Source organism: Vitis riparia, chromosome 5 (genome assembly GCF_004353265.1).
Source record: "Vitis riparia cultivar Riparia Gloire de Montpellier isolate 1030 chromosome 5, EGFV_Vit.rip_1.0, whole genome shotgun sequence".
NCBI lineage: Eukaryota > Viridiplantae > Streptophyta > Magnoliopsida > Vitales > Vitaceae > Vitis > Vitis riparia.
The window spans coordinates 10,907,959-11,052,137 of record NC_048435.1 but is presented as its reverse complement, the minus strand read 5'-3'; the positions used below and the strand labels follow the sequence as shown (position 1 = coordinate 11,052,137).

General features: G+C 33.8%; 8 protein-coding genes and 1 long non-coding RNA gene across 12 annotated transcripts; 4 read left to right on the top strand and 5 right to left on the bottom strand.

Annotated features, from left to right (window-relative positions):
• The first annotated feature begins 3,594 nt into the window (after positions 1 to 3,594).
• Positions 3,595 to 4,035, top strand: LOC117915091. The gene is made up of 2 exons (XR_004651365.1): positions 3,595 to 3,722; positions 3,818 to 4,035. It is a non-coding gene; the product is annotated as an uncharacterized LOC117915091 (long non-coding RNA).
• A 34,173-nt stretch (positions 4,036 to 38,208) lies between these two features.
• Positions 38,209 to 40,827, top strand: LOC117914027 (hydroxyethylthiazole kinase). The gene is made up of 2 exons (XM_034829185.1): positions 38,209 to 38,701; positions 40,047 to 40,827. Exons 1-2 carry the CDS (start codon positions 38,234 to 38,236, stop codon positions 40,437 to 40,439), a joined length of 861 nt encoding a protein of 286 aa, XP_034685076.1. The 5' UTR covers positions 38,209 to 38,233; the 3' UTR covers positions 40,440 to 40,827.
• Positions 40,828 to 43,082: 2,255 nt separating this feature from the next.
• On the bottom strand, positions 43,083 to 44,019 carry LOC117914893 (dirigent protein 16). Its single transcript, XM_034830410.1, has one exon. The coding sequence runs from the start codon at positions 43,968 to 43,970 to the stop codon at positions 43,209 to 43,211; it is 762 nt and encodes a 253-aa protein (XP_034686301.1). The 5' UTR covers positions 43,971 to 44,019; the 3' UTR covers positions 43,083 to 43,208.
• Positions 44,020 to 45,696: 1,677 nt separating this feature from the next.
• LOC117914927 (dirigent protein 16-like) lies at positions 45,697 to 46,673 on the bottom strand. The gene has a single exon (XM_034830447.1). The coding sequence runs from the start codon at positions 46,635 to 46,637 to the stop codon at positions 45,888 to 45,890; it is 750 nt and encodes a 249-aa protein (XP_034686338.1). The 5' UTR covers positions 46,638 to 46,673; the 3' UTR covers positions 45,697 to 45,887.
• Positions 46,674 to 47,800: 1,127 nt separating this feature from the next.
• On the bottom strand, positions 47,801 to 52,708 carry LOC117914988 (probable serine incorporator). The gene is made up of 13 exons (XM_034830526.1): positions 52,582 to 52,708; positions 51,491 to 51,723; positions 50,754 to 50,830; positions 50,456 to 50,615; positions 50,193 to 50,217; positions 49,846 to 49,935; positions 49,494 to 49,665; positions 49,176 to 49,249; positions 49,007 to 49,076; positions 48,532 to 48,603; positions 48,330 to 48,463; positions 48,160 to 48,233; positions 47,801 to 48,066 (listed from the first exon to the last, which is right to left on the bottom strand). Exons 2-13 carry the CDS (start codon positions 51,720 to 51,722, stop codon positions 47,975 to 47,977), a joined length of 1,272 nt encoding a protein of 423 aa, XP_034686417.1. The 5' UTR covers position 51,723; positions 52,582 to 52,708; the 3' UTR covers positions 47,801 to 47,974.
• An 11,868-nt stretch (positions 52,709 to 64,576) lies between these two features.
• LOC117914011 (pentatricopeptide repeat-containing protein At2g13600-like) lies at positions 64,577 to 85,630 on the top strand. 2 transcript variants are annotated; one of them, XM_034829159.1, is made up of 3 exons: positions 64,577 to 67,509; positions 67,604 to 67,737; positions 85,303 to 85,630. In XM_034829159.1, the coding sequence occupies exon 1, from the start codon at positions 64,845 to 64,847 to the stop codon at positions 67,245 to 67,247; it is 2,403 nt and encodes an 800-aa protein (XP_034685050.1). In that variant the 5' UTR covers positions 64,577 to 64,844; the 3' UTR covers positions 67,248 to 67,509; positions 67,604 to 67,737; positions 85,303 to 85,630. The 2 variants fall into 2 exon arrangements, with proteins under 2 accessions (XP_034685050.1, XP_034685051.1); XM_034829160.1 differs by lacking the exon at positions 67,604 to 67,737.
• Positions 85,631 to 87,392: 1,762 nt separating this feature from the next.
• Positions 87,393 to 94,950, top strand: LOC117914842 (PHD finger protein ING1). 2 transcript variants are annotated; one of them, XM_034830339.1, is made up of 7 exons: positions 87,393 to 87,571; positions 88,507 to 88,694; positions 90,117 to 90,180; positions 90,335 to 90,434; positions 92,655 to 92,753; positions 94,256 to 94,433; positions 94,552 to 94,950. In XM_034830339.1, the coding sequence occupies exons 1-7, from the start codon at positions 87,484 to 87,486 to the stop codon at positions 94,660 to 94,662; spliced, it is 828 nt and encodes a 275-aa protein (XP_034686230.1). In that variant the 5' UTR covers positions 87,393 to 87,483; the 3' UTR covers positions 94,663 to 94,950. The 2 variants fall into 2 exon arrangements, with proteins under 2 accessions (XP_034686230.1, XP_034686231.1); XM_034830340.1 differs by lacking the exon at positions 92,655 to 92,753 and having other exon boundaries at positions 87,394 to 87,571.
• A 1,365-nt stretch (positions 94,951 to 96,315) lies between these two features.
• On the bottom strand, positions 96,316 to 102,196 carry LOC117914853 (chaperonin CPN60-2, mitochondrial). Its single transcript, XM_034830359.1, has 18 exons — positions 102,005 to 102,196; positions 101,876 to 101,900; positions 101,657 to 101,788; positions 100,695 to 100,854; positions 100,274 to 100,449; positions 100,048 to 100,143; positions 99,261 to 99,365; positions 99,012 to 99,098; positions 98,837 to 98,926; positions 98,640 to 98,720; positions 98,484 to 98,552; positions 98,197 to 98,274; positions 97,918 to 98,013; positions 97,691 to 97,790; positions 97,507 to 97,610; positions 97,036 to 97,141; positions 96,834 to 96,912; positions 96,316 to 96,739 (listed from the first exon to the last, which is right to left on the bottom strand). The coding sequence occupies exons 1-18, from the start codon at positions 102,040 to 102,042 to the stop codon at positions 96,634 to 96,636; spliced, it is 1,728 nt and encodes a 575-aa protein (XP_034686250.1). The 5' UTR covers positions 102,043 to 102,196; the 3' UTR covers positions 96,316 to 96,633.
• Positions 102,197 to 117,603: 15,407 nt separating this feature from the next.
• On the bottom strand, positions 117,604 to 129,984 carry LOC117914899. 2 transcript variants are annotated; one of them, XM_034830416.1, is made up of 4 exons: positions 129,569 to 129,983; positions 118,854 to 118,958; positions 118,692 to 118,748; positions 117,604 to 118,223 (listed from the first exon to the last, which is right to left on the bottom strand). In XM_034830416.1, exons 1-4 carry the CDS (start codon positions 129,890 to 129,892, stop codon positions 117,882 to 117,884), a joined length of 828 nt encoding a protein of 275 aa, XP_034686307.1. In that variant the 5' UTR covers positions 129,893 to 129,983; the 3' UTR covers positions 117,604 to 117,881. The 2 variants fall into 2 exon arrangements, with proteins under 2 accessions (XP_034686307.1, XP_034686308.1); XM_034830417.1 differs by lacking the exons at positions 118,692 to 118,748; positions 118,854 to 118,958 and having other exon boundaries at positions 129,569 to 129,984.
• Between the last annotated feature and the right edge of the window lie 14,195 nt (positions 129,985 to 144,179).

Genomic DNA, 144,179 nt, shown 5'->3' with positions numbered 1-144,179 from the left:
AGAGCATCAATCAAGGATGGGATGAGTTCATGAAGTTCATTTCCTTCTCTTTGGGTGATTGGCGAATAGTTAGGTTTTGTTATGATATATGGTGTGGGGAGTTGCTGCTGCATGTCCCCCAACTGATTTCTTCGACGGGCGAGGGTTGTGAGCAAGTCAGAAATTAGAAAAGCCTTGCATCTATTTTATCATCATCATCATTTCAAAATCCAAATGACGGTGGGTGTAAATTATTTTCTCTCACATTTTGATTTGATCATATCCATCTTGGGTCATAGGAATGAAGCATGAGGTAAGTAAATTGAAGAAACTTACAGTGAATATTTTCGAAAAGATCTCCTATTAAATGGCATTTCACCTGTTTGAAAATTCTTCACTTTATAATCTGGTTGTTGGCTGTATAGTGTAGGCAATAAATGGGTATGGTGGAGACGGTGAGCTGTGGGGATTAGTTAGCGCACTTATGATGAATAGGAAAGTAAATTGGGTTTCATTTTCCCCCTTTTCAGTCAGCCATGACATTGGGATGTGGTTAACCCGGCCATATGCACTCTTTAAGTTGTAGGTAGGTCGAATTCTTGCAACTGTACAAGACATTTACACCAACTGTACAAGGCATGTACACCAACTGTACAAGGGTGTACAAGGATGTGTATCTTAAGGGATTTCGAGTGATTTTTAAGAACTTGCTCATTTACTTTTTCCAATCGTGGGGGACATTCCTCACACTTATTGGTTGATAACATACTCATTGCATGCATTTTATTTGATATCTACCATGTTAATTCATTGTTTTATCTCCCCTACATTACTTATGCGTATGAACGGAAATGAGGGTTCATTTTTTCCTCATTTTCCCTCATCCATAAGAATGGAAACATTGTTGCCCCACCCATATGCACTTGTTCGGTCGTCCCTTCGGTGGATTGCATAACTGTACAAGCCATTTACACTAACTGTACAATCCAAATGTGCTAACTGTACAAGTGTGTACAACCCTACCTATATTGACGGATTTCAACTTTTTTTGAAAACAATCGTTGCTCATTTCCTTCTTTTTTTTACTAGGGGGACATCCCTCACAGTCATTCCTCATTTCCCTTCGTACACATTCAAATGCCTTGCGGTAGCACACTTATGTTGCATAGGAACCTAAATTGGGTTTCATTTTCCCATTTTTCACTCAGCCATTTCTTTGGAATGTGGTTAACCCGCCCATATGCACTCCTTCAGTTGTATTTAAGTGGAATTGCTCCAACTGTACAAGGCCTTTACACCAAGTGTACAATGGCAATGTACTAAATGTACAAGGGTGTACAAGGGTGTGTATCTTAAGGTATTTCAAGTGATTTTGAAGAACTTAGTCATCAACATTTTTCACTCGTCGTGAACATTCCTCACACATATCGGTTGACAACACACTCCTTCCACGTATATTATTTTATTTGTACAATGTTAGTTCATTGTTTTAGCTCCCCCACATTACTTAGGCGTAGGAACTGAAATGAGGATTAAGTTTTTCCTCTTTTTCCCTTATTCACGATAATGGAAACATTGTTGCCCCACCCATATGCACTTGTTCGATCGTCCCTTTGGTGGATTGCATAACTGTACAAGCCATTTACACTAACTGTACAATCCAAAAGTGCTAACTGTACAAGTGTGTACAACCCTACTTATATTGAAGGATTTCAATTTTTTTTGAAAAAAATTCGCTGCTCATTTCCTTATTTTTTTGCTAGGGGGGCATCCCTCACAGTCATTCCTCATTTCCCTTCGTACACATTCAAATGCCTTGTGGTAGCAAACTTATGTTGCATAGGAACCTAAATTGGGTTTCATTTTCCCCTTTTTCACTTAGCCATTTCTTTGGAATGTGGTTAACCCGCCCATATGCACTCTTTCAGTTGTATTTAAGTGGAATTGTTCCAACTGTACAAGGCCTTTACACCAAGTGTACAATGACAATATACTAAATGTACAAGGGTGTACAAGGGTGTGTATCTTAAGGTATTTCAAGTGATTTTGAAAAACTTAGTCATCAACATTTTCCACTCATCGTGAACATTCCTCACACATATCGGTTGACAACACACTCCTTGGTAATGGAAACATTGGTTACTCACCCATATTCACTTGAAAATATATACCTATTAAGGATTTGGTGATTGGACAAGGCATTTACACTAAGTGTACAAAGCAAATGTGCTAAATGTACAAGTGTGTACAAGGGTGCCTATCTTGAAGGATTTGAAATGCTTTTGAAAAAATTGCTTGCTCATTTATTTTTTCTAAGGGAGACATTCCTCATTTCCCTTCGTACACATTCATTGGATGAGATAGCGCGCTTATGATGAATAGAAACCTCGATTTGGTGTCATTTTTCCCCAACTCGGTGAGCCATGACATTGGAACGTGGTTAACCCAGCCATATGCACTAGTTATGTTGTATCTAGGTTGAATTTCTGCAACTGTACAAGGCATTTACACTAAGTGTACAAGGCCAATGTATTAAAAGTACAAGGGTGTACAAGGGTGTTTATCTTACTTTTTCCAAACGTGAGGAACAAGTCCATTGATAATTTAAACACAAATATTGACTATAAGTCTCTGAAAAACCTTATTATTATAATCAATCAAGCTAATATCCACCCAACTAACCCAATGGCAAAGTGGGTTCTTATTACCAAGCCTTGAGCAATTTTGCCCACAAAAAAAACCTAGGACAAAAAAGGGAAAAAGCGACACGAAAAAATGTTATATATATATATATATATATATATATATATATGAAAAAAAAAATCTCAAACCACATGGCATCCACATGATTGAGAAACACCAATTTAGAATTTATTTTGATAGGGAATTTACTTTAGAGAATATTTTTTGAAAACAAGTTATTTTTGTTCAAAACCCCCATGAACATGCAGTCTGATGATGTATAAGGCATAAGAGTAGAGAAACGATGGTCTTATTGGTGACTCGATATTTTCTTTGCAAGGAAGATGAAGAGTCTATAGATCACATCTTTCTACATTGTATGGGAAGGTAGGGTGTTATGGAATTTGGTGTTTTCCTTGTTTCGGGTTGTGTGGGTGATGGCAAGTTCAGTAAGAGAAACTCTTTTAAGGTGTCTTGGTTCATTTTGGACAAAAAATGAAAGGTCTAGAGGTTTGTCCCATTGTGTACATTTTGGACATTATGTAAGGGCAGGAACTGGAGATCATTTGAAAGCAAAAAAAATGCCTAATCAAGCGCTAATCACATGTCTTTATAGCCTTTTGTTGTGGGATAGATTGTAGATTGTACATAGATGATCCCTAACCATGTTAAGAGTTTATAGATTGGTTAGGGTTTTCATGAAGGGATTTTTGTTTTTCTTGCTCTTTTGTGTTTTTGTTTTTTGGCGTCACTAGTTATGACTTGTGTACCTTGGAGCACTTTTGGTAGGTGTTTTTTGTTAATACATTTATTTTATTTGCCTGTCAAAAAAATAAAATAAAATTGAAGAGTAGTTAATCAGAAAGCATTGGAGTTGTTTGGAAGAGACTTAGGGTTCTAAGAATCACCTTGTCAAGCTTGCTTCAATTGTCAGTATTAGCAGTACTATTGGTTTGCATCAGTTTTATTGTAAGTAATCATTTGTGGAATCATTTTCTGCTTCACAGGTCCCTCTAAACAATATGTTTGGGTACTCAACATCACTTCGTTCAATGACTCAGGTAAAACCAAGTATCATTTTATAAGGGCTATGCCATAGCTAGAGTTGCTCTGTAGAATATGTTAAAATATATGTTATTTGATCCTCTATGTGCAGGGGAAAGGTGAATTCACAATGGAATACAAAGAGCATTCACCGGTTTCTCAAGATGTGCAGCTGCAATTAGTGAACACCTACAAGGCCAATAAGGCAGCTGAAAATAGTTAGGATTCTGCTGTGACTTTTTGAGGAACACGTCCCTACATTCATAGTGTAAGCCATCTCTTATTTTTTTATATTTATCCGGGCCAAAAGTGTTCTGGTCTCTAAATTTTGACAAGCCAAATAATTGTTACCTACATTCTTTAATACAAATAATGTATGAATTCACTGTACTTTAAACAGGTATTCATCACAGTCAAATTGTCTTAAAAAGGATAAAAGGACTATGCAATTTTCATCTCCTTCTCTCTCAAATTGTCTCATATTGTCTTTAAACAGGTATTTATGACAAAGGAAGAAAATGATGGATCTTCAACTTGAATGATAATTCAAATTTTCCATTGAAAATTTACAATAGGTAGTTAAATTAAAATAGGAAAGCCAATCTTTGTTTCAAATAGCCTATACTGCAGAGAAGGGTAATATAATGTTTTCAACTGTGCCCTAGAATGACCCATTAAAATGAAATCATGTTCTATTAAGATGTTTTATTACAAGAGATCCATTACATTAACCCAAAAAATTCCAAAGCAGAGAACCCAAAACTTGAAAGACTGCACTTCATAGAAGCTTATTGATGCTTGTGTTTGCTTGGTTTTTCTCCAAAGACAATTTCTGTAAACCTGTGTAATGCAACCATAACCAATTTTCCCAAAGGGCGGGCTATCATGTCATATTGCATCCACATTTCCCTGCTTCTCAAGTCACTCAAATCAGATAACAAAATTTTTCTTTTTGGCCATCTGGGTAAATGCTTCTTCCTTTCTTGTTGGCATCTCTAGTTCTGGCTCTAGCTTCCACCATGTCATTGGATACTTGTTCCAAGCTAGGGGGAACCACTGCATGTATAAAAATGACAAGAATCTTACAATCTAAACTGCTTGATGGCTAATTGCACATGATAAGCAGCGTAGCAATATCACCAACACGGTTTTGATAACCTAGTGGGAGCGGATTATGATAATTCAGTGATTGTGAGAACCCCAACTTATGCATTTTCTCATTAACAACCATTTTTAGGCATTGAAAAGTGGAACTTTTTATTGGATTGTCACAACCCCTATGGAAATATCATCATCTTCCAACGTACTAGAAAATAATGTACACTACTGATACCTTTAGCTGCATAGTCCTTTTCCACCATTCATGCTCGGACCCCCTACTAAAAAAAGGACAGAAATAGAGTGAAAAGACCAAGAAAGTTTCTAAAAAAAATTATAATGTATCTTCAATAGTTCCCAAAATTTTAAAAATATTAAGTAATAAACCTAATCCCACTCAAACACCATTGCATAAAATCCTTAAAAATTCTAAAAATCCCTAAATTTTCATAAATTCTTTAAAACCTATCACTAATCAAACATCACTACATTGAAATGTTATGTATCTAATTTATTTCAAATACATGATTGATAATAGAGAAAACTAAAAAAAAAAAATAATAATAATTATAAATATACATTTTATTATTTTGAAAACACTTCAATAATTTCCAAAATTTTAAAAAACATCAAGTAATAAATCTAATTCTAATCAAACGCCATTGTATAATATCTCTAAAAAGTCCAAAAATGTATAAAATGAAGATTGATTCACTGTCCTCTTCATTCTTTTCCATTGGCAATTGAGATTGTTGCATTCTAACCATCATTTTAAACCTTTTTCGCTTATCATTATTCAATGAACTCATTTTTTGTTTTGTACTTGGAGATAGGGCATGAGATAACTTCACACACAAAAAAAAAAAAAAAGGAAACATAAATTTAAATAGTGGACAGTTTCCTAGAAAGAGAATGAGATATGAGAAGTTTTTAGGGTTTCAGAATAAGAGGTGAGAAGTTTTCTTAGTTTCCATTCTTGTTCAAGAGAGAATGAAGCAAAAGAAAAATTATGTCTAGAGAAAAATAAAGTGGTATTTTTGTCCTACAAAGGTCATGGTTTAATTTTGCGAACATGGATATTATTTTAACCTTTGTAACCAAACAACCCTTATTTTTATAACTAGTGTTTTTGAGATTTAATTGGTTAAAAGGAATAAAATAATCCTCAAATTTGTGTATTTAGCCCTTTTTATACTTTTACTTAAAAAATGACGCATTTGTAACATAAATACTTTTTACCATTTTAAGTATTTATATATAGTTTTTTTTAAAAATTATTTTTACAAAGAAAAGTAGTGAAGGTATTTTGTTGAAAGAATGCCAAAAAGCGAAGGATTAAATTCCTAAAATTGGGTTTTCAATAACCCCTCTAATTAAATAACTCTTTTTTTTTTATAAGTATTTATTAGAAAAATAATTAATTGACTAAAAGGGATGTAAATATCCCATATTTTTAATTCTAACCCCCTAATTTTAATCTTGAAAAGCAATCTTTTTAGTTTTAGGGTTAAATTTACAAAATGTGCATGATTCCACCCCTTTTAATCCAATAAACCTAAAAAAAAAAAGGGACAATTGTGTTTTGGGCGCCCAAAAATTAAAGTTTGGTCTATATAACTTACATAATTGATGGAAATGATATAAGATACCAAAAAACCAAAATACCCAATGACCTTTCACATAAGTTTTTTTTTTTTGTCTTTATTGCACCACTATTCATGCAACCATAATAATTCTATTTTAACCATTTGGATTTTTCATTGTTTTTTAAAACTTTTTTATATATAAATAATTGAAAATCAACATTATTTTCTATTTTAAATTATAAATAAAAACAATTACGTTCAAAAACTATTTTAAAAAATACTTTATACAAAAAGGGTAATATGATTTATATTTTTTATATTTTCTTTTTGAAAAAACAATTAAAAAATGAAAACCATTTTTAAAAATAAAAATCAAAAACCTTATTTAGTACTATTTTTTTACATGAAAATATTAAAAAGAATTAAATTTCATTTATTGATTATCCATTAAATTTTATATGAAAAAAATTTATCCTTACTTATAACAAGAGTAAAAAGATTCAATATCTTTAAAAAAAAGTTATAAATGAGTAATACTTGATTGAGAATAGAACATGAAAAAAAATAAAAATAAAATTGAAATTTACACTCACTATGTGTCTATGTAGAGGTTAAGGGTATTTTAGGGATTAATAAAGGATAATGTCTTTCAACTTAATTTTTACATTTTATTTGGATCTTAGGCTTAAATGTGAATGATATATGGATATTCCGTCATTTTTAAAAGGGAAAAATATGTTATGGGTCTTTGATATGCAAATAACTAGGATTTCAGAACCCAAGTTTACTATTTTCAAGTTAAATACAATGGTCCCAAAAATAATTTGGATTTTGAGCACTCCGGGTTGAGGTGTGATTTCATACCCCAATTGCCCTCCCCATTCAACCATGTCAACGTCCACATCTGATAAACCAAAAATAAAAAAATAAAAAATAAAAAAACAATACATCCATCCTCACACATTTCTCTCTTTGTCTTAACTTTCTCTCCACTAGCACTGAACTCAAATACTCCATTTGTTCATCTCCCTCTCAAAACCCACTATTTTTGAAACCCTAATCTCTGCCTGGTCTTCCTCTCAATCTGAAAAACCTAAATCCCGTGAAGCCTAACCTGCTATTTTCCTATATATCCCCGAAATCTCTAGAATCCTGGGAAACCAACCCTAACCTCTTCTTCGTGAGTCAACAACATAGATTGAAGAATGTGGGGAAACTGTAGCTGCTCTCTTCCTTGATTCATGCCTAATTGGTGCCTCAGCTGATTCGTGTCTAGCTGGAGCTCCTTGATGGCGGGAGTAATCAACAAAATTTATAATCTATAACACCATGAACTAGGGTAGCAAAGAAAAAGCTACTATAGCATAGTGGCTCTAGGATCGTTCACTGGGAAAGGTTTCCAAGCTGAAAATGATACCAATTCAAAGTGAATTGGTGTTGTTTCATTTTAAGAGTAGCTTAAGAAATAAAACACAAACTTTGGTTGAAAAAGGTTTGGACTTGGATTAACAACACAACAAGTGATGAAAATTACTTAAGAAGAAAAGCATTCCTTGGAGATTCAGGTATACAGGCGTGGTTCCTCATGCAATAGCATAGCTCCGGTCAGTTGGTTCAATTCCTCACATTAGAGAATTAACATAAAGTCAATTCTCTAACAGGTGCTGCATAAATGCATCCCTCAATTGGATTTCAGCTTTATTTCTCTCACTGATGCAACTTGCAATGGTTTGAGCCTCTCACTTAGCCTTTACCATTCAAGGTGATCTTTAACCTTGGATTTCCCTTCACAAGCTCGCAAGAGATAACTAATGGATGTCTCCTTAGAGTCCAAAAGCTTACCAAGTGTTGGAAATTCTAGAAAATCCTACCTTCAAGTCACCTACCAGAGGCTCGCAAGGGGTAAACTAGTGCATCTCCATGGTTAGAGATCACTTGCCTTACCAAGTGTTGGCCCAGGTGACTCCAAGGCGTTTTAAGTTAACTAAAAACGTAGAAATCATTCATGGGACACACTTTCTATTCATTCATAGCTGAAACCACAAAGCTTCTGATTCTTGCACTTGGAACCTTTCCCGGCAACCTTAACTCCAAGGAACTAAAAGGTTTAGTTACTCATTCTCTGGGGAAAGCTCCTCAGAGAGTGCATAACTTAGTAAATAAAAAATACAATCAAAGTGAGAAGGTAAGGTAGAATAGAGCTCAAGCTCTGTATTTTACTTCATTTGAAACTTTTACAAAAGGTTCATCACCCTCAGAACAAGCTCCTCGGGCTATATTTATACCAAAATTACTTTAACAGCTATTACATGGATATTTTGCCATTTTCCTAACTTAAAAGCTAAGGAATCCTATAATTGGTGGCTTACAAGGAGAATTTGGGGATTTAGGCAACAAAAATCTAATAAAAAATATCTCCAAGTGTCGGTTACAAATATCAGGAAGCACTAAGGACCATTTCACAGGTGAAAAATGAGGTCTGCGAAATTTCGCAGATGAACCACAAGGGCTGTGAAATTTCTTCATAGCAACCAGCTGATTTCGCACTGCTGCAAAGTTGGCTTTCATCTTGTGGTGTTTGGCTTCCATCACGTCGTGAAACTTCAGGGGAAATCCTTAGCACTGTGCAAAAAGGTTGCGAAATCATTCCGCAACAAAAGGGTGATTTCGCAGCACTTTTCTGAATCCTTCCTTCAGCTTGGAGCAGTTGTCATCCAAAGGTTGTAACTTCCTCATTTCAGCTCCAAATCGAACACGGTTTGAAGCATTGGATTTATGACTTCCTAAGCTTTCAAATGACATATAGTATGCATAATTTGGACTCCATGAAGTGCTCTAAAAGTGGCTGAAATGACTGTTATCAAGAATGCTTCATGGCTGGATTCTCTTTGCTTCCCCTCCTTGCATTTCCACTTTGCTTATGGCAAAGGACTTCAAAGCTTTGGTTCTTCATACCTATGAGCTTCCCATTGCTTTGACAAGGATTCCAAATAACTCTCCTCAATCTCATATTGCTTTGGTGATCAAAAAGCTATCAAAACACCAAAACTTAAGGCAATTTGATTAGAATTGATTGCAAGAGGCCTTAACATGTTAATTGGGTTAAAAGGCAATAACTACTACTCAAAAGTGTTTAAAAGGATTAATTACAAGCTATCAAATAGCACTTTTTGAGTAGTAATCATTCCTCTTTGTCTACAAATCTAGCTTTGAATCTTTATCTTCATCACCATCATCAGGTGATTATCTTATTGACTAGTCATTTGAATCATGTTTCTCTCCCTTGTTTTTTGTTGATGTATTTTTTGTGTTGATTTATTTATGGTTTATTTGTGTTGGTTTATTTTCACATTAATGGAGGGGAGATTATGTAGGGTTACAACATTTTTGGAATCCAGGTATTATGATTCGATTTAGGTTTTGAGTGGTGCACATTTGGAAACAAATAGGCTATAAATTTCTTTGGGGAAGTTGTGTTTTAAGAGGCCCATATGAACAAATCCATAAAACACAATTTTTTTTTGTTTTCCTTGGGAGTTTTGCAAGGATTTTCTCGGAAATCAAACGAGGATGAATTTTCTCGGAAATCAAACGAGGATGAATTTTCTCGGAAATCAAATGGGGGATGGATTTTCTTGGGAATCAAACAAGGGTTTAAAAAAAAATTAATAACGTGATTAGATTAGTACCTGCGAGGATTGAGAGTGGCAGAGGAAAATAGGGCATTTTTAGGGATTCTCTCGTTTGGAGGGAAACTTCAGAAAATGGCTCCTTGATGGCCGAGTGAGAGAAGTGGGTCACCCTTTTGAATTTTGGATTTAGTATGAAAAAAAAAAAAGGAAACAAATCATGAGAACAATTTGCTCCATATAAATAATTATTAATTATCCATTTTAATTTTTATTAAATCAGTTGATAATCTATTGTGTCTTACACTTCACTTATGATTTGGTTGAAATGAGTTCCAATTCATGGCTATGGATACCGCAAATACACATGTTGTTTGTTGTTACCCAGAAAATTATGCCTTCAAATTTTTTAAGATTTATGTCCATGGCATTTTGATATCTTGTGAAAATTATGCTTGCTCTTCAGTTTGAAGATTGAATTACTATTTCCAAAAAAAAGGTTTCAATATGGAAATCTATGAAAATTGGAAAATTGAGAAAATGGTAAGGTTAAAAATATGATTGGTTTTGCAGCCCTAATCAAGTTTTAACTGACTCAAACTTGAGAAAGTTTGCAAGTTGAATTGAAATGGAGTGTTTGCACCTCTCTAAAATGAAAATGAAGAGCTTGAATCTCCAGAGTTTCTAATGTTGTGGAAAAATGAGTTTGGTTTGGGCAAAAGAAAGATCCTGAGATTTTTTAGTGCCATGAGAAAAAATATCTTTGTACTTTTTTGGAGATACTTCATATTTTATTTACTGAAAATTGAAATATGCCATGCAACAATGTTTACCAAATAAGAGCCATTATATCATCATGACTACATAGCATTATAATGAGTCAGTGTCATTGATTGTTAATATTGTCTTTGCTCCTCAAGATTCTTAAGTTCCTTTGTGATCTCATTTATAGCTTTACATTATGATGCTATGGCTTGCTCTATTACTTCTTTCCTAATTACATAGGATTTTGAAATGCAGGTTTCAAATGGGGATGATATTGATAGACGGATATCATCCTCTTTCTGGCTGTTCTTTTTTTTTTTTTTTTTGTGGTATAGATTCTGTTGGTTTTTTATTTCTCCTTATTTGGTTCATTCTATATTTTTCTATTCAACTAAAGCCCTGGTTTCCACACAGAGGGGTGCATCAAACAGCAAGTTTCTCAACTATTTAAACAAACACATAATACCTATTTTTGATAAGGTAATACTTTGTCCTTGTGTTCTCTGATAATATAAACATGTTGACTTGGATTTTCTAATCTTGCATGTGATACCTATTTTCTACTTTTTGTATTAGTTTTGAAATTTGATGATTCTCTTTGCATATTTCTTTTGGGTTGCCAACTTTTGAATGCAACTATCATGTAAGGTATATTGAATTTTTCAGTGTCTCTGGAATAGCTACTGTCTGAAGTGTTTGCGTCTTATATTTGATAGAAACTGAAATTGATGCATGAGCCATTTCTATTAACGTTATGCTAATAGCTATAGATACAATATATGTTTTTCTAACTACTTACAAGTGTTCAAAGGTACTTAGAAATGCATATACAATTCATGTTCATGCTGCTGTAAATGGTGTATTCAATTCTTTTTCTATTATATACATATATTTTCCCTGGGAAAGGATAGTACAATGTATTCCATAAAGAAAATGAAATAATTCAGCTTACAAGTGGTTTGCACTGTCATTAACCTGGAGTAAAAGGAACACTAGACGTATAAACTACAAACAAGAAGAAATTCCTTGAAATCCCAACTCTTTAGAAGCCCCTGTGGTGCATGGACAGTTGTTCCTATTTTGAGGGGAAAAAAACACAAGACATGCCAAAAGCACCCTAAATTACATAGGGAGTGTACAAAGGGCGCCTAAAGCACCACCAATAAAAACAAAGGGAGTTTATGAGTCATAGGAACAAGGTTCCCACATGGTAAACCTTGTTGTTTATGAGTCGTGGATTTTCAGAATTCCATGTCATACCCGATATAAGTGTTCCTTCATTGATAGATGTTTAATTATTAGTGGGACCTTAAGGTCACAATCATAGTCATCACCCACTGATTCCTTCCAATAATAGCATTAGCTGAGGATTCTTGCAATGTGTATGTGTGAATAAGACACACCCATCAATTTATGATCATGGATTTCAAGCTTAGTGGGTGAAAGCTAAGATTGAAATTATTTTCAGTCTAGAACCCAATTATCTATTAGACCATTTTCTACATTGGTGAAAATGCAAATAAATGATAGTATGATAAATAAATGGTGGAAAGGAATGTAGATTTGTTGACAAAGATTTTAGGGTTATAAGATGAGTTAGTGGATTTTTTGCGCATGCAGGGAGTTGGAAGAGGTTTATTTGGATACTGCATCTTGCACTCCTACACAACTGCATATTTGTCAACAATTTCTTTAGTCACTTCAAATAAGTGGAATGTAGTAAGTGCAGCCAAGGTTTTTTCTCTTATTCTTTCTTCTTCTCCTCCTCCTTCCTTTTGTTCTTTTGTTTTGATAGTGAACTACCATTCTCTGCATTATTGCTTAGAAGCAGTCCCTAATTCATTCACTTCATTCATTGTGTTTGAAATCAAAGTAAATTCATCGAAGACTTAATTATGTTATGTTTGGTTGTCGAAAAAATAAACATGCAAAAAAATTATATTTTTTGTGTTTGGTTTTTGAAATATGAAAAATTAAATATAATTAAAATTAGTAAAGAGATTTATATATTTTAAAATTATTTACTTTTCATATAAATGAGGAAAAATGATAGTTACTGTTTGGATATATATTTTTTTTTTTATATATGAGAATTATCTATTAAAATTTCATTATATTGTGAATTTTTTTTTTTTGGAAATTTATAATTTGAGATAGTAAAAATATTGGATATCTCAATTTATTTAAATAATTTTAAAAATCATTTCATTTTTAAGAACTTTTGTATCTCATATAAAAAAAATATTAATATTTTTTATTTTTAAAATTTATGACAAGAAGTATAATTAGATAGATATTAAAGTTAGGGGTGCAACTTGGGTAGAATACGGACCCAACCTGTAGACTTAGACAATCATTTTCAGTACTCGGGTTGGGCAAAAATTAGGTTTTTTTTTTTCCTGAACTTAATTAGGGTTAGGTTTAGTTCAAGGTTCAAACAACCTAAGCCTAACTTGAACTAAATTTAATGTTTTTATAATATTTATAATGTTGTGAAACAATTGCCAATAAGAGGGCACTTCCCTAGTACTTGTGATGTTCATAAGGATTTTAAAATGAAAAAACAGGGGGGAAATTAAACTCCTTCATCCTTAAAGTAGCAGTTGAAATATTAAATGAAATCTACAAAAGAGAGGTCTCTATTTCTTATTGATGTAGCAGACCATTCAACAAAAAATTCAGGGAAACATTTTTCAGGTACAATTCTGATTGATCAACATCATCAAAGATTGTTTTATTCATTCACTTTCAAATACATCAAGATACGCATGGTAGGCTTGTAAGCCATACTTCTTTCTTTCCTCTTATAATCTCCTAGTCAACTATTCAATATGTCCTTAATTTAGAGATTTGCTTTATGCAAACTTTCAATCTTGTCCTCTCATAAATCTGTGTTCCATTTGTCTCTCTACCAAACATGATCTTAGATTCTGATGATTGGGAATATACATACAAGATTGGAGTTGTATGATGACTAGGAATTGTTACCACTAGGTCTAATAAATGGGTCCTGAGAAATTGCAATCAATTTATCCAGATTGCTAGTTATTTTTATTGAAGGTATAATGCTTCTATTTTATTTTTCTGGCTATATTAGATCAGAAAACCGTTCTTTGGCTCTATTTTGATCTTTATGGTTCTCTTGTTTTCCTTTTCTATATTTCTTTTCAGAAATAAAATTTTCTGCTACTATTTATTTATTTATTTATCTTTTCTCTCTTTGGATAGTTCTTAAGCCTTTTATCTATAGTTATTGATTTGGTCATTGGAAGCTTGCTAAAACAGTAAGACATCATGGTTGTTAGCAATTCTGTTGTGGTACAATTTAGGAATTATTATTGGATTGGTTAGAAGCTAGGCACTCAGGCATTTTATGGATATTGGTCATTTTTTTTTCTCTCCTCTATAAACAAATAACTATGAAGTTAATCCTTTGTAACTGATACTTTCTCTTCTAGTTGTTGCTGGATAGAGATTGTTATTGAGACTTGAGAGCTTTAATCTTAATTGATGGAGATTTTAATAAAAATTCCATTTGCGCTTTAGAGTATCTTTTGACGTTGTTGGGCTGTGGAAGCTTGCTAACTTGTGAAACAATAAACAGAGAACATTCAACTTAGCTCACCAAAGCTTTAATTCTGACTACTTAGGGTTGGATACATGGCTTCTTTTTCACATTTCATCTTTATCTATGAAGAATTTGTTCAGAAGTTTGGGATTTTGTATTTAAACTGTAGGAATATCATTGGTTTGGTTAAAGATATTTTTCTAGGAAAATATTTGTGTGTTTTTATATAATTAACTTTTCTTTCTTGTCTTTCTAGAAGAGAAGAAAGTATATGGGGATGAGGTAGGGTTATGATTGGAAATTTTTTTGTTTTCACTCTCTTTATCTATCTTCTTGTTGTTGTACTATGAAAGTCTGAAGTTTAGTTATATAATTTTACTACAACCAATGAATGGAAGGATTTTATGTTATCATTTTTTCTCTGATGGCAAAGTTTTAAAAGATCTTGTGGAAATATATTTAATCTCTTGGATGGATATTGATTCTTTATTTTATCTTGTACTTGAAATAATATATGCTGATTATTTTCTCATAATAAATTTGTACTTTAATTTTTTTTTTTTTTTTTTTTGGATGAGTGGTGTTGGGAGGAAGTAGATGTTGGGGATTGTGTATAAAAATCTAATTCTCCTTGTTTTGTTTATTATCTCAATGTATCTTTTTTCAAAGCAGTATTCATGACTACCTTACTTACTCTGTAGACAGTGAGGGCTGTGAATACATTCTGAGGCATATTCTCCGTAGAGCTATTCACTATGGAAGTGAAGTGCTAAAAGCACAAGAAGGATTCTTCAATAGGTAGAAATGACAATGGCATTTGACTCCCAATATTTTTTACAACTGATTTTGCTACTCAAAGAGTAATATTTTAATGTTGTTCCAAGATGTAGAAGATGGACACAAACTTCTGTCTTTGATGATTATTAAAGTTATGGAATATTTTTATTAACTGAAGTTGTCCTAGGATCAGAAAAAAAAAATTACAATGAGATATAAAAGGTTAATTCTGCTTTCATAGGTAAGAAAATTATATTTAACGCACTAATAAAGAGTGAATCCAATACATGGGAGAATGAAAGAAGTAAAATGTAAGTTAACTCAATAATATATATGTTTATATATATATGACAAACTCCAAGGGTCCATTTTGTAACCGTTCTCGAAAATAAAACTGTTTTCTAAATTAAAAAACACTTTTGGCAAACTTTTGACTGAAAACGGTGTTTCCATTAATTATTCTACAAACATATTGATTTTTATAATAATTGAGGTGTTTTCAATTGTTTTTTGTAGCATTTTCTACTGTTCACCAATCCTATATAGAATATCACATGCCTGCACTATCTATTAGTAAATACATCTTCAAGTTCATGTTGGATACTTACCACAATATGTTGTAGAGACTATATTATATCTGCATATACTTAACAAATTAATTCAACTAGTCTTTGATCCAGCTACTTCACTGGTACTGCTATATGAATTCGTTGCCGGCCAACTTCATGTTTGGTTCAACCCTTCACTGTCATGTTGTTTCTGGCCACCTCTACTCGCATACTTAATGGTCAATAGTTGAACATAATATTTTGAGTGATAGAATTTGCATAGTCAATGTATATGCTGTAATTTGATTGAGATTTGTTTATATTAGCTTCCAGATTCTTTCTTGCTGGTTCTTGCTTCTTAAAAGTTGTCTTCAGTGCTTATTTTGGTCTCCATTTTCATAGCCCTTGAAACCTGGTTGGCGTAGCATAGTGTTGGGGGTGGGATCCTTGTAGGTTTCCACTTTAATTTTCAGGAGAGGGCAAAAATGTTACCTATATAAAATGTTTGTTTTGTTGTCATATTTATTTCCAAACATAAGTGACTTTAACTTCTTCTTGTTCAAACATACCAAAAGAGCCCTATGTTATTTACAATAAACATTAATCCTTCTTAGCTTATTCATTGTGTACTATATCTAAGCTTTTACATTCCTCTCATGTCCCTTTTTCTCTTCCCATTCTCAGTTTCTCCTTGTTGGACTACAGATATATACGGACTTTTTGAAGAAACCAACTTTCTAGCATTCATAGATTACTTGGGAACTGTTTTTGAGGTATTCTCTTTTTCAAATGCTCCTTCTTCTTTCTTCTTTGTGTGTCTGTCTTTGTCTCAGTCTCTCTCTCATTTTCTTGCGAGAACATCATGCAAATGTAGGGAAAACCCATAATTATTGTGATGTTTCTGCAATCAACTTTTCTTCTTAACTATGCAACTATTATCATCTGTTATGTTCACTAAGACAGTAACTTATTTGTTTATAGTCAGCCCCATTAATCACTCACTGTTTACCACATATTTTTGCTTTGTCTTTGTCCACCAAAATTGCTTTCAATTTCTTACCTTGAAAGGATGAGGTGATTGAATATTAAATCTATGAACAAATTTGATGCATTATACAAATTGATTTCGAAAAAAACTATAATATGGGATTTATTGAAATCTTTGTGAAGATACGATGGACTTTTCACTTTCGAATCAAGGTCCATGTATAAACACATTAGGCCTAGGTATACACTTACAAAGTTAAGATAGAAAGTTATGTACATGAGAGTGAGAGTGAGAGTCATAAACTAATTGCATCAAAAGAATGTCCCTCTTTGATATGTGCGATCATTTAACTATTAATGTCTTGTCCCTGGTAAAAGGTTCTTTTCGATAACTGTTATAAGATCTAATTATGTTTTTAGGATGATGAGGAATGGAAATGGAAAGAAACATAGAAAATCGGTTGGAGATGAGGACATGGGAAAGGTGGGTAGGGAGGAAGCCACCATTCATATTCCTTAAGCAACTTCATGGCATTAGATTATGGATACATGTATATATTAAGGATTTGAATATAGAAAGGGGCCCTTCAATCCATGCTCCCTCGTTTCCTCTATGTCTTATGTGTCACTAAGAAAAAAATCTTAGACGTTCGATTACCATTACATGGCCCGAGGATGACCCCTTTTTGGCTTTTCTCTCCACCCTCTCTTCTCCTCTTTCCTTCATCATTATATTCATACATAATCCCTATTTACTTTTGTTGTCATTTTTTTTATAACAAGTTTCTATTTAATTAAGGTGATGGAAGAGGACATGTTCTGCTACATTCATGAAGGCGGTCAGCTAGTTAAATGTGTTGGAGGGTCTGTTCAATATCAGGGTGGTCGTAACGAATCGATGGTTGTTAGCCGGCATATGTCACATAGTAATTTCGTTTCAAAACTGTGTGATGCACTGCACTTTGACCAAAATTCTATCAAATTGGAATTCACGGTCAAGTTTGAGTCATCATGTCTACTACCGTTGCATGATGATGTAGCCCTACTTAAGATGTTTCGATTCAACGAAATGTTTTGTCACGTCTATGTCTCATCATCAAGTGAAGTTGTTGAAGGCTGTATAGCACCGAATAGGTACCGATAGCCTTCCCAACATCACATCCACTATGTCTATTAACTTTTCTTCAAATATATGTAGATGGATGATTTTTTTTTTTCCTTTGTAGTACCCCTTCTCTTATTGTTGGTTCGAATTCTGCACACCTACTTCCATCCGGTGGTGATCTGCCAATTAATATCTGTAATGACTCTCTTACAATTGAGTCATATAGGTTTTCCCATAGATGTGCGGAAGCAAATATACTCGAACGTGACTCAAGGTGGTTTGAAAATTCCATTATAGGTAGTGGACATACCTTCCCCAATGCTGCCGAGTTCCGTGATGCCGTTTATTTGATGTCAATTGCTGGTAGATTACGTTATCGCTTCAAGAGGAATAGTACGAAACACATGACAATTGTTTACACAGTTACTAAATGTCCTTGGAAAGTCACAGCTCGTGCAATTGGGGATTCGAACATCGTCCAGGTTCACACTTTTCATAACCACCATAATCATATAGTTTGGAAGATGTTGCCGTATGCCAACCTTTAGTGAGATCTAATCGGGCTTCAATGCTTATTGATGATGTCTTTCGGTCCACTCCCGATTACCAACCCCGCCAAATTTGTAAGGACTTTCAAAGGCAACATGGGATGCAATTGACGTATCTTCAAGCATGGAATATCAAGGAGAAGGCAAATGAGCGCATTTACAAATTGTTGCCTTGGATGTGTGAGAAAATGGTTGCAACAAATCCGGGAATCATTGTTGAGTTGGGGCATTCAAGTGATAGACATTTTGAGCAACTCTTTGTTGCTCATTCGGTATCTATCCAAGGGTTTGCAATGGGATGTCGGCCAATCATAGCTATTGACTCCGCCCATATGAGTGGGCCATATAGGGGTGCATTATTTTTGACGACCGCATACGATGCTAATGACACCATGTTCCCCTTAGCCTTTGGCGTGATGAGCTCAGAAAATTATGACGATTGGTCTTGGTTTTTGCAAAATTTGAATAAGGTTGTTGGAGATAAGGAAGTCGTTATTATCTCGGATAGACATCCCGCTCTCCTTTGTAGTGTTCCTAAAGTGTTTGGGCTTGAAAACCACACCTACTATTACCGTTACTTGAAGTAAAATTTCAGTTCTTTCTTGAGCAAACATAACACAATAGGGAACAAAGGTAAAGAAAATGCACTCCAATTCCTTGATAGTATTGCCTATGCAAGGTTAGAGCACGATTACAATGTTTCCATGTTTGAACTACGGAAATACAATGACGCTTTGGCCAAATGGGTTGAAGAAAATGAACCTGAACATTGGGCTATGTCCAAATTCCCAAAACAAAGATGGGATAAAATGACCACAAACCTTGCCGAGTCATTTAATGCTTGGCTAAGGAATGAAAGACATCACTCCATTTGTACATTTCTAATGGAGCATATGGCTAAGTTAGGTTCTATGCTTGTCAAACATAAAGAGAAATCAAACAATTGGAAGGGATGCATAGGGCCAAAAGTTGAAGAAAAAGTGCAGCAAAAAATTGCCAAGGGTGAGGTGTATCCGGTCACTCCTTTCATGAACGGAATATTTGGGGTTTCTATCGGAACCACCTTCTTGAATGTGGACATTATGAAGCGTACTTGCACATGTAGGGGTTGGGAAATGTTGGGCATCCCTTGTGAACATGCGACAGCCGTTATTCTTTCCATCGGTCAGAATGTTGTTGATTTTGTTCAAGATTGATACAAATTCCTAATGCAAGAGCTGATTTACTCGGGCTCCTTCTCCGATATAGAGACCCATGACATGCCAATGGTCGCTAATGATAGTTTGGTTCGATCTATCACCGATGAAGTTTTCCTCTCTTTTAACCCTCCTCATACCAAGCGGCCTCCCGGCAGACCAAGAAAGAAGCGCATTGAGTCCCAATTTCAAGATAAACGGACTGTCTCTTGCTCAAGATGTCATACTTTCGGGCACAACAGGAAAAAGTGCAAGAACCCTTTGTGTTAAGTGCAATGCTGTCACATTCTTCCATTACTGAAACTATGTGTTTTTTGTATATCCATTACATGTTTTGAACACTCTTCTAAAGGTTGTTACCAACCAAGAACACATATGTAACACTTATCATTGGTGTGTTGTAATGGGTAATATTACATCAAGATTGTTATCATAATTCCTATTTGCTTCATTTCTTAGTAGGCTAATCTTGTTCAAAACCATATAGTGGTGTACTTTTTTATTCCAATTTAAGGTATATTGTAAATATCATGCTCCCATTTATTAAGAACTATGTTGTACAATACTTGAACAAATGTTATTGTTGTACTAAACAAGCTTATACAGGTTGTAAATCAAAATCCATCATTCATAAACATAGGGACAACTGTTTTATGTAAACTTTATGAATTTTCTTTGACCTCTGAACTCATTTTTATTATATTTGAGATCAATTTTGATCAATTGATACAACTACAACACTATACATGTGGCTTTTTAAGATTGTTATGTTGTTAATGAGGAATACATATATAAAACTGCTCATTTCATTGTGCAGATGCAGAATCTACCCCTTATATTGCAATTGTCACGGTGATGTTCCATTCACAATCTCTTGGTGCATAATTTTCCCCAACTACTAGTCTACGTCGTTGCTGAAAATACTTAAGGAAAAGAAGCACTTCATTTATTAAACACATGGATATCAGACAAAGGAAGTGGAGAAGCCATGTTCCATCAAGATCTGAAACGGTAAAATATTCGACAACCCTTTAACCTACTTTTAAAACTATTGCTCTTGAGGCTTAACTCTAGAATTGCGACATATTTGTAATATATTTTCCTTCTTTCATGTTGTAGGTTAAGTTACCAAAATCCAGCTGCTCAGGAAAGAAATTCCTATCAATCATGGATAGTCTCCCAATGGATAAGAAAAATGCCATCAACGATATGGGATTCGGGGGCTTGCTGCAGCTTGATTGTAAAGAATTGCATTATGAGCTAATAACATGGATAGTCACCAATTACGACATTGGCTACCACCGCTTATGCATGGAAACAAAAGTTGTTGTCCCAGTCACGCCCAAAGATGTTAGAGAGGTGTTGGGCATCCTAGACAATGGTGTTGACATTCTCATCTACAATAGGCGTGGCACACCCAATCGCACATATGACATTAAAATATTGGAAGCTAATTTGCATGATCTACCAATTGGCGAAGAATTCATGAAATCCTTCCTCATTTTCACCTGTGCCACTATCCTTGTCCCCAACTCAAAACAAGAAGGTATACATGACTTGTGGGACACGGTTTGGGATAGTGAAATGGGGGTGCACAAAAATTGGGCCAAGTTTGTTCTCCAGTATGCCAAGGATGGGATAAGGGACTATCGTACAAGTCACCCAACATACATTAGAGGTTGTGTCTTGTTTTTTCAAGTATTCATTTCTCAACCTCTCCACATTAATGTCATATGCGTCTACCAAAATAATTTCTTCTTTTGTTGATATTGTAATAACTTCTCTAACCAACTTATATTTGATTCCCACTTCACAGCTTTTCTATATCACCAAGTTCTATATGACGACTTTCCAAGTTGAAGTCCACAATCCACTTTCGACTGCATGGACAGATGAGCAAGTCAAGAGGTGCTTGGCTGCCGAAATACACACCTATGGCAATTATGGCCATGTCTAGGTATGCTAAAATTCAGCAACTCCATAAACGTAGTTTGGTGTTATCATTAATTTATGTTTCAAACATAATCATCAATGTTTGTTTGATGTATGGGCAGGTTATACAGGGAAGCAAACCTTCTGCACATAATGATGGACATCCATATGAGGCGGGTTGCTCACACTCTGATGACCCAACTGAGGTACACCATGGCATTACGACTTTATTACTTCACAAACAAACTTGAGCTAGTTGACCGTGCTAATTGATATTCCTTCTCCCTAACACTAGACCATTGAAGCACAACTGAGTCAGAATTCCGAACATCTTATGAGCCTCGCTTCATCTGTGGCACAAAACATTGCCACACTACGTGCAAGGTCCAGTGGAGGACAAAGTGGTTGTGCACTCACCCCACCAGAAGAAGCTGTGAATGTAGAAAGAAAAAAAGACGAGGGAAGCATTGATATGCATCCTTGTAGTGATGAAATGATGAGAAAAAAAACCGGTGCCGCAAGCACTCATTCTGGCCAACAACGAGTCACCGGTGCAGTAGTAGATGATGGCCCATGTATTGACCACGACACATGCCCACCTTCACAAAAGAGTGCTGAATTGCAATCACTTAAAAGGGGTGCAAATGGGTATTCAAGAAGGCTGTGGCAGCAAACAGCCTTCTCCTACCCCTAGGCGGAGATTTAAACACACAACGAAAAGGCTTGTCAAGCCAGCCACCATTTGCAAATCCCCTCTCATTTCTCAATGTGTTCAACTATTTCCTAAAATCAGCCAACAAGAAAGGTTGGTTGCAGATTATGCGTTGTCAAAAGACGGTAAGCCAAGGTACTTCACATGAATTCACCATTTATTGTTAAAGTAGACATTATTGTTAATGTTTATGGCTATTGACTTAACACATTTTTGACATTGCAGCGAGATCTTGTGCGATATGCATGGCACATATATAACACGGGATGAGCTTTCTTCGCTCAATGGAGGCCGTTGGGTAAATAGTGCGATTTGTCTCAAAGATTTCTATTATGCCTTGGTCGTTATATAAGATGCACATTATTATGTTTTATGGTCATTTACATGTGTACATTTTCAGATTATCGGAGTGGTCTGCCAAATGATGAATGCAGAACAAGCTATACCACCACGACGCACTATTTCGACCCATCATTCTCCGTGAGGCCTTAATCATAATTCTTTAATGCGTTTCTCTATTATTTTAAATTGGAGACTATGTGGTGAGCTGTAAGAACAAATGGACAGATGGTGCTAGCCAACCTTACAGTAAAGGTCAAAAAGCATGAAATCAGAGAGCGGTGTCAGATGTTCCTTCATACTGAATTTGTGGGCCATGATTTCTCAAGTTGTGATATGGTACGTCAAACCTAGTACAATGGCATCATTTAATTATCATATTATAGTGCCCTACTAACCTATTAATGGCAATGTCATCAATATGTGTGTAGTTATTTTTTCCCGTATGCGACAACAACCATTGGCACGTGCACGTGGTCAATATTCCAGCTTCAAGGGTCGAAATCTTATCTTCGTTGCCTTTAAGAAGGGGTAATGGGATAAGTGTTGTATCGAGACGCTTGTCTGATGCAATTGATAAAGCATTCCATGCTCAGGCGATTGGAGGTGTCAAAATTCGAGCATGTGCAACCTCAAATTGTGCAACAACTACATGGGTAGATTACTTTAACCATTATTATTTTATGTATCGTTAAATATGTGGTACTGATGTATTTGTCTTTTATGCTTGATGTATGCATATGATTGGTGTAATGCAATTGGTGGTGTAGATATGATTGTGGCATGTTCGCAATCAAGTACATGGAACATTGGAACGGGGCGACACTAGCACATTCAATCACGGAGGTAAGTGCAACCAAGACTTTAGAAATTGGTTTATTTGAATTTTTACCAAGCCAGCCTATGATTTTGGTGTGTGTTGTGCATGACAAGATGCATCTATATCGATTGAGGTTGGTCGTTACTTTGGTTACTAATGTGGCAAACAATGCTAGAGATAAGGTCTTGAAGGCATGTCGAATTTGATTAATAGAGGCCACCTTGGACAGGCAAGGTCAATGATGGAACCATACTTGCATGAGAGTGGGGCTGGTGGTGCCGGCAGTGCATAATCAGAAGGTGGCGCCCTCTATTGTTTTCTATGTTGTTTGTTTCTCTGAAAAATTTATATTTGAGGGAATTACCTTTCCAATAAAAAATACTCAGGCATAAAAGTAGACTTTTTCCTGGAATCACAATTAAATGCATATGAACTAAGCCAATAAATTAGTGTCCTTGCGAGTTTTGATAAGAGAAAACACACACTAGAATGAATACCCTGTGAAGTATTTTATTTATTAATTTTTTTTTTCTATGATAAGTACCTTGTCAAGTGATTTTGATAGTTTATTACTGAAAACTTTATACCAGAATTATATCTGCTGAAACATATAGAGGCTTATTGTTTAAATATTTGAGCATGGAGGCTTTATCAATGGAAATTTAATGGTGCAGAATCTGGAGATGGTTCGTAAGCTGGGAGAGCACTGAGAAAATAAGAACAAGAAAATACCAAGGTTCTCCTTATTAATGCGATCTCACTTGCACATGCCAGTTGTAAGTTCTCATTTCTTGGATGGTTTGGATCTTTGTGTTAAAGTTGTTAGTATCATGTGAAAGAGGTACCATCATACTATTGACTTCCTTTTTTTGTTATGTTGTGAATTTCATTAGGTGCTACTTTCAACGATATAGATAAAAATTACGTTATTATTATTATTATTATTTCTTAATTGCAGGCGACAATTGGAAAACAAGATGGTTGACAACCATAAAGACATGAGCAATGTTACAATTCAGAATCGTGGCTGCTGGAGAAAATGATGTGATCATAAGACATTCTCATCATGACTCAGACTTTATAATATAACTATTCCTATTTTGATTTTTGTTTGTAAATTTAGGCATGCCCAATACCGGAGCCCTCTAAAAACTATATAGATACATCATAATTGGTTTTTTGGTTTACCATTTTTACTTTGGGCATCCATTGCATACTTCCAATATATTTGGGTTGTGACCCCCCTTCTGTTAGGTGCTTTTAGATTAATTTACCACTGACTATAAAAAATACATTGGTATATGAAATTTTGGTTAAGCTAAAGAGGTTACTCCATGACCTCTTTGCAAGTGCGTAGTTCTAAGAGAGCCATACAATATGAGAAACTATTGGCTAGGTTGAAGAAATTGCTTTTTATTCTGCCTACTATTTGGCCAAGCTAATTCTGCTATATGAGAGGTGAAGCTGGAATTTTTAAGTAAGATATGGTGAATTCCATTTTGTGTCATCATCATGAATAACACCTATTTAATATCTGCATACTGTTGATATTGAATCTGTAATGGACAGTATCTCTTGGATTCTTTGAAGACATCTACAAACTGGTCCATCTTATGTCAAATCCATCCCACTGTGAGCCTAACCCATAAAAAAAATCTCACCTACATTTAAATTTTTAATGGAATTAAAATTAGATTGTTCAGTATTTCACCATTTGCTTTCTTTTTTTCTTTTGTTTTTTTTCACTCATTTCACGACTACTCCTTACATCTGTATGTATAGTGGTCTACTTATTTCCTTTTATGGAATTCCAGGAGTCAAGTCATATGGATACCAGATAATCAAGAACAAAAATTTCCTATAGATGGGATAGACAAGGTTTATGTTGCATAATTTTTTTTACAATTCTATAATTTGCTAAAACTTCCAGTTATGGTTTGCCTTAACTTTTGGTGTTCTGCTGTAGATAAGGTTCCAAGTTCAGAGTGTAAGTTATTCTCCAGTTCCAGTTGAGCAACGAAAAGAGTCAAAGCCATTTGCCCCTATGGTGATTTCGGTAAGTTCATCCTTTAAACTTCATCCTTTCAAGGTTTTTCATCTCTAGAAATAGGGCACCTCAAGCTCTTTTTCCTTTGGAAGCTGTGGTATAATTTTAAGGGCTAACTGCAGAGAGATATTGCTACTCCCTAAGATTTGTTTTCACTGGTAAGAGTTTCTAAGCGCTGGCTGATGGATTATGCTCAAAACTAGTTATGTTACATTGTTTTATGGCTCTTCTTTTAGTTAGGTACCACTCTGGCAGTCGTTTGAATACAGTGAAACAATATTACTATTATAAGGACTAGAAAAATGAAGTAAACAGACTTTTAGCAAATTATTCAGAATAAGCTCCCAAAAATTTATATTTTCTAGACAAATAACCTCTTATTTCTTGAATTTTTCTAGTAATTTACTTGACTTCTCTATTAGTAATTAATATTCTCTATTTCACTAGGAGATTATTTATTTATCCATTTATTACAATTCTCATATATATATATCCATGTGTGTATATTAGATATGCCTACTATACTAAGTCTTTAGTTTATGGGTTGATACCACTTGTGGTAAGCCAAAAGCTTATTCATTGGTGAAGATGAAATTGTTTTTGGCATTGGTGATATTGAAATCTTTCTTTCTAGACATCATTTTGTATGATATGGCACTCTTAATCTAGGACGATGTTGATTATTCTAGGCTTTCTCAATTCACTAAGTTGTAGTTTTTCATTTTCTCTTCTCTTGTTGAGAAACTTGTTGTCTTTTCATTTCTTTGGTTTTTGTATGTTGTGCATGTTTATTGATTTTATCATCTTCCTATTTTCTTTGTGCAATAAATTGGTTATTCCATAAAGTAAAAAAAATAAAAACCAAAGGCCCATTTTTATAAGACGCTTTGTCATATTCTTGTTATGTTCATACATTCCATTAATTTATACATACCAAAAGGCCATTTTTTCTGTTACTAATATATACATACGTCATAGCTAACAAGAACATAATTTTTCTAATGTGTTTGTAAATGATATTTTTGAACAATGAACCCATGAATGGAAAATGGGGAAAGACAACTTTATTGTACAGGAAATGTTTTGGTTGCTTTTATAGAACCTAGTGAGCTACTCTGAATTTCTATGAAAGTAGCAAATACCACTTATATGAAGGAAGAAACAAATATAGCTTGAGCAATAACAGTCCCAGAGGTGATTAAGAAAAAAGAAGGTTAAGTTTGTAAGAGAATTTTGACAGATCCACCCAATTTGACCTTAGTCACCCATTAGATTACCAAAAACAGAGATCCAAATTCATTTAAATATTTGGATATCTAATTGATTCAGTGAGTTCTCCAAGTATATCGTATATGCTCATAGCGATGGATGTTTTTCGGATGCACCCAACTTGTTCCTATTTGCACTAGTTTTAAATAAAAAGGCATTTCTTGTACGCAAATATATGTGGATGTGTGGACCCCGCATTTCGGCTCAATGCGTTTCCCACTCGATGGCGAGCTCAATTTTTAATTTGAAAAATTGATTTTATTTATAAAATCAAAAATGACTTGGAGTCGCCACTTATTTTTGTTTTTTTTTTAAAGGGTAAACAAAATAAGAAAGAAAAACCCTAAGTGTGACTCCTTGTTTTGGAAAAGGTGGTCTGTGAAAAACCGGATCGGGTTCGGGGGTCAGGTTACTCATCGGGAAGGTACGGTAAAGACCGTAGCACCCCTCTAAGCCCCTAAAGTCGGGTCTCTACTAATAAAATGAAGCAATCATGGCAATGAACGAGTAAATCAATGAGTACCCAAAATAAATCATGCACATGTGAGAATCAAAATATGCTTAGACAATGACCAGAGTAAAAGTAGGTGCGTACCTGGGCAACGAGCCACAATGCGCTATCAAGAAGTGAGGTTAGTGCACAATTAAAGAACAATTTCAAGCATGTCATAGGCCAAAATAGAAACAATCATGCATGGCAACTAAATCAATCAATCAATCAAGTATAAAGTCACTTATGTGGGGCCCCCCACCAAAGCCCGTTTATTTTTGCATGAATTAATTCCATAAACTCTATTATTCGGAATTACGGGATTGAATCTATGCTTATTTCAAAACATTTTAAAAGACAGAAGAGTTGTGAAAATTGCTTGCCAGAAAGAAAGATGACAGCAAAATTTTATTGGAAATAAGACTCTTGGGTGATCTTAAAAACTCTAAGGATGAAAGATAGGATGCTTTGAAATGGTTTAAAAAAAAAAAAAAAAGTTATAAAACGAGGATCCGGACATGTCTGACGGGGGAAGTTGAATCGCCCCCCTCTCCCATCCGGCGTCAGGCGCCGGATGTGAGACATCCGAAGAAGGTAGGATGTTGGCGGACAAAATTCCGGATGCGAGGCATCCAGAGAAGGTGGGACTTCGGTCGGATAGGATTCCGGATGCGAGACATCCGGAGAAGGTTGGATTTCGGCCGGACAAGATTCCGGATGTGAGACATCCGGAGAAGGTGGAACGTCAGCGGACAGAATTCCGAATGTGTGGCATCCGAAGAAGGTGGGACTTTGGCCGGACAGGATTCCGGATGTGATACATCCGGAGAAAGTGGGCATTGGCCGGATAGGGTTCCAGATGTGAGACATCCGGAAAAGGTGGGCGTTGGCCGGATAAGATTCAGGATGCGAGACATCCGGAGAATGGGGGGACGTCGGCCGGATAGGATTCCGGATGTGAGACATCCGGAGGAGGTGGAATGTCGGTCGGACAGGATTCCGGATGCGAGACATCCGGAGAAGGGGGATGTCGGCCGGATAGGATTTCGGATGTGAGACATCCAAAGGAGGTGGAATGTCGGTCGGATAGGATTCCGAATGCGAGACATCCAGAGAAGGGGGGGATGTCATCTGGACAGAATTCTTCCCTTGGTGGTAAGGTTAAATGGGTATGTGAAGGAGTGAAGGATAGCATGCAACCTCGGGTGTTTAATAATTGTGGAAGCTTGGAGAAAACTAAAAAGGTCTATTCTAATCATCATTGAAAACCCAGATTCTAGCCACAAGGTTAAGAACCTTGAAGCTTCACGGAAAGCAGCTGAGACTTTGGAGCCTTGAGTATGCACTCAGGGAGGAAAAGAAAACAATGAGATAACAGGATAGCAACAAGAAGAAGAACATGAAGACTTTAACCCGCATATTGGACCCATTTCATCATTTTATCCATGGGTCCAACATACAGTGAGTTAAGATGGAAAAATACTCGTCAGAATAGGGCATAAAACACAGCAAACTCTTCCAATATTCAATCAATAATCACCAAAAACAGAACAACCCAACAAGCAGAAATGAAAAAAAACACTGAGAATCAGACCTGGACAGTCTAAAAAAAATGGAAAATATACAAAAAAAAACAAATGGTCATACCTGGAAATCTCCCTTCTCAGCTCTATGTCCTGGACTCCCCAGCAACTCCATGCTCTTCTATTCTTAGCTTCCTCTTCAAGTTCCCTCCATACTCCTTTTTCTCAGAACTCCCAGAAAAAAAAAAAAAAAAAAAAAAAAAAAAAAAAAAAACTCTCTTCACTCCCCTACACTACTATCTCCTTTTGGTGTCCTCTCAAAAGCAAAAAACCCTCTGCTCCTCTACCATGATGTCACCTCCCACGATCTCTGCAGTAGCCACTTTCCTGTACCACTACAATGCTGTCACCTCCAACGATCTCTGCAGTAGCCACTTTTCCTACACCACCCCTTCTACAGCCACCTTTCCTTCTCTCTCATCCACGCCTCCTGACGGCCTGCGGGACCCCCTTCCAGAAAGCTCCTCCACGTGTGAAAGTCCTACTGCAGCTTCAAAAAGCGAGGTTGATTCCTTATGGCCACTAAGGATGTGACACGTGGCCCGCTGGGATAGTGACACCTGGCTAAAAATGAGCTGCTGAAAAACGAGCCCCAAATGGGGGTCTACAGGATGTCTTGTGAGATATTCATCAAATGTGTTTCCTATTAATTGAGAGTGTCAGGTATATATAGATGTGCCCCACTGGAAGAGAATGCCAGCTTTAGATTATTTTGGCTTGGTTTCTTCTTCCAGTCCAATTTCAATGCTCTAAGTTCTTCAATAAGTAAATTAGTAGTTCTTTGGCAATCCTTAAATCTATTTACGTGTCTTTGTAAAATGTAACAATTGATGTGAGGCACCTTTGTCTTTCTGAAATCAACTTTATGGTGTCTCTTGAATATGTTCTCCTGGGATTTCATAATATTTTATCAGAAAGGATTGTTGCTTTTGTAAATGATAGTTCCTTTCTGACAAGGAGTTGCTCATAGCTCTGTTTTGCAGGGATCGCTTGATTATGATGGTTTAAGTCTTGTTTCATGGTGGTGATCTATGAAAAGAAAAGGGAGAAGCAACAGGTTCAATAAAGGAAATCATACCCCTAGCTTGATTTAATTTTCTTATCATAGGAGATCAAAATTAAATTTTAGAAACAATTTCTCATTTTGATTGGAAAGGGAAACTACTATTGATATGGCTCTGACTTTTTTCAAGAAGAAATATCATCAGCCTTGGAATTTTTGCTCAAATTTAAAAGCACATTTGGCAAAAAAAAAAAAAAATTAAATCTGTTCTAAAAATGGGTTGTCTTATTATGATAACGTATTTATATTGCTTTTGGTTGTTTTATGGGGGGTTATTATAAAAAATAATTGTATGAATACGAAGAATAACTGAAAATAAAATACCATAAATAAGTTAATTTTAAGAAATATTTGGAAACACAAAAAATGATAGGAGAATATTCCAAATTTTCAAATAAACTTCTATTCCATGAATATAGTTTTTAAAAATGTTCCAAAACAAGTCAAAAAGGTTCAATATAAGATTGAATTAGGCTTGGTGAATAGATTTTATTTATTTGTGTATTATTATTGCTATTATTTATATTATGAAGTAAAAACTATGTGAGCTAGAAATCTTGTGAGAATTTGTTCGAGAAATTGAATCTTGATAATTCAAAAAGGAAAAAAAACTATTAGTATCTCATCAAACTTTTGCGGTGGCCAATATACTCATTTTCCTCATTCATAAAGTTCTTATACCCGTTTTTTTTATATTTTATAAAGTTCTCTTATTTCTTTTTTCCTATTTCACAGTATTTCGTATTGTTATTCTACTTCATTATTAGTTGATTTGTTTATCCATACTGTTTTTGTAGATCGTCTATATCATTTGGCCTTGTAGAATTGAAAAAAAAAATTAGAAAAATCTTTCAAAGAGTTTTAAAAATATCAATCCCAAGTTTTATTAATTTTAACAATAAAAATTAAAAATATAAGTCTTATTACTTTTACTAATTTAAATAATATGATAAGTAAACAAAAACTTATCGAAAAAATAATAATAATAATATGATAAGAAAAAAATTAGGCCCATGCACATCCTACTTGAAATGTTGTCCCTTCTTTATTTTTTAGCTATCCATAAAGAGATTTAATAATGAAGCTTTCCTTTGTGGTCCATTTTTATTTTATATTTTTATCCTAAACCTCCATTTGGATCTTAGAAACTCTTATACGAAGGAGAAAATATTAGATGGAATATTAGTTTCTTTTGTTTGATTGTAATTTTGTATTCCTGTATCCTTATTGTTATTACTTTTGGTAATAAATATTAGTTGTTCTTTTGTGTTTGATTTTATTGATTGGTTGGGTTGTAAATATTAGAGTTGTTTTTGTCTCGTCTCTGCTTTTTTATGCCCTTTTGTATATCCCATGTACTTCTGGTGCCCCTCTTGCTTGGTGCTCTTTAATTAATTCATTCCGAGCGTATCAAAATATATAGTTTTTTGGTAGCCAATATTATTTTGTAATTTGGAACACTTCCAATTACTGTGTTCTTAAAAGTAAAGACTTATCTTATCAAAGCCTTAAGTCCTCCTTTCTTGGCAACCTCATGTTACATTTAAGTTTCTTTAATTGGAATGCTTGTTGCGGATGTCTTGATATGCATCATAGCTAACTTGTGTTGAAATTACTCGATTTTTTTACTTTTTAAATATTGTGTAATATATAATGATTAATGGGACTCAGCATTTGAGATGGACTCTCTTTTCTCATTGGCTAGGCTTCTGAAGCTGGGGCAACAAAAGATGATCTAGAGAAGTAAGTCCTTGATATTAGTGAAAAGGGTGCTGTAGGTTTTGTCATGTGAGACTAGTACTGGATGTGCTAAAAAGCCAAAGAAAGGTGTTCCTGGCACACCACGGGTTTGAAGGCAATTTGATTAACCCTCTTAAATATAGTCTGAGGGGAATGTGAATATTATTTTCTTCATAGACTGTTCCCGGCCCCGCACCAGTTATTGGTTGGTGTTCAGAGTTCTGGGGATGAGCTAAATGAAAAAACAAGTTCAACTGCTTGTTTGACATCATCGGCTGTAAGCTCTACACCAATATAATTAGTTTCCTTTTTTGAATTTGTGAACAGTGATTTATCGGTTTGGTGTTTCTCATGCGATGCATATTTGGATGCTCAAGCGATTTTGCAACTCCACCTTGTTTATGAGACTGCATATATACTGAAATTTGGTCATGCCTCTCCATTTCCAACCACAGATAATTAAGCAGAAGCTTCAACTTCAGGCAATTTAGTTTCAACATAGCACATTAGATTTGTAGGTTCTACTATTGAGTCATTTTTTTTGTTCTTCTCATTTTGGAAATTGGGGTCTGGTTGGTTGTTAAGAAAAAACCAGTTGTTCACAACCATTGTTGAAATTATCCTTGAAATAGTTAAGGAAAACTGATTCTGTTTTATACAATAGCAAAGAGAGTTATACAAGACATTCAGATGATTTCCTATATTAATTAATTTCAAATGACTGTTATTATTTGCAATAGTAACACTGAAAATCAAACAATAACATCAGTTGATGGTTTCTGGTAATTATGTTAATGTGATCCCTCACCAAAATCTGGAGTTCCTTGCAGATAACATGCACGCAGCTCGCTGTCCAGCTTGCCCCACCTTGCATCAACTCTCTTACAGGGAAATATTGGTTTATTAAGGTTGTTGAAACACAAAACAATTACAAATTAACACAAACAAAACCAACTCGCATGTTGATTAGGCAGTTCTGGTTTATTCTGCACCATTAAATCTGCACTTTCAACCAACACCTTTCAACCTCACTTCTGCTAGTGACACCATTTATTCTACACTGAATCGATTCTAAAGGACAAATGCAGCCTCTAATGCTATGGCAACAACGAGATAATATTGCCATATGCACGCCAAATGCAATTATGTCAGTTTTCTTAATACAGAATAGGAACAATGCTTCAGGTGAACCATAAAATTATGCTCTTACTTTCTTCCTAGATTGTGAATTGTGAATTGTCATACAAACAAACACACACACACACACACACACGTATAACAGCTTACTGCTATAACGTCCTTCAATGACAATAGGAATTCAAATTCACAAATAGCTTTTGTACTGACAATAAAAATTCAAATTCAAAAATAGTTTTTCTCTCTTTAGTCATAGCTGAAACCAATAGCTTCTTTTGCTACTTCCCTTCATATTTAATAACTTTTTCTCATCCAATTCGCAAACGAATTCATTTTCACAACAGGATGCAAAGATACATAATACAAGACATGTACAAGACACCTAACTCCACCTCACAAACTCCATATTTAACTTAATTCACCTCAGAGAAATTAAACAAGTGTAAACAAATAAATTAAATGATTATTATAGAGGCCCTGCAATGTTTTCTTGTACATAGGCAGTAGAAACAGAGGAAGGACATTCAGGTTTCACATTTTTCTCCTAAACTTTCAGTAAATCGACCATAAATTTTTAGAAAATTTTAGTACATTTCTGCATGTATTTATGCTTGATAAGTTAATTAATCATTTTGGTTTCAGAGGATTTTTATTGATCAATAAATGAGTGGTGGGATTTTTGTATTAAGTATTACATTATAACCTAGATAAAGTGAACGAAAGAGTCCAATCTGCATGCTAGACCCCAAAAATATTAGGGACAATGCTATATTTTTAGTTTAGATAAGTACTATTTCCATTTATTTGATCTTATTCCAAGTTCCACATCTGAAACTTCAAGCATAATATGCTCAGGAAACAAAATATTTCCATACCTAGAAAAAACCAACTAAGGTATACTTAAATCAACAAATCACAGAAAACCTGATCATTTAAGCTGAAAGAAACATTCCGCATTAAGGATTCACCTGAGTTGCTCATCAAGTGAGAAAGCAGGAAATTGGTCCCACCTATTTCAGAAGATGTTTTGGTTGTCCACTAGAATGTGAATGAACTAGTATTGGCCTAATCATGTGCTCTGCTCTGGTTTACCATAACTATGAAATATATCACTAAATCTTTGGTTATCCATATATCTATTTCTGTCTATATAACCATACATTCATATACACATCGACCTTTAACATTAAAATGATCAATGATGATTTTTCCCTACCAATTGGATATACTCCATCTAGTTTCACCCATTTCAGAATGCAGATGTCATACTTGGTTAGAGATGTGGAATGGAACATTTTCCCATCAACTCCAGCCACATCTTGGCCTTCTCCTTGTGCATTTAGGCATTTGATTTAAACCCAACTTAAATCCTTCTAAAGACCATACCAATGGCTTTACTAATGGAAACTGAAAAGTTGAAAAACTTTCTGAAAATTCAATCTACTTTGAAGGATCAAGAAAACAATCATGAAATAATATAGCATTTTATTCTGACACAGGTGCATGTAAGGATTGAAGTTATCTTCCAGTACACTGTATTTGCTTACATACTAGCACAAATCAATCAAGATAGTTTTATATTTGAAACTAAAAGTTTTCATGAGGCAACAGATACAAACTAGCAATAGCAGCCGAGTTATGCAGCATATAATCCAAGTGTACAACCATTCTCATACATAGAGGATTTACATGTAATATGGGAGGTTACTAAGTTACTACAAAAGCATACAGAGACATTAAAACTTCTGCCTTCCCATTATGCTCAAAGCTGACTCAAGGTAAATAACTAAATGCATTCGAATAGTATTAAGACCCAAGACACAGATTTATTTGCCTTAATTGAAAGTTCATAGACTCTGATAGTGCAAAATTGTTACATTTTTCCTAAATCACAAATTACCAAGTTTGACAAGTGAAAGTACATGAAGCTGTTAACATACTTCAGAAATAGTGTTTAAAATTCAAGCTCAGATAAACTATTATGGCAAAGATTATCAAATACAGTGGTTTTGCTTTTAAGTTGCTTAGATTAGTTTTGCATCAAGATTGTCCAAATTAGATTGATTTGAAGTAAATAACAATTGACTGTTGAGACCTAAGTAGAAGTCAACCGATTGATAATGTCAAAATCATATCCAAACCTCCAAAGCAACAAGTTTAAACAAACCTGAGCTGCAAGAGTATGGAGAAAAGTCCAAGTAGCCCTTCCAAGCTCTACTTTAGTCACAGGATTAGTTGATTTTCCCTGAACAAAGAATTATTGAAAAAATTTAGCAAGAAAGCCAAGTCTTACATAATACCATATGATAGAATAAATTCACTAAGTAGATGCAAATATGAATAGATATCGGTATTAGAACACAAATCAGGCACTAAGAATCCTATATCTGGTATGTGTAGAAGGTTTCACTGAATCATCAATTTTGACATGGCAAGTTCAATGTAGCATGATAGAAGTACCAAACCGAGAGAGATGGCATAAAATGGGGAAAACCCACTTGAACCAACAAGCCAGTCACAAAAAACCAAACATTAGATAAGGTAGTAGCTAAGGACCCTTAAGACAGTACCTAAGGGATATTAAGGTAATACCTAAGGGCTCTTAAGGTAGTACCTAAGCTACAGTCCCAAAAAACCAAAGGTAAACCACTTGAACACACATGAGAACCACATAATGGCATAGTATAAGGGTCACAAAGGAAGACTTGAGGCTTGGGAGAAGTAGAGTTCAAGTTTAGCTACTAAGATAGTACTTAAGGTCCCTTAAGGTAGTACCTAAGGGCTCTTAAGGTAGTACCTAAACTACAATCCCAAAAAACCATTGGTGGACCACTTGAGGACTCAAGAGAAGCATATAATGGCATGGTCTAAGGGTTAGAAAGGAAGACCCGAGGCTTGGGAGAGGTTGAGTTGAAGTCTAGCTAAGGTAGTACCTAGGGTCCCTTAAGGTAGTACCTAAAGGCCATTAAGGTAGTACCTAAGGAACAGTAGCAAAAAACCATTGGTGGACCACTTGAGGACTCAAGAGAAGCACATAATGGCATGGTCTAAGGGTTAGAAAGGAAGACCCGAGGCTTGGAAAAGGTTGAGTTGAAGTTTAGCTAAGGTAGTACCTAGGGTCCCTTAAGGTAGTACCTGAAGGCCACTAAGGTAGTACCTAAAAGCCATTAAGGTAGTACCTAAGGAACAGTAGCAAAAAACCATTGGTGGACCACTTGAGGACTCAAGAGGAGCATATAATGGCATGGTCTAAGGGTCACAAATGAAGACCCGAGGCGTGGGAAAGGTTGAGTTGAGGTTTAGCTAATGTAGTACCTAGGGGCCCTTAAGGTAGTACCTAAAGGCCACTAAGGTAGTACCTCAAGGCCACTAAGGTAGTACCTAAGGTACAGTCCCTAACAAGCACTTGGGGACCACTTGAGCACTCAAGCACATAAGGGGATGGTGTAAGGATAGGAGAGGAAGGCCCGAGGCTTTGGAGAGGTTGAGTTGAGGTTTAGCTAAGGTAGTACCTAGGGGGCCTTAAGGTAGTACCTAAAGGCCACTAAGGTAGTACCTCAAGGCCACTAAGGTAGTACCTAAGGTACAATCCCTAAAAAGCACTTGGGGACCACTTGAGCACTCAAGAGAAGCACATAAGGGGATGGTGTAAGGGTAGGAGAGGAAGGCCGAAGGCTTTGGAGAGGTTGAGTTGAGGTTTAGCTAAGATAGTACCTAGGGGCCCTTAAGGTAGTACCTAAAGGCCACTAAGGTAGTACCTTAAAGCCACTAAGGTAGTACCTAAGGTACAGTCCCTAAAAAACGAGACTACTTCCCAAAATTACCTTCTAAAATATTATTATTGTGCCTTAACTTGAGGTGGGTCATTGGATGACTGGTTCTATAATTGAGAGGTGCTCACCAAAATCATCAAATCAATTTCGACCCCATATGTAAAAGAGAGCCTTTTTTATCTACTTTCCCAAAAATACACTGAAATGTTCATGTTGTTCCAAAACTTGGAAGTGGACCTTTGTATGGATGGCCATGTATTGGAGAAATGGTTAGCAAAATTATCTAATCTAAGACCTTTTTTCCCACAGATACAGTCATAAGTTTACATGGGTCATTTCATGAGTAGCCATATAGTTAAGAAATGCTCACCAAATCATCAATCAAATTCAAACCCATGTGAAAAAAATGAGATTGTCTCCCAAAAACACATTCTCAAATTTACTCGTTATGCCAAAACTTGACCTAGGTCATCGGAAGAATGGGCTACAAATGCTGAAATGTTCATCAAAATCCTCAAACCCACACCTAAAAGGGAGAATTTTCCCTCAAAGTTTTGAGGAAAACAATGTGGAGGCATCCAATAAAGGAACAAGAAAGAAGTAGGAAATGGTATTGGAAATGACTCAACAAAAGCAGTAAGAAATCATAATATTGGAATGTTCAGCAAAACTATTTTATGCAGGCCACTTCCCCCTATGAGTGGTTAGCCTATTGGATGCCTGGCTATAGAACATTCATGAAGAATCCATATCCATTTTGAAACTAACAACAATCTTCATATTCTACTCTACTTATGCAAAAGTAAGGTTTATTATTTTTCTAGATTATTTGATATTTTGGGATGCATTGCTTCCAATGATATGTTCACAGGAAACATGCTTGAGAAATGACCATAGATGATTTCTCAAAATGGAACTACACATGAGGAAATGATTTAGAAACAAGTATGGAACGATGTTGAACTATCTAATATGGATAAGAAATCTGGAAATTACAGTGAAAAAGCTAACTCTTTTATTTTGCTATCTTTTTATCTAGGTTGTGGTTTAGTCTCATGCTTCAGGAAGAGTGTTAAGTTAATTTGCAACCAATATTTACTTAGATAAGCTTCCTTTTTTGTTACACAATGAGGATTCGGTTTAGGGAAACTTTAAGAATACAGGGTTCAAGAGTGTTGTGACTAACAAATTAAGTGTTCTTTGTTTACAGGACCAAGATAGTGAGTTGGGTGGGTTATAGAAGAGTCTTCTGATTTGATTTGGGGATGAAGTGTTGAATTTAAATGGTTTTCTGCTGGTACCACTATTATTAATTTTTCCTCAAAAAAGGTGAAGAAGAAGACAGGATTACTCCTTGAAAGTGGAAATTTGTACCAGCAGAAATGATCTTCTTCTTCACCTTTTCTGAGGAAAAATTACAGGATTACTCCTTGAAGGTGGAAACCCACTTAACGGAGACCCACATACCTCATGTTGTGTTTCCTCTGATCGGCTTCTTCTTAGTTCAGATTTGAGTGTTTATTACATGGAATATTTTGGAGACCAATGGCTGCTTACATGGAGACCGTGGTGGCTGCTGACAAGGAAAACAAAAGGGCAATTTTGGAATAACATTTCCAAACAGTAATTAGTGCACAAAAAAAAATAATATTCTGATCATTAATGGGCAAAGCCCGTTTTCCAGGTTCTATGGGTTTCATTCCCATATAACCTTTCATATGGGTCTCCTAAAACACAACTTCCCCTTTTTAAAACACAATTCTCCCAAAAAAAAAAAAAATGGTGTAAAATATAAAATAATCCGAGTAATCAGGTAATGAGCAGAGAGAACATGGCAGAAGAGGACAGACCCAAAGAAGAAGCCCAAAACGAATGGGCGCAGAAGGCCTGGAGGGCCCTCTCCGCCGTACGGCGGCAGTCACCTCTCATCCAATGCATCACCAACTTCGTCTCCATGGATCTGATGGCCAACACTCTCTTGGCCGCCGGCGCTTCTCCCGCGATGCTCCACTCCCTCCAAGAAATCCCCGACTTCACTCCTCAGGCCAACGCCCTCCTCATCAACGTCGGCACACTCTCCGACGCCTGGCTTCCGGCTATGAAGTCGGCCGCCGAGTTCGCAACTCAGTCTGGAAGGCCCTGGGTGCTGGACCCGGTAGCCGCCGGCGCTACCGGTTTCCGGTTGAAGGCTTGTCTGGAGCTGGTTGGACTTAGGCCAACTGTTATCAGAGGAAATGGTTCCGAGATTATTGCCCTTTCCAAGGCCTCCTTAGGGGCCACTCAGGTAATGGTTTCAAACACCTGTGCTTACTGGTTGTTGTTTTTCATTTGATGATTTTTTCTTTATCAAATTATTATTATTATTTTATTATTTTAAGAATTTTCAGATATTTTGTGATGTGTGAATTAAAGTATTTAAAATTATTTTTTTGTTTAAGAATTCTGAAATGAGTTGGGTGCTTAAATCATAGCAGTTTCAGTGAGATTATCATCTGTTTTCTCAGTATGATGAGGCATTGTGTTTTCTTCATCTATTTGTTGCATTTGGATACACTCTAACATGATATAAACTAGAAAGACATTGAAGGATTCAGATTCAGATTCAGATTGTGATAGTTTTAGTGGGAAATTTTGACCATTTTAAGATTGGTCTGAACAAAATTAGATCAAAGAAACACACATGTTTGATAACACCAATAAGAACTGATTTTTGTTTTCAGAAACTGAAAAATGAAAATGCCGTACCGTGTTTGTTATAACACTTTCCTGGAAGTGGTGTTGAAAATTTTTCCATGAAATGGGCCAGGTTCATAATACACTGAAATATTGATTTTCTCATAAAAATATAAGCACTGTTAAAATCGAAAACTGTCCCAAAGGGACATGTTCCTATTTTAATTTTTGAAACATTTTTCTGAAAAATCATGTTGTTTCTACTACCAAAAAAACCTTGATATTGAGGACTATATCTTTGCTTCCTTAGTATATGCTCAACTTTTATGGCTGTGCTCTATCGTTTTGTCTAATAATAATAATTCTCTTCCTAAATTACCTTTCTATTATTTAATTAATTATTTATTCGTAAAATCTTGATTATGCAGTGTCCATATAGTTCCCAGGTTTGTGTTGCACAAGTAGAGTAATTAAAAAAAACTTTTCTATAAAAAATATTCTAAAACTACTGTAGTATGTACCAAATTGGATTCCACATGAGACTTGTCTTTTGAAAAAAGGAGTTTAATGTAAAAAAAAGTAAAAGACGAGTTTGGTATAAAACTTTCAGTGTAAAAAGTGAACTAAATTTTTTCAAAGACGAGTTTGGTATAAAAACTGAACAAGTAGTATCCAATGTGGCCATAAGTGTGATGTTTTTGTATTTACTTTTCAAACAACTCTTTTTTAATAATTTTTTTTTTAAACTACATCTTTTTTTAAAAAAGAAATCCCTTAGTTCCATCTTTAAAGTATCTAAAATTGGGTTAGATCCTTTCTCTTTCTTCAAGCATGAACCAATCACAATGTTCAACTTATGAGTCTTAGATGTGGCATCTTGTATTTATTTCAAACTTTTTGAATTGGTCTTTATTCTTTTCACGGGCAAGAGTAAGTGAATTAGTTTTATTTTCAAGGGTGTAGATAGCATTCATGAATCAGTGGATGCAATGGAATGTGCAAAGTCCTTGGCTAAAGCAAGCGGTGCCATAGTTGCAGTATCTGGAGCAGTTGACATTGTTACAGATGGACGGCAAGTTGTTGGTGCTCGTAATGGGGTGGCCATGATGCAACGGATCACAGCGACGGGATGTTCTGTCACTGCTCTCATTGCTGCTTTTGTTGCAGTTGACCCATTACACGCTTTGGAAGCTACAGTTTTGGCATTATCTGTCTTTGGTGTTGCCGGTGAGATGGGTATGGAAATGGCTAAAGGTCCAGCTTCATTGAGGATGCACTTGATAGATTCACTGTACGGGCTTGATCAAGCAGCTGTACTTTCTCGTATCAACATCACCAGCTTGTCATAAAATGTGGGGAGCTCTGTGTGGTACGTCGATTACCATGGACTTGTTTTAGTCATGTATAGTGCTCATACGTTGAGCAATGTGATAACTGACAAATTGATCAGCATGTTATACACTATGTGTACTTTATTGTTCTTTTTGAAAATCATAATGATCCTATGGTCTCTCCTATTTACAAATAAACAATTTAAACCATTAGGGTGTTTTTCCTTATGTTGCATCTGATTTTTATTTTGTCATTGGATTTTTTCTTTTTCCTTTTTGTAAAACAGAAACTTGGTCCTGAGGACTCTCAACAGCTTGTTCAGAGACCTACCTTGAGTTATTTTATTAGCCAACATTATTCAATGATCACAGAGAAATAACTGCAGTATGAAAATTCAGAAAGTAAGATATGCTTATTGGTTTTCAGGCCATGAGTTTTGGTAGAGTGATTCTTTATACTATTCTTGGACTATATTATACTTGAGCTTGAAATCTGAACTTTTTCAAGTTTTGCAACACAATTGACTCTCTAGCAGCCAGGTCTGGTCCATTATGCTGTAGACAAACAGATTTTGAGGGGAAAGAAAAATTTAGGAAAAAAATGTTCTTAATGATGTTTTATAGTACTTATGATTATGGTGGTAATTTTGGTAAACTTCACAGTTCAGGTGCTATCTTTTCTGTCAAGAAAGATCAAATTTGTTAATGATGGATGGATATTTTTGCAATTGTTTTCTGGGTGTGATATTTTGTTGCCCCAAAATTTAATCTTAGAATTGTGAGAAAGCAATAAGGATCCCACCCCTGAAGCATGTGGAGTTGTCTGCAATCTTTTTTGTTGTTTGCATCCCCTGGTGACCAAGGTTGTCTACTCCATGTTGGACTTGACAGTCATGGATTATATTGGCATGAAATTGTAAATACTGTTGCAAATTGAAACTGCTTAAACCAATCTGGGTGAGCTATTCTGGCTCTACTGGAATATGAGTTGAAATTCATTTTCTACTTCTAGGTTTTCCCCAAATGTTACATGTCTAATCGTATTTTGCCTAGTCTTTCCACTAACGCTCCTTGTGATAATATTCTTCCTAGCCACATCTCATGAACACAGGCTCCCAACCTGTGTCTGTCAAAACAATAGGTAAATTTGTTGCCTTATGCTAACTTTGTAAGATTCCTTCTTTCTTTCTTTCTTTCTTTCTTTATTTTTTATTTTTTTTTTTGTTGTTTTGGTGGTGGGGGGAGGATTCATGAGCTCTCTGGAAGCGATTCTTTACTTTTAGTCCCCATCTTCAATAATATAGGTGATATCCTTCTCATTCATTTGCTGATCTGCTGATGTTCAAGCTGAGATACTGAAGAGCAGTTTAAGGCTGAACTTCAAATTTTGTTTAACTTTGGTCACTCTGCCATGAATTAGGTGGATGGCTAAGTTCTAAATCACATTACTTGTACAATTCTCTTCTTTGCATGCATGTTTCGATGACTTTACCACACAGTCAATTCTCTTCCACTTAATCCTATTTCATGGCCACATATCTTTCCGATTAAGGGGGAAAGCTCTCTCCTGTTACATGTATCCGATTTTCATTTCATTAGGGAAAAGCCATCTTTTTCTCAACAATGTCTTTGTCATTGGATCAATAGCCTTGTGTTAGATAGGAACAGATTTGATAAATAGTGATAACCCTCGGATGGGGTATTAGTACAGAAAGATCTATTAGATAATGAACTATTGGTTCTAAGCCAGTTTGGTGATGCCTTGCTTTATGGAATTCTCTAAATTAGATAGCCAAAACTTTTAGTTGGAACATGGGTGACAAAGTTCTGGTAAAAACCAACTTATGAATCATAAATCAATTGCAGAGTAGACTTCTTAAAGCAGGCACGAATGTTCACCTCTTGATGTTGGTGATAACGTCTCTCTCCAAGTCTTAGATGGGCTGGTAGCTATTGCTAAACAAGTAAAATTACTGGAATCCTCCAAAGACTCTCTATGGAGTGGCTTACTGTTTCCACACATGCTTGAATATGAGGAAGGAGGAGCTCTTATTTAAGTGCAACATGGGGTAACTAGACTTGGATTGGTTTTTAGGTACCACACTAATTTGTGCGGTTCTTTCTGTGTTGGGGAACTTTTTGTCAGACAGTCTGCATCATTGGTGTCTGATGCCTGTGAGAATATCTTTCCTATATTCAGTTTACAAGTTACAACAGAGTTACCGGCCGTCGTTAAGTATTATATTCTGCATAATTGTCTTACCTAATGGATAAATAAATATGTGCTTTATCAAATTCAAAAGTCCATTGAAGCCTTCATTTATCAAACATCACAATTCAACCTAGAATTAAAATGTAGAAAATTTAAGTACATTGTAGTACTGTACAAGTTTTAAATTTAAAGTTCTTGATACAAGGGATGTGCAGAATAAAATTGCTTACAAGTTGGCTACTTTCTTTTGATCTTGAATGATTTTTTTTTTTTTTTTTGAATTTTTTTTTGTACTGATGTGGCTGCTTGTAATTGGTTGCAATTGTGAAATATGGGAACTGTGAAATGTGAAACTGGTATTGATGAAGCAGGAGTCCATGTTCGATTTTACCATGTTTTTGAGTTGGAAGAGAGTGGGGTTGGGCACTTGTGGAAGTTAGAACCTAGTGGACTGATAAAACTTAAAACATATTCCTTACTCATAGATGCCACATTAACAGGAAAATAACAAACCATACACACATTCATTTTCCCACAACCACACCCACAGCAAATTTTCATTCACAGTACCATCCTTAGTAGCTTAGATGGACAGTGATCCTCAACAATGTCTCTGCACCATCTGTGACATGTTGTCCAGATGGTATGAGTGGCCGCACCTCACCAAAACCACGAGCATTCTTAAACTTTCCTGTTCCACCGGTCACAGACAAACGTGACATAGCGCTTCCAATCTTGTACACTCCAAAGAAGTTGAGGTTATCACCATATTCTCCTCCTTCCATCATAGCTGTGAATGCCATCATTTGTGTGGTACCATCTGCAGAGCTTGCCACATAAACTCCCTGGGCTTTCCCTATAGACTGTGACCCTAGCTCTGGCCCAGAGGTCAACACATCATCAATGACAGTGATCGTTCCAAAACCTAGACCCAACCCATCTGGTCCTAATTGGGTTGCCGTTTTACCATTCTGGTTTGGGTCATTTGGTTTTCCTCCAAAAGCACTACCTGCTAATCCTGTTCCTAATGGGATACCGTTGTTGCCATTAACAAGTGGAATGGCACCATTGGCATTAGGGATGGCGACCCCATCTTTTGGAGTATTGAACCCCACTGGCCTAGCAAAGGGTACTTGACCACTGTAGATGTTCCCTAGCAAGCCGGTAATCGGCCTAGCTGTAGGGCTATTGCCTCCAAGAATGTCATGCATGTATAACTCAAGGACTGGCGCTTCCCCACCTGCTGTTGCAAGATCCACTGCTGACACAATTGTTGCCATCCATGTGCTAGCAATTAGCATGGTGATGGAGATGTCCAGTGATGATTGCTTGAACATCTTGCAATTTGTGTGTGTGAGGGGCTTTGGGTCTCTAAGAACTTCTAGTTGAAGGTTAACCAGAATATGCGGTTGTGCTGTAGACCTTGCTCTTTAAATAGACAGGAGGTCATTTGGTTAAGATGGAGTAGTTGTGAAACACAAATGCTGGTGCAGTTGTTGGAGTGTGTATATTAGTTGTGGGAAGCTAAACCAATATGTTTTGGGTATTTTTATTAGCCACACATGTCATGTGTTGAATGGATGAAATCTAATGCATGATGGGTTCCTGAGCCAATTTTATCTATCATTTGTTTTGGTTTGTGATACTGAAAACTCAAGAACCTTAGCTGTTAATTCAAACTTATAAAGGTTTTCTTGAATAGGTCTATACACATTTCTGGCTCCCTGTTTTGGTTAGGTTTGATCTTTTTTAACTATATATTAAAAAAGTTAAAAGGAGAGAAAAAAAGAAAAAAGAAAAGACACCACTACTATTTTATACTTACTGTCATTCATCTTCTTTAGATCTTATTTTTTAAATAACTTTTTGTGTTTACCCTTAACTAGAAATTGATGTTGACAATATAATTTCAAAGGGACAATTCTAGCATTATCAAAGTTTCATTAACTTTGTAACAACTTCAGGGTAAAATGGGACATTCCTGATAAAACAACATTGTTTTTGCATATTAAATTCTTTTTAAAGATAGAAATTCTTTTCATTAGTTACAAAAATACAGTCAAGAGCTCTTATTTAGGTTTAAAAGAGATTTTGATTTCTAAAATATCAATCCAAATAGGGCTTTAGATATGACTTAGCATCCAACTAGCACTTAACTATTAGGGCTACTACAACTGCTAGTTTTTCCCAGTTCCTACTTTCTTTCCTTGTCTAGTCTCTCCCCTCACCCATCTTGATATAAGCTTAGATATGTTAGTTACCTTCCTTCCCAATTTTTACCACACCCTGCTTAAGCTTCAAATCAGGTCGAACTTGTGTTGTCTAGAAGTGTGAATCAAGAAGAAAGTTAAAAGTTCAAAAACATTAGACCAGTGAAAATCTTTGCTTGTCTAGCTCCAAGGAATCGGTTTCAGATGATTTTTTCTAGAAGTTAAATGCATACTTAACACAGAGCAAAACTTTCAGAACATGGGTACACCAGCAAGGAAAAAAAAAAAAAAACAAGGAAAAAGGTAGATTTATGTAGGACTGGCAGGTTTTGGAAAACCCAGTTATCAAGGTATGAATGGAAAAATACAGTTTTGAAAGGGGGTTGTTAACTTCAGATGAAGTGGTAAGCGTTTGTTAAGCTCATTACCAAAGTGATAACTTATCGCAGCTTTGCTTGGATCAAGGTAAGAAGGTTTCTTATCTTAGTTTTTTATTTTTTATTTATTTTATGCCATTTTCTATAAATTAGGCTTTTCTGCTATTGTCTGTACATTTTGGAAAGGTTCTAGGCAATGGCACCCATTCACAGTTTTTTTTTTTTTTCATTTCAGGGTCTGTATATATGACATTCTGAATCTTTCTTTGTGTAAAAAGTCCAAGTTAATCTCCTTGTTGCATATTAGCAACTGTAGAATCACTTTTATAGTTCAGAATGGGAGAATGAATAAAAGGTCATCACTGAAAATCTCAATTGTCCATGTCTGGTATTGATTGCTCAATAGAGTACAAGGTGTAACATATAGCTCTATGGTTAAAGGATTCATCCAACAAGAGATAGTTGTCTATATGCCATTACCAAATTCAAACAGATCACATAAAGAACATTTCTATCAGGGGATTACAACTCAAGTATCAATAAATTTTTGAAAACATTGCTGGACTCACTGCTAACACAGACACAGAAACTTCAATCCATGCCCACATTCATTTTCACATAAAAACAAATGCACATTTCCTCTTAAACCACTATACTGATACCATTCTCAGTAGCTTAGATGGGCGGTAATCCTCAGCAGTGTTTCCACACCATCTGTGACATGTTGTCCGGATGGTATGAGTGGCCTTATCTCTGCAAACCCACAAGCATTCTTAAACTTGCCTGTCCCACCGGTCACAGACAAACGTGACATGGTGCTCCCAATCTTGTACACTCCAAAAAAGTTGATGCTATCCCCGTATTCCCCTCCTTCGATCATTGAAGTAAATGTCATCATCTGAGTTGTCCCGTCTACAGAGCTTGCCACATAGACTCCTTGAGCTTTCCCCATTTGCTGGGATCCCAAATCAGGCCCGGAGGTCAACACATCATCAATGACAGTGATCGTTCCAAAGCCTAGTCCCAGCCCATCGGGTCCTAGTTGGGTTGCAGGTCTACCATTATTACGATTAGGATTTCCAACAAAGTTTGTGCCTGCTAAGCCAGTTCCTAGAGGGATGCCATTGGTGTTCACGGTTGGAAGAGCGCCATTGGCATTGGGGATAGCAACCCCACCTTTTGGGGGAAGGAACCCAACTGGCCTAGCGAAGGGCACTTGACCACTATAGATGTTCCCTAGCAAGCCAGTGACCGGCCTAGCTGTTGGGCTACTTCCACCAAGAATGTCGTGCATGTATAACTCAATCACATGCTCTCCACCCTCTGCTGCAACCTCAACTGCAGCCACGGTAGTTGCAATGTGCCCAATAGCAACAAGCAGTGTGAAGAAAATGGATGTCGACAGTGGCTTCAACATCTTGAAATGTGAGAAGCGAAAGGGCTTGTTGGTTAAGTGAAGGTGCTTCAGCTGACTATGCAAATGAGCAACAGACCTTCCTCTTTAAATAAATGGGAGATTATCAGACTTTGACGGAGTTGTTGCTAGACAAGGTGCTGAGTAACATTATTTGACTTTAGCCTTTTAGGTATCATTATTATAATAAGTATCAAGTGGCAATCTCTTTATTGAAGGACATTTGCAGTGGATTGGGTGGGTGGGTGGGATCCAGTGTACAATGGGTGCTACCAGAGATTATATAATATTTTACTCCAATTGCCTGATGATATGATCACAACAATTCAATATTTGGAAGTTTATGTTGACTTGGTGAAGGAAGTGGGAGATGGTGAGATTTACTCACAAGTGTGGCAGCTACTAGTACAACCAAACCACACTTCAGAAAACAAACGAAAAATTTTGCTTACCGAATGGATGGCTAAGGAACACCATCTGATTACAATTTAACTAGGAAAATTGCTTGTATGTTATACCATTCCTGCATGCCCCAAGCTTATAGCTACTCCCTTCTATATTGTCCTGTCCTGCATCATCTATATGGCTAACATAGTTAAATTCTTGTTTCATTGACTATCAGTAAAAAAAAAAAAAATTTCACAGGGCTTTATTTTGACATAGGCCTGGCTTAATGATAGTTAAATTCCAAATCTTTTTTAGGATAAACTTTTGAAATGTTGCAGTCTGATGTAACATTTAAATGGGTCATATCAGTGGTTGAATACTGATGATGTTAGTCAATTGTAAATTAATCAAGGAGCTTAGTCTTGAAGGTCATTTTTTTTATTTTTTATTTTTATTTTACATTAGGAGGGGTTTCTATACTTACCCAACTCCTACCATCATACTTCATGCAGAGCCAAAGCACCTAAGTTTTGGTCCATTTAATAGGCCAATTCATAAATCATGCTGAAAATCAACATTCCATTTCTTAACAGTCACCTTTTGTGCTCTTGGGAGAGGTAATTGGCTGCTCCTACTATTAGGTTAATATATACTTAATGAAGAAACAACACATAAAAAGGAAAAAAATGAGTGTCTCAGTGTTGTTGGACAAGCTAGGCATGCACCTATTAGTTTTCAGGCCAAGAGAGAGAGAGAGATTGTCAGCAAAATATGGTATCTAAACTCTGAATAATGATTCTCAAAGTAGGCATTTTATTCTTGATCCGCTGGTCATTGAATTGAAATTCTTGTTTGTCCTTTACAGTGGTTTGAAGCCTAAACAAGAACTTCCAACCTCTCAAATATCAAATGAAGAAAGAATACTAACAATACAGGCAAAGGATTAAATGGAATCATGGCAAAGCTGAGTTGTGTATCTGCTGTGTAGTCTCTTCATGATCCATGACTTTGGTCTGCCTTACCACTGGGAAAATCAATTTCCAAACTGCATGGTGGGAGTGGGGTGTGTTTCAGTCAGTAATCATCTCACAATTAGCTTATAAATGAATGTGATTAGCTTAGAAGATGTTAAACATACGGTAAATCGTGGCTGCTAACCACTCATTCACAATTTTCACCCACGTACTTGCCCAGCCGATGTCAATGCTCCATCTGCTTGTTTTAAATGCAAGAGTCAAATATATACAAAAAATGCTGAAAGAAGGGATTTGGATGGAATAAGAACATGAGTAATCTACAGCTGCTTACTTCCTGGCTGAGCTATCTAGGTTCCAGCTGATGAACAACATAGCAAAGTACATAGCCCCCAGGGAGAATATCATGTGGAAAAATCCATACTTATAAGGGATATCATCCTCCTCTTGAACTTCATCTTTGCGGAACTGGACAGCATAGAAGGACTCATTACTTCTTGCCAAATGAACAGGGATTAACAGAAAAATGTAGTCACCTGGAATGATTGTGAATCAATGCCTGTGGAAAAGGTTGCCATCACAATTGCACATATTGCAATGAGGAAGCTCTGGAAGCAAGAGGATGGGAGAGCAAACTTTTAGTGAAGTGATCAAGAGAAACACCCATACAAGGAAACAAAAAGATTTATGCTTAATGTTACTGTATCTTGATAATTTCTATGAATCATTGTCTAGCTTTAAACACCGAGAACAATTCTGAAGGCCAAGGAATGATGCTTTTGTAACCTGTTTTGACTATAGTTGAACAAGTTACAATAGCATCAGTCAGCAACTGGAAATGAAGGTATCTAAGCCCACATTTGGAGGATGACAAATACCAGTCACTTCAACAGGACAGATGGTAAGTGAATCAGCATGACTATGGATTCTCAGTCATGATTTTCTATTACTTACTTTGAAGGATTGCATCAATGGAAGTAGACGGGAAATTAAGCAGATTATTAAGCTTACCAGTACAGTTATCCAATCAGCATTACTCTTCTCTTGCTTTTGTGCGTTGCAGTTTTCAGTGGCAGGCTCACTGGAAAATTTTTAAAGTCTTTGGCAGCTAAGTGAAATGGCATAATACTCAAAATGAGTCCAAGCCAGTGACTTAGAATGTTTGGGAGAGATTTCTAACCTTCTGATAGCAGACCAACAGAGGAAAACAATATAAGAAGCCATGATCCCTGAAGATAAGAGACCTCTATTGACCTGTTCTAAGCATCCAAATAATCACATATCAGAGACTACAATGACTATTATGTTGATAGGAACCTGGTGAAACATGATAAAAAGAGAAGGAAAAAAAAATCACATCCAAATAAACTAAAATCATGTCTTCCTGGGAATTCAGAATACAAACATCGCTTGACGGGCCATAATTAACAAGAGCATCCACATGAATGTGAGGAAAAAAAAACATACCAACTGGAAAGAAGTTCTTAAAAAAGCATACCTTAGAATGCAAAGACATAGCCATCATTACCACAAGCAAAATTGCAGTCCAAGTGATGAAAAATATGTTGAGACTGCAGGAAGTTCTTGGGGCATACAGGGAGTACATCAACACAATGCCACACATAGAAGCAATATAAAAAAGTGTTGACATGAATAACCCCAGGAAGCAGCTGCAGAATATGAAAGAGCCGATATATCAGCAAATTCACAACAATCAGTTTCAAGGAAACAAGCCAATGCAATTGCGACTATACTCCAAAAAATCAATTAAACTCATTGGAATAAAGTTTTATGCTTCTGCTAGCACATGCCCTTCCTAGCATATTTGTAGTTAGTCCATGAATTTGTACCTTGGTTTCCTTTTCTCATCAGGCATCCAGTAATTATTCCACCATGTGATAAACTGGATCACACTAATGAGCTGGAGAACAAGAAATATCCTACACCATATAAGGCACAGGATGAGTATTAGCCATGGCAGACATCGGTGAAAACAAAATTATAGCAATCTCCCCTCTTTTCTTCACTAGAAATTATAACTTAGAGCTATAGGGTCTGCATGTTCACAACATACTAGAATAGAGATTCAAACCTTTGGTAGACAAATTGAAATAATTTGTTCTTCACAAAGAGGATTAAAGGTTCACGTGTTATATTGCTTTATATAGAAACTTTAAGCCAAGGATTGGAAGATTACCCTGCACCGACACGAGCAAGTTCACCTGCAAGAAGAGTATAAACTTGTTAATTATCAGTCCCAAGATGGAAATTTGGAAGGGAAAAGTGAAACTCAACAGTAAAAGAAAGCATTTCTCGTAGAACTTCAATGGGGACACGCCTGTTCTTCGAATTTTTGACTTGAGTGCTTCCTCTTTTCTTGATTGTTATGTAAAAGAATATATAAGCATGAACCAGGCTTGCATTTTCAGGCTTCTTAATTGGGACTCAAGTTGAACATACCATACAAATGAATAAAATCCGACGGGAAGAAGAATGGAACTGCCAATGATACAATCAGTAGGATAAACTTCAATTTCCACCATCTGGAATGCCACTTACTGCTAGCTTCATCTAATTTGCTTGTTTTAAATGTTGTGAGGAACATTAAAAGGAAAAATATCTGAACTATTGTTAAGGATGTTAAATCTCAAAGGAAAAAGTAGTAATGGAAACCAAGTGTATACCATATCAGAGCAGTGATAATGCAGTTCATAAGCATCATATCTGAATTACTGTTGTCATGCTAAACAAAGGATACAAAGCAACCTAAACTCACACGAAGAACTCCCATAGTATGAAAACAATCACGTCCCTCGATTCCACAAGATTCTAGATCTGCAAAAGAAATTATAAATCATAAGGAAACACCAAACAGCATCATGGGATATTCCTTTCAAGTCTCAGCTTTGCAGAGTTCAAGTGTCATGAGAGGTATCTGCTCAGCTGCTACAAGTTGGAAGAAACATTAGACAATGCACAAAAAGCGAAGGACCAAAAGTGCCAAACAAATGTATCTGGTACAGAAATTGGATAAGAAGCAGTTTTGCCATTATGTAGTTGTTAGTTATTGTTAAATTGAGCCTATTAATACTGATAACAAGCTTCAAATGCTGCATTTTGGGGTATTTTCATTGAACCTCAGGCATAGATTCAACCTTCTGAGAATTGCACCAAGGCTATTGGCAGAACATCCTGGCCTTATCAGAAATGAGATAGCTTCATAATCAAAGACCATGGTTCAGACTCCCACAAATTCAGGGTCTTGTAGTTTGATTTGCTATGAGAGATTGATAATTCAGGGTAGTAAAGATAAGTAGTGAGAGGCTGTACTGATTACTCACTATTCATATCTGAAAATAAATTTCTTATTAAAAAAAAATTTCTTACAGAGGATTCTTCAAGCTTTCTGAGAATTGACAACTTCATCATATGGCAAGATGATCCATTCCTACAATGAAATTTTACTCAAAATTTGGAGGAAGAACATTGACTTACACTGAAGCTGAGGGAAGACCTTTTGTCCATAGTCGCGGATGAACCAAGCACTAAGATTTGTTAACAAGAAGATAATGCCATATGAATATCGAGCCTGCAAAGACTTTTTCCTTTCTACTGAGCATTCAACACTCTTCTGTTGTAATGCCGTAGGTAGTTCTTCAACCATCTCTAAACTGATTACATTGTTTTCCCCAACCTTGGCCTCAACAACTTCAGCAGAGGCGCTCATTCTGCATTCAATCACAATAAAGTTAAAGATTAACTAAAATTTTCAGATTTTTCTCCACAATAGAGGCTGCATGCCCAAGTAGTAGTAATCTTTACATAAAGCAACTTCAATGGGCTGGGAAAGTATGAGCATTTCTCAGTAAAACCGACAGTACAGCCTCAATCATGCATCAAGAAAAATGGAATTTTCTCCATGGAAGAAATTTTTGAAGATAATATTGACAATGGTTGAAGTACATCAACTTCAAGCAATTAAAAGTGATTAACTAGTTACTTTTACACATAGGAACTGCAGCTCAAAAAATCATTTTCTTTAAAAAGCTTCATTGTGCTAGAACAATGTGTAGTCAAATCTAGATCTCCTGGTAAACCTAAATTTTCTACACCTGCCCCCCAACTAAAATGGAATTTTATCCACATTAGATTGAGATTTCAAAGTCACATTAAGCTCAACTTGCAAGCAAAACATAATTGTTTTTCTTCTATTAGAACTACATTCTCAAAGGCAATTCAGATAAGAAAAAGCCTTCCATTTACTTGGAAAAGGTAGAACAAGATGTAATCTTCCCCTTAAAGCTAAGAAGTTCCTGAATAACTTATCCATCAATTTTGTCCACCTATGAATGTGAATTTGTAAAGACCATAAGGAAAATGCTTGAACTAAAAGGAATTAAAAAAAAAAAAAAACAAATAAGCAGCCTTCAACAGATAATCATGCTCAAAGTAGGCATGTTTCCAATATATGAAAATGAAGAGGAAAAAACACGAAGTATCACTGCCACAACCACCACCACGAACCCTAAAGAAAACATAAATAGAAGGGAAAACAACCAGTAAAAGGCAGGAATGGGAATGCTAACCTTTGATTACTGGTTTAGAATAGAGATGGTATTTAGTCTCCAGACTCCCCGGCCTAAAGAAATGAATGAAGCTCTGTTTTCACTCCTTACAACAAGATAATTACTATTGAAGCAGCCAGTTTTAAAAGGGCATTTAACAACTGGCAGTGTTTCATAATTATACTACCACCTAGCCCCAAAGCCTTAATATCCAAACCATTTCTCTCATGTCCTTTTCTATGATGTCATGACGCTCCATCCCACACCATGGAGCCCTGGGCTAGTCTTTTACATATAATATCAGTGCTTGACACCCAAAATCTCTGAACAATTACAAACAGGATACAATACTCCACGTTTATTACAATATATTTGTTAGGTGTCTAAAAAATATTATAATAAATACCATTTTCCATATCTGAGAATTTATCTTTGTTTTTGACATTTTTTGCAACAGGACATGGTAAATGATTTTTTAAGTGAAGTTTGGCTTGAGTTAATGGTTTCCAATCCAGAGAAACTCATACCAAATGTTCAAATTCTAAATGCAAAAGTTTTCATTTAGTAAATCTAAGTAAGAGATCACTAGATTTTTATTTTTTTATTATTAGTTTTATTTTTTGAAGTTAAAGACAATATTGGGAAAGCAGAACTTGATATTGGGTCATCAAATAAGTTCCTGGATTATTTAAATTACAAAAACAGAGATATGATAGAGATGGTAATGATCATTGATTTGTCTGAAGAGGAGGAATGAAGCTACAATATTGAGAAAGGTCTAGGAGATTAGAGATGCTTTGATTCTTAATAAAGTATGACAAACAGAGGAAGACAATGCAGGTAGGGCCCAAGGCCTTGACCAAGGCCTAGAGCCCTCCTGGTTTTCAGACTCTGTGTGGGCATCCAATCTACTAGGCGTTTGTAGGTGCTGTAGTGGCGGTTGGAAGTGAGGCTGTGCTCAAAGACTATTTGAATAGCTTTTGCCCACAAGTAACCCTTGAAGCCTAAAGCCACAAAAGAACCATCCATTAGGATTATGAAGTGCTGAATATTTCAAAGATGTATGCACCCAAAAAGAAAATAATTCATAGGGTGATAGAAGATAGCAGTCTAATTAATTTGTTTTCACATAACTTTGTCCTTCCCAGCTCACTTTCACAATATAATATATTCTCATGTGTTGTTAGGTATTGTATCATTGGGTTTAGGTTGTCTTCTAGAGTGAGTCAGTAGGGGAATGTAACTTGAAATGGTGGGGAAATGGATTTGGTGAAAGTTGGAAAGAATGTAGGGGGAGGGTATGGAAGTCTCTCACCTCCTTCCACAAGTTTGGTTGATAAAAATATCTCTTCCTTCTCTTTTACTTCTGCTAGTCTCTCTTAGTTGGTTTTTGAAATGATAACACATCCATGGGATCATCAAATGTGGAGGAGGAAATGGCAAAACTTCAGACCTCTGAGCTATCAAGCCAACTTGCATTCCCATTTTCAAGGGCATGGGTCCTGGTAAAAAGGTCTTAACACCATTTCCTTAAAGAAAAGATGTTCACTAAGCCCAACTTTTGGCATTTTAAGGGCTTGCCCACCCACATTTAGTTCCATATTGTTATGAAAAAAGATAAAAAAAAGGCTTAAAATTAAAATTTGATAAATAATTTTAATTCTAAAATTTATTTAATAAAATAAATTTTAAAATTCAAACAATTTTTTTTTTCATTTTAAAGTTTATTTAGAAACACTTCAATACACTCAAAATTAATAATCATTTTTATTAAGAATTAAATAAAAATAAAAAATCAAGCCAAAGAAAATCTATAATGATTTACTATTTAAAGTATTTAAAAAAAATTTCTTTATAAGAAGTTAAATACAATATAATTTAATTATAAAAAACTATTGTGATATGTTTCAAATTTAAGAAATATATATGTAATACTGAAAGGATTGTATACCCTTTAAATCGAATACACAATAAAATTTTATGCATATTGAAGATGCTCCAAATCTTCATGAATAAACAAGTTTTGATTTCTTTAGTTGTAGAATACAATGAAGGATTTTTATGAAGGGGAGGACCCCCTTTTTATTTATATGCTCCTCATTCATGAAGCTTTCGGGAAGTTTCCTCATTTTTCTTCTTGATTTTCAATTTGAATCATTTCTATGTCTAATTTTGAATTATTAAACTTTAAGTGATGAGATGATGACTCTAAGTTTTGATCATGCTATCTATATGATGCATCTAATGAATCTATGGTATTTGCAAAACTGTCTAACATAAATGGGTTACTGTCTAATTTTGCAAATATGTCTAACTCATGAGTAATTGGTTAAATTATATGCACTGTCTAAATTATATGCAGAATGATGAGATGTAGAACCTTCAATATTAAGAGATCTAGATGAACTAATTTTACTTAGTTCCTTTATAATATTATTCATTGTCACATAAAATAATCACAATCTTATCATTAATTAATTCAAATATATTTCTAAACAAAGGCCACCACAAGCAAAATCAATAGGGGACTTACGCTCCTTTTGTCCTTCGAGCACCACTATCTAGGTTGACTAAGTTGTTCATAGAAAATTCAATTTGAACTAACTTAGAACTAAATCAGTAATTACAAACTGTTCAAAATTGTAATATCGCTCAGTTCTTAAGTAGAACTTAACTTTGATACCATTTCAACTTAGGACATCAAACAATTCATAAAACAAAAGATAAATTTTGTAAATATAATTTAAAACATAAAATGAGCATAAAAAAATTGAATCTCAAATAAAAACTTTCTATTGAAATAATAATAGATTTATAGGAGGAGATGTGCTTATCACTATATTTATTTGTGCCGATATCCTATGTACTATTTGAAAACTTTTTTTTATTTTTTTAATATGTTATGTGTTACTATCAAAGCATGAAAATTTAATTTTCAATGACTAACATAGACATTAAATATGATAGTAAACAATCATATAACATTAATAATCAAGTATATTATACATCATCTAATTTTACAACATCTTGTGTGACATTATTGTCAAAAATTTAACTAGGAAACGTGTATATGTAAGGTACATATGGAGAGTCACCTTAACTCTTAGTATAATGGTATCGACTCCTATATCAATTACTCGAAGACATTTGGGGCTCAAGGTTTCATCAACACCTACAAAAAAAAAAAAAAAAAAAATTGTAAATGGGGAAAAAATTAGTTTACTAATGTACTGCAAGATATTGTAAATAATAAAATTAGTATTCATGAAATTATATCTTTACTATTAACAAAACCAATTAATATAATTACCACTAGAACTTCTTGTATCGATTGTAAAAACCATGGCTCTTTACTTCTAACACTATTAGAGATAATTATTTGTTTATCCACTACTTTAAAAATACAACTTTCTTTGAGGCCTTTCTTAAGGTTATGGATAGATATGAAGAGACAAAATGGAGGAAGAAGGGGAGGAAGGCGAGTGTGTTGTGTTGCAAACATATTTATAAAGAGAGTTTCTGGACCTGGAAGGTTAGACACCAAGGAAAGGTCTGGATAATGAGGAAATGTTCGGAATGGAAGGTCAGATGCAAAAAATAAAAGCATCTGGATGTACAAAAAATAAAAAGTTCGACCCTATAACACTAAACACCATTCGTGACACCTCCATTCAACTCCAAAAATATAAAAATGAATGTAAAAAAAATATTATAACAAACATATCTCGATTGTTTATTGATCTATCAGTGAGAAACACAAATTTTGATAAATTTATTAAGGTTATGGCGAGAGATTAGAAGAGAAGAAGTAAAAGAAGAAGAAAAAATTAGTTTAGGGATCTTAGCAAGGGACATTTTTTGTCCTTAAAAATTCATTGAAAGGATGAATGGAAATAGAGTTTTGGTGGGAGCAAATTCCCAAAATGTGATGAGGAAGGGATGAAGAGATTTTGGGTAGGGCATTTATAAATTCTCTTGTTTTTTGTTTGGCCAACTTCTCTTACAAATAAAAAATGACTCTTGAAAAGAAAAATAAAAATGACTTTTGATAGCTTAGATATGATCCTCAAACCCCTAGCCGTTGATGGTTATGTTCCCTTAACAATAGGATGTTTGATAAATTTATGGTAAATTTTTTTAAAATAATTATTTGTAAAAAAAATGGTAGTTTAAAAAAATATTAATAAAATTACAACACTTTGTGCCGATAAGCTTCACCAGAAGTGTCAAATCACAACTTGTCTTAAAATCATGTCTTGAGGGCATAATTTTAGTTCATTATCATGAAATTGTCTGTTCAAGATATGACTTTATTTCATTTCTTTTCTCATTTTTCTACTTTTTCTTGTGATATTTTTTTTTATGTAAATTAATTTATTTTTTTCATGTTTTTTTTTAAATTTCATTTTTTTTCTTTTCTTTTTTTTTTTTGGGTTTTTTAAAATATTTTTTTAATTATTATTTTGTATACAAAGTGTAAAAAATAGCATGAAGGTTCCAATTGGTTCCTTTGTAGAGGTTTATTTTGGAAGAATATGAAAAAAGCAATTGAAAATAAATAAATATAAAAAAAATTAAAAATAAATAAAAATTTTGAAAATAAATAAACTTAGTTATTTACATAAAGTCATTGTCTTGATTCATTTTCTTATTTTATACAAATTTGATGAATTAAATAAAGATTTGAAAAGAAATATTGAAAATTAAAAATAAATATATTTCATATTTCATATTTCATAGGTTATTATTATTATTTTATTGGGTTATTTGGTTAAAAGTGCTTATATAAGCTGGTATTTGGAAAAATGACCTTTGTCTTTTTAAAACCTAAAGAATGACCCCTTTTGGACTAAATTACCCTTGAAAAAAAATTAAAGAGAAACCTTTGAAATTTAAAAGTGCAAAAAGGAAGAGAAAAAGAATGAACCAAGGGTTCTCTCTTCAATGGTATACTGCAATGCACTCTATGGTCTTCTGATATATATATATATATATATATATATATATATATATATATATATATATATATTTGTAAATTTGCGTATTGCTGTTGATTATTTGTGCAAAATGATTTTAAAAGGTTATTCATTTGATTGAAGTGTGATTTTTTTTCTCCAGTTTCTAAAAAAATGTGGGAAAGGAAGAGAACGAAATGAAGTGGAAGATAACCGAAAAGGATCTTGAAAAGTATGTTTATTACTTTGAAATAGTTTGTTTTTTTAGATTCTTCTCTTTGTTGATTTCATACATTCACTTGAGGTGTGTGTTTTCTTTCTACATGGTTTCAAAAAAAATGCGGGAGAAAGTAATGGGTTTATACATTCACTTTTTGTTAAGCATAAATATAAGGGTTTTTCTTAAATTTGTTAGCATATTCCTCTTTGATTTTGAACTCTGAAAACACTTAGTCTACCAAAGAAGATATCTAATTGAATTGAAAAAAAAAATGTCTTTAATTAGATTTCTTAGCTATTTTATTTTGATGTTTTGCTCTAGTTGTTAAGATTTTGAAGCATGATGTTGTGGCAAATGCTTTGTTTCTATAGTGTAGAAATCTAGTAGAAAAGTGACAAATGTGTTGACCAATTTGGTCTTCTAAAGATTTGAATCATAATCAAAGAAATAGAATTTGCCCCTATTTTGATATCTCCTCCCTGGTGATTGGAAATAACATTTCATTCGTCCCATAGGAAAATGAATTTGTTTCCTTAAAACCCCCAGGTGGAGATATTGAAGGTGTTGCTGAAGTCTTTTTCCATGAGCAATGTTGGAAGAATGGTTTTGATTTCTTTTCCAAAATTCAAAACTCTTCTTTTAGAGTAGTTTTGGCTTAAGTGAAAACAATACTTTTTCTATGAGCATTCATGTCAATTATTCTCCTTCTGTGTTGCTTAACTTTTAAGTAATGGAACCAATATGATATACATGAATAGTCATTTTTTTCTATTAATGACAAAATTGGAGATCATTGTAGTCTTTGCCAATTGGGTGTCTAGTTTTTTAGCAGTTTGGGAAAAAAAATCTTTTCCTACTTGTAGTTCTTTTCCCAAGGGATAGGAAGTTGGTTTAACTGAAAATCTCAATTTTCATCAAACAATTTGCATCCCTGTCTATCTATAGTTTCCATTTCGCTTGTATAGATTGAGAAGAAAATCTCTACTCTCCTTTGGATGTGAACCAACATTAAGAAGCACCCCTTCAATGTCTAAACCCAATTTGCTTTTACTAGATCATAAGTGACATTTGCTAAATTTGGGACCTAGTTGGTCCTACAATGCAAACCACAACATTGAAATAGTAATATCTAACAAAAGTCATGACAAAGAATGATCCCAACTAAGGACTGAAATATTAGTCACAATTAAAATATTGAGTGAGATGATGCACATGCATAGCCAAAATACTTCTATCATATGCTTTCTATAAGTAAGGATGGTCCTTTAGAACTTCATTTATATCTAGATATAGATGCAAGGAAAAGTAATATGACATGGACTCATGATTAGTTCTTAAAATTTAGGCATGAATAACCAAAGTGTTTGAACTCATTAGAAAATCATGTGCATCATGCAATCTCTTTCATCAATAAAAGATTTAAAAGAATTCAATGAAAAATATAGTGTAAGTTTTATGAAAATGCAAATTTCTAAAAATTGTTTCTAAGATGATGTAAAAGAATGTTCTACAATAGTCTCTATTTATCTCTCTCTCTCTCTCTCTCTCTCTCTCTCTCTCTTTATATATATATATATATAAACTTATGGATTTTAATAAGTAAATTCATGATTGTTATTTGAATTTTTTTTATATTTATTTTTCAGGGACAAGGAAAAAAAAACTTAGATTTGCAATCTAGTATAACTCTAAAATTGATCATCCTAGAAAGTGAACTACTCATCTTTAATGGAAAATGCTGAAGAATCTGATGAGAAGGTTTGTATTTTTAGTACTATTTGGGATGTTAACGTGTTAATGATTCTTGTGTATGAGATTACCCCTTCAATAGCAAAATATATATCTATTGCATTTCATATGCTAAAAATATACCAAATAAGTTAAGCCTAGATAATAAGTCTATAGATGATATTATATCTCAAGTTTGCCATAAATAATGAACTAATCAAGTTAAGTTTTTTATATGTTAATCAAAATATTTATTTAAACTAAACTATAGTTAAGTCTTATATACAAAGAACTTGACTGAGGTTAAGTCTCATTGACAAATAACATAATCATAGTTAAGTTCTCAGTTAAAATATTTCATACTTGCTTACAATATAATTAATTGAATCGATATTTTGATTTTAGTAGTAGTTAAATTTTTTGTAATTTATTTTAGTTCATGCAGAATGTTTGTAACTCTTAATATATTTTCTTAATATGAAGCACAATGTATGTGACTTTGCAGGCTACCACTTCTTCAACAATCTTCATACAGAAAATACGTAATGAAGATCACTTCCCATCTAAGGTGGCTTTCTTATCCGACATTATTGCCATTGACAACATAAAGAAAAACTTGAATGAAACCCAACTAGAGATGTTTAAAACATCTTGTTTTGGCCACTTTTTGGGTATGGCTAATTTGAAATTTTCTGCTCAAATTGTTCATAATATGTTGTTACGCCAATGTGACATTTAAAAAAAAAAAGATGAACATGTGGATACTTGTTCACTCAAAAGGATTGAGATCTAGTGTGTTGGAGCTTACATTAATAATCGGGTTGAAATTTAGGAAAATTTCACAATTTGGCATAACATCTTTAAAGATAATAGATCAATATTTCAATAGAGAGAATAAGATTTGTAATGATCGATTGGAAGAGGTTTTCATCGCATTATGTAAGAAAGAAAAAAGAATGGGCACAAAGAAGACAAAAAATAAAGCAAAGTTAAATGGGAAATCAAATCTTGATGAAGACATTGTAAACTTCATTTTTAAGCTTTAAGTTCATCATTCAATTAAAAAAGACTGAATCAAAGTACGGTTACATGTTTTGTGCCCCTATTCACAATATATAAAAAATAAAAATATCAAATATTTTATATGCCCAATCATCATCTACAAAAAACAACAAAAAATTTACCATAAAAATATCAAATATTTTAGTGACAGTTTCATTCATTCTCTTATTGTAAGGAGCAATCTTGCATGCCTATTTCAGTGTGTCCACTATTATCATTTTGATAATACAGGGGGATTGGTCGTTTACATGACTTTCGATTATGACCATAATCACCACATCGACCACACCACCATCTACGCTTACCCTCTCCACCTGAATGGATTCTTTCCTTCCTTGGTCTTCCTGTTGGCCGCCTTGTTTTTAGTGGTAATATAACTCTACTGCTTATATCATCAGGTATCATCCACCAATCCCTTTGATGTCTAGGAGGATAGATGGACTCAGCATATGAAGATAATAATGAGTTCACTGTGTAATATTTGGAGCATAAAGGATAGCGTGACATATGTGCATATCTACAAGCAGCAATAGCATGTGAACACGGTATGTGATCAAGATCAAAACGTCGACATGTGTATGAATGATTATGTAAATTCACATGATCACTAACACCATTATATTTAACATTATACTCCATCGAGTTGATTGCTTCAACTTCATATGTTGATGATGTATTGTACCTTACACGAAGCTCTCCATCATCCCATGTTGTTAGCTCAGTTGTTATTGACAATGTTTGTCGTTTAAGGTTTGCAAACCATTTTTGAAGTAAATTTCTTAACTCTTCAATTAACTGAAAAATAAGATCTCTTGCATTTTTTAACACAACATTCAAACTTTTAGCAATCTCTGTGGTCATAATGTTATATTTTTTTTTTGGTAGAATGTGAACGTGTCCATCGCTCAACACCTGCATCTATTATATATATTGTTGCTCTCGGAGAAATCATTTATAGTTGCCCAAATATAACATTGAATTCTGACAAGCAGTATCAACATCATGAAACAACTTATGGACTTCGGCATTTTTAAACTTTGTTTTGAGGTTTTGCTTCATGTGATAAGTGCACACACCATGGCTTGCATGAGGAAAAAAATTTTGCACAATTTTTTCAATGTTGTTGTGACGATCTGAAACCACCACGAGATCATCAACATGGTCAATTTCTCCATGCAATTTTTTAGGAACCATTCCCAAGAAGAATCATTTTCAAAATCACCAATTTCAAAACATAAAGGGTATATTTGATTGTTTCCATCCTTACATGTAGCAACAAACAAAGTTCCTAAGTACCTTGTCTTCAAAAATGTTCCATCGATTGTAATGACAGGCCTTATTGATATACAAAACCCAAAAATACATGCATCAAGAGCCTTAAAAAAATACTTAAATTGATTGTCGTGGTCAATAACTATATCAGTAATGGTGCTAGGATTTTTTTTTCTCCAACACATAACAATAAGATGGTAAAGCACTATAGGACTCCTCTGGTGATCCTCTAATAGAATTTATAGCAAATTCTCTAGCTCTTCATGCCTTATCATAGCTTATCCCCACACCGTACTTGTTTTGAATATCAACTACAATGTCTTTTGGTCAATATTGATGACCAACCCCTTGATATATTTCTCTTATGCTTTCACCAATCAACCAACTACTTGCATGATGATGATCACGGGATATCATATCCAAGCTACAAGTGTGTGTTGAATGATATTTCCTTATTTGAAATAGATCATAATTTCCCAATTTGATTGCACGAAGTCGCCACTTGCATTCTTTATTGACACATCCAACAGATAATAACTTGGTCGAAGATTTTAATGTTTTGAACTGAAACTTTCTTTTCAAAGCAATCATGCACAACTTCTTCTGCAATTCTTTCTTATTGGAGTATATTTGGTGCTCTTCCATGTAGTCATCACCAGTTTCACTATTACCAACTATAAATGGTTCCTCTATGCTTTGTTCTACATGACTTTCATATTCCATTATTGCCTTTTCCATTACATCAATTTGCATTACTTGGCTATCCTTGTTCGGGTTGACATTCATTCCACCATTTTCATCATCCTTGTTCATATTCAAGTTATGAGAATCAAAACAATTAAGTGGATCATAGTTCAACCTTGTTCTATTTCCATCATCAAAACCATTCAAAGATTCACTACTATTTATGAATATTGGGTCCATATTGATTTCTTTCTCAACCCTAGATAAAGTATGAGAGCCAAAATCAATGTTGATGATTGATTCATACCCATGATTGCCACTTCTTTTCTCTATTGTGATACATAATGGAACTGACAACTTACCATCAGTACAATTTAAACGAATGAAAATTTTCACATCTCCATCATTTCTTAGTTGTATAGGAGTGGATGTTATATTGCCATTGAATACATACTTCATCGAAATATTGTGCTTTGTTGGATCTACTTTCAAAATGTGACAAACAATCTTCAATTATTCCTCATATGTTGTAGTCTTCTTAAGTTCAATACCTTTGCCTTGGCAGCCTTCAAAGTAGTACATGTTTCCATTTTGCACCCAATCTCCTTCATACAAAAGCATTATTCGCACTTCATCAATCATTGTAACAAAAATAAATAAATAAATAAATTGAATTATTGATACAAAAAAATAATATTAAAATAGTAGTTATTTGGATAAGTAACTCAATCCCGCAAAGTTGTTGATTAACATGTTGAACTGTACTCAACTATCTTCAAGTTTTATATATAAAGAACTTAACACTAGTTACGTCCAATTTTTACATGTTAAATACGAACTTTACTTTTTTCGTACAAATCTTTTTGACAAAAAATTTCACTCATGTTTACTCTAAAAATTTCATTTTTTTCCCTACAACCAAATAATGTTGAGAATAGCAAAACTAAGGTAATTTTTTTTCCCAAATTGGTTTACATACCTTCATTTGACCTCGCCATATGTTTTTCTTTAATCTGCTCTACTTCTATTACCTCAATTTTGATGGTGGGTTGCAGTAATGGTGTATACGAACGTACTCACAATGTTAGTGAGAGATATGCAAACAGATGTAGTACCGATGAGAGAGGTAAAACTAAAATGTTTTGCTTTTGGAGAGATATCATGGCTTTGGTGGGGGATTTTACTCTTCTCTGTTTCTCTACTCTTTTCTGCTTCTCTTCACTCAATTTTATTGGTGGGTTACAGAGATGGTATATAGGGAAGTACTCACAGTGTTGATGAGAGAGATGTAGTATTGATGAGAGAGGTAAAACTAAAAAGTTTTCTGCTTTTGAAGGGATATCATGTCTTTGGTGGGGGATCTTATGTGTTTTTGGAGGTAAATAAATAAGGGTAAAAATGTCCAAATTAGGTCCTCTCTCAAAACAATTAACTGGTGAGGTTACTTTTACAATTTTACCTTTATTTTGAGTCACCTATCCAAATAACCCTATTTTATTTTAATGAGGACTTCAATATTTTATATTGAATCTTATTTTGAAGATATAATTTTAATTAAATACATTAAACTCTATCTTCAAATTACCACTTCAATAGAATGCACTAAAATCATATCTTCAAATCACGACTTTAACAAAATACATTAAAATTTATATGCGTCTTTATTGGTACAAAGTTTCATAGATTTGAAAATATTTTTGAAAATGTGGTATTTTAAAAAATATTTTTTTTTTAATTATGTTTTTTTTTATTTAAAAAAAAAAAAAAAAAAGCCCTCAACTATATATAAATGGTTCCATAGCATAAATCTACTATAAATTAAAATTGAAAATTAGGAAGTATATTTTTTTCCCAATAAGAATACGTTTGACAGTGATTATAAGAAATATTTTTAACATTTTTAATATTTGAATGATAAAAATATTCAAGTGTTACAAAGATTAAAAACATTTTCTAAAATCATTACCAAATGCACTCTAAATCTTATTAGCAATTTTGCATCACAATTTGCTAATAAATACATTTTTATCTCTTTGGAACACTGAGGATTTCTCTCCAAGTTATTATTGAAAAGAGGTAGCCAAATGTAGTTCTCTTCTTGAAGCCAACAGCTGATGCTAAAATCATCCAACCGTAAACAACTGAAAGTTGAAACATAACTTCCATTTCCCGCCAATGCCAAATCTGCAAAACCAACTACAAAAAACACAATTTCCTTTATTTTCACTGCCCAAAATTGCTTCTCACACTCACTTCAATTGGTTCCTCTATCGATTCCTCTCCTCCGCCATATCCACTGTCACATGCTTCAAGAGTTGCAAGCGTTTCTCCTTTGAATTGCTTACCGTCAAGACCACAAATCCATGTATTCCCTTATCAAGACTTTTGCAGGAAATCGTCGATTCTTGCAATCCGTTTTCCTCTTCAAGAAGCTTCTCCTTTCACCTTCGTGGCTGAAACCAGACATACTCATCTTCCCTCCGCTCATCAAGTCATGTGCTTATCTCCCTCATCCAAATTTTGGGTTTCTAATTCATGGGTATTTAATGAAGTGCGGATTCGGGAATTGGGTGGGTGTCGGAAATAGTTTAATCCGCATGTATATGAAGTTTGGGCATGTTTGGGATGCTTACGGTGTGTTTGAAGAAATGCCCATTAGAGATGAAGATTTGTTTAATTCTTTAGTTTCCGGTTTTGGGTCAAATGGGTTTTATGATGAGGTGTTGGTTCTCTTTGAACAGATGCTAGATGTGGGTTTGTTACCTTCTTTGGATTCTGCATTTTATGTAATTATGGCTTGTGGTGAATTGGGAAACCTGAAAAAGGGAACGTTGGTTCATGAGTTTCTAATTGAAAATGGGTTTGATAGGAATGTATCAATTTTGAATTCCTTGATTTCAATGTATATTAAGATTGGAAAGATAGATTTTGGGAGACGCGTTTTCTGTGACATGCCGAAAAGAGATATAGTGTCTTGGAATTCGTTGATTACAGCATATGCACGGAATGGTAATTGGGCTGAAGCATTCAACCTTTTCTTATCCATGAAAAGTGCTGAAGATTTGTTTCCAAACCGAATTACATTTTTAGGTTTATTGTTGGCTTGTGGACAAATTGGGAACCTTGATCTAGGAAAAAGTATTCATGGGCACTTGATTTGCACAGGATTAATTTCTGACCTCCGTCTTGGAACAGCTATGGTCAATATGTATGCGAAGTGTGATAGAGTTGAGTGTGCTCAGACCATATTTGAAGAGGAATTATTTGACAGGAGTTTGGTTTCATGGAACTCATTGATTGCAGGTTATTCACACAATGGTTATGATCAGAAGGCAACATTACTCTATGAAAGAATGATTTCAGAGTCAAATCTGAAACCTGATGCAGTCACATTTGCCAATGTGGTTCCTGCTTATGCAAGCTTAGCAGATATAAGAAGAATCCAATCAATCCACTCATTCATTGTAAAGAAAGGCCTTGACATGGATGGAGATGTTGTTCTAGGAACAGCAATGGTGGATGCATATGGGAAGTGTCTAGATATGAAGGCAGCCAAATCCTTGTTCTCTGGCATTAAAAAACCAAACACTGCTACATGGAATGCAATGATTGCAGGGAATAATCTGAATCACCATGCTGACAAAAGCATGCTCCTGTTCCTTGAAATGCTTCAAAGCAAGGTGTTTCCAGATGCAATCACAATGGTCATGTTATTTCAATCCTGTGGTGAAATCGGATCACTGAAGGAAGGGACTATGGTCCATTGCTATTGCCTTTCTAAAGGTTTTTCTCCGCACCTTACTGTGGGAAACGCAATAATAGACATGTATATGAGATTTGGTTGTGTGAAAAGTTCACAACTCCTTTTCAATGAAATGTCTCTCAAGAATGTTGTCACATGGAACACAATGCTTTTTGGGTATGTCAAAATTGGTGACTCTGCCATGGCCATGAGAGTTTTCTGCCAGATGCAGTCAGAAAATCAGTACAAACCAGATTCAGTCACAATGATCTCATTCATTCAGGCCTCTGCAGCTATTTTGACCAGTTGTGGTGCTGAAATTGCCCATGGTTTCATATCTAAGCTAGGACTTGACTCTGAAACACTGGTCATGAATTCTCTAATTGATGCATATGCAAAAACTGGTTTTATAGAAAAGGCAAGAAGCTTGTTTATGCAGATGGGTAATTTGAGGGACCAAAGCTCCTGGAATATAATGATTGCTGGATGTGGAATGAATGGTCAAGGGAGAGAAGCATGTGAGCTTGTGTCTCATATGGAAGAAGATGGCTACAGGCCTAATTCCATCACATTTACTTCTTTACTCTCATCTTGTAGTCATTCTGGCTTGATTGAAGAAGGTTGCTGGTACTTTGATATGATGATGAGAAAGTACAAAATCGAGCCGGGTTTGGAGCATTGGACTTGTATTATTGACATGCATGCACGAGCAGGGAGGTTGGAAGAAGCATATCAATTAATAGAAAATGGGCTCCATCAGAATTCTGATGGTGATGCTTTATGGGATTGTGATGCTGTTTGGGGAGCTCTTCTGAGTGCATGTAGGATGAACATGAACATGGAGCTTGGTTTGCTTGCTGGAGAAAAACTACTAAAATTAGCACCTGATAATTGTGGTTATCGGACGTTGCTATCAAATTTATATGCCTCAGGCAAGAGATGGGATGAAAAAGCAAAGTTGAGGAGAGAGTTTGAAGACCGGAGGCTGATGAAGAAACCAGGTCTCAGTGTGGTAGAAATGTGATGGATTGATAGCACATACAAGTGGACAGATAGAAATCATGCTGTTTCAGGTAGACAAAATATGGAAAAAAATATGCAGAGAACTACATGGTTTCACCATGCTTTCTCAGTCTAAAGTAATGGGTGCAGTGATCCCTGCGGACAGTTAACTGAATATAATCCTCAGCATTGGAAAAGCATGAAGCACAGTGCACCTCTGGAGAATTGAAGATGGCTGTTAAGTGGGTCTGGTATGAGATTGTCTCCACTAGTGATGTTGTCAGGTATTCTTTCCATTCATTTATCCCATTCCCTTGCCCTGTTTACAGTTTTTGTTTTCTTCTAATTGATTAGGGTTCTAATATTGCGGATGTTCAGGATGGAACCTATTGAATTGAATTATAGGACACGACATCATGCATGTGTACAACAAAGCTGATTTAACTCTCAACCATGCTATGATTTTGATTTCATCCTTCCACAGTAGTTGGTTGCTGCCAAACTATATTGAGGTACTGAAAGATCGTACTTAGAATCTCGGACCGTAATACAATAGGCATGGTTATGCATGCATTTTACCAATGTGTGTTATGTTATTTCTGTGATGAATTCAGAATTATTACAAATATAAATGGGGAGAATCATGTTATTTACCCGTGTATCAACACCTTAACACCTACAACTCTCCTCAAATTTTACAATATTTGCTAACTAGATTTAAGTGAATGCCATTTTGATTGAAATGAATCATATAGTGATTTCCTCCTTGATTGGATTAATCAATTAGCCATTTGATTTCAACCATTTGATTGAAATCAATTTGCTAATTGATTGTAGCAATTGTGCCTTCCATCACTCCTGCCTATTTAAGCTAGCCCGGAGATCTATAAATACAGTTGCAGTCTAACTGTCTCAATATCCCCATCTTAGAGCTTTTCTCCTCTCCTCTTCTCTCCTTTTATGATGCCTTGTGATTATAACTTTATTTTTTCCTTTCCAAAGAGTCAAACTGTACCATATTTGAGCCTTGATTGTCATTTTGATTCAATCAACCAGATAGTGATTTCCTCCTTGATTGAATCAATCAATTATCCATTCAATTGAAATCAATAAACTAATTGGTTGTAGCAATCACGCCTTTCATCAGTCTTTCTACTACCTATTTGACTTAGCATCAAGAGTCTATAAATACAGTTGTAGTCTAGGCTTCTCAGTATCCTCTTCTTAGAACTTCTCTTCTCTCTTCTTCTCTGCTTCTATGAGACCTTTTGAGCTCTCTTCTACTTACAATCAAGAGTGGTTCTACTGATCTCTTTTACCACTCTTCTTGACTCCTTAGAGGAACAGAATGTCCAGAGCTGTCGTCTCTACTCTTCTAAGGAGTGCACCTCAAGCAATTCTGGTTGTTGAATCCTACAGGTAGAACACCAACTACTGCTCTATTGCATTGGGATAGAGGGTAGAACTACTTTAAGGACAGTAACCTATCACACCTTAGCTGAAATCCGATAAGTTATAGGCCTTTTATTTTTAGAAATTTATAGTCTATACTTGTGTTATTGCGCCCCCTCCGCAGCCCCCCTCCCCCCTCTCTCTCTCTCTCAATATTTCCAATAATCTTAAAAGTATTTCTAATATGGAGGCATCTCTAGTTCACACTAGATCCGACCCCTAAAAGATCAATCCCTTTAATGGGACTTTTTCAAAAGATGACAAGAAAGAGTTGTTTTAACCATAAATGTTGTGAACCTAGGACATATTTTGACTTATGCCAAACTAGAAGATAATTCTGAAAATTTGCTTGCATAGGAAAATGGTAGCAAGCAAGTTCGCCATGTAATTTTGAGTACTTGTCAAATGAATTATTTAACCCCTCTCAAGCATGCTAAAGAAATGTTGGATAAGCTGAACCAAAACAATAGGTTCAAAAATAGAAGTCCAAGCCTAACTCAGTAAAAAAGGTTCAAAACCCCACAATAATGAAGAATGAAGCTGTTTCATTTGTGGGAAGCTTATGCACCACACTACATAATGCCGCCATAGAAAGATGAGTGAGGAGTTCATCCTTAAGGCCAAACCTGGTATAGACAAAGGTGATAGTTGTTATAGTCTCCTCTGAGGTGCACATAATCACCAATGTGAAGGACTAAGTGGTAGATTCTAATGCTACTAGGCACATTTGTGGAAATGGATGTGCATTTTCCTCTTATACTACAATAGGGGAAGGCGAGGAACAGGTATGCATGGGTGGCTTACAACCTTCACTCGTGATTGGTAAAGGGAAGGTTCTTCTCAAGCCAACCTTAGGCAAAGTACTTGCCTTTAATGATGTCCTTCACGTGTCTAACATTCATTGAAATTTGGAATTGGTTTCTCTACTTGGGAAAATAAGGGTAAAGATCATGTTCAAGTTAGATAAGATCATTCACCAAGAGTGATATATTTGTTAGGAAGGGATACTATAATTATGGCCTCTTTATGTTGAATTTTTCGGAACTTGTTATTGATGATAATGCTTCTACTAGTGGTTACTAAGTTGATTCCTCTAGAGTGTGACACATTAGACTAGGATATATTAACTTTTTTTTTCATAAATGAAGAAAATGATTGACACTAGATTAATTCCTAAAATAGCTCTCAAAAACCTTGGGAAATGTGGGGTATAAAATCATTGAAAAAAACATATAAAACTATTGAAAGAGATTGAAGTCTAATTCATAGCGACTTAAGAAATCTTAAAAATACAATGACTATAGGTGGTGAAAGATTCTTTTCATAACTTTTATAGATGACTACTCAAGGTATAGAAGAGTATACCTCTTGAGAGACAAAGGTGAAACCGGAGGGGCTTTCATAAAATATAAAATGGAAGTAGAAAACCTACTAAGTAAGAAGGTTGACAAACTCAAAACCAATAGGGAGAGGAGAATATGAGTCTAACCCTTTCAAGACCTTTTGTTGAAAAACATAGGATCATTCATGAGATTACTTCATTATAATCCGCATAATCTAATAGAGTGGTAGAAAGGAAGAGTAGGACCTTAAAAGACAATGAATATCATGTTTGTAACTTCAAGAAAAACCTTAAACTTATGGGGGAAAAACTATTTTCTCTGTGTCTCACATTCAAAGTAGGATGCCCTATAAGAAAATTGGTAAAACGCCATATGAGCTATGGAAAGGCCATGCACCTAGCATACCTCAACATGTGGGGGTGCTTTGCAAAGGTTCTCTTAGCTCAACCTAAGAGATGAAAATTAGGTCCTAAAACCGTTGATGTAATTGTACGCACAAATTTCGTAAAAGTGTTGTGAAATTAGTAAAACAATAGCAAAAAATAATGTGAATAAAATATTTATTAAAATAAAAATATTGTGGGTACAATCTCAAAAATAATATTCTTTCCAAAATAATATTTGCCCTCCGATTATTTTGCTTTGATCACAACTTGAAGAATGAGAATGACGTTTTCTTGATTTTGAAGATCAATCAAGGGCCATAAGTGGCTTTTTCCCGAATGAACTTGTTGAATAGCGAAGAACACATGTGTAGTCCTTTTGCCGTTTACTGAACTTGCACAGAGATTTGATGAAACTTTTTCTTTTGTTGTGAAGCCTCTTTCCCCATACAAAGTTGCCTTTGGATTTTTTCTTTAGGATTTTCCTTTCTGGATTTTTCTGATTTCTTATTTTCTCCCATTTTTTCTTTTTTCTTGAAAGAAATCACCTCTACTTATAGGTGAAGGTAGGGAATTCGAATTTTGAGTTCCCAAATTTTAGTTGCTTAATTCAAGGGATTTAGTTCATTGATTGTAGCAACTTTTCTTCTTTTGAAGGTTTCACCAAGATGATAATAATAATAATAATAATAATAATAATAATACTTTTCTTATTATTATCATTATCCTTTTTATAATTGGAGATTAGGTTTCACCAACAAGATAATAATAATAATAATATTTTTCTTCTTCTTATTATTATTATCCTTTTTATAATTGGAGATTAGTTTCATTTTTTTAAGGAAACTTATCCATAATAGGATCTGCATTTATTTATTTTGAAGACCAAATTAGTGGTAATTTAATCCACTAAATTTTTTTATGTCTATAGTGATGTTCATAGGTTATGCTGAAAATAATGTAGCATATAGATTCTTAGTCTGACAACAACTTATCGGAAGTAAATACTATAATAGAAATAAAGAATGCTAATTTCTTTAGGACTCTTTTTCCTATGAAAACTAATGGAGAAGATCAAATTCATAAATCAATTCTCTATGAATCTAATGAACATTCTGAGATTGAATTAAGAAATAAATGAGATAAAAGTAACAAACCTTGGAGATGATTTCTAAATTTTCCTAATAGATAAGGACCCAAAGGCTTATAAAGAAGAGATGTCTTCTCTTAATGCACCCTTCTGGAAGGAGGGTATAAAAAGTGAAATCAAATTAATCATGTTTAACCATACTTGGTAAGTAGTGGATCTATCTCCTGAAACAAAGATAATAGGTTGTAAATGGATCTTTAAATGGAAATTAAAAAAAATGGATCCATGGAAAAAGGCGTAGTTGGTTGCCAAAGAATATATACAAAGGATAGATGTAGACTATTTTGACACTTTTGCTCCTTTGAGTAGGGTTTTCTCCATTATAGTATTATTGACTCTGGCTTCCTTTCATAATGTGGTGATATAATAGATGGATGTCAAGATTGGGTTCTTGAATGGGAATCGAAAGAGGAAATCCATATGGATCAAGCAAAGAGTCATGTGGTTCCTAAAGAGAAGCCAAAGGTGTATATGATAGTTAAATCCTTATTTGGATTAAAACAAGTGCCTAAATAGTGGCACAACAAGTTTGATCATGTTTGTATCCAATGGATTTTTCATTCATGATGCTAATAAATGTGTTTATTTTAAACTAGGAGATAATGCATGTGTTATTGTCTAGTTGTATGTCAATGATATGTTGATTCTTGGAAATAGCTTAGAGGTCATTTGTGAGACCAAGAGATTCCTAGGGTCTAACTTTGGCATGAAGGACATGGGAGAGGTAGAGGTGATTCTAGGAATTAAGATAACTGGAACACATGATGAGCTTAAACTTTCTTAAGAACAATATGTTGAGAAAATCCCAAGGAAGTTTGAACACTTTAACCGTAAGTTTATGTTAACTTCTTATGATTCCAGCTCATAGCTGAAGAAAAGTAGAGAACATAGTATTGTCCAACTAGAGTATGGTCAAATAACTAGTAGCCTGATGTACTTAACTAACTGTACCAGATCTGACAGTGTCTATGTAGTGGGTAGATTGAATTAGTACACCTAAACTCTTGACCATGAACATTAAAATACTATTTATAGAGTACTTAAGTACTTGAGAGGTACCATTGACCGTGGTTTATGCTATAGTGGATTTCAAATGTGCTTAAAGGTTACAATGATGCTAACTATATTGGTGATGCAAATGAGATGAAATCAACAAATGGGCAAGTCTTTACCCTTGAAGGAGGAGCAATTTCTTTGAAGTTTTCCAAGCAAATTTGCATTGCTCGGTCCACTAAAGACCAAATTTATTACTTTAGAGAAGACAAGTTCTGAGGCTAAATGACTTATAAACCTCTTGGCATATATCATGTTATAGAAGATATCAACACCATTGGTGTTTATGCACTATGATAGCTTGGTAGCAATAGCTAAGGCTAAGAGTAAGATATTTAATAAAAAGAATAGGCATATATGCTGAAGGCACAACATTGTGAGGCAATTGCTTGAGACATGGATCATATCTAGGGTTTTGTTCTGTCTTAATTAAATTTGATCAATCCTCTTACTAAACCACTAAGTAGAAAATTAGTAGAAGAAAAATCAAGAGGGATGAGGCTTATGCCTAATGCAAAAGCAAAGAATGATGATAACCTAAAATACATGAATAGAGATCTCAAGAAGTATGCTCATATAGGTAATAACAAGTTAATTATTTACTATGAAATGTTGTATCTAATACTTATATCTAAGAGTCCATCCTTAAGATGTGTGTGTGTGTGTGTATATACTAGACACATATTACCAAGACCTGACTTGGAACACAAAAAAAAAAAAAAAAAGATTTCTCCATAAAGCTTTACTAAACATATCACCTAACTGATCTTCAAACTTGATGTAAGGAGTTATCATTTTCTTGCTCATCACAATTTTTCTAATAAAATGACAGTCCACTCAATATGTTTGGTCTTTCATGAAAACATCGTTTACTAACAATGTGAATAGCAACTTGATTATCATAGTACATAGTCATAGACTTTTCAAGAGAATATCCAAGTTCTTGTAACAAGTTTTGAATCCTCATTCACTCCCACATTGTATGTGTCATGGCCTTGTATTCTACTTCAACACCGGATTTAGCTACTACATTCTGCTTTTTACCACTCCAAGTAACTAGATTACCACAAACAAAGGTATAATACCCACTAGTGGACCTCTTATGAATTGAGGATCCTGTCCAGTCCATATCTGAAAGGCTTACAACATTAAGGTTAGAGTTGGACCTTCTTCTATAGAGTACTCCCATACCTATAGTACTTGTAAGATGTCTTAGGATTTTACTGCTTCTCAATGAATTTGCTTGGGTGCTTCCATGAACTGACTCACTGTACTAACTGGAAAAGTAATGTTAGGTAGGGTGATTGTCAAATAAATGAGCTTGCCCACTAGACTCTGATATCTTTTATCTGAAAACACAGGGTTATCATCTGCATTAAGATTTACATTTTGCTCCATAGGAGTGTTACCTTAAGATTCTACACATTGCTTCTCAATGAATTTGCTTGGGTGCTTCTATGAACTGACTCACTGTACTAACTAGAAAAGTAATGCTGGGTCTGGTAATTGTCAAATAAATAGCTTGCACACTAGATTCCAATATCTTCTTTCATATGAAAACACAAGGCTATCATCTCCATTAAGATTTACATTTTGCTCCATGGGAGTGTTAATTGGCTTTACTCCTAACATGCTAGTTTCATTAAGCAAATCCAATTCATGCTTCCTTTTAGGACAAAACAGTCTCACATCTACTATGTGCAACTTCAATGCCTAAGAAGTAACACAATAACTCAAGATCCTTTATCTTAAAAGGTATTTTTCAAGTAATTTTTCACTTTTTCAATATCTGTAACATCGCTCTTAGAAACAATAGTATCATCCATATATATAATGAATACTACTATGAGAGTTTCCCTATTGAGAACAAATACTGAGTGTTCATAATTACATCTTCTAAAACTAAATGATAGAAGAATAAAACTCAATTTATCAAACCAAGCTTGAGTAGAATGCTTTAGTCTTTAAATAGCCTTATTTAGTTTGCAAACTCTAACTGTTGATTCCCCCTGAGTAACAAACCTAGGTGGTTGAGAGACTTCCTCACTAAAATCACCATACAAGAATGCATTCTTCACATCTAACTGATGTAAATGCCAACTAAAATTAACAGTTAAGGAAATTAAAATACGTACTAACTTAAGATGAGCAACAAGAGAGAAAGTTTTAAAATAGTCCACACCATAAGTTTGAGTATACCCCTTAGTAACGAATTGATCTTTCAATTGCTTTTATAGTCCCATTTGGATGATACTTAATAGTAAAAACCCAGCAATGGCCTACAACATCCTTTCCTTGAGGCAAATCAAGGAGTTCCCAAGTGCCTCTATTTAGGAGAACATGCATCTCTCTTCTATGACCTTTTTCCACATAGTATGATTTAGAGCTTCGTGATAAGACTTGGGATGGAAATCGAAGATAAGGCATGAGTAGAACACTGAAAAGTGGAGGAAAGGTTATCAAAAGCTACATAATGAGTAAGAGGATAGTGAGTACAATTGCGTTTACATTTCCTGAGTGCATTATGGAGGTTTGACTCATTGAGAATTGAGAGAACAAAAATAGGTGATAGTATAGGATCATCCATTGAAGAATTCAAAGGAGGTAGAGATAGAATTTGATCTACCTCAATGTCTGTAGCCAGTCTTTTCCATTCATACACTTGTGATAATTTCTAGGTCTTAGATAAAGAAATATCAATAACAACAGGAAAATGAACAAACTTAGACTGAAATAAGTCATTTTCAAACCCTAGATGGAAAAGATAACCTATGATGTTTGCCAAGTTCACACAACTCACACTCAAGCTTATTGGACAACTTTGGAGACAATCCTAAGGAATGTAATTGCTCAAAAAAGGCATAACCCAATCTATAAGGCTATTGGAGAGGAATAATAGACGAAGAGAAAGCAATAGCATTTGACATCTTTCTATCATGAGACTAGAATTTAGACTCACTACTGAGATAATAAAGCCTATCTCACCTAAGTTCTCCACCAATCATTGTCTTCATGTGGAGATCCTAAAAAAATTAATGAGTAGGAAAAAAGATAGCATCACAATTAAGTTGTTTAGTAAGTTAACTAACAGATAATAAATTAATAGGAAATTAGGTACATATAGAATAGAATCAAGTTTAAAAGGAGATGAGGGAATGTGATATACCATCCCTTGATCAAGGATAGAAGAAGAAGATCTATCAGCAAGAAGGACCGAGGATATATTAGAAGTCTTAGTTAAGTGATATTATTAGGACTCTTCAGTCACATGACTAGAAGCTCCAGAATCTATAATCCAAGGGGAAGAAGACTAACCAGTAAGAATAGCAAGTGTATCCAAATGTGCTAAGGTAGTAGTAGGGGCACTGATATTAGATTGCAAAGAACTTTATGAGGATTGTTGCACAAGTTTGTTATAATCATCTAAAGATAAAGCATAGACTCCCTACTGCCACATGCAGGTTGAACAAGATTAGGAACATCAACTCCATCATCAAAAGAGGAGACAATCTAATTAGCTCATGTAGGTGACCAAACTTATCCCAACATTTATCAGAGGTATGATTAGTCCTACTACAATGTGAGCATTGTTTACAATTACAAGGGCCCTTAATCCAGAAACCATTTAACCAAGCGCATGTCCGGGATCATTACCCTAAGGGAGGTTACACCACGTATACGTGCATGATTGGAGCCACATTTTACAACTTTATTTTATTTTTTCCCTTTCCAGAGAGTCAATCAATCAACTAATTGATTGTAGCAATTGTACCTTCCATCACTCCTTTTGCCTATTTGAGCCCCACTTGGAGAGCCTATAAATATAGCTACAGTCTAGGCCCGTCAGAATCCCATCTCAGAGCTTCTCTCCTCTTTTCTCCTTCTTTGAGGCCTTGTGAGCTCTCTTCTATTTCCACTTGAGAGTGGTTCTGCTCATCTCTTTTACCACTCTTCTCAACTCCTCGAAGCAACAAAACATATAAAGTTGTCATCTCTGCTTTGTGAAGGCATGCACCTCTGCTAGCAATACAATCTTAAAGATAGAACGCCCACTGCTGTCTGCATTAAAATATATTCTTAGATGAGCGTAGAACTACTTTAAGGACAATGATCTTTTTTACCTCTTAGCCGAAATCCAACAAATCATCTGCCTTTTATTTTTAGAATTTCCAATTTATACTTGTTTTCTTGCCTCTCTCTCTCTTGATATTTTCAATGCATAACTTGTGTGCTTTATGTTTGTATATAAATTTTGAACCCTTGGAACCCTAGAACAGTTCAGATCTGGACAGACTATCATGATGCAAATTTCCCTTTCCCACCCCAATCTTCTCTTGTCTGACGTTTAACTCCAGATTTATGAAAGATCATCTACTTGATTGTATGTAATCACAACACCTCAACTTGAAGTCTCATTGAAAATGAAGAATTGTAATGAGGCTGAATCATGGATGTTGTTAAGGGCACACCTAGGCCCAAGATACAGCAACTCCCTAACTACAGCGTGTTGCCTGCCAAGTCACATGCCTTTTTTTATAGGTGCGACTCATATATATATTTATATATATAATTATTCTTGAAATTTCAAACTATGTATTGAAGCTTTTTTTCTTTTTTAACAATTGCATCATTTTTTTATTGGATGCTTCTTTTCAATGCCTGGAATTTTGATTCTTTTTGTTCCTTGCTTTAAAGTTTTGAGTCATATTTGATAACATTAAATGTATTATAGATGAGAATGATTTATAAAATTGAACATGCAAACTAGATTTCACCCCACTTCACTAGGTGCACACCTTGGTTGCTCCTTGCCCTAAAGCCCCAGGATAACTTTGCCCCTAGGTGCTTACACACACACACACACGAACAGGCATTAAACACTTCATGGCCTTGCACATACTTGATTCCTTGCTGCTTTATCTGATGCTTTATTTTGATCGTTGCATCTTTGAGCCTCAAAATTCATGGTGCTTGCAAATGGTGGACTCACCTGGATGGCCTTAGTCTAGGGCTATGATAGAAGAGCATAGTAACCATAACAGTGCCACGCTTTGGTCAGATACATAAAGATAAAACAAGGCATCTGAATTTGGTGGAAGATAATGTAATTATGGTATCACTATGCTATTGCTAGTTGCAGTCTTAAGATTTGTAGCTGTATGCTGCATAAGGTGTTAGTTGTTAGTCTTTACAATATTAAATCTGGAAATAAGCCTAAAGGTTTTATGTATTAAGATTTAAGACATTCTTGACCACGAGGCTTTCCTTTGCTGCTAATTTCTATATTGTTTGGAAAATTTCCTTGTGCTTTTAGAACAATTTAACTACTGCAGTTATGATCATCATTTTTTTTTTTTTAATTTTTTTAAATCTTAAGAATGTAATTAATGATGGAATATCTCATAAGCGAATCAAGAATGAGGTTTTNTGAAAGAAATCACCTCTACTTATAGGTGAAGGTAGGGAATTCGAATTTTGAGTTCCCAAATTTTAGTTGCTTAATTCAAGGGATTTAGTTCATTGATTGTAGCAACTTTTTTCTTTTGAAGGTTTCACCAAGATGATAATAATAATAATAATAATAATAATAATAATACTTTTCTTATTATTATCATTATCCTTTTTATAATTGGAGATTAGGTTTCACCAACAAGATAAATAATAATAATATTTTCTTCTTCTTATTATTATTATCCTTTTTATAATTGGAGATTAGTTTCATTTTTTTAAGGAAACTTATCCATAATAGGATCTGCATTTATTTATTTTGAAGACCAAATTAGTGGTAATTTAATCCACTAAATTTTTTTATGTCTATAGTGATGTTCATAGGTTATGCTGAAAATAATGTAGCATATAGATTCTTAGTCTGACAACAACTTATCGGAAGTAAATACTATAATAGAAATAAAGAATGCTAATTTCTTTAGGACTCTTTTTCCTATGAAAACTAATGGAGAAGATCAAATTCATAAATCAATTCTCTATGAATCTAATGAACATTCTGAGATTGAATTAAAATAAATGAGATAAAAGTAACAAACCTTGGAGATGATTTCTAAATTTTCCTAATAGATAAGGACCCAAAGGCTTATAAAGAAGAGATGTCTTCTCTTAATGCACCCTTCTGGAAGGAGGGTATAAAAAGTGAAATCAAATTAATCATGTTTAACCATACTTGGTAAGTAGTGGATCTATCTCCTGAAACAAAGATAATAGGTTGTAAATGGATCTTTAAATGGAAATTAAAAAAATGGATCCATGGAAAAAGGCGTAGTTGGTTGCCAAAGAATATATACAAAGGATAGATGTAGACTATTTGACACTTTTGCTCCTTTGAGTAGGGTTTTCTCCCATTATAGTATTATTGACTCTGGCTTCCTTTCATAATGTGGTGATATAATAGATGGATGTCAAGATTGGGGTTCTTGAATGGGAATCGAAAGAGGAAATCCATATGGATCAAGCAAAGAGTCATGTGGTTCCTAAAGAGAAGCCAAAGGTGTATATGATAGTTAAATCCTTATTTGGATTAAAACAAGTGCCTAAATAGTGGCACAACAAGTTTGATCATGTTTGTATCCAATGGATTTTTCATTCATGATGCTAATAAATGTTTATTTTAAACTAGGAGATAATGCATGTGTTATTGTCTAGTTGTATGTCAATGATATGTTGATTCTTGGAAATAGCTTAGAGGTCATTTGTGAGACCAAGAGATTCCTAGGGTCTAACTTTGGCATGAAGGACATGGGAGAGGTAGTGGTGATTCTAGGAATTAAGATAACTGGAACACATGATGAGCTTAAACTTTTCTTAAGAACAATATGTTGAGAAAATCCCAAGGAAGTTTGAACACTTTAACCGTAAGTTTATGTTAACTTCTTATGATTCCAGCTCATAGCTGAAGAAAAGTAGAGAACATAGTATTGTCCAACTAGAGTATGGTCAAATAACTAGTAGCCTGATGTACTTAACTAACTGTACCAGATCTGACAGTGTCTATGTAGTGGGTAGATTGAATTAGTACACCTAAACTCTTGACCATGAACATTAAAATACTATTTATAGAGTACTTAAGTACTTGAGAGGTACCATTGACCGTGGTTTATGCTATAGTGGATTTCAAATGTGCTTAAAGGTTACAATGATGCTAACTATATTGGTGATGCAAATGAGATGAAATCAACAAATGGGCAAGTTTACCCTTGAAGGAGGAGCAATTTCTTTGAAGTTTTCCAAGCAAATTTGCATTGCTCGGTCCACTAAAGACCAAATTTATTACTTTAGAGAAGACAAGTTCTGAGGCTAAATGACTTATAAACCTCTTGGCATATATCATGTTATAGAAGATATCAACACCATTGGTGTTTATGCACTATGATAGCTTGGTAGCAATAGCTAAGGCTAAGAGTAAGATATTTAATAAAAAGAATAGGCATATATGCTGAAGGCACAACATTGTGAGGCAATTGCTTGAGACATGGATCATATCTAGGGTTTTGTTCTGTCTTAATTAAATTTGATCAATCCTCTTACTAAACCACTAAGTAGAAAATTAGTAGAAAAAATCAAGAGGGATGAGGCTTATGCCTAATGCAAAAGCAAAGAATGATGATAACCTAAAATACATGAATAGAGATCTCAAGAAGTATGCTCATATAGGTAATAACAAGTTAATTATTTACTATGAAATGTTGTATCTAATACTTATATCTAAGAGTCCATCCTTAAGATGTGTGTGTGTGTGTGTATATACTAGACACATATTACCAAGACCTGACTTGGAACACAAAAAAAAAAAAAAAAAGATTTCTCCATAAAGCTTTACTAAACATATCACCTAACTGATCTTCAAACTTGATGTAAGGAGTTATCATTTTCTTGCTCATCACAATTTTTCTAATAAAATGACAGTCCACTCAATATGTTTGGTCTTTCATGAAAACATCGTTTACTAACAATGTGAATAGCAACTTGATTATCATAGTACATAGTCATAGACTTTTCAAGAGAATATCCAAGTTCTTGTAACAAGTTTTGAATCCTCATTCACTCCCACATTGTATGTGTCATGGCCTTGTATTCTACTTCAACACCGGATTTAGCTACTACATTCTGCTTTTTACCACTCCAAGTAACTAGATTACCACAAACAAAGGTATAATACCCACTAGTGGACCTCTTATGAATTGAGGATCCTGTCCAGTCCATATCTGAAAGGCTTACAACATTAAGGTTAGAGTTGGACCTTCTTCTATAGAGTACTCCCATACCTATAGTACTTGTAAGATGTCTTAGGATTTTACTGCTTCTCAATGAATTTGCTTGGGTGCTTCCATGAACTGACTCACTGTACTAACTGGAAAAGTAATGTTAGGTAGGGTGATTGTCCAATAAATGAGCTTGCCCACTAGACTCTGATATCTTTTATCTGAAAACACAGGGTTATCATCTGCATTAAGATTTACATTTTGCTCCATAGGAGTGTTACCTTAAGATTCTACACATTGCTTCTCAATGAATTTGCTTGGGTGCTTCTATGAACTGACTCACTGTACTAACTAGAAAAGTAATGCTGGGTCTGGTAATTGTCAAATAAATAGCTTGCACACTAGATTCCAATATCTTCTTTCATATGAAAACACAAGGCTATCATCTCCATTAAGATTTACATTTTGCTCCATGGGAGTGTTAATTGGCTTTACTCCTAACATGCTAGTTTCATTAAGCAAATCCAATTCATGCTTCCTTTTAGGACAAAACAGTCTCACATCTACTATGTGCAACTTCAATGCCTAAGAAGTAACACAATAACTCAAGATCCTTTATCTTAAAAGGTATTTTTCAAGTAATTTTTCACTTTTTCAATATCTGTAACATCGCTCTTAGAAACAATAGTATCATCCATATATATAATGAATACTACTATGAGAGTTTCCCTATTGAGAACAAATACTGAGTGTTCATAATTACATCTTCTAAAACTAAATGATAGAAGAATAAAACTCAATTTATCAAACCAAGCTTGAGTAGAATGCTTTAGTCTTTAAATAGCCTTATTTAGTTTGCAAACTCTAACTGTTGATTCCCCCTGAGTAACAAACCTAGGTGGTTGAGAGACTTCCTCACTAAAATCACCATACAAGAATGCATTCTTCACATCTAACTGATGTAAATGCCAACTAAAATTAACAGTTAAGGAAATTAAAATACGTACTAACTTAAGATGAGCAACAAGAGAGAAAGTTTTAAAATAGTCCACACCATAAGTTTGAGTATACCCCTTAGTAACGAATTGATCTTTCAATTGCTTTTATAGTCCCATTTGGATGATACTTAATAGTAAAAACCCAGCAATGGCCTACAACATCCTTTCCTTGAGGCAAATCAAGGAGTTCCCAAGTGCCTCTTTAGGAGAACATGCATCTCTCTTCTATGACCTTTTTCCACATAGTATGATTTAGAGCTTCGTGATAAGACTTGGGATGGAAATCGAAGATAAGGCATGAGTAGAACACTGAAAAGTGGAGGAAAGGTTATCAAAACTACATAATGAGTAAGAGGATAGTGAGTACAATTGCGTTTACATTTCCTGAGTGCATTATGGAGGTTTGACTCATTGAGAATTGAGAGAACAAAAATAGGTGATAGTATAGGATCATCCATTGAAGAATTCAAAGGAGGTAGAGATAGAATTTGATCTACCTCAATGTCTGTAGCCAGTCTTTTCCATTCATACACTTGTGATAATTTCTAGGTCTTAGATAAAGAAATATCAATAACAACAGGAAAATGAACAAACTTAGACTGAAATAAGTCATTTTCAAACCCTAGATGGAAAAGATAACCTATGATGTTTGCCAAGTTCACACAACTCACACTCAAGCTTATTGGACAACTTTGGAGACAATCCTAAGGAATGTAATTGCTCAAAAAAGGCATAACCCAATCTATAAGGCTATTGGAGAGGAATAATAGACGAAGAGAAAGCAATAGCATTTGACATCTTTCTATCATGAGACTAGAATTTAGACTCACTACTGAGATAATAAAGCCTATCTCACCTAAGTTCTCCACCAATCATTGTCTTCATGTGGAGATCCTAAAAAAATTAATGAGTAGGAAAAAAGATAGCATCACAATTAAGTTGTTTAGTAAGTTAACTAACAGATAATAAATTAATAGGAAATTAGGTACATATAGAATAGAATCAAGTTTAAAAGGAGATGAGGGAATGTGATATACCATCCCTTGATCAAGGATAGAAGAAGAAGATCTATCAGCAAGAAGGACCGAGGATATATTAGAAGTCTTAGTTAAGTGATATTATTAGGACTCTTCAGTCACATGACTAGAAGCTCCAGAATCTATAATCCAAGGGGAAGAAGACTAACCAGTAAGAATAGCAAGTGTATCCAAATGTGCTAAGGTAGTAGTAGGGGCACTGATATTAGATTGCAAAGAACTTTATGAGGATTGTTGCACAAGTTTGTTATAATCATCTAAAGATAAAGCATAGACTCCCTACTGCCACATGCAGGTTGAACAAGATTAGGAACATCAACTCCATCATCAAAAGAGGAGACAATCTAATTAGCTCATGTAGGTGACCAAACTTATCCCAACATTTATCAGAGGTATGATTAGTCCTACTACAATGTGAGCATTGTTTACAATTACAAGGGCCCTTAATCCAGAAACCATTTAACCAAGCGCATGTCCGGGATCATTACCCTAAGGGAGGTTACACCACGTATACGTGCATGATTGGAGCCACATTTTACAACTTTATTTTATTTTTTCCCTTTCCAGAGAGTCAATCAATCAACTAATTGATTGTAGCAATTGTACCTTCCATCACTCCTTTTGCCTATTTGAGCCCCACTTGGAGAGCCTATAAATATAGCTACAGTCTAGGCCCGTCAGAATCCCATCTCAGAGCTTCTCTCCTCTTTTCTCCTTCTTTGAGGCCTTGTGAGCTCTCTTCTATTTCCACTTGAGAGTGGTTCTGCTCATCTCTTTTACCACTCTTCTCAACTCCTCGAAGCAACAAAACATATAAAGTTGTCATCTCTGCTTTGTGAAGGCATGCACCTCTGCTAGCAATACAATCTTAAAGATAGAACGCCCACTGCTGTCTGCATTAAAATATATTCTTAGATGAGCGTAGAACTACTTTAAGGACAATGATCTTTTTTACCTCTTAGCCGAAATCCAACAAATCATCTGCCTTTTATTTTTAGAATTTCCAATTTATACTTGTTTTCTTGCCTCTCTCTCTCTTGATATTTTCAATGCATAACTTGTGTGCTTTATGTTTGTATATAAATTTTGAACCCTTGGAACCCTAGAACAGTTCAGATCTGGACAGACTATCATGATGCAAATTTCCCTTTCCCACCCAATCTTCTCTTGTCTGACGTTTAACTCCAGATTTATGAAAGATCATCTACTTGATTGTATGTAATCACAACACCTCGACTTGAAGTCTCATTGAAAATGAAGAATTGTAATGAGGCTGAATCATGGATGTTGTTAAGGGCACACCTAGGCCCAAGAAGGTAGTCAGATACAGCAACTCCCTAACTACAGCGTGTTGCCTGCCAAGTCACATGCCTTTTTTTATAGGTGCGACTCATATATATATTTATATATATAATTATTCTTGAAATTTCAAACTATGTATTGAAGCTTTTTTTCTTTTTTAACAATTGCATCATTTTTTTATTGGATGCTTCTTTTCAATGCCTGGAATTTTGATTCTTTTTGTTCCTTGCTTTAAAGTTTGAGTCATATTTGATAACATTAAATGTATTATGGATGAGAATGATTTATAAAATTGAACATGCAAACTAGATTTCACCCCACTTCACTAGGTGCACACCTTGGTTGCTCCTTGCCCTAAAGCCCCAGGATAACTTTGCCCCTAGGTGCTTACACACACACACACACGAACAGGCATTAAACACTTCATGGCCTTGCACATACTTGATTCCTTGCTGCTTTATCTGATGCTTTATTTTGATCGTTGCATCTTTGAGCCTCAAAATTCATGGTGCTTGCAAATGGTGGACTCACCTGGATGGCCTTAGTCTAGGGCTATGATAGAAGAGCATAGTAACCATAACAGTGCCACGCTTTGGTCAGATACATAAAGATAAAACAAGGCATCTGAATTTGGTGGAAGATAATGTAATTATGGTATCACTATGCTATTGCTAGTTGCAGTCTTAAGATTTGTAGCTGTATGCTGCATAAGGTGTTAGTTGTTAGTCTTTACAATATTAAATCTGGAAATAAGCCTAAAGGTTTTATGTATTAAGATTTAAGACATTCTTGACCACGAGGCTTTCCTTTGCTGCTAATTTCTATATTGTTTGGAAAATTTCCTTGTGCTTTTAGAACAATTTAACTACTGCAGTTATGATCATCATTTTTTTTTTTTTTTTTTAAATCTTAAGAATGTAATTAATGATGGAATATCTCATAAGCGAATCAAGAATGAGGTTTTTGTTAGTGAAAATAGTGATTTATGGCACCAGGCTTGCTTTCAAAATTGCTGATAAGAAGGTAGTCAGGGTTATTCAGGCATATAATTTGGTATGTGGTGGAATTGATTTCTATCAAGCGTGCATGCCTACAATTTCGTATTTCCCGTCATCTAACATCGTTATTTATCATGCAATACACCAGCTCATGCATGCTCAAAGTTGGTTTGAGACTCTGAAGCAGACCAGTTACTCCTACTGCCACAATTAACAGTGATTGGATCTGGCAGTGCGCCTTGATGCAAGAGAGTTAATTTCAAGATCATAACTAAGTATGCATTCAGATATACCCCTTATTTTCTGCTTCTGAAAACAGAAAATTTTATATGAAACACGAGAATTCAAGCTTATATGTGTTGAAAAGGGTCAACAAAGATCATAATCCTGGGGTTTTATGTTAAGAATTTTGTGGATAATATCCCTATGTTAATCAATTGGTGTTGGTCTTCCTGTTTGAACCAACAAATTTTGTAGCGATGTTGTCAATGGCAAGTTTTGGAGTGTCCATTAGTTTTACATGTGTAGTGGTGTATCCAATCAATCAACTTTCAGGAGGAACAATACTTCATTTTCAAGGGAGTTGCATTATGGTCTATTTGACAAGATCACAATATGATATGCCAGAGAGCTTCCTACCTAAATATTATTTTTCTATAAAGTAATTATTAATGGTTTGCTTTTGATTTACAATTTTGTTTGAAAGATACACTGGTTTGGAATTTTCCGACTCTAATAAGAGCTATCCGTCCCAAGAATAAGTACAAGACTTTGACGAAGGCTACACATAAGTTGAGTTTAGATTTTAGGCGGTTATAGGTTGGTATATAAACATATTTAGAGTACGTTTGGTAGTGATTTTAGAAAGCGTTTTTATTATTTTTAACACTTGAACAGTATAAATTTTAAAGTATTAAAAATATTGGAAACATTTTCTAAAATCATTATCAAACAGGTTCTTAGAATACGTTTAACAGCGATTCTAAAACGTGTTTTTGATCTTTCTAATACTTAAACAATAAAAAATTTCAAGTGTTACAAAAACTAAAAGCATTTTCTAAAATCACTATCAAATGCGTCCTTAAACTTTATCCTTTGTATAAGAATCTGATATAGGAAAAACACTATCTTATTTTATCCTAATATCTAAAACTCTCTTGGAACTTTTTAATAATCAGTCTCTAACATCCGTTAACTTTAACAAAAGGTTAAAGAGATGTATTAAGGAGGATAATGTGTTACATTTAGGACCATAATTTTCGATAGTTCTATCCCCTCAATTTAGTGTTCAACATATGTAAGATTTGAGCGAGTTAGAGTTGGGTTTTGTTTAGAAAAATATCAATCCAAAAAGATTAGAGTTGACCTAGTTTAATGTCCGAGCAATTTATATAAAGTTGAACCATATATTATTTATTTATAATTATATTATATATTTCTTTGTTAAAATAAAAAAAAAAAAAAACATAAAAATGATAAGAAAAAATCTAACATTTCTTATTAACTAATGAATCTATAATTTTTCTTTAATTATTAAAGTATGTTTAATAGTTGAAGTTTAAGCTTTTTGAATAGTTATTTGTATTAAATTAGTTACTAGTGATTTATTTTATGCCTTTGAGATATTTAATTTTTAATATTTATTTTTTTATAAATTATAAAAAAACTGTTTGATTTAATAACTTGTAAGAATCTGAATTATTCATAGTCTTAGCGGGTGTTTCGTAAACCATTTTAATAACTTAAAGAGACTTAATAATTTAATCTAAATTAAGTATATTTAATAAAATAATTTAATAATATAACTTAAATAAAAAAACAATTTAAGTAATAAATAAAAACAATTCACTTATTTTTCAATCCATATTTTTATTTTATATTGTTATCTTTATTTATCCTAATTACCTTTAAGATTTTTTACTATTTCATAACCTGTATTATTATTCGATCTTATTTACTGATCATTTAAAATAAATTTTATATTAATTTTATCAAGAACAATGAAGGTTTTGGTGCATTGGATTCGTTAACAGAGTGTATTGATATTTAAGTTTACGTTTCTTCTTATAATTAAAGCAATATTTATGGTGAATTTTGTAAATACCAAATAAGGAAAATAAATTACTTTGTATTATAGACTCAGCAATCAGCAGTCAACACAAGCCAATAAGGTCCTTCCTCCTTCGAAGCAATATATTAAACCTAAAGGGACCAACTGGTAAATAAAGAAGGGTGTGAAACAAAATTAGTAGCTTTTACAGGGACTATCCCTGATCAGACACTCAATCCCTTGGCCTTTGTTCTTTTAGGGTTTCAATATCTGGAAATCATGTTCAATTACTCAGATCTGGAATCACTGCCCAATGTTTTACAAAGAAAGTATGCTTTGTTGCGTGATTTAGATAAAAGCTTACAGGGTATGAGATTTTATTGCAGCGATGCCCATGTTTTGTCTTTGTTTTATTTTTTTTTGCTTTCTCGTTCGTCAGTTATCTTCTCCTGACTTCCCTGATTCCAGAAGCAGAAAATATAGTTTTTTTAATTTCGAGGAGGAGTAATTGGTTTGCTTTTCTGGGTTAGGCTTGGTTCTGGACTTGGGTGTGGGGGCGAAAAGTTAAAATCAGTCATAACCCATATAGTGTTGAATTCTTAAGCATGGGATTTCTATGTTGATTGTTATTTTATTAGGGAAGTGCTTACCGAGTTCGTTTTGGAACTAATACAAGACTAATCTGATAGTTCAATTGTAGTGTTTCTGGGCTGAATTGATGGGGCAGAGTCAAAGCTGGAGATTAGGTTAAAATTTGAGCCGAGGATGAAATTATAAGTGCATGACAGAGAAGCGTGAAAGCATTGGCAGTGGGGATAGGGGTTGGAAGTCAGGTTGAATGTGGATGTTATAACTCAAAAATGGATCCAATGCAATTTTGTATCATGTGGGTGTTCTGTGCAGGATTAGCAATCTTATAATTTTTCAAGCATCTGAATTTTCATAATTTATCATAGGGAAGAACTGTTCTCATCTAAAACTTTAAAACTAACAGAAGTATAAAGTGAGTTTATTATCTTGAATATTAGTTGAGCAGGCCTTTTTTTCTGTAGCATGTGAAACTCTGATATCATGTTAGTCTCAACTTGTGATAAGAGAATATGAAAGACTCAAAGAGGAGATAATGGTGGTGAATTTTTGTCATGCATGAAATGATATTTCTGTCTTTTGAAGCTGTTTGGTTATTCAAATGTTCAGCTTTAACTGTTGATTAATGAATATGTATATTTTTTAAGCTAGGGTTTTGCTTTTCCAGTTATGGGGCTTTTGAAGTACATTGTTTTTGCTTTTGTATACAAACAGAAATCCAACGGCAAAATGAGCAGCGTTGTGAGCAAGAGATAGAGGATATTAAGCAGGGAGTCAAGTCTGGCAATATTACGCCAGATCCTTCACTCATCAGATTCTCAGATGAGGCACTGGATGAGCAAAAACATTCAATCAGGATTGCTGATGAGAAGGTTGCTTTGGCTGTTCAAGCATATGATTTGGTAGGAAACATGGCCCTCCATATTTCCCTTTTCATTATATGACTGCCCTTGTTGCATTGTTTGGGTTCAAACATTATAATTCAGTTATTTGGATCAGGAGCTGCTTTATGATCTTTCTCTTTCCACATTCATTGTTGATGGACAGATGCTGTTTCTACTTCTGAATTACATGTTTGCACAAATTATACCATTCTTTCTCTCTCTCTCTCTGGAACAAGTTATCATATTGATAATCCAAGAATGTTCATAGATAGGGCTTCCATAGAGCTTTAAGTGATGATAGTGCCACCAAATTCCTCAAAATTTTCCATGATTCCATGGTGGTTCTGTGATGTTCTGCCATTCCAGTTCTTTCATTTAGCCTGTAACTCTTTTGTTATTTTTCTTTTTCTACATGAATGTGAGGGTGTCTGTGTTGATGAGGGAAGGTTTTTCTTTTTCAACATGAATGTGAGAGTGTCCGTGTTGATGGGGAAGGGGGAGTGTATTGTAGTTTCTAATTTTCTATTTCTGGTTGCATTCTTCTCCAAACCCTCTCTCTCTCTCTCTCTTGCTATCTCTAACAAGTTATCATGAAAAATTTTATTTAAAAAAAATGTTAGTGGATGGGACTTTCATAAGTGATGATACTAAGTTCCTTAACTTTACTTTTTATAATTCTGTAGATGTTCTGGATGTTCTGCCAGTCCAACTGTTTCATTTAGTCTGTGACCATCCTTTTTCCCTTTACTGGGTCTGTGGTTTTTTTGAGGGAAGGGAAAGGGTGAATTAAGTTTTCTCTTTCTTGTTGTGTCTTGGAAATTAAAATTTATGTTTCACTATTGATCATCCATCACTCTGAATTTTATTATTTGAACCTTATTTTGTGTTTGAAGAAAAGTTGTTCTGCTCATTATAAGATAATGCTTTTCAAGCCTCCATTTTTGTACATCCGATAATGTGATACCTAGAAAATGATTGAAGAAATCAATTTTTTTAACTATTCAATAATTTGATATTTTTATCATCTTATAACTAAGGAATCAGGCATGTCATAGAAATCAAATCGGTTCTTTGTATTCTACATAGCATTTAAACCCTCCATGTTCTAGGGTTTGCCGCTTTCTGGCCTTTTAATTTATTGTAAAAATTACTTATTATTGAAAGGCATTTTATGATTTCAACAAATGATTAAAATGTTATTTTAAAAAAAAATATATAGTTAGTGATTTGAGGACATCTCCTGTTCTCCAGACCAAATTATTGACTTACATTTGGGTGGGAGCTAAATGGACTACTTCAATTTCCATCCACAGTATCCCCAAAGTTTGTTGAGGCATGTAATAAAGAGCAGTGACAATTTTCTGGATTATGAGGAATTTATTGGACCTTATCATTGTTAAGTTCTTTTAGTGACGTTGTTTGTTTATAACCATGGAACAGGTAGATACACACATTCAGCAACTTGATCAATATCTGAGAAAATTTGATGAAGATATTCGGAGAGGTACTCAATCTATTTATTTTCCATCATCTTGATTGTAAGTGACACAGAGTATCAGAATACAGTTTGGCAGCCTTGATGTTTCAGTAGCCACAAAAATATTTCCCCTTTGGTCATGTCAATTGCCCTAACCTCGATGTAATTTGACTCGTGACAGAAAGAGATGGCATTGCTGGAACAGGGTTGCCTGCTCCAATTCCTGATAGTGGAACGAAATCTGGAAGGGGTAGTGAAAGTAGTAGAGGAGGGCGTAAGAAGTATCAATCTTTTCTAAATTTTCCTTTTTGAAGTTCACTGCAAACTTATGTCCATTTGTTGACACTTTGATCTGAATTGGTGCTTTCTTGTTTTGCAAGTTAAACTGTTGAATGCCAAGTTACTTCATATTGAAATTTATGAGATCGAATTTGACATCTAAAGATATAAAGTCCAGTACTCAATGTTCTTTTTTACTAAAAATTGTATTGAATATGAAGATTCAGTTGGGCAAGGATGGTTCTCCCACACACATGCCTAGACACATATGTACACATACACATTACACAGTCAGCACACATGCAGGCTGTTTAGGATGAGGCAACATCCATATCATAAGTACTGGCATAAATTTCTAGGGCAAGAAATGGTTTTAGGGGGCTTAGTATTGTAGTATAGAATCACAATCTCATTTGCCAAATAGGTCTAGTTCATTAACCTTGACTAAAGATTATTTTTTAGCAATTAAAGGTGAAGACAAGAAGAATGAGATCCATTTTTTGTAAATGGCCCAGTATTTAAACCACAGCATTAGATACCTTACAGTCTATCTGTGCTGTTTGTCTCAATGTTTTTTTATCCAAAATAAGAGAATTTGATAATTAGAATCCAAAGCTGATTGTTTTTAGGGAAAAAATTTACCGTTTTCCTAATTATTTGTGATTGCCAGGTTGGTTTCATTTCTTAATTGGATCAAATATATACCAACCTAGTCATTGATGGATTGGTTTATTTATTTTTAAGGAAGAAATATATATATATATATAGATATATATTATATTTTTTAAATTCTATTTGTGAGTTTGATAAGGAAACTGCTACTTGTAGTAGAGGATTTAAGTTGAACAAAGGCTAGAGTTTTTGTTTGTTATTTGGGTCAAAAATGATTTTATAACATTTTCTCAGGGTTGGGTTATGGCTTTGGGTTAATTGAGAGCAGTCATACTGATAATTTGGTTTTGGATGGCAATAATTGAAGCAAGGTTGGTCAATGTCTGTTCCATTTTTGCCACATCTCCTTGGACCGATCATATAGTTGCATCTCCACAAACACTTGAGTGCATAAAGAAAAATATAAGGTGGAAACTGATGCATCCATGAAATTATATGTCTTATATTTGATTAGCTGTTAGTAGCTTCCAAATGAATTAGTGTTGGATAATATTTTTTATTTCTAATTTTTTGAGGAATTCATTAGGTTATTTCATGTTAAGAATTCACTAGGTTATTTCATTGGAAAGAATCAGAAAAAAGAATGGAAAGTTACTCCTTTGTGTTTGTTTTGGACCATTTGAAAAGAGAGAAATTGAAATTCGTTTGACAATGTGGAACATTCATATCATGGGTGCTGAAGAAGAGAAGCTGATCTTCTCCATGTTTGGAATAGCATGGGTGCTGAATTCTTCAATAGGAGTGCATGGATCTTTCATTGGAAAGAAGTGGAAGAAAGAATGGAAAGTTACTTCTTTGTGTTTGTTTTGGATCATTTGGAAGGAGAGAAATCGAAGGGTCTTTCGACAGTGTGGAACATTCATATCAAGAGCATAAAACCTCTTTCATATGTAATTTCTCTGGAGTTTAAAAGAGGCCTCAGTGTCTATGGTAGACTTTGTTGATTGGTTAGACTGCAAGGAAAGAGATGGAGTGGTTTTTTGTCTCTCTTGTTGTTCTTTGCTATATTGTGCCCTTATATATGTCCGGTGTACTCCGGTGTGCCTTTTTGAAAAGCCCTATTAATATATTTCTTTATTTTCCCATTAATTATTATGTTTGGATATCCTATTAAACACGAGGATAAATATATATATATATATATATATATATATGTATATGATGCTTTTCCAAAGCGCCATCTGATTGATTGTCATCTTCTAATTTGGTAATGTTGACATTAGCTAGCGTGTCGATGCTCAAAATAAGTGCCATTATTTATAAATACTGGTGCTTTTTGAGTGTCATTGTATGTGAACAAATCATTCAATTTAGTGACACTCAAATAAAGCGCCATTATATAGTTGTGAACTACCATGATGCTTGAAAAAAGTGGCAACATCTTTTTAGTACTTTTTAGTACTAAACCTTGATGCTAAAAATAAGCTTCATGTTTTAGCACCCTTAACAATGAGGCTTAAGAAAAGCACCATCTTCTTGCTATGTAAATAAGTTGTCCTTTCTTATAGCCCGAGTTTTTATTTCTTTAACCCTTTCCTTTTCTCTCCAAGACAAATGATTCAACCTGGGTTGGCCAGTCAAAACAATCTGAAGATCCAAGGCTCCTTCCAAATTCAAATCATTTGTGTGGCTAATGGCTTTCAAAAGAGGTAAGTACGAACTATTTCCTTCAAATTAGAGTATCCTATGGTGCACCTATCTGTCCTCATAGATGCGTTGCTTAGATGGGAGAATTCGTGGATCATGTGTTTTTCCATTACCCTTTTGCCCCTTTGCTCATGGCTTTGGCTGTCCTATTCTTCATGCTGATTCAGTGGATTGCTGCCAATGAAATTGAGATATGATGGTGATCAGCTTCTAGAGATTTGGCAGGAAAGCTAGGAGCAGAACTCTGGCATTTTTAGTTTTTTGCGACTCTGTAGTTGATTTGGGCAGAGAGGGATGCACAGTTTTTTTGGGGAGACAGATCTCCTCTGGAGTTGAGGCTGCATCTTCATTTCTTGGCCTCTTACTGGGTTTCCATTATATTTGATGATGTCAACTTGACACCATGGAATCTAGGGATTTATTGGCATCCGTCTTACCTTGATTTTATTTGGATTGGAAAGCCCATAGGAATGGAGTGATCCTTTTTATCTGACTGATATAAGTAACAAAAATTTTAAATAACAAACAAAGTTTTCCTATTTGAAACTCCTAGTGATCTTCAACCAATTACGTGCTTTGAAATAATTACTAGGAGTAAGTGCTATAGCTTGTTTCCCATACCTGGTTTCTTGATCCAACCAAGCGTCCAATATTTCAGGATCTCTTTGTCAAATGGCCTGCTGTCCCTGATCGGATTAGACAGGTCAATTCTTTTTTATGCCCCATGTTAATCGAGATCTCCTGTACTCCCCCGGGAATGCCTTTCTGAATTTCTTATTCTTGGGCTTTATTAAGGGCTTGGATTTTTCCCTTTTTTGTATGAGGGATATCTTGGCATTCTTTATTTGGGGTTTGTATTCCCAATAAAACTTTTTTGCTTTGCCAAAAAGGGGAAAAAAAAAAAAAAAAAGACAAAATCTTGATTCATTCCCAAAACTGCCAACCCTCTGTCTGTGTTAGTGTTAGAGTGTGTATTTTTTTTTTTTAATAAAGCAAACTAAATCAAAATGTCTGCGGTATGATAATCAATTCCCAAATTTCCACAAGTATGGCTATTATTACAATAATTCACGAGTCAGTTACAATATCCTGGAGTTATTTGAAAGGACTGCCGAGTAAGAAGACATCATTTATAGTTTCTTTACATGCATGGCTTTTCTCAATCTCATGTTGTTTTGGTCTTCAGATGTCGATATTCTCCCAAATAACTCTTGATTTTTGTATCATCCAATGGCAAGTAATTCTCGATTCTCTTTTTCTGCATGGGTTTATAAGAAAAAGATATGGCTGTGTAAGTTTTTTGGCTTCCCAAACTATGTCCTGATGAAAATTTGCTGACACTTTAATGATGGGAACTAGTTGAAATGAAGAATCTGATTGCTCCACTTGACCCTATCTGTGATATGCATACATTGTTCTCTGATCTCATGCTGTTGAAAGTCCAAATGTTACTGTGCTACTTTTGTGGGAAAATATGATTGTTTAAAATGACCAATTTTTGCAGAACACGCTTGGCCGCAGCAGCGGCTGCAGCAGCAGCAGCAGAGGCTGCTGCACCAGTAACAGCAGCAGCAAACCCAACCAGTATGGATTTAGATTTACCTGTGGATCCAAATGAACCAACATATTGCATCTGTGACCAAGTTAGCTATGGGGAGATGGTTGCATGTGATAACCCTGATGTATGCACCAGTGCTTTTTTGTTTTTATATTCTGAATCTGTATTCATGTGCTTTTCTCATTTTAATCTTACATTCTGAGCCTACAATCTGATCAAACCTCTGCTCCATTTTCTGCCAGTGCAAGATAGAGTGGTTCCATTTTGGCTGTGTTGGTGTGAAAGAACAGCCAAAAGGAGCATGGTATTGTTCAGACTGTATTGGAATGCAAAAGCGGCGGAAAGGCAAATGACTAGTGACATTTGTTTGTCAATGTGTTGTACTTGTACAGCCTTGATGTGGCTTTGATGAAGTACAAGCTTCCTTTTCTCTTGAACCTTTCTTCTGGATTGGTGGGGAGGGAATGAACTATGGGATGCTGGAGATTTATCTTCACATCACACCCATATCCATATCTGACACTTGTTTGAAACTGGCTTTTATCACTAGAATGAAATGACATGAATGTATCGAATCTGTTTTGTGGAGGAACTTGTTTGTACTCTTGGCTTTCTTGGGTACACATGTTAGTTGCTTTTTAGCCTCCTGTGATACTTCAATACTGCATGCTTGCGGTTGTATATAGAGTAAGGCACAGTATGCAGTCAAGTCTCAGTAGATTTTAGGTAGTGACCTTGTTTTGAGTTGGAAGCAAGCAAAGGCTGGATGTTCTTGTGAGAAAAGCCAATGGTAAGAAAAACTTATGTTTTGAAAACCAAATTGGCCTGGCCAGTTTGACCAGTCAGACCATTGATCAGAGCTTGGTCCGGTTTGATCCAGGCTTTGGAACCGGATGGACCGGCAGTTGGACGGTTGAGCGGTTGAACTGGCCTGCCAATTTTGGGCTGGCATTTTTTATTTTTCTTCCTTCGGCTTCGGGCTGGGTGCACTTATTAGTCTCAAAGTAGATTTTAAAATATGGTCGGATGTTATTGTGAGAAAAACTAATGCTTTGAAAACCAAACCGGCGTGGCCAGTTTGACCGATGGGACCATCAATCAGCGCCTGGTCCGGTTCGATCCAGGCTTTGGAACCAGATGGACCTACGGTTGGACCGCTGTGAATTGGCCGCCCAAACAACAATACCCCTGGGCTCTTGTTGCCCTCATCTCCTTTCGATGTGAGACGGAAGTTGAGTTTTGTTTTGAAAAATTCATGTAAAGGAATTGAACCGTGAACCTCTTGAGTACAAGGGATGGGCTGTGACCAATGTGAATCATGCTTACAAAATAACATGATTGATTTCAAAAAATTTATAATAATAAATATGTAAAAGATATAAGTAAAATAATATAATATTTTTTAAAACTAGAAAATAATAGGGTATATGCTATAAGTATATAATTTTTTGGTATTTCAAATTTAAATATTAGACATTTTATTTAACATAATTTAAAATACTTATCTAGGATTTAATTTAATAATATCAAAGATGAAAACAATTTTTAAATTTTATAATTATTTATATTTTTATTTGAATAATATTTAAATTATATATTAATCCCATCATGGTAACCATAGTTCGACCATCATGAAAACATTGTGAAAAAAACTTAAAAGTCGGACCGGTTGTCTATAAGCGTTTGCTTGCGATCCGGTGTTTCTAGATTGATTTATTCTTGGGCAGGGTCTCGAACTTTTGACTGACCAAAGTGAGACACAGTATATGTGCCACAAGATGAAAATTTTGTACATCAAACTGTTCTCTCCTGTGCCATCTTTTGTCTAGCTGATCCTTGAGTCCAAGTTTCACAATGTAGTGGCGTAGTGGGGCATCGCGCTCAAGTATTCAATCATTTGAAGCCTCATGTGATTTGGGTTCTGCTAAAAGAGCCTGGTTTAATCAAATTTGTCATCATTTTCAAAGCAGCTAACGAAATGTAACAATTTCGTCAGAAACAGAGCATACTCGAAGTTTCAATGTCTGATAAAATGGTGTAGAAAACAATAACATAGCATCCATCATGCACGGAAGAGTATTTTTTATTTGAGAAAAATTGAAGTCTCAAATCCTTCCAAGCACTATCAGTGACAGTTTCACCCCCATCATCAGAACCTAAGTACTGACCTCTCACTATGATTACATGGTTGCCTTACCTATGACAGGAAAAACAAAGGCTCTTTCATTCAAGACAAAACCCTAATAATGCTCATTTCAGATGTGAATTTTTTGGGTGGAAATAATGTTATGTCAGGTAGATCAGTCTACCAGCTGCGAGGCCCGTTAGTAGTCCATGCCACCCATGCCACCTCCCATTGCAGGAACTTCCTTCTCATCCTTTGGCAGTTCAACCACAACGGCTTCAGTAGTTGTCATCAACGATGACACACTGCATCAAAGGCAGCAAATATGGCTTCTTATTTAAGGAATGATGATATAACTGAATTGTAAGAGGCAAAAACTAAAGGGGGTCCTTGGCTTACCTTGCAGCATCAACCAAAGCTGTTCTAATTACTTTCAGTGGATCAATAATTCCAGCTTTGACCATATCAACATATTCACCTAAGTGAGCAATGGATAAACAAAACCATTTTGAGTGCAAAATAATAATAATAATACCACACCCACTTGGTGAAAGAAACTAAGGGCATATAAAAACGAAAATAATTCAAATGTAGCACAAACCTTTGGCCGCATCATATCCAAGATCAGGGTTATCCTGCTCCAACAGCTTGCCGACCACAACAGCCCCCTCAACTCCAGCATTAGAAGCAATTGTGAACACAGGTGTCTGCATATAAAATTAATATGGGAGGCTGTCAGGAGACTCAGGATATAAGAAGAGAGCAGTAAAACCAAATCCATTGATTAAACTGAACATAATGTTCCAGAACTTTTCAAGCTCCAGACAAGCCCTAAGAACCACTGAATGTGCATGCACACGCTGGGAGATAGATTGTTAGTCCACAATGTTACAACAAAAATTCTGGCAAGACTTAATTTGATGAGAGATCAACAAGTCCCAACAGACTAATCTCCCCCCGAATGGAGTGCTTTATCATGCTATCCCTCTTGTGTGATTCCACAAGAATTATTTACAGACTAATCCAAGCTGAGGAATGTCTTTTAAATATTAGAAAATGAATGAATACTAACTTTCAGAGCATTCTGAATAATCTGAACACCAATCTTCTGATCAAAGTTTGATGTTGGCAGCTTGTCCAACTCTTTGGAAGCATAAAGAAGTGCCACGCCACCACCTGCAAATAGAAATTTTATGAAGATTTGTCCAACTCCGGTTGAGTAGTTACCAAGGGAAAATGCAAACCAAAAAGCTTACCTGGTACGATTCCTTCTTCTACAGCTGCCTTAGTAGCATTTAGAGCATCTGTAACCCTATCTTTCTTCTCACTAACTTCAGCTTCACTAGCTCCTCCTATCTGCAAAGGGAAGCAATTTTCCACCATTTTTATATATATCTAGATAACATTCCCCATGAATACTCCTGAGTTTAGAGCCTCAACAAGCCTAGACAGTAATGTTGGGGATTTGTAAATTGATACAGACCTTCAAGACAGCAACACCACCAGAAAGCTTGGCCAACCTTTCTTGCAACTTTTCCTTGTCATAATCAGAAGTGCTCGATTCAATGGCTGACCTAATCTGCCATCCCAATGTAACCAAATGAATCCAATTACAACATGAAAAAAATATATAAAATTTGGCATTTGCTTCGCAATGAAGGAAAAACCAATCAACAGATCAATCATCCAGAGAAGAAAAGAAAGAAAAAGAATAAAGAATCAGGAGATTCTAAATAACATGTGAGAAGAAAGTAATATGGACCTGCTCACACCGTTCCTCAATGGCCTTCTTGTCACCAGCCCCATCAAGGATAACAGTATCGTCCTTAGATATTGTAACCTAAAACATGAACCTAGTTAGTTATGCTGCAAAAGACCTGTATAATACAAAGGGTGCAGTTCATTCTATAACCTAGAGTTAAAACATATATTCATTCGGAAAATCAACAATTAAATAGAAATTAAGACACATCAATATGAATATTACTCCAGTGGAACAAATCATAGTCCAAAACCAAAATACATATCTTAAATGGTAGCAAAGTTTACCTTTTTGCAAGTGCCAAGCATATCCAGTTCTGCCTTCTCAAGGTTCAAACCAAGCTCTTCCGTTATAAGCTACAACACAGAAGTCAGATACAAAATTCAGAGATCAGCTGACAAATTATCAATGGACAAACAACATAAATAGGATGGTGAACCTACCTCCCCTCCTGTGAGAGTTGCCAGATCCTGCAGGGCGGCCTTCCTGTTCTCTCCAAACCCAGGTGCTTTGATGGCACAGACCTTTAGAGATAATGCACAATCCATATAAGATCCAAATTATATATAAATCCTTTAATTAAAAGAGAAATAATTTAACATAAAAATACATTATCTGTATCTAAAGAAACAACACCTACCTTGATTCCAGCACGAAGCTTATTTAGAATAAGAGTGGCCAGTGCTTCGCTTTCCACATCTTCAGCAACAATCAGTAAAGGCCTCTGAGTCTGAATAAGGCAAGAACAATGTAGTCAACTAAACTTGATGCATGTAAAGATCTAATTGAATCCGATTGACCAAAGACCCACTTACCTTTAATGCCATCTCTAGCACTTTCACAACAGCATGTATATTCGAGATTTTCTTCTCATGGATTAGAACAAGAGGATTTTCTAGTTCCTGTAGTATATAGATATGGACACTCAGTTTTAAGTGAACAAGTTGATGTTACTTAAACCAGCTAGTGACTGAAACATAAGCTTCTTTCAAATTACTTCAATTATGAAGTAACAGCATCCAGACATATGTCAATTAAACGAGTCACAAGGAAAAAAAACTTACACATTTTTGGGTTTTCTGGTTTGTTATAAAATAAGGGGATATGTAACCTCTATCCAGCTTCATCCCCTCAACAACTTCCAATTCATTATACAATGTCTTCCCATCCTGCAACAATTCCCCATGGAAAGAGTTAGACATATAGTGCAATTTAAAAAATTCAGCAAAATATAAGAATAAATATTAAAATAAAAAAATAAAAGAAAATTCAGCTAACAAAAGAAGCAAAATGCCCAATAGGGAAAGAGAAACAGATATATACAATTTAGCATTATAAAATGAAAAAGCCTAATCCTAGAGCGTTGCTAAAAAAAACCAAATGAGGATCCAATATAAATAAGAAAACTAGGCAAAGGCAGCAGGCTGCCTGGTTGAGGATTGCAGCTTCTTTGTTTAAGATATTGTCATGCATCAAAATTCCATCCCATTAAGCAATCTTTTCATAATATAGTTCTTTTATAGGTAATTCATAAGAAATTTGTATTAAAGACAGAAGAACTTTCATGGTCCCTAAAGATGATTAAGGAGGAGAGCATTAAGTTCTTTTGAGTAACTTTAGCATCAAGTTCCTCTTATTTTTTGATAGACTTCACATTCCTTTTCATGCTGAGGAATATTGTGTGTTCCAATCTGCAACTCAACTGTTCTATTTACCTTCATATCATTTGCAAGAATATCAGGATATGAGAAGACTGAATCAGGACTCATAGCAGGGCCACGCACCATGAAGAACTCATATACTTCAAATCTAAAAGAGTATGCAACATCACAAGAACGACGAGTGACTTACTGAAATTGTGATTACTCCCTCTTTGCCAACTTTCTCCATAGCCTTTGCGATCAATTCACCAATTTCTCTCTCACCATTTGCTGATATTGTCCCAACCTATAGAAGTTAATTTCTATCAATTACATGATAATTTAAAAACTAATACCTTTTCCATTAATAGTCCTGGGCACTAGAGGGCTATCAACTGCAAGCATCTACCAAAATAACTTAAGCCTAGTAAACAAACCTGTGCTATTTCTTCAGATGTGCTGATCATCTTAGCTCTGCTTTTCAAGTTTGTCACTACAGCATCTACTGCCATTGAGATACCCCTTCTTAGGTCCATTGCATTCATTCCAGCAGCAACCGACTTGCACCCTTCAGTAAATATTGCTCGGGTAAGGACTGTGGCACAGGTGGTACCTGAAATCATAAAAAATAAGGGATCAGATCTATGTGTAACAGAAACAAAATAAACCACAGAGACAACGTAGACAAGTATGCATTGTCATAAAACCATTCTCTCTTTGAACCCACGCTCTAGCGTGCAAATGATGGAATAGCTGTTTTAACCATTAAATCGTTTGCAGAAGATGCATCAATTATCAAAATAGAATCTTCAAACCATTTTAATAGAACCACTAAAGTTGCAACAGATGAAAACTTACCATCTCCTGCTACATCATTAGTGGCATTTGCAACCTGTTTCACAAGGCTTGCACCAACATTCTTGATTCGATCCTTGAACTCAATGCTTTTTGCAACAGTTACACCATCTTTTGTCACTTTTGGGGCACCAAAACTTTGCTCTAGTACCACGTTACGCCCCTGGAAACAACAAAACGCTGATTAACCTTTTTTAAGTATAAACCACATCAATTAACCCAACCCTCAATAGAGAATTGAAATAAGATGCACCAAGAATCAATCAGAATTGCATTCACTCAACTGCCACTAGTTAACATTCAAGGGATGACACAAAAAATAACTAATTGGAAGAACTAGAAACACAACTATCGACAGCGTATATAACTCAATCAAAAACAGAAAAAGACAGGGAACACAAATACCTTCAGCATTCAATTAGGAAATGCAGCACATTTCATGCATATGCTACAATTTAAACAATTTTTCACATTTATGTGCCTCATCAATATGAGGACAAAGATCTGAATCCCAAATTTGATGAATCTCATCTACTAAAGCAATTTTTTATTTGCCGAGGTATAACCTTCCAATTTGAACTATTCACACAACAGCCTAAAAAGTTCCTACAATCCAGAGTATCTTCCTCTGAGTTTCATTCCATTTTTTGACCAAGCAACAAAACTAGCTAAACCCCACCATTTCATTTCCATATCTGCTTATCATCCATATCAGGCCGATATTCAACATAAATAATCTACAAGGGAGCATTGTGAAGAATCCCCATCAAATCAAAAATAAAAATAAACAGAACTCAAACCCTCAAAATAAAACTATATACAGTTCAAAGCACAACATAAAAGTCACTTGATATCAAACTCACAATACACATTTTTTGTTCAAAAGCCCCTTTTTTTACTACATCAGCGATAGCATCCGCAATGGGTTGAAGGAACTGCATCGCATAGTTAGAAAAGAAGTTTACCTTGGGGCCCATGGTGACTCTAACAGCATCTGCGAGCTCTTCCACGCCCTTAAGCATCAAGGCTCGAGCCTCAACCCCGAATCTGATGTCTTTAGCAGCATAGTTTCTGCTCCAGTTCAGCCTACTACCAATCTAAACCACACCAAACAAAACACAAGTATTAATAAAGAGAGAATCAGAGACAGAGATGCTTACGCAAATTGGTATTGCGGATCTCACCTGATGGGTGCTGTTCCTAGCGATCCTGCAAGAACAACATGGAAGATGAGATCAACGAAAACAGAATCTAGTGAAAGGGGCAGAACCCAATTGTTAGAATGCCACAAAATGTACGGGAATGGAGCATACCGAGCCTTGGAAGCGAGACTGGTGGCGAAACGGTACATGGCTGGGGAGTTGCAGAAGCTGTAACTTCACGAAATGAAGGGTTTTAGAGAGAGAAAAATGAGGGTTTCAGAGAGAGAGAGAGAGAGGAGAACTCGGTTGCGACGTGGGGAGAGGGAAGCAACACCTTTTAGAGAGAACGGAAGAGTCTAGAAGGAGCAGGAGTCTTTAGGGTTTAGGGTTTTACACAATTCAGGCTCTACGGGTTTAAAGTTTGGCTTGTTTGGTCACGTAAATTTTTGTGTGAAAGGTCAAAAATCAATTTGAGAAAAATCTTATTTCCATTTTTATTTGGGATTTTATTTTATTGTATTATTTTCTTTAAAAAAAAAATACTTATTTGATTTATTAGAGGTACAATACGATAAAATTTCATTTTTCCTTATTTTTGTACAATTTCTTATTCTAATGATTAATTAATTAAATTTACAATTAATTGGTTAAAAATGATAAAATAATCCACATATTCATAAATTTAACCTCTATCATGTTTTTATTTCAAAAATAACTTATTTTTGACATAAATATTTATAATTATTTCAAGTATTTACATATGATTTTTAAAAAATAGTATTTTTATAAGAAAAAAATGAGGACATTTTTATCAAAACACAAAAAAAAAAAAAAAAAAATGGATGAAGGATTAGATTTTTAAAATTAGGTTTTTAATGATCATTTTAATCAAATAACTCTTAAATTTAAGGCTAATTTAGATTGATAGAGTGGAGGAAATTGGGGAGTAACTTTTTTTGAGTTTTGAGTTTTTCATTTTTAAAAAAATTGGCGTTTTTATAATTATTTTTTTCTAATTTATCTTTTTAAATTTATTTTGTCTTTTTATTTTATATTATTATTTTATTTTTAATTATTTTTCATATTTATCTCATTAACCCTATTTTAAAAATTTATTATCACTTTGCTTTTAATTTTTTATATTTATCATTTTAATTTTAAATGTTTTTATTTTAAAATATTGAAAATATAAATTCATTCAAAAATTAAAAATTTATTATCACTTCACTTTTAAATTTTTTTATATTTATTCTTTTAATTTTATTTAATTTTAAATGTTTTTATTTTAAAATATTATAAATATAAATTTATTCAAAAATTAAAAAATTATCATCACTTCATTTTTAAATTTTTTATATTTATCCTTTTAATTTTATTTTATTTAAATGTTTTTATTTTAAATTAATAAAATTAATGAAGTTCTAATATTTTATAAATTAAAATTAATTTGATAAGATAAATTATTAATATATTATATTAATAATTTTAATTATTTAAATAAATTAATATGAATAACAAAAAATTGTCACCACAAATTTGTAACAAAATTTTAGAGATTAAATATCAAATAAATCATTTTAATATTTTATTTAAAATGTAATTAAACATGTTTGTAGTTTTTAATTTTTAAAATAAATGAATATAAATATATTAAATGAATTTAAGATCATTTTTCCAAAAAAAAAATTGATAAATATTATCCTTAATCATACTTATGTCAATTACGAATACAAAATAACTTTAACATTTGTATTCTTGATTATTTTATCATTTTTTGAAAATTTTCCAAGTATTTTCATAAATTTTGAATAATTTCCATTTTTCATATCCATCGATATTTTACCTATATTTCTTATGTATCCATAAAATTCAAAAACTTATATATCTACATTTACCATATTTCATTCTTGGTTATTTCTTGGTTTTTAGTTACTAGTCCTAATACAGTATAAACCCATCCTAGAAGTGGAATTCTATTGAGTTTCATATATGATGTAACTCTCCTATGCCACCTCATGGTTAGAAAAGACATACTTAGTAATAACAAACTTGTGGACAACGCATTTTAGCTCGATGCGTTCCCACTCGATGACAAAACTCGTTTTTTATTATTTGAAAATGATTTATTGATTAAGAAAATGACATTGAAGTCGCCACTTATTTTTGTTATATTTTTAAAGGATAAACAAAATAAGAAAAAAAAAACCTTTAAGTGTGACTCCTTATTTGGAAAAGCAGGTCTATGAAAAATCGAGTCGGATCCAGGGGTCAAATTACTTATGGGAAGATACGGTAAAGAGACCGAAAGCACCCCTTTAAGCCCCTAAAAATGGGTATTTACTAAACAAGGTGAAGCAAATGTGACAATTGATACGAAAATCAATGGATATCAAAATGAAACATTCCAATAATAAGGCGAATCATGCATAAGAATAAAATGAAATGAGGGTGAGATCGTACCTTAGCAGCAATTAATAGTGCGCTATCATGAAAATGGGATTAACTCAAGTATCAAATCATCACATGCATATCAAAGAGCAAGACAAAGATTAAACAATACTCATCAAGCATAACAATTAACAATTAGAAGAGAAAACCCATATGTGTGGGGGCCCCACCAAAGCCCAATCTATCTTGCACAAATTCGTCTCACAAATTCCATTATTATAAAATTATGAAAATTGCATTCATGCTCCTGTAAAATTCGAGAGAAAACTGGATTTTTGAAATTTATTTGAAAATTGGAGCTTCGAAAATTATTTGAAAATGGAGTTTTTAAAATAATAATAATAATAATAATAGTAGTAATAATAATAATAATGATAAATAAATAAATGTGAAAATTGGAATTTCGGAAATTGGAAAATTGGAATTGCGGAAGTTGAGAATTAAATTTGGAAATCGGAATTTTGAATATTACAAAATAAATAAATAAATAAAATAATAATAATAGTAGTAATAATAATAATAATGATAAATAAATAAATGTGAAAATTGGAATTTCGGAAATTGGAAAATTGGAATTGCGGAAGTTGAGAATTAAATTTGGAAATCGGAATTTTGAAGAATTATTTAAAGATTACAAAATAAATAAATAAATAAAATAATAATAATAACGAAAATAATAATGATTGAATAAATAAATGTGAAAATTGAAATTTTGGAAATTGGAAATTAAATTCGAAAATTGGAAAATAGGAATTTCGGAAATTGAAAATTGAATTCAGAAATTGGAAAATTAGAAGTGCGGAAATTGGGAATGGAAATCGGAATTTTGAAGAATTATTTAAAGATTAAAAATAAATAAATAAATAAATAAATAATAACGAAAATAATAATGATTGAATAAATAAATGTGAAAGTTGAAATTTTGGAAATTGGAAAATTGGAATTTCGGAAATTGGGAATTAAACTTGGAAATCGGAATTTTGAAAAATTATTTAAAGATTAAAAATAAATAAAATAATAATAATAATGAAAATAATAATAATTGAATAAATAAATGTAAAAATTGAAATTTTAGAAATTGGAAATTAAATAGGAAAATTGGAAAATTGGAGAATTATTTGAAGAAAGAATTTGAAAAATAAATGAATAAGTGAATAAATAAATGAATGGAATAATAATAATAACGGAAATAATAATGATTGGATAAATAATTGCGAAAATTGGAATTTTGAAAATTGGAAATTGAATTTAGAAATTGGAAATTTGAAGAATTATTTAGAGATGTAATTTTAAATAAATGAATAAGTGAATAAATAAATGAATGGGATAATAATAATGATTAGATAAATAATTGCGAAAATTGGAATTTTGGAAATTGGAAATTGAATTTAGAAATCGGAATTTGAAGAATTATTTAGAGATGGAATTTTAAATAATTGAATAAATAAATAAATAAGTAAATAAAATAATAATAATGACGGAAATAATAAAGATTAAATAAATGAATGTAAAAATTGGAATGTTGAAAATTAGAAGTTAAATTAGGAAATCAGAATTTTTTTAAAATGATTTAAAGATGGAATTTTTTTTTAAATAAAAGAAAATTAAATTTGAAAATAATTAAATTTTAGGAAGTCAAAGTTTTGAAAACTAAATATTTTTTTTTTAAAAAAAAAATGGGAGTTTTTGAAAAATTAAATTAAAATTGGAGCTTTGAGAAATTAAATTAAAATTGGAGCCTTGAAAAATTATCTTGAAATTAAAATTTTGAAAATGAAATCTTTGACATCAAAAGTTGGAGAAAACTAAGGAAGTAATAACAATAATAATAATAATAATAATAATAATAAAGGAAATGGCCACCAAACGTGTATTGCAAGTCCATAAGGAATAAACAAATGAAAAGAAAAACACCACAAACCCATTTTTCTACATATTGCAATGATGTCATACTTACACCACAAGCCCATTTTCCAATGCACATCTCTGCCATACCCACACCACAAGCATGAACCCTCACACTAAGATAATTCCATAGGGCTCACGTAACCTTTTCAACTTGCTGGGCATCACCAACATTAGCTTCAGAATTTCTTTCTAAGAGTATTGCCACAAGCTTGGTTTGCTACAAAACTGAGAATGGCCCATCCTTGTTAGCATTGAAATGATAATCATCACCAGCTGTTCCATGTGGTTTTTCATCATATCCCCTCTTTAATCCTTCCGAAGGAATGTTAGGCTGCTGATTGTGCATCGTTCATGGACCCATCTGATTTTGAGACCTAGGATCATACTTTTGCTGCATACTAACTGAGGGACCATTGAACGACTGAGCATGACTCGTCTGATCATCGGATTAGGGCGCCTAAAAGGACTTGACTCCAGCTGGCATGCTCTAAGCAAACGAGGTGCTAATCAGTTGGTTTTGTGATGGAGTGAATCCAACTTGGCTTCCTCTTGATTCTCAATTTCTTTCATCCACAACCCAACATGTAGCCTCTGTTTTTTCAACCAGTTTCTTCATATTCTCCAAATTAAAAAAAAGTGAATCACATTTCTCCTTTTTACTTTAGCTGACCCATACTATTTTCATTCCAATTCTCAGTCATGCCCTCAACAAATGCTCTAGTCTCAACATCAATATCATACAGAGGAACAATAACAAACTCTGAAGAAAAGAAGTTGACATTAGTCTCCCAAGGACCCTAATGAGATATAGAAACGAGAGGCCTTTATTCCAAATACCAAGCAACGCCAGACTGTCACATATTGCTTCCATAAAGCTCCACTTCTTAACTTCTCCTACAGTTGCATCTATGAGACCGACCTAAGCTTTCCCAAAAGCACCCCGACTGAGATGACCAGTCCGAAAGTGGCACTTAACATTCCAAAAATAGTAAACAGAAAAGATGAGGAAAAAAAAAGAGCATGTATGAAAAAAAGAAAGTTGTTAAGTCTCACCCCATTCCATAAATGTCAATGGGAGAGGTATAGGTGGAATCATGAGGAAACATGGGCATGATCTCCAAAAGTCAAAAGTAGTGATGGATATATACTCAAAACATTCCAAAATAGAGAAATGCACAAGCAGTCTTCAAGCGTAAAAAAGAACCCACAAACGACAAGACACAGGAGAGCACAGTTCAAAACGGGAAAAGCAAAACAGGTCGAAATCATACCTGGACTAAGAAAATAAGGATGAATGGATTTTCTGATTCCCTTCAGCTTGCTCTCCTCTCTCTCTCGTTCTCTAGCTTGCTACCTCAGAAAAAGAACACCCTTTCCATTGCCAAAACTTGCCTCCTAAGCTAAACTCTCCTCCCAAAATATCTTCTGAAACCAAACTCCCTCTCTTCCAGCTTGCCCCCCCTCACAAAATATTTCTTCTCTGTTTTTGTCTTCCTCTGCAAAGTTTTCAAAGGTGTATCTCAAGCTTGCCTTGAAGCGCGCCTTAGGGCGAGGCGGGGCAAAAATGCCTTGACGCGTAAATAATAAAACGCAACTCTTGAAAGGCGTACACCTTTTCTAGTAAGGTGTACGCCTTTTCCAGTGAGGCGTGTCTGAGGGGCGCTTTGATCGTGCATTTTACGCTTCGAGAAGAAGGCGCACGCTTTGTAGAAGCTGATGTGGCCATGAAGAAATTAAAAAAAAAAAAAAAAAAAAAACCCCTAACTAATCCCTAAAGCAAAACCCAAGTCCCGATTGAAGGCAAATAGAAATTGGGAGAGAAACTCCAAAAGGAAACCCTACCTGAAGTGGCGACAGAGTGCTCAACCTCAGGCGGCGACCAATCGCAGAACATTTTCTTCGGTGGCGACCAATCGCAGAGCATCTTCTTTGGCGGCGATCTCTCTCGTTCATCTCCATGTATGTCGCAAACTCACGATCTCCCTTTTTTCGTCTCCGATGCTTCCCTCTCTCGGCTTCATCTCTTCATCTTTTCTCCATTTTCCATGGTTTTCTCCATATTTCATGGCAGTCGACAAACTCGAGACAGAGGTTGGTCTCTCTCTTCATCAATTTTTTTTTTATATTTTTAATCAAATGCCTCTTCATCCAATATATATGCATATAACTATATATATATATATATATATATATAGTTATATCATTTGACCAAGCTCTCACATGCTAGTCTCTCTTTTGGCAGTCGGCTGGTCTCCTTCTTCATCAATTTTTTTTATTTTTAATCAAATGCCTCTTCATCCAATATATATGCATATAACTATATATATTTAAATCATTTGACCAAGCTTTCGGCCAATAATTTTGACCATGCTCTCAGTCTCAGCCAGTAAGCCGTTTCTCCCTTCATCCATTTTTATTTTCTAAATATTCCAGTAAATTGGCTGCTTAAAATTATTTTTTTTATTTCTGGTTTAATTTTATTTTTCACCCAAATTTTCTTTATTTCATTATTAAATTCCAATTAAAATTTATGTGTATAATTTTTAAATTCCTCTAAAAAAAATATTGGTTTTTTAAAATTAAAACCAATTAAATTTTGTATTTCATTTTTAATTCCTTTCAATTATGTCTTGTTATTATTTATTAGTTAATTATATTATTATATAGAAATTTGAACATTATTATTGGTTTTTTTTTTTTTTAGAATGAGTTTCTCCGATTCGAAAAATTCAAGAAAAGATTTTGTGCGGAAGTATGTTATTGAAGTTGCCGGGGAGCAATATTTAAGATGTAAATTTTGCAATCAAAGATGCACGGGAGGGGTGAATAGACTCAAGCATCACTTAGCCGAAACTCATCATGGTATGAAACCATGCAACAAAGTTAGTGAAGATGCTAGATTGGAATGCAAAGAGGCATTGACCAATTTTAAGGATCAAAAAATGAAAAGAAATGAATTGCTCCAAGAAATTAGTATGAGTCCAACTTCAATGCATGAGAGTGCCTTGTCTAAAATAATAGGGACATTAGGGAGTGGGAGTGGGAGTGGGAGTGGAAGTGTAAGTGGGAGTGGTGAACCTATTCCTAGGGGACCCATGGATAAATTTACCACTTCACAACCTAGACAAACTACTTTGAATTCAAAGTGGAAGCAAAAAGAAAGGAAGGAGGTGTGTAGAAAAATTGGTAGGTTTATGTATTCCAAAGGTCTCCCATTCAACATTGTGAATGATCCTTATTGGTTTCCTATGATAGATGTTGTTGCAAATTTTAGGTTCGGGTTTAAGCCTCCATCTATGCATGAATTGAGGACATGGATTCTTAAAGAATAGGTGAATGGCCTAAGTATCATTATAGAAGATCACAAAAAAGCTTGGAAACAATACGGATGTTCAATTATGTCAGATGGTTGGACAGATGGAAAGATTAGGTGTCATATCAATTTTTTGGTGAATAGTCCTACTGGCATTTGGTTTATGAAATCAATTGATGCTTCTGATACAATAAAAAATGGGGAATTGATGTTCAAATATCTTGATGAGGTGGTTGAAGAAATTGGAAAGGAGAATGTTGTGCAAGTCATCACTAATAATGCCTCTAATTATGTGAATGCTGGAATGAGGCTTATGGAAAAAAGGAGAAAATTGTGTGGACTCCTTGTGCTGCTCATTGTATTGATTTGATGTTGGAGGATATTGGAAAGCTAAATGTTCATGCTACTACACTATCTCGAGCAAGGCAAGTAGTGAAGTTCATATATGGGCATACTTAGGTTCTTAGCTTAATGAGAACATTTACAAAAAATCATGAACTTCTTCGTCCAACAATTACACGATTTGCTACTGCATTTCTTACTCTCCAAAGTCTTTATAAGCAAAAGCAAGCTCTTATAGCAATGTTCTCCTTAGAAAAATGGTGTTCAAGCACATGGGTTAAAAAGGTAGAAGGTGTGAAAACTTAAAGTACAGTGTTGTTTGATCCAAATTTTTGGCCTCATGTTGCTTTTTGCATAAAGACCACTGTTCCATTAGTTAGTGTCTTGAGAGAGGTTGATTTAGAGGAAAGACCAGCCATGGGTTATATTTATGAGTTGATGGATTTAGCTAAGGAGAAGATTACATTTAATTGTCGGGGTGTGGAGAGAAAATATTGCCCAATTTGGAGAAAAATTGATGTAAGATGGACTTCGCAACTTCATCGACCTTTACATGCAGCGAGTTATTATCTTAATCCTCAATTGCGGTATGAAGATAAGTTCTCTATTGCTGATGAGGTGAGGAAGAGATTATTTGAATGCATGGATAAGATGTTAGATTATCAAGAACGTTTAAAAGCTGACATTCAGTTGGACTCATATGACCAAGCAATGGGTGAATTTGGGAGTCGTATTGCAATTGATTCTCGAACATTAAGAAGTCTTACAAGTTGGTGGATGCGTTTTGGGGGTTCAACACCGGAGTTGCAAAAGTTTGCTATTCGAGTCCTTAGCCTTACTTGTAGTGCTTCGGGATGTGAAAGAAATTGGAGCACATTTGAGTTGGTAATACTTCTATTCTTGTAAATTTTTATACATATATTTCTATTTCAATGTTAGAGAACCTTATTTCATTTTAACACATAAATTTGTTTCTTTTATTATTTGTAGATCCATACAAAAAAAAAAAAAAAAAGACTTGAACATCAAAGGTTGAATGCTCTAGTGTATGTAAGATACAATACTAGATTGAGAGAGCGAAGTCTACAAAGGAAACAAAATGTTGATCCGATTTTGGTAGAGGAGATTGATTCGGATGATGAATGGATTGCGGAGAAAGAAGATCCCTTCCTCCCCCTTGATCTTTGTTGGCTTCAAGATAATGAGTTATTCAATGTTGATACCATTAGAGTTGTGTCATCCAACTCCCAAGAGATTGAAGCATCATCGGATCACATGGTTTCTTCGCATTCCTATAAAAGGAAACATAATGAAGTACCAAGTAAGCACTCAAAAATTGAAGTCATAAATTTGATTAAATTTAATAAAAAAAACTTATAATATTTACACTTAATTAATTCTTTATGCTAGGTACAAGTGGAGGCAAAGGCAAAGAGAAGGAATTGAATTTGACACCAATTGATGAAGATGAAGATTTACATTAAATGGGGATACATGATAGTGGACATTTTCCTACTATTGATATATTGGATAAGGATGATGATGACCTTAGAGATGAGGATTTAAGTTAAAACAATTGACTCTAGTTGTTATTTCGTGACTTAGTTATGGATTTTTTTGTAAAAGTTTAGAACTATTATTATGGTTGACTATATTTTCTATTTCATGACTTAGTTATGACTTTTTGTTAAAGTTTGAAACTATTAGTATAGTTGAATCTAAAATCTATTTTATGACTTTGTTATGGTTTTTTTGTGAAAGTAGGGTACTAGTATGTTTTTTTTTTATGATTCTAATGAATTGTTTTCATGTTTTTATTTATGCTATTTTTTTATATATTTAAAAATATTAATTAATTATATAATGTGAGGCTCAAAAAGCTTACACTTCAACGCCTCGAGGCTTACGCCTCGCCTCACGAACACAAAAACGCATCATCTTACACTTTTGCCTTTAAAACTTTGTTCCTCCGCAAGCCACTACCCGCTCTACTGTGCATCATCCAGCAAGTATGTCATCTTCAACCACCACTATGGGCGAGCTGCTGACGTCCGCCACACATCCATGCATGGAGCCTCCCGAGAAATGTCCCCCACTCCCACTGAAATGCTCCCCGACTCCTTAATGAAAACAAATAAAAAAAAAAACTAAAAACAATTGGTTTATAAAAAAGTGGGGTCTACAAAACTATTTAAAATTAGAGACGAGAGATTTCAAGAGAAATAAATAATTCAATTATTAGACCAAATAATATTACTATGGTTTGGGATAAAGTAATAATGTTAATTTGTACATTGCAATGGAATTGTATTGGATCAAGAGGATACCCCAAGCACATTCTTGATCTAGGAACTAGCTAGAGAAAGATAAATAAGTAGCCTACAATTTTATCCCTTGACTTTAAATTCTATGCTCGATTTCCCTAAACCACAATTTTGATAAATTCAATTTAAGTAATTTATCCCCTTTGATGTTTATAAATATTCAATATCAATTCAAATTTATAAACAATCAATCACATGAACACACTGGATATAAGATAGAAAATCACTTATTAAGTTACCTTCAACCTTTATCGATATGCAAAATTACAAGTCTATAGATCTTTAAACCAATCCATTAAATATGAAAGAAAAATATATAATTTTATCTCGTTTGGAAGTTATTATCTTACGAGATTTATACCTATCAACATTTATACATCTTCTTCATATCCACGATGGAACACACCCTGCTCCTTAGTGGACCACCTTCAAATTGTATTGAAACTTGATGGCCCAAATCCTCCAACTATGTTTTTGCTTCTTGAAAAGACTTTTAAGATTTCTTGGTCCAATCTTGATTTTGAAAGTTTAGGAACAAAGCTAGAATAATAATAGTAACATTATATCTGAATTTTCAATGTTTTATTTTTTTGTATATCAATACCAAAACCCTAAGACTATGTTTTTATATCAAAGTTTGAGGAGAATGTGAGGGAAAGAAAATAGAAAGGAAAAGTGAAAGAAAAGAAAAAAGAAAAAATAAATTTGAAGTTAATAAATTATTTTTATATACTACTTTAAACTCATTATATTTATTTTACTATTCTATATAAAGATTAAATAAGTTAAAAATATAAATTTTTTTTTATACTAATTTTCTGTTGTATTTGACTTTTTTTTTTTTTTTTTTTTCATATTTTTCATAGTAAAATTAAACATGTGAACATAATTTTCTTAGTATCTTTTTATTTTCCTTAATACTTTTTGGGAACTAAACACAACCTAGGTTTCTAGTCATCTCACACTAAGGAATATTTTTTAGAAAAATAGGAATATTTTAATAATTTGTTTTTTAAAATTTGAGTATAAAAATGCCGGGCGAATATCTCTTGATAGTCCACCCCATACGTTTGAGTGAATCCTTTTGCAACTAGCCTTGTCTTGTACCGTACGATCCATCTAAATTGTATTTTACCGTGAACACCCACTTGCAACCTACTAGAATTTTTCTTTTTAGGTGTTTTCACCAAATCCCATGTTTCATTTTTTTCAAGAGCATGTATTTTGTCCACAACTGCCTTTTTCCATTTTGGTTCCTTCAAAGCTTCTTGTATTGTTCTTGGAATATCAACACCTACTAGATTAGTTGTTAGAGCTTGAAGAGAAGGTGATAAATGATCATATGAGACAAAATATGACATTGGGTGTTGAGTGCAGGTTCTCACACCTTTCCTCAATGCTATAGGTACATCAAGCTCATCAATATTAAGGTTTATAGGGGATAAATGTATACCTAAATTCAATTTAGACAAGTGACCATGCTGAAGGTTCATCGAATTCTCTACTCTTTTTGAAATATTCATTCGTGTATAAACACGTAATTCAGGTTGTAGCTACAAATCTCCCCTTGTTGTTGATATTAAGGGTTTGTTGTGCACAGTCATCAATGGTCGAGATGGACTGGAAGACTCAAGTAAACTGATGGATGGACTGGAAGACTTAGGTAAGCTGATTTATGGACTAGACAGTGAATTCAGTGGTGGTTCAGGTTGTGGTATCGACAACTTTGGAATTTTTGGAGTTTCTGGTTGATTTAAGGATTATGGTGATGCTGGTATACCTGCAGAAGGTGGAATAGAAGGCAGGGATCCGGTATAGCTGCAGAAGATGGGACAGAAGGCTGCGTTTCTGATCAATTTGGTGATGTTGGTGTACCGGCGAAAAGTGAAACAAAAGGCAGGGATGCTGGTATGTTTGTAGAAGGTGGAACAAAAGGCAGCATAACATTCCAAAAATTTTCTTAACCTAATTTCTTTCCTTGAAGGGATTTTTTGGTGTAAAAAGACTGATTTTCATAAAAATGTAACATCCATAGAGACAATATTTTCATTTTTCTAGACAATAACATCAATATCCCTTTGAGTGGCAAAATAACTGAGAAATACACACTTAAGTGCTCTAGGTTCCAACTTGCTACAGGTAGGGTCATGAATGTGGATAAATGAGGTACAATCGAATATTTTCAATTGAAGAGAGGTGAAGGTTCGTGTATGTGGGAAACAAGATTGATTTTTTTTAAAGGTGTTTGGAATTCCAAAACTTGAGAAGGCATATGGTTGATCAAATAACAGACCGTAAGAACTGCATCCCCCTAACTGGTTTTAGTTACATTGGTGGTGAATATTATGGAACGGGCTACTTCAAGAAGATGACAATTTTTCCGTTCAACAATCCCATTTTGTTGAAGACTGTGACTACAAGAACTCTAGTGTATGATCCCATTTTGTAACAAATATTTTCCTAAAATTTTATTGAAGTATTCATCTCCATTATCGGTACAAAAAACTTGTATTTTTTTTAGTTAAATTGGTTTTGGACCATTAGATGAAATTTTTTGAATGTTTGTTCAATTTTTTATTTGTCTTTTAGCAAGTAAACCCAACAAACCCTGGTGTGGTCATCAATAAAATCACAAGCCATTTTTTTTCAGTGACATTATGAACTCTAGAAGGACCTCAAAGATCGCTATGAATCAAGGCAAAAGATTTCAAAGGTTTGTATGGATGAGAAGGAAAAAAAGAACGTTGGTGTTTTGCTAATTGACAAACTTCACATTGAAACGAATCATTTTTCTTGAACATGGAAGGAAACAAAATTTTCAGATAAAGAAAACTCGGGTGGCCTAGCCTATAATGCCACAACATTATTTCTTATTTTCTAGACAAATAGAAGCTCTACAATTAACTATTTGAGTTTGTTTATTCACGAAGTCTTCTTTTTTAAGATAGTGTAGTCCTCCGTGTTCCCTAGCATTGTCAATCATTCTCTCCGAAGTCAAGTCCTGAAAGGTACATGTATAGTGAGAGAATTTTTGTAACACAGTTAAGATTTTGTGTAAGTTTACTGATAGACAATAGGTTGCAAGTCAAATTTGGAACATGTAATACAAAAAGGAGAATCAAATTTGGGCCAATCTTGATTGTACCCATGCCTACAATCGTTGATAAGGAACCATTTGCAATTTTAACCTTAAAATTTCCTAGACTGGTGTATAAGTTGAAAACAAATTTGCATACCTTGTCATGTGATCTGTTGCACCCGAATCGATAATCCACGATTCTTGTCTTTGTGTAACACCATTCAAAGCAAATGAAAATGTATAATTTTGAGCTAATAGTGATGTACTCGAATTATTTGGCAATGATGTCGGTGTCAACAATTTGTTGAGTTGTTCCATTTGTTCCTTAGTAAGGGAAACACTAACCTTGCTATCGTTTAGCTTAGGCCTCAATTTTGTTGCAGTATAATAACCTTTCAAATAAGATTTGTTGACTTTTTCCTTCCAATTTGCTAGTTTTCCATGTATTTTCTAGCAAGTGTTGCGGGTATGATGGGGACGTTGACAATGATCGCACCATAGTTGATTTCCTCTCTAATTGTTGTGAGAATCTCCTTTGTTTGCTGAGTTTGAACCATGAACAGCTAGGGCTGAGTTGTTTGATGTGGGCAGTGGTTTTTGTTCTCCAAGCATGACATGCTTACGACACTCTTCTCTCCTCACTTCTACAAAAATCTCACCAATTGAGGTAGTGGTTTTGTTCCAAGCCGTCGTCCCCGAACCTCATCCAACTTCTTGTCAAGTCCAACAAGGAAATCAAATATTCGTTATTTATCCACCATTATCTTGTATCTTTCACCATCCTAAGTAGAACTCCACACATAATCATTAAACATATCTATATCTTGCCACAATTTGTTGAAAATATTGAAGTACTGTATTACATCCATATCACCTTGTCTTAGATTTCGAACTTTGAAGTTCATAGACATAAACCCGTCACTAAAAGTCATGATCTATAAATCTTTTGTTTTGTCATGAAAAATTAAGTGTTGATAACAAAATTGGAATTGTTTTTGAACAATCACATTTTATGATGCAAAAAAAATTGTCATAGAAAATAACAAAAATTTGGTACTGGATCTTACCATCTTATTACTAAAAGATATATTTTTTGTGAGAAAAAAATATAATGTTTTGCAAAATACATATTTTTTATGATAAAAATTTTCATCACGAAAGTGATTTTTAATGATGAATCTAATTTTGTGGCAAAAGATTTTTAATTATATTATTCATCGTTTTAAAATGTTTTATAAAGTTCAAGTCAAGGTGATACCCCTCCTACCTATTTGAGGTTTATAAGGAAGACATTTTAGTCTTTTAATAATTATAATATTAACTTGCAATTATTGTGATTCAAACTCAAGACCTTTCAATTTGAAAAGCACTTTTTTTTTTTTTTTCCTTCAGTCATCTCATCTATAAACTAATCGATGTTTAAAAGGGTATACTATACTTTTAATTGAATTTAACATACTTTCATGGATAATGTTAAACATTGAGTTGAATTGAAATGATAAGGTTGATGAATTCATTTCTCAACAAACACAAAATATTCTCTTTCAAGTCTATAATCTTAAATAGAACACCATTTTTGTTGTTACATTCCATAAGCTTATTTTTCTTTCCCTTGCAAAATCATTAACCAACTCCACGTTCTTCTATCCAAACCTCCCCAAGTACTTCATCTTCTAATGGTACCTTTTCCTCACTGTAGTAATCAAATTACAATATTGACCATGTTGGCTCCCAGAGCAGGATGCTTACGGCCATGAAATATAGTAAACTTCCATCTACTGTATATTTTGGCCACATAGAAACTGTAACCATTAACTAATAACCATATCAACGACCTAACTGGAATAGGGGATCATCGCCTTTTATCAATGGGAGGCCACCCTTTTTGAGGGGTTAACACATCATTTCTCTAAGAAGCAGTTTCTTAAAAAGAGCTGAGCTGCCCCTTTCCACTTAGATATTATCCACTTTAAACTTAATAGATCCTCATATTTATATAATTAGAATAAACCCACCACATATGTATTGTTCTCTAAGCAAACACAATGTCCTAAAACAAATACCCCGTTATAAATATATTTGCTCTAAAACCAATGAGTGCTTGTATCTTCAAATCGATTCTACGTGATTGAAAAAAACCTCATCACACATAACGTAAAAAACTTCCTTCCCTATCCAACATGGGGTATCACAATTTCCTCCTTACTCTTGGATTTACCCACATAGAAAACATTTCTCTATGATATCCCAATACTAAAGAATTTAAAATGCCCACAAAACAGTTTCAGTTATTAGAGTGATGAAATAAAAGTCGACCAATCCAATATTCTACAACCACAGCTAGTTTGAGTAAAACTGAGAAAAAAGGTTTATTTTTCTGATCAGGAAAACGGGGAGAAAGATAGGTACTTCAAGTTCCATTAACATACATGGGACCATATGTGGAAAAATGTGGAGCACTATGCAAGCAAGGTACAGGATCAGCAGAAGAGAAATTTACATCACCCTAGTTTATTTGGTCTGTACAAAACATATTAGGCAAACGACTATGTCCATAGGTGCATCGTCTTATTCAAAGCCACAGCATATTTACACATCCATATAACAAACTTTGCTGGTTGCTATATGCATTTCTCAAAAAAACATACTCAAAACTGGGAACCGTGGTCCAGTCCCACCTTCCTTATCTGCATCAGGGATGCTGGAGTAACAATACAGGTGGTTGGACATTTCCCAGCTCCAGTCTGGCTTCCTGAACACGGACATTTGGGGCCATCGGTTTATCCTCACATAGTGTTCCCTGATCTTTCCTCCACCAACAAAACTGGTAACGATAGAGTAACAACATTCATGACCACCCCATACCTGGTCACCAGGATCTGCAGTTTGGCTCCCATCTGGATGGAAGTATCGACGCATGGGAGGGCCGGTTCCCTTCCAGTAAGGATCAAGATTTCGCCAATAGTCTGGAGCCCCCTGAAGGCAAGATTACGTCAGTTTGGTTGATTTGACTTCACAACAAAAGGGATGCTTAGTATTAAACAAACCACAAGACTTTCACAAGCATAGTCATAAACTTGAGATTCTGGAGCTATTCAGTGTTGGAATGTTAGATATTAATCAGCAAAATAGCAGGTGCAAAAGAAAATACAAAAAAAATCAAGACTGCTAAATGGCTACATGTTAAGGTGGTAATAAGAGTCAAATTATTGAAAGAGAGACCCCCTTTTGGCATGTTGATATATGTTCTTTATTACTTATAAAGAAAAGGTCAACTGAAAGAGAAAAAGTACTTCTCATCCAGCTCATAGGAGCGTCAGTCTGTTGAATCCCACTGCACTACACGTATGATGGTAAGCCATTGTGTTCATGGTCAGACTAGCTTAAGCCACAAGATCAGCCAGGTCAACTTTAAAAAAGTACATGTACATAAAAGGTATATACCCTGTTAAAGTGGAAGTTCCAAACGTGATCACACAGATCGTCCTTGGTAATGCGGCTCTGGACATCAAAAGGTTCAGGTGTGTTAGAAAAATGCACAAAGTGTGTGTGTGTGTGTGAGAGAGAGAGAGAGAGAGAGAGAGATGAATGGATTGGTTAGCGAACCCGTTTTCCATCCATGACAGAAAATGAATATGCAGCTAGCTTTGATAATCCCCGTTCTTGTGACACGCGAGGTATATGTGCTTTTCCACACCACAGTTCCTCACACTAAAGGGAAAGCAAACCAAATTACTTTAGTCTCCTCAACAAAATTCCAGTGTTACAACTTAACATCTTCAACAACCAAGAAAACTAGTACATTATATGCAGACAATCTTCTTAGTAGGGGAGCACGTAAGTCTTCAACAAAATTCATAGTTAAAAAAAGAAGAAAAAAAAAAGGAAAAAAACTTGAATAGTTGAAGAGAGAACATGAAAATCAAATTGAATCATAAGACCATAAAATCCAACAAAAGCTCCCCTCAGTTGAAGAGACAATTCATTATGCTCAAATGCATAAACTGGGAGGACCGAGTTTTCACATTGACAATCTTCGGTCAATTTGCAAAACTTTAAGTGATTCTATAAACCAAAAGCTTAATTCCATTGGACCTTATAATAGTAGATGATGACATTGAGATCAATTCATTTTGTAAAGAAATGATTTCTTTTCCAAGAAAGGACAACTTTCCAAAATAACAATTGCAATACAGGGGGGAAAAGGTTGATTAAGAATTAAGAAATGATTTATCTTAATTTATAATAACAGCAGTCTTGTGCTTTAAAGCTTGGTTATATCCCCTTCACAGACAGTAAAAGATAACGTTCCTGTCGAGGAGAAAATGAGCAAGGGACAAGTGAATAAAAATATAAAAAGCAAGGAAATCCCTGAGCTCCATATTTACTAAACTTCTATCAGACATTCAAATCATAGGAGACAGTTCCTTTTGTTATTACATCCATTTAAAAGTTAAAACAAAGATAATTCATTAAACCTACAATGCAGGATCGAGAACCATAAAAGGAAACTGGGGAACACCATGAGAAGGATAAGACAAAAACAGAAACAATCCTTACATCTGCAAATTTGTTCAGTTTCTTCAAGGTCTTTTCCATGACTTCTCTTCTGTAAATCATCCTTAAGACACTTCAACCCAACTCCAATGCTCCTGGTTCTTCCATTCTAGATTTGCAATGCCTATTTTCTGTTTTGGTCTTCATCATAATTTGAAGCACATCTCATCTTTATTTAGCTTAATTCACATCCTTTTCAAGCTTTCAGGAATATATTCTTGTTCCTTATCCTCCCGCACTGCCCCTAGAGGATGGAATATAATTGGGCTTGAATACTGGAATCTCTAAAGAGAAGTTTATTTTGATGAACTTTCTAACTCGAGTACAATATACTTAATGATTTTTTTATTTTATTTATTATTATTATTATTATTATTATTATTATTTTTAATAACCAAGGAACCTTCCATGGCCAAACCCTTAAGACTCTCCATGGGGACCTAAGCCTTGGGGTGCCAACTGCCTGGCAACAATCAGCATTGGGTAAATTCAGGGTATCATCAGTAACAAGATTCGAACCCAGGACTATGTGTCACTTACTAGGACCACACTTCCTAGTGTTAGTCTTGACCAACAAGACTATCCTGACGAGGGGAGCCTAAGAACAATTAATGAACTTAATACAATGCAAATGGATTTGTTCCACCTAAATCTTCCACTAGTAGGATCTAGTACCATTGTGGAACTAAAGGATATTCAAAATGATATGAGATTCCTTCCCAACCCAAAAATCATTGTTTTGATAAAAGATGACAAACATAGACAACAACAATATAATGTACCCTACGTTTTTAGTATTCAAGAACATAACTCCATATAAAAGTGCCATAATGAAGGACATGCATTACTTCAAACATGGAACACTCTTGAAAATTTTCCCCTAAGGAAAGAAGGAAGTACCTAATCCAAAACTTCCTGAAACAGAAAATCACCTGAAGCTGCAAAACTAGAGGTTTTTGTATGCCTGCTATCATTATAAATATTAGAATACACTTTAGATGCGCTTTAAATGATTTGTCTTGACATATGTAAATAGCTACTTGGGAAAGAATACTAATGGTGAACTAAGTGAGATGTTAGCATTCTTATTCCTAGAGAAGAAAAGAAGTGGAGATCTAGGACTTTTAATATATATAAACTTGACAATCTCCATGACACCATGATGTAGGAATTCCTAGGATGGTTGTCTACAATCAAATAGGTGGATTAGGGTTTCAAGTTCTTAAGTTTTAAGGAGAAGAATGAGGAATAAAATTATGGCCAAGGATAAAAGTAAAATAAAACATACGGAAAGAAAGATTAAAAAAAAGTAAAAAAAGTAAAGAAACGATAGAAACCATATAGTCTCACTAAAACCTTATAGGAGTCTCACCTAGAAGATCAATAGAATCTCACCATTGAGAATCAATGAAGTCACTACTAAGCATTGCAAGATACACAAAATGAAAATATAAATAAAGAAAGAAAGAAATAATATTAGTAATCCTCATAGGCTTCAAAAAACTCTAGATTTTAAATAGAACTATGAAAAAATAAACCAAACCTATGTAGTAACTAATTATGATTCTTTTTTCTTTTCTAAAACTACTAAATCTTACAAAAAGATAAATAAATAAAAGAAATCAGAAAACTTATTTTGTAGGATTAAAAACTTTGTAGAAACTTCTTATAAATAAAGTTTTTAATAAAGAAGACTTCATTCTAAGGGTTCAAAATAAAAAACTTTAGAATAAAAATATTATTTTAGAAAATAGAAAGTTTAGAACTTCTTTGAAGAAGTCTAAAACTTACCTATCACCCCACCTTGATTGCCAAAAAACTACCCAATACTCTTTCTTAGGATGCAAAATATTACATACTTGCCTTGCTAATGCAGTACTCTTCCAGTCACTTCTATGCCAAGATCCAATATAGCCAAAAGTTATCCATTAGAATTTGTGCTGTAGAGTATGGAACTTAGTTCAAAAATAGCTTCAAGAAAAATTAAAATTTAAAAAATGAATAGCTCAATAAAAGAAACAAAAAGCATTTGGCAATAAAATAACAGTAGAAATTTCCATAAAAGTAATATAATAGTGATTTCTCGAAAAAGTTCTCAAACCTAGCAGAAATGCAATCACCTAATTCTTCAAAAAACAATTCCCTCAATCCTCTAGAATCAAGCAAATTTTGACAAAATTCTTATTGATATTTGAAGCTGGCTCTGAAATTTTCATAACTATAAATGTTACTTAATAACAATTATTTTGTTTGGACCATTTCCAACATGCCCAAACCTCAAACATACTAATATGTAGTGCTCCCTGGCCCTTCTCCCTATTCTTCTTCTATTATTGATCCACTCTACCTTTATGTAGTGACTATTACTGTTGAATGCATAAAATTATATCCTTCGTTATTTCATGGCTCCAAACTCTCTTTGCCATAAATCTTAATATGCTACAAGACAACTTTAAGTTGTATTAGAAAATCCAGAGAAAACAAAAAAGTACATGCACCATTGTGGAGCCTACACAACCTGTTGTTGCACCTTATGGATTTGTCTTTTAAAACAAGAAACAATCTCCATTCCTAATAATCTAACGCACTTAACATATATAGCTCAAACATGCCATAGCACATAGAAAAAATAAAAATCATTAAAATCATTGATTTGATAATGTGTGCACGTCAGTGTTAGGCTTTCATTCCTGAGCAAATCAACAAATGAATGTCCAATTTTCTTATAGGCAAAACCAGTGCATACTCCGTTCATTTAAATGAAATTGATAACAAATTCTTGACTTTTAGTATGGCAACTTCATCCTTCATGAAAAATATCTAACTCAAAAAAACATTAACAATTGAGAGTATTTTGTTCATCATTCACACATTAATCATGGCCTTCTCATCCTGACTTAATAATTTGTAAGTCTATTGAACTGTAGGTAGTTTCAAACCACACATGAATGAAACAACTTTCTAATTATTTTTTTGGCTCCCTCCATTATTTTGAATATCATAAAAAACCCAATCAATATCAGTAACCTCTCCTTCTGGTAGTTAAAGAAGAAAAGAGCAGCAACCCAGACCAAACCTAAGAGCCACTTAAAACAAGTGATTATACCTTAATCCCCCAAAGACAGCTTCAATAAACCTCATGTCCTCATCCATACCCTGACACTTTACCAGCAGTTGAACCCCATGCTACCTGTTAGAAATCTGAATTTTCCTATTTGAGGTTTTTTGTATATATTTGTAATTGTGTGTATAGTTATAAATTAGATTAGGTTGTTAAATCTGATAAGAATAATCCCTGATCTATAGGGATTGTTCTGATTTATAGGGATTTTTAGTTTATCTATTTCTTTTAATTTCTCTTTAAATATAGGATATAAAGTAGGATGGTATCAGCTTATTAAATAAAAATTTGATAACATTTTTTCTCACATGGTAGCAGAGCCCATTTGACGTTCTTCATCAACTTTCATTGCTGATTTTTGTTCAAGTTTTTCAGCCTTTATTGCTAAAATTTTCAAGTCTTTATCAATGTGATTCTTCCACCCTTCATTGTTGTGTGTTCTGTTTATTTTTTGATCTTTCATTCGTTCTCCTCTTCAATTTTCATCTACAATTTTTGGGATTTCACCATGTCTATCAAGTCTGAGACTTCCGCCACACATGTAGCCATCCTCGGTGAAACTTTGCCTCATCAAACCACCAAAGAGTTACAGAATATCAACTCAGCATATTGGCTGAATGGCTGAAACTATCTTTAATGGTCTCAACTAGTGCGAACTGTTTTGAAAAGAAAAAGGCAAATTAAGTCATCTAATTGATACAGATCTAGGATTCAAATATCTGAAGCTCAATCAGTGGGATGAAGAGGATTCCGTGATCATGTAATGGTTATGGAATTCTATGTTGCCTGAAATCAGTGGCACTTGTATGTTCCTCACCGCGGCTAAGGAGATTTAGGAGACAGTAAGACAAAGCTATTCTAAGGTACATGATGCAACTCAAATCTATGAAATTAAGCCAAAAATTTTGACCTATTTCGACCACTAAATAGGGAGTAAGAATGGTGATTGAATATTATAACTACATGAAAAGTCTTTGGCAAGAAATGGATTATTACCAAAATATTTAAATGAATGTAGTGAAGAAGCTACGATGTTAAGAAAGTTTGTTGAAAGGGAGCAGATTTTCGAGTTTCTTGCCCACCTTAATATTGAATTTGATCAAGTTCGAGTTCAAGTCTTGGGGAAGGAAGTTTTGTCATCCATTAACGAGGTGTTCTCCATTATTCCAATGGATGAAGGATGGCAAGGTGTTATGATTGATTCTCAACCAGCTAAAGGTTCAGCCCTTGCTACAACAAAACCATGAGATACCAATTTCAAAGGCATAAGACAAGGTGGCACTAATGATAGTGGCAGATCTGATTTTTCTAAGAATAAGGACAATATCTGGTGCACATATTGTAAAAAGTCACAACACATAAAAGAGACATGTTGGTCATGGAAAACCACAAGGTACCAACCACGTGGGTGGTTTTAAAGGGGGACAACAATGAAGCTAAGTGTATGTAGCTGCTGCCAATAATTTTGGAGAGGAACAATCAAAGTACAACAGCATAGAACCTAAAGAATTGAATTAGAAGGACATTGAAAAGCTGAAAAAAAATCAGGTTCATTAGGGAAACCTATGGGTGTTAGCTCTCTTGCACATTCAAGTAGGTTTCCTTCTTTCATGCTTTTAGTGCCTCAAGCATGACCCTTTTTGGCTCTTGGATTATCGATTCAGGAGCTATTGACCATATGACACACTCATCACAAAAATTTAGTACACATAGTTCGTATCCTAGCAACAAGAAAATAACTATTGCTGATGGGTCTTTAGCCACTATTGCAGGCTAGGGAATAGTAAATGAAAACCCTTCTTTGAGTCTTAAAAATGTCTTATATGTTCCCATGCTTTCGACCAATCTTGTGTCCATTCATCAACTCATAAAAGATGTAAAGTGTAGTGCTATCTTTTACCTTACTCATTGTGTTTTTCATGACTGAGTTTATGGAAAGATGATTGGGCATGCAAAGGAAAAGGACTGACTCTACTACCTTGACACAAGTAGTGGCAATGTTAACAATGGGAATCAACTATCTTTTTCATTTTTATCCAAGTCCTCTTCCTCAAATAAAGATCAGATAGGACTTTAGCACTTTCGACTTGATCATCCTTCATTTAATGTACTTAAGCTCATGTTTCCTTTACTTTTTGAGAACAATGATGTAAACACTTTTCATTGTGATGTTATGTGAATTTGCAAGGCACCATCATGTATCATTTCCTTTGAGCAACAAAAAATCATCCTGTGCTTTAATTCATAGTGATATTCGGGGGTCATCACGAGTTCCTAATGTTTTAGGAGTTCATTGGTTTGTTTTGTTTATTGATGATTGTACTCATATTACTTGGATCTTTCTTTTAAAACAAAAGTCGGATGTAAACATTGTTTTTTCAAATTACCATAATATGGTAAAAAACCAACAGGTTAAATCAGACAATGCAAAGGATTATTTCAATCAAACTCTTTCACCAAATTTTCAAAAGAAGGGAAATTATTCACAAATCTTCGTGTGTGGATTCACTCTAGCAAAATGGAGTAGTTGAGAGGAAAAATGGTCACTTACTAAATATTACTAAGGCTTTCTTGTTTCAAAAAACGTTGCAAAAATATATTGGGGGGAGGTTGTTCTTATCGCTGCTCATTCAATAAATAGGTTTCCTTCTCAAGTTTTGGGTTTAAAGAGTACCATGTAAATGCTCACAACATTTTTTTCTCACTTCAATACATTGAGTAAGCTTACTTCTAAAGTGTTTGGGTATCCCGTGTTTGCTCAGTAATGCTCACCATCAACGAAAGTTGAATCCAAGGGTAAAGTATATTTTTGTTGGATGTTCATCAACACAAAAAGGGTATAAATGTTTCCATCCTCCAACTAATTTTTTTTTTTTGTCTCCATGGATGTCACTTATGTAGAAACAGAGGGGGTATTTAATGCTTCCCAATCTTCAAGGGGAGACATCATCTATGAAAGATAAGGACAAGTTCTTACTTAAGTTTCCTCATACTACTAAATCTTCTCCATTTGGACCTTCAAATGGAACCTAAAAAAGGTCTAAAAGTCATGAGAAAGGTCCACAAATTTCCTGCACACCTCAAATAGCTATAACAATCTCAGAAATAGCTGAAATCTCCTTTATCTTAGATGTTGGAACAAAAGAAAAGAAGTTGGAACCTACTGCCACAGAGTCACTGCAAGTTTATTCAAGGAGGAGGGTGACTGAACCTTGACCCGTGCAAGTCCAAATATTTGAACAACTCTCGGAAAGGAGGTACACAATTCTATTGCCCCTCTTGACTCACATGATGATGTTAACAATATTGATCTTCCCATTACCATTAGGAAAGGTACATGTAAATGCATACAACGCCCATTGTCTAATTGTATCATTTGAAAAATTCTCACCATCTTATAAAGCGTTTCTTAGCCAAATAAATTTCATACCCATTCCACAAGCCTTAACCAAGGCTGGTAATGAGAAATGGAAACAAGCTATGAAAGTCGAGATGGAAGCATTAGAAAATTATGGAGTCACCAAAAAGGATGAAAGCAATGGGTTGCAAGTGGGTATTTATAGTTAAATACAAGGGCAATGGATCCCTTAAACGATATAAAGGAAGATTGGTCGCAAAAGGGATACACACAAACATATTTGAGTGGGCTATCAAGAAACTTTTGCACTAGTACTAAAGATGAATACAGTGAGGATTTTATTATCTTTGGCAACTCATTTTGATTGGGATTTACAACTATTTGATATAAAGAATATCTGTCTCCACAGTAAAATTGATGAAGAAATCTATATGAAAGTTCCTCTTGGTTTTAGGGTAAGCTTAGACCACAATAAGGTGTGTAAGTTGAAGAAGGTGTTGTATGGATTGAAACAATCTCCTATAGCATGGTTTTGAAGATTCAAAAGGTTATGTTAGCTATAGGGCTTAGACAGAGCCAAGGAGATAACACTTTATTTTTTAAACATTTCGATTCAAGGGGAGTTATAGCTTAATTGGTATATGTTGGTGACATAATCGTGACTAGCTATGATCCAAAACAAAAGAAGCACTTTAGCAATGTCTTGCAAAGGAGTTTGAGATAAAGGATTTGGGCAAACTAAAGTACTTCTTGGAAATTGATGTCGCACGGTCAAAAGAGGGCATTTTTGTATCACAACACAAATATGTCCTTAACTTACTCAAGGAGGTAGGAAAGCTTGAATGCAAACTTTTAGAGACTTCGATCGAGGCAAATCATAAGCCTAGGAAAGCATTGGAAGGCAAAGGAGTGGGTTGAAGTGTATATCAAAGACTAGTGGGACGATTGATTTATATGTCACACAAGACTAGATATTGCCTTTGTCATGAGTGTAATGAGCTAGTTCATGCACAATCCAAAGGAGGTCCACTTACAAGTTGTCTATTGGATCTTACAATATCTTAAAGGAAGCTTAGGAATAGGAATTCTCTTCAGAAAATGTACGTCTTTGTTCCTTGAAGCCTACACAGATGCTGACTATGCTGGATCGACATCAAGTTACTGAACCTTTCTTGAAGGAAACTTAGTGACTTAGAGGAGTAAAAAACAACAACCTTTAAAGCTATAACACAAAGAATTTGTGAGCTATTAAGGCTTAAAATTATTCTTGAGGGCCTACAAATTAAATGGGAAGGACCAATGAGGTTGCACTACGATAAGAAATCAACCATAAACATTGCTCATAATCCAATACAACATGACCAAACAAGGCATGTTAAGGTTGATAGATACTTCGTAAAGGAAAAGTTAGAAAATGGTTAGATTTACATTTTGTTTGTGTCATCAAAAAGACAACTTGCATATGTCTTGACCAAGGGTTTGGTGAGCACAATATTTCAAGCAATCATAGGAAAGCTAGGAATGGATTATATCTATTCACCAGCTTAAAGGGGAGTGTTAGAAACCTGAATTTTCCTATTTAAGGCTTTTTGTATATATGTGTAATTGTGTGTGTAGCCATAAATTAGATTAGGTTGTCCAAGCTTGATAAGAATAATCCTTGATTAATAGGGATTATCCTAATTTATAGGGATTGCTAGTTTATTTATTTCCTTTGATTTCCCTATAAATATAGGATATAAACTAAGATTGTAACAGATGATTGAATAAGAATTTAATACCATTTTTTGCCACACTACCACTACTGAAGAAATTAATAATCTCTATTATCTAATACCTTCACTTCCTAAGGAAGAAGTTGGTTTTGGGGTTTATAATATTTACTCAGTAGAGCCTCAAAAATAATAAATATATCATTGAATTCAAATTAAATGACGGCATACAGCATTAGTATAAGAATTGACCAAAATAACATCCAAACATGAACTCCCAAGGAACTCTTACATTCTCAGTTTGAGAACATCTGCAGAAAAACCTGTTACTTCATTTTGCCACTTAATTTAGTTGAAAGCTACTTGGGTACAAAGTTATTTGGAAAATAATATTGAACTATAAGAAAAAGCACATCAATTTTTATGAAGTAATTCTATTAGGATAGAGCGGTTATATCAAAGTCAATAATTGTGAGAACCAGCAGACTAAACAAGCAACCCTCTAACTTGATAGTTCAATAATTTTTTAAAACTATTTCTTCTTGTATATTGTAGGATATACAAAGAAGTAATGTCTAGGTAATTGAGGAGTAATCTATGCCATACAGGCAGTTATTGTATTGGAGGTAGGTTTTTAATTGACTCTATCTGCAAAAAGAGAGGGAAATGGTTACAAATGGGTTTAAGTATGAATAATGAATATGGTATAATTCTCGAAAATTAGTAAGATTTTACAGCATTATGAGCTCAAAAGCTTTTAATATGGCAAGTTAAGATTTACAGTTCTAAGAGATTATTTTCTTCACACTGCCAATATTTTGCATATGCAGCCTCCTCTGATAATTTCATATCAGATACACATTTTCAGCAGTCTTTTCTATACAAACTTAGCTCATGGATCCAATGAAATACTATATCATTGAAAAACCAAATTGGCATAAAATAAATAAATAAATAAAATTGCAGCAAAATGAAACTCTATTTAAAAGCAAAGCAATGAAGGAACATGGACACAATCAAGAACAAGCCAAAGTTACATAACATTAATCCAGCTCTCAGATTTTCCAAAACTAATCTTGCAAACATTCCCAATTGGCTAGCAGTAAGGAAGAAAAATAGAACACTTAAATTTCATTTAAGTAACAAAATAAGGGAAAAAGCTAATTCAGTAATAAACCAAGATCAAGAAGAGAAAAGCCCAGGTTTCTCAAAATTTCTGAGAATGAAAAGATTTAATTATTTAACCATAAGTGCAATCCCCAGTTGAGTATAAACCAATCTTTACAATGTACCCAAATAATATAATTCAATTCAGGAACATAGCAATAAAATTAACGGAATCCAAATCAAGAATGGACATATATATCCCAATTTCATAGGGGAAAACAAAAAGTAGAACCCAATTCTCAAATTCTCCAGAACAAGCCACCAATTCAAAGCCACAGAAGAAGATAAACCTCAATTAGTGACACAACCCAATTGCGAAAACGGAGAAATAACAATACCCAGTTCTCAAAAACCGTCAATTCAAACCAAAACAGAGAATAAAAAACGAAATGAAACCAAAACGGACCTTGGTGCTCCATAGCCTATCGCTGGATGCGACTCCGTGCCATCCACGGGAGACAAGGAGTGATAGTGCCACGCTGGGTGCGTCAAGGTAGCTCAGTATCATCATCATCATGTCTGAGCCAAAAACCTCCAATGGGTCTTGCAGAACTTCCGACTTGCCTTCCTCTGCCCCATCTTGTCGTTTCCTCTTCTTCTTCCGCTTGCTGCCAGGACTCTTAGTCACATCTCCTCCCGAATCGACAACGTCCCCATCGCAAAACAAGGCCGTGAAATCTGCCGTCGCCTCCGCCTCGATCCCCCTTTGCAACTCCTCGATCCGTGTCATCAGGGAAGAACTAGAGGGAAAGAAAGAAAAAGGGGGTTTTGGAGAGGTTTTTGCAGAGCGAGGGAATATATCCAAGATGACGTCAGCGTGTTTTGATTTTCGTGCAGAGGAAATTAGTGTGGTGACGGTCAAGACTCAAGACATTGAATATTTAGGAATTTTCCTCCCAATTAAAAATTAAAATAATGTAATAAATATACAACTCACTAAAAAGTAAAAACATAAATCCTAACTTCTCATTTTACTCTAAACTTTAAATTAAAGCTTTATTTGTTTGTTTCTTGTTGGGAGGAAAAAGTTCGAATCCGGTTAAAAATAATTCGTTAATATCAATCAATATAATTAAATTAAATTTATTAATAATAAGTTAATATACCCACTAATTCTCCTTACAAAAATAAAAATGTTATTTTAAATAATTTAATATTTAATTTTAGATAATTTTTTTTAATAAACAATATATTATGAAGTATCTAGGGATTAAGATTTTTTTATAATATTATCCCTTGATTTTTTAAAGATAATTATCGTTTATTTTAATTATAATTATCATAATATTATTTATTAGAATAAATATCTTTAATTTTAATTATCATAATTAATTTAATTATAATATTTATTTGATGACATGTCAATATATTATTAACCAATTATTGACATGTGTGGACAAAAAAATAAATTTGTTTTTCTAAACCTTTATGAATTTTGAAAAAAAAATTAATTCTAAAAATTATATTTAAACTGAAATTTATCTTTTAATATTTTAAAAACATTGTAAATTGGAAGTAATAATATTTTAATAAATATTAAAAAATAAATATATTTTTTTTTGGTCAAAATACCTGATGGTTATGACTTTTGAGTGACATACGGGTATGGGGTTTGGATTATCTGATGACGTGGGGAAAGGGCAGTGGTGGGATGGTTGGAACTCGGAAGTGGATGTAGACAGGGATTGTGATTTGTGGGTAGCAGGTGCGGTTAAATAAGAAAAAGTTGATGAGATGGGTCATGCAGAGTTTGTGACAGTGACGACTCTGGCTCAGCCCCATGGCTCATGACTCTCTCTTGTCTTTTTCTCCTTTTTATCCTTACTTTCTCCTTTTTCTCTATCTTTCTTTCCTCTTCTTAAATTTTGATGGAAAAATTAGTTTTTTTTAAAAAATAATAATAAATTTAAATTTAAATTCAACAAATTATTTCTATAAATAAGTTTTCAACTCATTTTTATTATACTTAAAAATGTATGAATTTTTAATTAATTTTATTTTATTTTTTCATATTTTACCAAAAACCAAATATAAAAAATCATTTTTTTAACATTAAAATTATTTTTCTTAATAATTTTTTTCTTTTTAATATTTTCGGGAAACAAACATTGTCTATATCGTTTTAGATGGAAATTGAAAATTTGGGTCAAATTTGTCCCTTAATCCAATAAAATATATAATCTTTTAAAAAAGTTATATTTCATGTTTTATAACAATAAAGGCATTTTTTGGAGTTTCTATTTTTAATGAATTATAATTAAATAATTGTTTTCAAAGTGTAATTTTAGTACAAATTTAGAAATCAAAATTTCAAAATGTAGGTTCAAATTTGTACTAAACTTATTTTCAAAATGTATTTTTTAAAATTGTCGTGAAATAACATTTCAAACAGCTTTTTGTTTTTTAAAGGATAAAGAGCTACAAATAAATAAATAAATAACTAATTTAAACATAAGTTTCAATACATATTTATAAGGAATGCTTTACTTTGTTTAAAGTCCACTTTGAATGGAAACTTTAGAAAATTCTAGAAATTGTTTTCTTTCTTTACTTTACATGTCAAGAAACTAAAAATATATTAGATCCTACATTTTAAACTTGTTTTTAAAAAATGTATTTTATTCTTAACTTAAAAATAAGTTTTAAAAACAAGTTTTCGAAAATATGGTCTGTCATATTTCTTTTTCTTTTTAAAAATCAATGAAAACAATTTTTATTAGTTCTTTAAAAACTGTTTTCTATTTTACTTTGTTTTTAAAAATTATTTTTAATTATTTTCTATTTTACTTTATTTTTAAAAATTATCTTTAAAGAATAATAATCAAACAAGATTAACAATTTTTTAAAAATAGTTTTCTACTTTTAAAAACAAAAAACTGTTTTTAAATTAGTAGGGTCTCTGGTGTGCCTTAGAGGTGTGGAACAATTTATTTTTCATATATACATATACTTTATATTGTGAGTTGTTTATGAAAGGGCCGGTCATTCGATAGCAAGACATTTAGGTCTGATAGGACATAGGAGAGAATGGAATAGCATGAAAGATAAGAGTAGGTAGGAGAGAAGCCTGTGGAAGTGGTCCAAGATTCCGAATAGAGAACTCTCCTCGGGTAAACCTCTAACAATTCATGGTGTCTACAGGAACACCATTGGCCCGTGGGAGATTTTTTTTATGTTGTGTGTAATCCACTCCGCCAGGAGTGGAGAGCTGAGGGCTGATAAAGCCACATACATATGGCATTGTAACAATAAGGTAGCAACAAGGGGACCTACAAAGACATGCCTCTTAAAAGTGGGCACACATATTAGCTTTGGACTTTTTATGGGACTCAAACCTTAAAGAGTGATAATCAAAACTAGGATAATATGTCTCTATCATATACATATATATATATATATATTATATATGATAATAGAAAAATTATAATACATCAACATCGTTAAAATAGAACCTGTTTATTCTTAATAATCATAGCATAGCATCTAGTTGACCACTTCTACCATAACTAATATTGAATAATCTAAGACATTTAACTAATAATAAGAATAAAAAATAGGTTTGTACATCTCTATCATATATATATATGATAATCGAAAAATTATAATACATCAACATCGTTAAAATAGAACCTGTCTATTCCTAATGATCACTTCTAGTATAACTAATATTGAATAATCCAAGGCATTCAACTAATAATAAGAATAAAAAATATGATAGTACGTCTCAATCATATATATATATATATATATATATTATATATGATAATAGAAAAATTGTAATACATCAACATCGTTAAAGTAGAAATAGTTTACTTTTAATAATCATAGCATAACATCTAGTCCACTAACCTCCAATATCTCATTAAAAAGAGAGTTTTGTTATTAATGTTTTAAAAAACATTATGAGAAAATGGCTTTTGAGAATGATTTTTGAATTCAAAACTAAAATTCCGTTTGAAAATTGAATTTAAAAAAATAGTTTTCTATTTTATAAAATATATTTGATTGATTCAATAAAATTTAAAACAATTTTATGAAACAACTAAAATAATAAAACTTTTGGCTATTTAATCTTCAAAATGAGTTTCCCATAATGTAAAAAAAGATAATTTATAGATTTGTAAACATTAAATTTTAAAATATAAATATATACTTAATTAATTAAAACATAAAAAATTAATCTCATCCATTTTGAAAATTATATGTACACATCTTTAAATAATTTGATTTTTTTAAAACAAATCTTTATATTATAATTTAATATGTATGTTTATCATTAATTTTCAATATTTTTATTCACACATGCAAATTATAAATTAACCAAAATTTTTAGTAACATTTCACCTATTTCATGATATTTGACAAAAACTTTTACCCTAGAAGAATATATGTATATAATTCATTACAATTAATTAATAAATATAACATGACAATAGTTCATAATTAAGTTCCAACAATTACATGATTACTAACTCAATCAAGATTAAAACAAATTATAATTGTTAGTGTTAGGATAGAGCCCTAAAGGCAATGACATGTTGTAACATTTTGATTTCATTATATATGATATTTGTTTTTCCTTGTACTATCCTATTTTGCATTATGATATATTTAAACATTCTGATTTGATCACTTGTATTGTATATGACTTAAGTATATTAAGAAATTGCATAGAAGATTCAAGTTATAGGTTCCTTATAAGTTGATGAAATTATTTACAATTAGTTCATGAACTTAGACAATCAATTAGAAGTTATACTCTGCTACCTTCTAATTGGTGTGATGACTTATTTTGATCATATTGATGATTTTCTCATTGTGAGTGTACTATTATGTATTGTTATACATTTAAGAGTACCTATAGAGAGTCATGACTAATGACTATTGAGTTGTCACGACCTCCTCTAGTTACCATATTGCATGAGTTCTCAACTTTGAGATAAAATTGGGCTAGTGTGATGTAATTAATGACTTTGACCTACTGTTGAGATCTTAAAGTGATAACATATTCTATATAAATTGGAGGCCTGGTGGTTTAGGCAAGTGGCAACAATATTCTCATTAATGACACCATTATATCTTATAGGTTTGAGACAATATATTCTCTTAAGCAATCTTAAGGATTTATGATCATGAAGTCTACAACTATAGTAATCCCTTTAGTGTTCTTTATAGATAATAATATGTCGATTGATCATGATATAGGTGGATTTGAGATTTAAGAGAGATTTCGATAGCTACTATCTTATTAGATTATAAACATTAGTTTAAAGGGACCCTTCATGCAACAGATAATGGGTCATAAACATGAAAAATTAATTAATTTGTATCTCAATTCAATGTTATAGGATATGTGAGTGAGTTGAATATCTTTAGTAAGGTGTAGAGGCAACTTTAGAGTCTAATTCTAAAGGAGTCAATATTTTTCAATGAGTCTTAATGGTCCCTAATCAAGCTCACACTCTTTGGTGGCACTTGGCTTGAGGGAATTTTCCATTTAATTTTAAGTGTGTATAATGGTGCATAAGCATAAGCATATAATTAAGCATTTTTACATAAGCACAAGGTTACAGAAGAGCTTATAATTAATTGCTTGTGGTTTCTATTTGAGTTATTTAATTAATTGGAGCTCATTAGGTTAATTAATTTAATAAAACTTGTTGGGATTAAATTAAGTGACCCAAGTGTATTACATGGGCCCAAGTCACTTAAGCTTAGTTATTAGTCTATATAACTTTTTTAGGGTTTAGGGTTAAACTAATCTTTTGATCTTCCATTCATTTGGAGAGAAACCTTAGTCACCCACCATACCTCAAAGAGAGAAGACTAAACTTTTCTTGTGCTAAGATCCGTGAGAGTCATAGGTTGGAAGACTTATTAGTTTTCAATAGAATTTCAACTTAGACATGGAAAAAGATTTGAGAATATCCAAATAGGTATGTAACCTTTTAAACACCCTAGAATGATATTTGAGATTTTTTTTTTTAAAAAAAGCATCTTCCACTATGCCTGGGATCTTACTTGCATCCCCTCTTGTCAGAGCTAGTGTTTCCCAACAATAAGTATGATAATACTAGCACTACATTTAATATGACATTGTGAATAAAAGGTAAAATATATCACACAAAGGTGTTATGGAGCTCATTATTACAATTTTTGAAATAATATATACATTCACTTAGCAATAAAGAGCATAAAAAGAAGAAAGATGTTAAATAATAAAGAACAAATGATGATGTTACTGTTAGGTTTATGTGCTAATGAACTTAAGGTAATCAATCAAATTGGCTGATGACCACTTCAAAAAATTTCAATTATGAATGCAAGGACAAATATAAGTAATAATATAGCAAAAATAATAACATAACAATTTACTTATAAAGTAAATAGAGAAGAGATTCAATATTTTTGTAGTGGTTTAATACAATTCCACCTACATCCAATTTCCTTAAGCTTCAACTACATGAAGGGTACAAGATTTTTAAAGGCAAAGCCTTCAAACTCCTCAAACTTTAATTATGGTTCCAAGAAACCCTCTATAATAAGACTATTAAAGCCAAAGTTTCCAAACTATTACCCTTAGATTATGGTTCCAATGGACCATTTCAAGAGATACCTTACTCTTGAACTCCTGGAATGATCCCATAGTTGGCAAACTACACAAGGATTTCAAATGCATAAAAATAAAAGCATGGTCTACAAATTTGGTCAACATATACAACTCAAGCTATGATTGAAAAGTGCAGCAAAATGAAATGCAAGTTTTGATGTAAGGTGTACTCAAAAACTCTTTTTTAAGGCTCAAATTATTTTCAACAAAAATTTAGAACTCTCTTCTAAAACATATGAAGTATTTGGAGACCCAAATTAGTTGTTAGACACAATTTGGGGGTTGACCAGTTGACTTTCCAATGAATTGGCTACTAACTATTAGGCTTTTAATTTAATGAATTGGTAGGTGACAACTAAGTCCTAAAAGCTCATCAGATTGAGCAATCGATAAATCAATCAAGGCTTCCATATCAATCAATTGAAACATGCGTTCGTAAATAAAAACTAGTTCAACTACTTGAATAGTAATTAAATAAGTGTGCAATAATTGGTTCAACCGGTTAAATGATAACTCCTTGAATTGGTTCTTCTGCATATTATAAGATTTTTGTAATTTTTAGACCAAATTATGAAAGAGGAACAATAACTATTGACTCCTTAACCTCTAAAAACTCTTTTAAAATTAATTATACTAAATTAAAACTTAAGTTTTTTCTCAAATCAAATTTTCATCCAATTTATAAAGGAATTAAAACTAATTTAACACTTGGATGAACTTAAGAGAGCTAGATATATAAATGGAAAATGTAATGTATTATGATCCTAATGTACCAATAACCTTAGAAAGAGATTGTAGTTCATTCATTTTATCCTCTTAACATATGTAATAATAGGTGTTCTCTTGTGTTCTTCTTACTGATGGAGACAGGAAAATTCTAAATATTCAAATAAATAGATTTAAATAATTAAATAAATAAAATAAAATAAATTATAGTTCAAGTATGAAAAAAATAAAAAGAAAAAGAAAATGTGTGGATGTGTGTTATGTGGAAGTTGAGAGTTAAAACAGGAAAAAAAAAAAAAAAAAAGGAAGGAAAAGAAATAGTGTGTTTACGTGTGATTTCTACAAGTGAAAAAAAAAAAGTGAAAAAAAATGGTGTTGTGTGTGAGATTGTAGAGTAGAAATAGTAGTTTTATATATATCCTCAATCACTATTGTACCCAAAGTTTTGAAAGACGAAAGCGTAAGATGAGGCGTTCTTGTGTTCATGAGGCGAGGTGTAAGCCTTTTGAGACCCTCATTTTATAATTAATAAATATTTTAAAATATGTAAAAAATAAAAATAATATAACATAAATGGAAAACATGAAACAATTCATTAGAATCATAAAAAAACCATACTAGTTCTATACTTTCACAAAAAACCATAACTAAGCCACAAAATAGAAAATAGAGTCAACCATAATTCTAAACTTTCACAAAAAGGTCACAAGATAGACAATAGAGTCAACCATACTAGTAGTTCTAAACTTTCACAAAAAACAACAAGGCCACAAGATAGAAAATAGAGTCAACCATACTAATAGTTCTAAACTTTCACTAAAAAACCACAACTAAGTCACTATAACAAATAGAATTGAATACATATGACTAAAATGTTTCAGTTTAAATCCTCCTCTCCAATGTCATCATCATCCTCATCCAATGTATCAATAGTAGAAAAGTTTCCACTATCAAATCCTCTCATTTCATTTAACTCTTCATCTTCATGAATCGGTATCAAATTCATCTCCTTCTCATTGCCTTTGCCTCCACTTTTACCTAGCATAAAGTATTAATTAGGTGTAAATATTATAAGTTCATTAATACATTTAGTCACATTTATAACTTAAAATTTTTTAGTACTTACTTGCAAATTCATCATGTTTCCTTTTCTTGGAATGCGAATAAATCATGTTATTCAATGACTCTTGAGGCTCTTTGTCTTTGGATGACACAACTCTAATGGTATCAACATTGAATAGCTCATTTTCTTCAAGCCAACAAAGAACAAGTGGGAGGAAGGGAACTTCTTTCTTCACAATCCATTCATCATCCGAATCAATCTCATCTACCAAAATTAGATCAACATTTTGTTTCCTTTGTAGACTTCGCTTTCTTAATCTAGTGTTCTACTTCACATACATTAGAGCATTTAACCTCTTATGTTCAAGCCTATTTCTTGTTTTGTATGGATCTACAAATAATAAAATAAACAAATTTATGTGTTATGATGAAATTAAAGTTCTCTCACATTTGAATAGAAACTTATGTATAATTTTTTTTTAAATTAGAAGTATTATTGATTGAAAAGTGCTCCAATTTCTCACATCCCAAAGCATTACAAGCAAGACTAAGGACTCGAATAACAAACTTTTACAACTTCGGTGTTGAACCCCCAAAATGCATCCACCAACTTGTAAGACTTCTTAATTTTTAAGAATCAATTGCAACACGACTTCCAAATTCACTCATTGTTTGGTCATATGAGTCTATCTGAATGTCAGCTTTTAAACATTCTTGATAATCCAACATCTTATCCATGTATTCAAATAATCCCTTCCTCACCTCATCTACATTAGAGAACTAATCTTCATATTGCAATTGAGGATTAAGATAATAACCTGTTGCATGTAAAATTCGATGAAGTTGTGGAGTCCATCTTGCATCTATTTTTCTCCAAATTGGGCCATATTTTTCCTCCATGCCTCCACAATTAAATGTAATATTCTTCTTTGCTGAGTCCATCAACTCATAAATATAACCCATGGCTAGCCTTTCCTTTGAATCAACCTCTCTCAAGAAACTAACTAATGGAATAGTAGTCTTTATGCAAAAAGCAACATGAGGCAAAAATTTAGATCAAATGACACTGTACTTCAAGCTTTTACACCTTATACTTTTTTGGCCCATGTACTTGAACACCATTTTTTAGAGGAGAACATTGCTATAAGAGCTTGCTTTTGCTTATAAAGACTTTGGAGAGTAAGAAATGTAGTAGCAAACTGTGTAATTACTGGATGAATAAGTTCATGGTTTTTTGTAAATGTTTTCATCAAGCTAAGAATCCAAGTATGTCCATATATGAACTTCACTACTTGCCTAACTTGTAAAAGTGTATTAGCATGAAAATTTAGCTTTCCAACATCAAATCAATACAATGAGCAGCACAAGGAGTCCATCACAATCTTTTCATTTTTTTCATAAGCCTCGTTCCGATATTGACATAATTAGAGGCATTATCAATGATAACTTATACAACATTCTCATCTCCAATTTCTTCAACCACCTCATTAAGATATTTGAACATTAATTCTCCATTTTTTTTATTGTATCATATCCATCAATTGATTTCATAAACCGTGTGCTAGTAGGACCATTCACCAAAAAATTTATAAAATACCTATTCTTTCCATCTGTCCAACTATTTGACATAATTGAACATCCATATTGCTTCTAAGCTTTTTTGTGTTCTTCCATCATGATGTTTATGTCATTCAACTCTTCTTTAAGAATCCATGTCCTCAATTCATGCATAGATGAAGGCTTAAACCTAGGCTCGAAATTTGCAATAGTATCAATCATAGGAACCCAATAAGGATCATTCACCATATTGAATTTTGAGTACATAAATCAACCAATTTTCCTATACACTTCCTTCCTTTCTTCTTGCTTCTACTTGGAATTCAAAGTACTTTGTCTAGGTTGTAAAGTGGTGAATTTATCCATGGGTCCCCTAGGTATAGGTTCCCCACTCCCACTTACACTTACACTTACACTCCCACTCTTACTCTCATTTCCATTCCGCAATGTCCCCATTGTTTTAGAAAAGACACTCTCATGCATTGAAGTTGGACCCATACCAATTTCTTGGAGCAATCCATTTCTTTTTTATTTTGGATCCTTATAATTGGTCAATGCCTCCTTGCACTCTAATCTAGCATATTCACTAACTTTGTTGCATGGTTTCACACCATGATGAGTTTCGACTAAGTGAAGTCTATTCACCCCTCTATGCATATTTGATTGCAAAATTTACATCTTATATATTTCTCCTCAGAAACTTCAATAGCATATTTCCATAAAAAATCTTTTTGTGAAGTTCTTAAATCGGAGGAATTCATTCTAATAATAATAATAATAATCACAATTTTATATATAATAATATAATTGATTTAACAAAAATAATAAGATATAATTGACTTGAAATTTAATTTTACAATTTGTGATTTAAAAAAAGAAAAAGTAAATAACACAAATAATTTTTTTTTTCAAAATTGAAGAAAATGCATTTTTAAAAAAATCACTATTCACTATTCATTGTTCGTTGTCAGTATCCACCATTAATGTTCACTATTCGTTGCACTATTGTTGTAAATAGTTGGGTGTTTTTTTTTGTAAAAAAATAAAACAATGAATGTGGTAGAATTCCAAAAGAAATCGAGGTAGAAAATTTGAGTGGAGTTAGACCAGTGAATGGTGGTCAATGTTGTGGAATTTAAGAGTGGAGTTGTTAGAAAATGAGATAAGAGAGAGGAACAAAAAAAAAAAAAAAAAAAATTGGTCGTGAAACCAAAACTGAGAGAAAAGCGAGAGAATGGGAGATGAGGACTAGTCTCACACCAACCTATGGATCTGGAAATGAAATAGCAGTTCTCTTCACATCGCATTGTTATCGAATGTATAGGGTAACAAGAAGATGTCGTCAGAGACTTAGAGTGAGAAATGAACTACAATTTCGTCGTTTCTTCTTTGATATTCAGTTCATCATAGGGAGGAAGAGCTACGGTTAGATTTTTCCTTCAAAATCGTTTTTTATTTGTTCTTCAATGGGTTTTTGGGATTTACTAGGGTTTTTTCTTCAATTTTTTTTTTAATTTTTTTTTGTTTTTGTTGGTCACCTTAGCAAACAACTTCATGGAGGCGTCAAAGGTGTACACAGCATGCGCCTTAAGCCAAAATGTGTGCTCTTTTTATGTTTTGCGCTTTTTTTTTCCAATGTCTTCGAGAATTTTTAGAACACCTTGCCTTAGAGCGTGCCTTAATGCACGCCTAGAAAGTGCATTTCAAAACTTTGATTGTACCTACTCTAATGGTCTCTAAAAAATAACTAGTTGACAAAGCATCTTATAGTCAACAAATGACTTGTTATAACCCATATGAACCTATTTCCTATGACCGCTATTCTAGCAGGTAGGGTTACCATCTCATGACTTTTTGTATTAGGCATAAGTCATACCCTTCTCGATGTTTCTTCCACCAATTTTCATTTAGTAGTTTACTTAGAGGATTGACAAATTCAACTCTGACCTAACAAAATTTAAGGATACTATCTCTAATTCAAGCAATTGTCATACAATATTATACTTTGGGCATATATGTGTTTTCTTTTCATCATACATTTCATTCTTTGCCATGGCTTTGCAACTCGACAATTATAATGCATAGACACAAACGGTGTTAGTCTTACCTGAAAAAGGATATCTGTTAAGAGGTTTCTAAGCTATTTAATCTCAAATCTTACTTTTTTTAGGTAATAGATTCAGTGTCTATGGTAGGCTACATAATGCAGGTTTGCTTGAAAGACTTCCAAGAAACTGCTCCTCCTCTAAAAGTAAAAGCATACCTACTAGTGGATTTGATCTCATTTTAAGTAGAGATTTAATTGACATTGTTGTACGCTTCAAGTACATTGCAAAATCTGTTATAGTATAGATCATAGTCAATGGTGTCTTTTAGATACTCAAGTACCTAATGAATATCATTCCAACCGTTAGGACTCTGGGTATACCAACTTGATCTACCTACTACATAAGGCAATATCAAATATGATAAAATTAGTTAAGTACATTAGGCTACCAATAATTTGAGCTTACAAGAAGTGGTTGACTCATCCCAAAGATAAATGCTTGAAAAAGACAAGCCTATGATATCTATCTTTCACTATGGAAACACTTAGTGATTCCATAATAGAGACTTCTTTTTTTTATAGCTAGATTGCTTTGGTTTTGATAAGGCAAATTACATCCTTGTTGTGAGATGTTGGATCATTTAAAATTTGATTTTGCTTGAAGTACATTCTTAGTCACATCTCATTTAATTTTTCTTCACTCAATTTTCTTTCGTCTTCTAGTGGGGAAGAATTATAATTCTCCACTTAAAACCAATGAGGCTAAAGGGTTCTTTTCTTCTTTGAGGGTTGAGACATCATTCTGAAGCTGTTTGCTCCTATCATTTAACATCTTAACATTTTTTTTTTCCATTGTTTCGCAATGATGAAAAAAATTCTTTATTAAGCTAAAGAAAATTTTCTTATCATGAACCTTTTATTATTTTGAAAGACATATCCCAAAATTCAAAAACTTAAAAACATTTGGATGAATAAAATAGTTATCTCCTAGATTTCCTTAGGCAAATATTTGTGCTTCACTAAATCAGTACAAGACATGAGATATTAGAAATTGATAGTTGCTTGTGTTGGCAAGTACCTCATCCCAATCTTTAAAAATTCCTAATTGAAAACCTTTCAAAATAATAAAATAAGAAAAAAATTGACTTTCTATGTCATTGTTTTACATTTTTACTAGATAAAATAATTTCATAAAGCAACTAAAGAATTCCTAAACCTTAAATGCTATGCTTCCTCATTTAGGAATGTTGTCTAGAATACATTGTTGATTTGGGAAAATATTAGCTCAAGGTTTCCTGCTCTTAAATGCTATGCTTATTCCTTTAGGAATGACCAATTGAGATTGGTTTCCAATGGCCAAAAACTCCTTTTGGGTCGTCATCTTATTTTGCAATATGGAAGTACTAATCTTATAAGATAAAAAATTAACAAAATGATTGTCACTACCTTTAATATGTTCAAAATTTACATTATAGACATTACTAGTTATTACATCTACTAGACTTAACTAGCTTCTAGTATTTTGAGTTTTTTCATTTGTTTTGTCGTAAAAGGCAATTACAACTTAATAGTTTGTCCTTATTGTGAAAAGTTTATTTAGAAATAGCCTTAAAGCATCAATTATTTCTAGTATTTCAATAATTCTACTTTACATCATGCTTTCCACTTGCATCTCTACAATTTTTTTCTAAATTCCTATAAACTCTTTGCTTTTCCATACTATTTTCCTTCATTTGTTTCTATTACTTTGCAATCAAATTCTAATGGTAAATCTAACTCTAATAGTTTTCTTACTTCTTTTTTAATTGTCTTACAAGTTTGACGTCTTTCTTATTAAACTTAATAGGTGCTTGGTAAAACTTAATACTTATTATTTAATGACTTAAGTTGACTTTAAGTTAAATTGTTCTTAAGTTGTTAACTTTAAACTTATTACTTAATTTTTATTTTAAATATTAAGGTTGTTTGATAAAAGTAACTTAAAATTTATTTTAAATTATCTAATTAACATATTTACCTTTATTACTTGTAATTAATGTTTATTATAATTAATTTTAACTAATATTTATTTCCATTCATTTTAAGCAATAAATTTGTTTATTAAAAATCCATATTTAAAGTATTGTAGATATAGAAGGTAATCTTAAAATATTTACTATAAAAACTATGTCATGGATGTGGAGTCATAGTTATTAAATTTATGATCTCATTAGATGTGAGTGAATAAGATAAAAAAGATTTGAGATTAAGAATAAGTTATCCATTTTGACTTAATACTTAAAATCATTTTTCACTTTAAGTTACAATATTAAGTTAATTTATCAAACATGTTAAATCTAGTTAATAACTTAAATTAAATTATTAAGTCACTTTAAGACATTAAATTGATTTAGCAAACACCAACCCTCTTAATAATATGATACCCCTTTTGCACTTCAATTATGCTCTAATAATTTACCAAATACCAATAAAATAAAATAATAATATAAAAAAATTTAAAATATTTAACCATATGCAGAATTATACAACTTGTTCATTTTTTTGAAGAACATAAACTATTTTTGAAATGTTGAATTTTGCACAACCGCCTTGCTGACAGTTTCTTTTCTTATATATATGGTTACAATGTTGAGAAAAAAAAATACATACTTTTTTTACACAGAAGAATGATGTCAAAGTTGTGAGGTAAACAACCAACAATGATCATCCATCCATGTACCGTTGCCCGAACACAATCTCATCATGGAGAGGGGAATATGCCCCAGTATGGGTATCTGATGTACAATAAAGAATCCATCAAAATCAATCAAACATCTCTATAACCATAAATAGGGGTAGTTGTTAGGAATTTTAGGTTAATCCAACCTATGGTAATCACCCTAGAGGGGGGGTGAATAGGGTGATGGTCTCTTTTTCCCAAATTTAAACTATGTAAAAATAAGAGACAATTATATGCAAATATATAATAAACAAAATAAACACAATTGCATATAATTTAAAAGAGTAAGGGAAGAG

Excerpts from the sequence above, each read along its gene's own strand:
- LOC117914842 (XM_034830339.1), top strand. The coding sequence starts at position 87,484 with ATGTTCAATTACTCAGATCTGGAATCACTGCCCAATGTTTTACAAAGA. Across the intron at positions 90,181-90,334 it reads TGATGAAGATATTCGGAGAG|AAAGAGATGGCATTGCTGGA; the intron begins GTACTCAATCTA and ends GACTCGTGACAG. Across the intron at positions 90,435-92,654 it reads AGTAGAGGAGGGCGTAAGAA|ACAAATGATTCAACCTGGGT; the intron begins GTATCAATCTTT and ends TTTCTCTCCAAG.
- LOC117914893 (XM_034830410.1), bottom strand. The coding sequence starts at position 43,970 with ATGTTCAAGCAATCATCACTGGACATCTCCATCACCATGCTAATTGCT.
- LOC117914899 (XM_034830416.1), bottom strand. The coding sequence starts at position 129,892 with ATGACACGGATCGAGGAGTTGCAAAGGGGGATCGAGGCGGAGGCGACG. Across the intron at positions 118,749-118,853 it reads CTGTCATGGATGGAAAACGG|AGCCGCATTACCAAGGACGA; the intron begins GTTCGCTAACCA and ends TTTGATGTCCAG. Across the intron at positions 118,224-118,691 it reads GGAACTTCCACTTTAACAGG|GGGGCTCCAGACTATTGGCG; the intron begins GTATATACCTTT and ends TCTTGCCTTCAG.
- LOC117914988 (XM_034830526.1), bottom strand. The coding sequence starts at position 51,722 with ATGAGCGCCTCTGCTGAAGTTGTTGAGGCCAAGGTTGGGGAAAACAAT. Across the intron at positions 50,831-51,490 it reads GGTCTTCCCTCAGCTTCAGT|ATCTAGAATCTTGTGGAATC; the intron begins GTAAGTCAATGT and ends TTTCTTTTGCAG. Across the intron at positions 50,218-50,455 it reads GGATTTTATTCATTTGTATG|GTGAACTTGCTCGTGTCGGT; the intron begins GTATGTTCAACT and ends CTCTTCTTGCAG.
- LOC117914027 (XM_034829185.1), top strand. The coding sequence starts at position 38,234 with ATGAGCAGAGAGAACATGGCAGAAGAGGACAGACCCAAAGAAGAAGCC. Across the intron at positions 38,702-40,046 it reads CCTCCTTAGGGGCCACTCAG|GGTGTAGATAGCATTCATGA; the intron begins GTAATGGTTTCA and ends TTTATTTTCAAG.
- LOC117914853 (XM_034830359.1), bottom strand. The coding sequence starts at position 102,042 with ATGTACCGTTTCGCCACCAGTCTCGCTTCCAAGGCTCG. Across the intron at positions 99,366-100,047 it reads AGGGAGTAATCACAATTTCA|GATGGGAAGACATTGTATAA; the intron begins GTAAGTCACTCG and ends GAATTGTTGCAG. Across the intron at positions 96,913-97,035 it reads TGGATATGATGCGGCCAAAG|GTGAATATGTTGATATGGTC; the intron begins GTTTGTGCTACA and ends TTGCTCACTTAG.
- LOC117914927 (XM_034830447.1), bottom strand. The coding sequence starts at position 46,637 with ATGTTGAAGCCACTGTCGACATCCATTTTCTTCACACTGCTTGTTGCT.
- LOC117914011 (XM_034829160.1), top strand. The coding sequence starts at position 64,845 with ATGTATTCCCTTATCAAGACTTTTGCAGGAAATCGTCGATTCTTGCAA.